The sequence below is a fragment of the Chenopodium quinoa genome, unplaced genomic scaffold, assembly GCF_001683475.1.
Source record: "Chenopodium quinoa cultivar QQ74 unplaced genomic scaffold, ASM168347v1, whole genome shotgun sequence".
Taxonomy (NCBI): domain Eukaryota; kingdom Viridiplantae; phylum Streptophyta; class Magnoliopsida; order Caryophyllales; family Amaranthaceae; genus Chenopodium; species Chenopodium quinoa.
In genome coordinates this window covers 6,431,984-6,576,162 of record NW_018742763.1, presented here as the reverse complement: position 1 = coordinate 6,576,162, position 144,179 = coordinate 6,431,984, and the positions used below count along the sequence as shown (strand labels likewise).

The 144,179-nt window shown below is 39.4% G+C and overlaps 6 protein-coding genes across 8 annotated transcripts in view; 5 read left to right on the top strand and 1 right to left on the bottom strand.

Moving 5' to 3' along the window:
• Positions 1–28,683: 28,683 nt before the first annotated feature.
• Positions 28,684–33,044, top strand: LOC110724437 (outer envelope pore protein 24, chloroplastic-like). Its single transcript, XM_021903855.1, has 3 exons — positions 28,684–28,998; positions 29,423–29,782; positions 32,546–33,044. The coding sequence occupies exons 1-3, from the start codon at positions 28,789–28,791 to the stop codon at positions 32,624–32,626; spliced, it is 651 nt and encodes a 216-aa protein (XP_021759547.1). The 5' UTR covers positions 28,684–28,788; the 3' UTR covers positions 32,627–33,044.
• A 13,369-nt stretch (positions 33,045–46,413) lies between these two features.
• Positions 46,414–53,207, top strand: LOC110724353 (ras-related protein Rab11D-like). Its single transcript, XM_021903776.1, has 3 exons — positions 46,414–46,573; positions 51,803–51,827; positions 52,717–53,207. Exons 1-3 carry the CDS (start codon positions 46,414–46,416, stop codon positions 53,147–53,149), a joined length of 618 nt encoding a protein of 205 aa, XP_021759468.1. The 3' UTR covers positions 53,150–53,207.
• Positions 53,208–55,687: 2,480 nt separating this feature from the next.
• Positions 55,688–58,122, top strand: LOC110724436 (cell division control protein 45 homolog). The gene has a single exon (XM_021903854.1). The coding sequence runs from the start codon at positions 55,935–55,937 to the stop codon at positions 57,768–57,770; it is 1,836 nt and encodes a 611-aa protein (XP_021759546.1). The 5' UTR covers positions 55,688–55,934; the 3' UTR covers positions 57,771–58,122.
• Positions 58,123–59,809: 1,687 nt separating this feature from the next.
• Positions 59,810–88,536, bottom strand: LOC110724435 (5'-nucleotidase domain-containing protein 4-like). Of its 3 annotated transcripts, XM_021903852.1 has the most exons (17): positions 88,089–88,533; positions 85,036–85,346; positions 83,329–83,406; positions 83,035–83,255; positions 82,805–82,897; positions 80,686–80,769; positions 77,817–77,933; positions 69,547–69,652; positions 69,394–69,456; positions 69,211–69,264; positions 67,589–67,646; positions 66,931–67,007; positions 63,537–63,607; positions 62,073–62,133; positions 61,616–61,675; positions 61,206–61,268; positions 59,810–60,243 (listed from the first exon to the last, which is right to left on the bottom strand). In XM_021903852.1, the coding sequence occupies exons 1-17, from the start codon at positions 88,231–88,233 to the stop codon at positions 60,094–60,096; spliced, it is 1,812 nt and encodes a 603-aa protein (XP_021759544.1). In that variant the 5' UTR covers positions 88,234–88,533; the 3' UTR covers positions 59,810–60,093. The 3 variants fall into 3 exon arrangements, 2 of the variants coding, with proteins under 2 accessions (XP_021759544.1, XP_021759545.1); XM_021903853.1 differs by lacking the exon at positions 61,616–61,675 and having other exon boundaries at positions 88,089–88,535; XR_002511993.1 differs by lacking the exon at positions 62,073–62,133 and having other exon boundaries at positions 60,165–60,243; positions 88,089–88,536.
• A 9,927-nt stretch (positions 88,537–98,463) lies between these two features.
• On the top strand, positions 98,464–98,856 carry LOC110724352. The gene has a single exon (XM_021903775.1). The coding sequence runs from the start codon at positions 98,464–98,466 to the stop codon at positions 98,854–98,856; it is 393 nt and encodes a 130-aa protein (XP_021759467.1).
• Positions 98,857–140,838: 41,982 nt separating this feature from the next.
• The window catches only part of LOC110724434 (WD repeat-containing protein VIP3-like), a 4,863-nt gene continuing 1,522 nt past the window's right edge, over positions 140,839–144,179 (top strand). The window contains exon 1 of the mRNA XM_021903851.1: positions 140,839–141,433. Coding sequence (XP_021759543.1) covers positions 141,092–141,433 — 342 coding nt within the window. The 5' untranslated portion in view covers positions 140,839–141,091. The remainder of the gene's footprint in view (positions 141,434–144,179) is intronic.

Genomic DNA, 144,179 nt, shown 5'->3' with positions numbered 1-144,179 from the left:
GCCTCTTTCGGCAAGGAGAACAGCACTGAGCGCATGGTCAGTGACAGCTAGGTACACGTACAGCACTTCCTTTGGCAAAGGATTAACCAGCCTTAGCAAAGAGTGCAAGTGTTCCTTCAACTTTTGGAAAGCCGCCTCTGCATCCGCCCCCAATTCAAACATGGTTTTCTTTTTTATGGCTTGGAAGAAATAGAGGCACTTGTCACCTGACCAACTGAGGAATCTCCCCAATGTAGCCAGACAACCTGTTAATTTTTGAACTTCTTTTACAGTGCGGGGCGACTACATATCTATGACCGCCTGTATTTTTTCTGGGTTGGCCTCTATCCCCCTTTAATCTATCAGAAATTCGAGGAACTTCCTAGACCCAACACCAAAAACACACTTCTTGGGATTGAGCATGACCTAGTGTCGCCTGAGTGTGGCGAATGTTTCTCGGAAGTCTGTAAGATGGTCCGTTTGTAGTTTGGATTTGACAATCATGTCATCAATATACGCCTCCACATTCCTTCTAATTTGATTAACAAAGACTGTATTAATCATTCCCTGGAAGGTACCAGGTGCATTCTTCAAACCAAACGGCATCACAGTATAGCAGAATAACCCCTGATCAGTGACGAATGTCGTCTTCTCTTGATCTTTCTTCCACGAGGGTATCTGATGAAAGCCTGAATAGGCGTCCATAAAGCTCATCAAGGCATGGCCGGCTGTAGAGTCGACCAGACTATTGATCTTTAGAACGGGATAACAATCCTTCGGACATGTCTTGTTCAAGTCTGTGTAATCCACACACATGCGCCAGGTACCATTCGGCTTCTTTACGAGCACAACATTCGTAACCTGGTCAGGGAAGTAACGTTGTCGAATGAACCCAGCATCTAAAAGCTTTTTCACCTCGGCGGCTGCCGCCTGGCTTCTTTCTTCACCATGGTTCCTCTTCTTTTGCCTAACCGGCTTCTTTTTAGGATCCACAGCAAGTTTGTGGATGGCTACATCCGGGCTGATGCCTGGCATCTCGTCCACTTCAAAGGCAAAGATGTCTTTGAACTCTTTCAATAGGTTGTGCAGGTCTGCAACCAATTTAGCAAAAGCAGCCGTCCCCACCTTAACTGTACGTTCTGGACGAGTGTCATCTAGAACAATATTAATGTGCTCTCTAGCCGGCTGGGGATGGAGTTCATCCAGCCATTCTCCGGTCAGTGATTGCTATTGCTTTTCTTTTTTCACGGCCACCAACTGGTCGGCCTTTCTCTTTTTGCCGCCTGCTACTAGAGCAGGCGCTGCTTTCTTGATTTTGTCAAAATTTATAGTTTTTCCACTGGGGCCAGATGCGACCACAGTGGGTTTGACGTTAGAGAGATAACACTCCCTAACTGTCTTTTGGTCTCCCAGTAGGGAGCTGACTATTCCATCATCCCTTTCAAACATGACAAGCATAAGGGAAGGAATGAAAATAGCTTTGGATTCATTTAGGGTGGGACGACCAAAAATCATGTTATAGGCGGTCAGCTCTTCAACAACTAAGAATCGGACCACCAAGTTGCGTCCCTCTCCCTTTTCTCCCAACCGAATGGGTAAGTCTATTTGACCTACCGGATGCACAACTCTGCCCTCAAATCCCGCTAAGGGATGAGAGACCTTATGCATGCTCTCAGGCCTGTACTTGAGCTTGGTCAAGCACTTGTGGCTGATGAGATCAGAGGAACTACCGGTGTCTATGAGGATTCGGCCAACCTTTTGGTTGGCCACTTTGCATTCGATGACAATGGGGTGATCATGCAGCCTCCTAATATTGCCCCTGTCTCTCTCATAGATGAAAACTTCAGAGAAAGTGTCCTTAAACGCCTGCCCCTCATCAACTGAGCTGATATCTAGCCGTCTGATGTAATCTTTGGTTCCCCGAATAGTAGGGCCGCCTCCAGTATAACCACCTGCTATTGTATAGATCTGTTCTTCATCAGTATCAGAACTATTAGCAGGTTGAGACTTTTTCTTGGACGACTGCCCAGGGTTAGTTTGCAGGGTAACCTTGGACCTCATAATGTAGGATTTGAGCACCCCTTTGTCAGCCAGGCGGTCCAACAGCCACCTGAGACTATAGCAGTCGTTGGTGTCAAGGCCAACGTCCTCAAGAAAATGACAGTACTATTTTTGTTCTGATTTTTGGCGGAACCTTTCATAGAAACCGGCTTCTCAATAGTCACCCGGTCTTTGATCTCCATGAGGATGGAGTGACAATCCTTGTTAAACTCATACTTGGAGGTGTATGGTTTAGATTCTTTATTTTTCCTCTTGATCGGCTGTTCAGAGGTATCAGCCACCCAGACTTCTTTTATTTTCTTTTCTTCTTTCTTAGTCGGCTGTGATGACCAACTCTCTCTTTTGTCAGACTTCTTTGAGTCCGACTGTTTACTGACGTGGCAGAGTTCGGTCGCCTGTATATAGGCGTCCGCCTCCATCAGTGCTTCTTAGAGGATGGCAACCCTCTTTCTGACAAGGTCGAACTTAAAGGCCAACCCGTCCTTCAGACCTTAAAAAAAGTTTGTATAGGCCACTTCATCAGACAGTCCTTGAATCTGAATTCTCATCAGATTGAACCGCCTGATGTATGACCGTAGCCCTTCTTTCTCACCCTGCTGGATAGCTCCCAAGTCAAGACTTGTTTTCGTCACAGGGATGTTCATTGAGAAGTTGGACGCAAACAAGTATGCAAGTGTCTTAAAGTTATTTATGCATCCGGCTGACAGGTTGCCGAACCATTGTTGGGCAACGCCCTTCAATGTGGCCGGGAAGCATCGACACCATGCGACATCATCCAACCCTTGTAGATACATGAGGTTGGTGTATTCCATAAGGTGATCTTCTAGATTAGTGGTACCATCATAGGTACCTGCCAATACATTTTTCACCTTGGCCGACTGTGCGGCCTCAGTTATTTCCTTGGAGAACGCAGAGAGTTGTTCCCCCAGTCTTAGCAGTCGGAGCTGCCAGTCCAAGGGTTGGACATTATGTGCCGCCTGCCCCCCGAAGAGGGTCGGCTGCATGTAAGGTTGTCCATACGGCATGCATGGCTGTTGAGGCGCATATGGGGCCGCATGGAGCATCTAAGGACTAGAGTGGGCAGACATGCCGCCTGTCTGGTTCTCTCGGTTTGATTGTGAATACCTCGTTGAGGTAGTCTGAAAGTTGTCTTCCAAGTTTGACGTTGAAGCCGACTCTGAAAATTGCATGTTCTTCTTCTACTGGATTAACATCCAGGCATCAGAATAAGTTTTCTTTGAACCATCCGGTTGTACATGCCGGATGGCCTTCCTCTTCCCTGGCTTAGGGAACCGAAGTTTGGCCAAATTTATCAAGGGCCACTGCCCCTCCCTAGATTTAGGGTAAGGAGTGGCCTCTTGGTCTTTGACCGGCTTATTCCTCCCAAAATGGGAGGACTTCTTGGCCGACTGTTCCCTGGTGGAAATAGTCGTCCGTGTATCAATCAGGTCCTTAGTCTCCCCTTTGAAACTTGTCATGAGAGTCATGAGCTCGTTTTTAGAGATAGGTATGGAGCCTTTGGCCACCAGGGGTTGACTAGTCGATCGGCCGACTAGTTCACTAGGGCCAGCCTGTTCGTCATTCTGTTCCCTCCTTTCGATGGGACGGATGCGCCTAGTTCTTAGGGACTCGTCAGGGGCCGTGTGTGTGTTGACATCATAGTCGTCATCTATATCCTGGTCTGTATAGACCTGGACGTCGGCCATAGGCCGTTTCTCATTAAGAGGTGGTACAGGTCCTTGTGAAGCCATCTTAGAAGTACTCTCCCCACAGACAGCGCCAAATGTTTTGGGGTTTTTAGGATGTCCTGTGGGAGAGTTACAACACCAAGACTGGCCTATGGACGCCTGTACCTGCAAAACAACGGAGACTCTTGTGGGTGGGAGTTCCACCTCCGACGATCAAGTTAGAACGTGTTAGGATGTAAAAAAGTGCGAAATGTAGATGGGATCAGGCTCCTCTTAAGAGAGAAGTGATCATCCGGTTATCTGAGATAACCTTGGACCCCTAATCATTGAGCTTTGATATGAACCTACTTATGTATTGCAACCGGCCAACCCTCGAATTTGCTTTTCGGTTTTGGGCGGTGGCATGGACATGATTGCCTTTATCTTAGTGGGATCTATCTCGATTCCTCTAGAGCTAATGACATAGCCTAGAAGCTTTCCCGAGGTAACTACAAATGCACACTTGGCAGGATTTAGCCTCATGTTGTATTTTCGAAGCCTTTCGAAAAATTTTCTCAAGGCCACTGGGTGTCCAGGGAGGTCTTTGGATTTCACGATCATATCGTCCACGTATACCTCGACTTCTTTGTGCATCATATCATGGAGTAAGGCATTCGCTACTCTTTGGTACGTGACACCCACGTTCTTTAACCTGAATGGCATTACTGTGTAGTAGTAAGTTCCCCATGGTGTTATGAAGGTTGTCTTCTCCACGTCTTCTTCCGCCATAAGAATCTGGTTGTAACTCGCGTACCCGTCTATAAATGAGAGAAGTGCATGATTGGTTGTATTATCTACTAAGATGTTGATGTGTGGTAGGGAAGTCGTCCTTTGGACTTGCTTATTAAGATCCCTGTAGTCGACACACATTTTTACTCTACCATCTTCCTTGGGAACTGGCGCCACGTTAGCGACCCATTCTGGATACTTGGATACCTTGATAAAACCTGCAGTTATTTGTTTTTAAACTTCTTTTATTTTAAATGCTACGTCGGGTTTCACTCGACGCAACTTTTGTTTTACAGGTTTCATTCTCAGAATTAGTGGTATAGTGTGTAGAGCAATTTCTCTATTTATTCCTGGCATATCTTCATATAACCAAGCAAAGACATCGATAAATTCTTTAAGTAGATTTATTAATTGAGTTCTTTCTTCTTAATTTAGAGTTAAGCCAATTTTAACTTCTCTTTTAGTGGTGGGATCTTTTGAAATGTTTATTGTTTCTGTTTCTTTAATTACTGCTGTTTTATTCTCAAGTGCTTCCATTGCTTTAATTATTTCATTGTCATTTTCATTATTAGCAAAGCAATGCTCATCATATTGGGTAAGGGAATAACACAAGGAGTAAGAGAAAGAAGACATATTATTGAATTCCTAAATCATTACATCAAAAAGAGAAAGGTCCGTTAAGACCTGCCTACTAACTATTCTAGGGGTAGGTGCTAAGCTAGGTGAGATAATGGGAAGTGCAACTGCTAAAGACTTAGAAGACTCAACAATAGAAGACTCAAATTTGGACTCTGACTCTGACTCAGACGACTCGGACTCATCAAACATAGGTCCTTCTCCCGTGGTTATGGATATCTTCCTTCCACTTGGTGTAGTCACCTTTACGGTCTTGCGCCATCCCTTGAGTAGTCCTTCTGCTGGAGTGATGAGCTTAGAGGGGTCAAAGTTTCCACTTTGTAGCGCAGTTTGTATAAGCATGGAGTTTTCATCGACACGTTTAGGCTCATTCTTCTCATGCCCAAAGAGGAGACCCATGACATTAAAGTCGAACTATGGAGGTGCTCGTTCTTTGTAAGAGGGAGATGGAATCTCATCTAGAAAGTTGCAATCCAAAAGATTTCAAACCCAGGCTGGCTTATTTCGTTCCTGATGAATGGTTCTGGGAATTCAAAGCATGGGTAATCTTCTCCCTCTTTTCTGAATTGTCCATTTAGAGTGAGAGGGTAGTGATCCATTGGCATTGCATCTTTGTGGGTGTGAGCTGTCATTCGTGCATTGGACTTTTCCCGGGCTCGCTTAAGATCTTTAGAGTTGGTTCGAAACCAAGTCCAAAAGCATCCAACTTAGGGAGGCCAGGTAGTCCCATTCGTTTAGCTATTCCTTTCTTCTTTCCCAAAGTCATCCCAAGAAAATGCCCTTGTCTTTTAAGGATAGCATTAACTACGAGATTTGAGTGGGGGTTATAGTCAAGAGGGGTCTTTTCATCTTCATCGATAAAAGAGACGTCTTCGCCGCTAAAGCCCCATAGATTTTCATCGTGCTGCACATTAATGATTGGTTTATCAATCGCTTTGATTCTCATAGGGGAAACATCGATTGTGATAGGAATTCCTCCAACTATGGCTTTTACTTATTGATGGAGGGATAAATGGACGACCTTAAGGTCATGAAGCTAGGGGCGTCCCAACAACAAGTTGAATGAAGCCTTGGTATCTACTACTTGAAAAGTAGTACTATGTTTGATGACTCTTGCAGTGACATTCATAATTATGGTCCCAAGGGCTTGGCGACGAGTGTTGTCATAGGCCCTAATGCCTTGTGTGGATGGAGATAAATCTTCATCTCTTATCCCCAACATTCTCGCAGTACGAAGTGGGTACACGTTAAATGCTGAACCATTGTCTACAAGGTCATAGGCACATTCATTCTTTTACACACCCCCGTGAGGTTTAAAGCTTTATTGTGTTTATCACCTTCCGGGGGTAGATCCTTGTCAGAAAAGGTGATCAAGTTGATAGGACTAGGGAGGTTACTTGTAAGGAAATTGGCCAACCATTCTGGAGTAGTTTCAGAATCTATTCCTACTTTTGCTAAAGCATCCATCACTGCAACTCCATGTTCATGATATGAAGCTAGAAGTTTCCAAACATTCATCTCAACCTTAGTCTTTTTGGGTTGTTTGACATTTGTTGAGTTGTAGGGATAGGTACAGTTGTGACTAGGGGTTGCAATCTTCCGGACCTTGTGAGCACGGTGATCGAAGAATCTTCATCCTCATCTCGAATGTTATTATAGTCTTCAACAGGGTAAAGGGCAGCAAGTGGTGGTTCTTCCATATCTTCAAGGTACACATCGTCATCATCACTATCCCAAATTCCATTAATGTTGGCATCCCTATTCAAGATGTCATCTATTGGTGGGGTATTGATTTTCATATTCCCGCTATCTATGAATCCTTGAATAAGGTCTTTGAACTTGAAGCAATTTTTTGTTGTGTGTCCTCCAGATTAATGATATTTGCAGTAAAATTTGTCCATCCTTTTGAGGGATTCGAATGGCTTTGGCTCAAGAGGCTTGATTTTTCCCATTTCGAGGAGCATGTCAAACATTCTTTCATGAGGGATGCCTATGGGTGTGTAGGCCCTATTATTCCTTCTTACTTGTGGCTTGACAACTTTAAAAATAAATGGTTTTCTTCCAACGGTGTTTGGCTTAGAAGAAGAAGAATGAGGAGGGTTACACTTCTTTTCGGGGATAGGCTTTTTCTCTATTTTGTCTACCCTCCTGTAAAGAACTTGAAATTCAAGACTTATTTCTTGGAGAACATCAATAAGAGCATTTACTTCCGCCTTAGTAGGATTTTGGGAAGGACTAACAATGTCTTCATTGGTAGCTTCTTCTTGAAAGTCACTCATGGCATCGAAGAAACTCTCCTCTTCTTCTTCAATGGCATGAATCTCTTCCATAAGAGGATCTTCAACTAGCTTAATAAGGAGTGGTGGATCTATTAGATCCTATTCATCAAAAATCGCCAAGGAATCTGAAAGTGGAGAAGTATTAATGCTTGGTTTCTTGCTAGCAGGAGGCACTGGGAGTTTATCGTTATCAATTAAGTATTGGATAGCTTCTTTCAATTTCCAACAATTTTCAGTAGAGTGGCCCCTGCCTTGATGATACTTGCAGTGTGCATTCGGATTCCAATTGGATGTTCTCCTTTCGCATGGAGGATCTTGCATAGGTCCAATGGGAGTGATGAATCATTTGGCATGAAGACGATCAAAGGTCGTGTCATAACTCATCCCAATAGGTGTGAATTCTCTTCTAAATTGCTTCTTTTGTCCTTGATTATTCATGGCTAGGACATCATTTAGATTAAAGGTACTAATATTGTTACTAGAGTGGGCGTTTTTGGAAGAAGAAGGATTGTCATTCTTCTTTCCTTTCCATCCACTGTTGTTACTAGCAGCTTTCTGTTTTGCAAGGTCATCTTCAATTTCAATGCCTATGTTGTAAATAGCTTTGAAGGTGTTTAAATTGCATTGATATTTCAAATGCTTTTGGTATTTTTCTTGGAGGTTCTTAATGAACATCCTTACAGATTCTTTCTCATAGTGGAAGTTTCCTTCCACTTAATGTAGAAAGCAGTGAACCCTTCATTCTCTTTCTGTTTAAGCATTTCAAGTTCCCTATGATCGGTTTCTACTTGAATATTATATTTGTATCTATCAATAAAAGCATGTGTAATAGACTCCCAAGTAGCGATCTTTTCAGTAGCTATGGAAAAAAAAAAACCATTGTTGGCATACAGGTTCAAGAGAAAGTGGGAAAAATGAGGGGAAAACCTTCTAGTCAATTCCCTTGTTCTCTATAATTGTCTCAAAGGCCCTCAAGTGAAAGTAAGGGTTGTCAGTAGCTTTGAACTTGGGAAAGTCATTGGCAGAGAACTTTTGCGAAAGAAGTTCCTTATCCACTGAGACTCCCTTAGAACGTATTTCAAAATACTTGTAGGCATTAGAGATTTGACTCAAGCTATCCTCCATACGCTTGATGGTTTCGACTGGTATTTGCTTGTTAGGGTCATCGACTTGGTGGTGAGTCCCTTGAGCATCTCAGCAAGTCCATTCACGGTTTCCTTAAACTGGTCGACTTCTTCTTGACTGGCCATTATTACAAACTTTTTCCTGTGTCGAATCGGTTTATCAAAGAGTAGTGTTGTCCTTGATTAAGCGCCCTTCTCTCCTTGACCAAGCACTGTAAAATTAAACCATTGACTCTGTTAATGACTTGACTCGAATTGACTTTTATTTTTTATTGGGTTGAAAAAGCAAAAAATGGGTGCATATTTTGGGAATCAAGTATGGGCCGCAGGATCAAATCAAATTATAAGCAACATGGTTTGTTTTGGGAGGATAATATCCGACTTACTCCCCTATAAAAATGACGGAAAACGCACACAAGACTCTAGACAATGGTCATGGTGAAAAGACATATACAGGGTGTGTGCATTAACTTGTGAGTGAAAGTGACATGCTCAAGACTCGTGTGATGACCATGGGACTATGTGATTAGACTCAAACAAAGAGTAAGTTAAGACCTCGGTTATTTAATTAAATTAATTAATCATTAATTTTAAACCCGACTCGAAGACTCGAAAAGAAAAATCCAAACCATCGCGAAGCGATGGAACTATCGCGGCGCGATATGAATATCGCGTCACGGTAAAGCTGGTGTTTCGCGGCACAAACCAAACTTCCGCGCCAAAACTGGAACGTCGGTTTAATTTGTTTTCGAAAATTCTTTTGAAGGGATGAGCTTATACTCTTACTAAGTCAAGTATATTTAAACTTTATTAATCCAAATTAATTAATCAATTAATTAAACAAAGTCCTTTTTAGTCATTGATTAGTTTGTTCAGACTTTATTTACAAAAAAACAAGTCAACACAAAAGGTTAGTTTGATTACAAGTAAAATATGCACAAGTAAAGAATGCACAAGTAGTCAAATAGTCACAACATGATGCAATGAGTTTGCAACCTAACCATGGCTCTAGTTCTCTAAACTTCAAAGATTATGGTAGTCAAAAGAGGGTCCATGGTTATAAGTTCAGATGCATCACGCGCAAGCCTTACCTTTGAAAGGGTTGGCGCGTATGGATGGGACCCCGTAAGTTAAACTTGCTTCCATGGCTTGGTGAATTCACAAACTCGAATGTACCCGTCGTTGTACGGAACGTTCGATTGCGTATATGGAGCGTGAATTCCCATGAGCTAAAGCCATATGTAGAACACATATGGGTTCAGAAAAGAAGGAAAACTCAATCAAGAAGTAGAATAGGCGAGACAGTACTAGAATCGGTCAAAACAAGAAGGCAGATTCCTGGCTCGATGTCGAAAGAACTTGGCGCGAGAAAACAGTGTCTATCGCGTAGTGATAACCCTATCGCGTCACGATAGAGCTATTGCATGGTGATAGACACTGTTGTCTCGCGACAGTTCCTGCACGTCGCGGCAGTTTTCTATGTTCTTCGGATTTTCCAATTTTCGCAGTATCTTTTTTATTCTAGTTGTGAAAGATATTTCCAGCTTTTCCTACGTGTAAAAATCCTATGTTTTTTATGCATTACAGATGATCTTTCCAATGCGGACCTTTTTATACTCATGCCACGATGTTAATCAAAATTACGCACATATATCTAGAATCTTTCAAGTCTCATCTACTCATTCTAAAGTCAATTGCCAAAATAAATTTTAGAAATCCTCCTCAGCGGAGGTGCCAAAAACTTTAGGGAATTTTTGAAACATCAACTTTGAGCCCGTGTTTAAGCATGGTGGCATCCAAAGGGAAAGAAGCTAGAGATAAATGAGTCAACAACAAGTTTTAGGAACTTATAAACCGTTCACGGGTGTGAAGGTTACACCCCATTCCCGATCACGGAGATCGCTAACTCCATAGTGGTCCGCAACCATGACTGAATATTCGGGGATGATGGTACAAATCCAACCTAAAAGAGATTGAACTCAGCCTAAACCGGCCTCTACTTAATTCTTGTGATATTCATGTGCACTCTTCGATCAACATACATTCAACAAATTAGTCCTAAGCATATTTAATCTACGTTGGTTGATTATTAATGCACAATCAAATCTATTATTGGCGATCACTTGAATTAAAATCATATTAGCTTAAATCAAATTATTACTTATCTTATTAGGCGTGGTTTCGTACAAATTTCCTTTAATCCTGTGAGAAGGGGCGTGATCAAGCAATAACAATAAATCGTGAATAATCAAACAATATATAATTGACACAATAAATCATGTATAAAATTACTTTGGGAAATTCTCAATAGTAACGTCGTATAATTGCGACACTGAAATAGTAACCCTCCCTTTTCTGATTTATTAAAAATGACCCTAATTAAGAAATTTATCCTAATTATGACATTAATGAGTGTTATTTGGTTAAAAAATTAAACTATGGTTAGTTTTTTTTTTTTTTTTTTTTTTTTTTTGTAAAGAAGTAAATTACAGGAAAAAAAAAAAAAATTAAATCAATCAACTACCTCCAAAACATGGCTGCGGGCAGCCATGGCACCCAGCCACCACCAAGTCCACCATACCATCACCCTCATCCTAACCCAACATTACCCAACTTCCAACCTCTCAAACTTGACTGGTAACCTCCTCACCAGACCTGCAACCTGTGCTTGAAAGCCACCACCACCTCCTACCCATTCTCTCTCTTTCCCGCCACTCTCTTTCTCCTCCACAGCCTCCTCTCCCTCCCTGCCGCACCAACCATCGCCTCCTTTCTCCGATTATATCGACCCTCCCCTCGAACCACCAACCCCATCACTCAAACCCCAAAATTACCACTCCCACCCCACCCCGAATTCAAAACCATCACCAAAAACCCATCCTTCGCTATTGTCACCGTCAACACCAGCACCGACCAGTTGACCACCTTACTCCCTCCTTGCGACAAGCAGACTAAATAGCAATAAATTGAAACCCTAACCCAATTACCCCACTACCGAGCCGCGATGTCAATGTTTAGGTGTTGAGGCGGCTTTGTAGCGGTGAGGAGGGAGAAGGATGAGGCTTTAGTCCTTATGGTGGGGTGGGGTTTTGGGTTCTAGTGGTTGTAGTGGGGTTTCAAGTTTGGTGGGTGATGGGGTGGGAGTGGGGGTTCTATTTCGGGTCAGGTGGTTGTGGTGAGGGTGGTGTTTCGATTATGGTGGTTATGAACTTGTGGTGGGGGCATGGTTGTGGTAGGGGTGAGCTGGTGGCAGGGCCTGTGCAACAAGGCCTCTAAAATTTTAGGGCCCCGAAACTTTGAAAGCCCATACGTTTATTTTTACTTTTAAAGTGCTGATTCATTTTCCTTCTCGCACCTCCATTAAACCCGCAGTTAATATAGCTCACTCCTCAAGAAATTTAACTTCCTTTGATTATTCTCTCTTTTCCCGTCATTTGCGCAATTACCAATAGGCATAAGACGTTAATTTTACAAAATCATCCATATTCAATATTTACAATTAATTTTCTTGTTTTATCAAAATTCCAGTAAACACTCATCTTCCTCCTTCAATCATCTGTTCACCATGGTGAAAATTTTCTAAGTCTTTGAATTGCTATTCATGGAAAATTAAATTTTAGTTTCACCTCCTCAATTATATCATCTATTGTTTGTATGCCTAAGTGCCTGACTATAAACATTTTAACCCCCTTATTATATTTTTCTACCTAATTTCAATGTATAATTAGAGATCCAACATAATCCAACTTCAACATCTCCAATTACCTTGTTCATTTAGGTATTTTTGGTTGCTGGATATTTAGAAGATGGAGGAACAGTAATTACAAGATTACATTTTTATTTTATTGTTTTTTTCATCAATTATTTTTAATGGGCTAATTAGCTAGAACACTTTTTATTTTCTTAGCATTTTCGATTTTTCGGTTCCTTTTTCTTTGATTTTTTTTTTTTAATAAATTGCACCCACAAAAAAAAAAAAAAAAAAAAAAATACTTTGAAATTTTCCAGAATTGTTTTTTGTTTTAAAAAAATAATTTATTATTATTAGGGCCCAATTTAAAAATTTAGAACAGGGCCTCCAAACTGTTTAAGACAGCCCTGGCTGATGGTTCAGGGGAGGTAGGGTGGTGGAGGTGGCTGGATTGGTGTTGGTGGCTGGGGTAGTTTGTTATTTTAATTTGATTTTTTCTTGAAAAAAATTCTAACCATAGTTTATGTTTTTTAACCAAAGAACATTCATTAATGTCGCAATTGTACAGGACTACCGAATTTTCCAATTACTTTTTATCCTTACTTTTCATTAATAGTTAATCATTAATATAATAAATACTAGGATTAATACCATTTTTTAATCCCAACTTTCACCAATTTATTTTTATTAATCCCAACTTTGAATTATTCTTCAATAATCCCAACTTTAAGGTGGGTCATCATTTTTCATACCCAAATCGGTCAACAAAAGTCAAGAACCTTCTATTGTAGGTTGTCGGACACGTGTCGCCACGTGAGTGGTCCAATTTTTGTTTTTTATTTTTTTTTACTGAACCAAATTTTTTTTTTAAAAAAAGAAAAAAACAGGAAAAAAAAAAAGAAAGAAAAACTGACTCAGCCATACAGCCACACCAATCGCCACCCTAACCTGTCGCCGCACAACCGCTACCCACCTAAACCACCTCCTTTCCCGACCAACCAACCAGAAACGACCCCCTCTCCCCAACTCCACAGTCGAAATCGGCCAAAAGCCCAAACGCTTTCCCTTGAAACCACTCCCGTCCCTCAAAACCGCCTAATCTGCGAGAACGAAGGCGGGGTATGGTGTTTGACAATAAAGGGTGGAGAGAGAAAAGCAAAAAGGGAGGGGGTACGGTGTTTGACGGTGTTAGAACACTCGGTCCTTCCACATGAACTTGACCGGAATATCCCCCTTCCCCAGCCCCGCCCCCGAAACCACCCCAAATTCGAAGCCCACCCCAAACCTCCGTAAACCCACTCGAAAACCACCCTAAAACGAAACCCACATCACTCTAAACCAATCGGAAACCACCCAGAATCAAACCCTAACCCCGAAACTACCCTAAACCCACTTGGAAAATACCTCAAAATCGAACCCTCACCTTGAAACCGACCTAAACTCACCCCGAAACCTCCCTGGTGATAGAGGACCATTAGATTTAGGGTGAGGAAGAAAGAGAGAAAGAAAACGGGGAAGGGGAGGTGCCGAAATCTTTGGGTGGCCGGACATAGAAGTGGAGGTGGTGGTTTTCGGTCAGGTTGGGGAGTGGGGAGGAGGAGATTGAAGGAGGGAGGTTCATGGTGGGCTGGTAAAGGGAGGGGTTTTGTTGGTTTTTCCTTTTTTTTAGTTTATTTTTTATTTTTTTGGGTTTTCATTTTTGGACTAATAAATGCTCGACGCGTGGCATATATTATAAAAAAAATAAGTAAATAACCTTTTCATCAAGTTGCCGGTTTTCGGGATTGAAGAAAGAAAAGGCACACTAAAGTTGGGATTATTGTAGAATAATCAAAAGTTCGGATTATTTAAAGTAAATCGCGCAAAGTTGGGATTTAAAAACAGTATTAATCCTAAATACTAAGTGTTTAGGGTAAAAATACCCTAAGACACGTGGCCCTATAAAGGCTTGCCACGTGTCAAGCTTGCAACGATCAGCAAAAGCCCAATCCCTTTGCGACATGTGTCATTGTACCCTAATTGAGGTACAGCTCTCCCCTACTATAAATAGTAAGGGCAGACCTCATTAATGGGGATCGAATCATTTTCCACCAACCAACAAAACACAAATCCCCTTGCAAATGCTCTCAAATCGAGAAGCATTTATTGTCTTATTTCCTCATTAAGAAAGAGACTAACTTAATCTTCGGAGGCGGAACACCCCAGCCCCAGCCGGAGTATTCCGTTATTTGTGTAGGTACAGGCTAAGGAAGGAGCATACTAGGAAATTGTAACTCTCCCGTAGGACACATAAAAAACCCTCAAACATCTGGCGCCGTCTATGGGGAGAGTACTTTCTAGATGACTTCAGAACCGGTACTGTCGGGTAAAGGTAGTCAACCTGCTGGTGAGGCTGAGGTCCACTCGGACCAAGATACAGCCGATAATCATGAGATTGAGACTTACACAGCTGCCGATGGTTCTTTCAGAACCAAACATACTCGTTCCAAAGACAAAAAGGAACGGGCAGAGCAGCAGGCAGTCCCAAACCATCCCACCAGGGGACCACTTGGGTTAACTCCTGCTTCAGAAGGGGCCACCCCAGTCTCCAGGGATGAACTCATGAACATGATGATGAGTTTCAAAGGGGAGATCAAAGGCCTTCTAGATAATACAGCCGGCCCCCGTAAGGGTCAGGCGGAGGAAAGGCGTCTTGGAAAAAAGACGGCCAGACCAGTAAAGGGTAGAGCATCTACCCCGCATCCGAAGTCAAATGTGCCGGTTAGGCCCTTTGATTTCTTGATGATACACACTCCCATGGATGGAGTCAGAAAACCTGTTCGGCACATACAGCCGGATGGAACAAAGAAAGTCTACTCTGATGCTCGGACGCTCATTCAGGATAAAAAAACTCAGCAGCGCTCCGAGTCGGCATCAACGTCAACCTTTCGAGACAGCTTCAATGCCACATCAGGGAGGCACTCGAGAACAAACAATGACAGCCGGACGAGCGAGGTTTCCGCTCGATCCGGCCCTCATATGATCCAACCGGCATTGCATGGGACACCATACACGCCTTTTGGATCTCCTTATGCACAGCCAGGTCTTTTCGGGGGGCAGCAGCAGCCGCCTGTTCAGCCTATGGACTGGCAGCTCCGGCTGCTCAACCTTGGGGAACAGCCAAACGACGTTTTCCAGAGAAATCACCGAGATGACCCAGCCGGTAAAAATTAAAAACGTGTTGGTAGGTGCCTATGACGGTACCACCAACCCGGAAGATCACCTCATGGCATACACCAACCTGATGTATTTGCAGGGTTTGGATGACGCCTCATGATGTAGGTGCTTCCCGGCAACGTTGAAAGGGATTGCTCAGCGTTGGTTTGACAACCTCCTAGCCGGATGCATCACAATTTCAGGACGTTGGCCTACTGGTTTACGTCCAACTTTTCTATGAATATCCCTGCCAAGAAAACAAGCCTTGATCTAGGGGCAATCCAGCAGGGAGATAAGGAAGGGCTCCGGTCATATGTCAGTCAGTTTAACCTGATGAGGATCCAAATCCATGGATTGTCTGATGACGTTGCCTACACTGATTTCTTTAAAGGCTTAAAAGACGGATCAACTTTTAAGTTTGACTTGGTTAGGAAGAGGGTCTCTACCCTTCACGAGGCTTAAAAGACGGAGGCTTACATTCAGGCAATGGAATTATGTGCTGTGAAACTTCCAACGGATTACAAAAGATCCGACAAAAAAGAGAATCGGCCTACCCAGTCGGCCAAAAAGGAAGAAAATAAGAGAAAGGGGGTATGGGCAGCAGACTCATCCGGACAACCTTTCCAAAAAAGAAAGAGGTCGGATCCGTATGTGCCAAAGTACGAGTTCAACAAGGATTGTGCCTCCATTCTCAATGAAGTAAAGGACCGGTTGAATATTGAAAAACCGGCTCCCATGAAGAGTCTTGTAAGCGCCCGGGACAAGAGCAAATATTGCCTTTTTCATGAAGAAATTGGCCATGACACTGAGGGTTGCTTTAGCCTCAGGCGGCTCTTTGACCGGCTTGCTGATGAGGGGGCTCTCAAGTCCTACCTATCCAAGTCAAAGGGTGCTCCCAAACAAGTAAAAGGACCACCCCCGAAGACGCCGGCTACTCAATCGGATACGGATGAGGATACCATCCTGACCATAGCCGGTGGATTTGCGGGAGGTGGGCCTACCATCAGGGGCACAAAGGATAACATTCGGAAACTGGTCAACTCAGTGGATGAGGGCCAGTCGTCTGAATATTCAATTCCGGAAGTTAACATCTCCGAGAAAGATAGAGGAGAGGTCAGGCGGCCTCATGATGACCCCATAGTCATCGAGTGCAAAATCGCCAATCAAAGAGTTGGCCGGATCTTGATTGATACCGGGAGCTCATCTGACCTCATAGGCTACCGGTGCTTGGAAAAACTCAAGTACAAGCCCAGTAGCATGCATCCGGCCTCATACCCTCTTGTTGGTTTTGGGGGAGGAGTAGTACATCCGGTGGGCATGATTGATCTACCCATCCGGTTCGGAGAAAAGGGAAAGGGCCGACACATGGTTGTCAAGTTTCTTGTTGTAGGAGAGTTGACTGCCTACAACTTGATTATTGGCCGCCCAACCCTTAACATCTCAAAAGCAGTCATCATCCCATCCCTAATGTTGATCAAGTTTGAAAGGGATGATGACATAGTCGGTTCCTTGAGTGGGGACCAAAAGATGGCGGGAGAGTGTTACCTCTCGGAAATCAAACCAACGCTTGACACAGACGGTCAAGAGAAAGAAATAGTTGAACTTGACGACTGTGATCAAACCTCACCGGCTACTAAGCCAGCCGGTAAAAAGAGGAAGGCGGACCAACTGGCGCCTGTAAAGGAGAAACAATAGCAATCACTGTCAGGGGAGAAGCCAGACGGCCTTCGCCCCTAGCCGGCTGGAGAAATAATTGACATTGTCCTTGAAGACAGCCGGCCAGACAGAACCGTCAAAATTGGGACGGTTGCTTTTGAAAGCTTGGGACCTGACTTGCTCCTTTTGCTGAAGGAGTTCAAAGATGTGTTTGCCTTTGAAGTAGAAGAGATGTCGGGTGTAAGTCCGGATCTTGCTGTTCATAAACTCGCTGTGGATCCTAAGAAGAAGCCGGTCAGGCAAAAGAAAAGGAACCATGGCGAGGAAAGGTCCCAGACGGCAGCAACCAAGGTCAAGAAGCTCTTAGATGCTGGGTTCATCCGGCAATGCTACTACCCGGATTGGGTAGCCAATGTTGTCCTTGTGAAAAAGCCGAATGGAACCTGGCGGATGTGCGTAGATTACACGGACTTAAACAGAGCTTCTCCAAAAGATAGCTACCCGCTTCCAAAGATAGATCATTTGGTAGACTCTACAACCGGCCATGCCCTGATGAGTTTTATGGATGCCTACTCCGGCTTCCATCAGATACCCTTGTGGAAGAAAGACCAAGAGAAGACGACTTTCGTCACAGATCAAGGGTTATACTGCTACACGGTGATGCCGTTTGGGTTGAAGAATGCGCATGCTACTTTCCAACGAATGATGAACTCAGTCTTTTATGATCAGATTGGAAGGAATGTGGAAGCGTACATTGATGACATGATAGTCAAGTCAAAGCTACAGGCGGATCATCTAGCCGACCTCCGAGAAACCTTCACCACCCTCAGGCGGCATAAAGTCATGTTAAACCCGAAAAAATGCGTCTTTGGAGTTAAGTCTAGGAAGTTTCTCGGATTTTTGATTGATCAGAGAGGCATAGAGGCCAATCCGGACAAAGTACAGGCGGTGATTGACATGCAGTCGCCTCGTACCGTCAGGGAGGCTCAAAAGCTTACTGGTTTCCTGGCGGCATTGGGGAGATTCCTCAGCCGGTCAGGTGACAAGTGCCTGTATTTCTTTCAAGAAATCAAAAAGAGGTCAAGGTTTGAATGGGGCGAAGAGGCTGAGGCGGCGTTTCAAAGGCTGAAGCAACACTTGCATTCTTTGCCAAGATTAGTGAGTCCTCTACCCCAGGAGGCTCTCTACATGTACTTGGCCGTCTCAGATCATTCCTTAAGTGTCGTTCTCCTTGCTGAGAGAGACGGCAACCAGCTCCCGGTCTACTTTATAAGCCACGTCCTCCGGAATGCTGAACTTCGCTATCCTATGATCGAAAAATGCGGTCTGGCTTTGTTCAAGGCAGTCAAGTGGTTAAAACCTTATTTCCTGGCTCATCCGGTTACCGTCTACACTGACCAACCGCTCAAAAGGCCTATGACAACTTTAGAGTCATCCGGAAGAATGATTAAATGGGCTGTTGAAATTCAAAGTCTAGAAATCACTTTCGAACCCAGGCGGGCAGTGAAGGGTCAGGCGTTTCCCGACTTCATTGTTGAAATGACAAGGCCGATGCAGCCGGATAAAACTGATCAAGTTTGGAAAGTATATGTAGACGGGAGCTCTACTGTGAATGGTTGTGGGGCAGGCGTAATTTGTCATTCTCCAGAGGGGGACAAATACGAATATGCTCTACGATTCAAATTTCAAGCTTCAAATAATGAAGCTGAATACGAGGCCCTGCTAGCCGGTATCCGCATGTGTAAGGCAGCCGGGGCAAGGAAAGTTGACACCTGTTTTGATTCTCAACTCATCGTTAGCCAGTACAACGGTGACTATGAGGCCACCCATCCGGTGATGATTAAGTATCTTCAGGCGGTCAAAGAGGAGGCTGGGGCATTTGATGAATTCAATCTTAGTCAAGTACCTAGGTCCGAGAATAATCAGGCGGATGCACTATCAAAACTGGCATCATCTGCCACATGTGATACGCCTAGGTCAGTCTTCTAGGAAGTCATGGAAAAGAAAAGCATTGAACATGATCCCATTGGAGTTCTAGATCGAAGCTCCACTTGGATGGACCCCATCCGGGCCTACTTGGTAGAAGGCTCTCTACCGGGTGCCTCATCAGAGGCGGCTACTCTTAAAAGACGAGCATTAAGCTTCGTAATGCACAAAGGTGAACTCTTCCGGAAGGGTTACCTGCAGCTGCTATTCAAATGTGTAACCCCAGAAAGGGGAAAGGAAATACTGAAAGATCTGCATGCCGGCTTCTGTGGACCGCACATTGGCGGGAAGACCCTTGCCAAAAGAGCCAGGCGGCAAGGATACTTTTAGCCCACTCTCGAGGCAGATGCATTAGATCTGGTAAAAAGATGTAACAAGTGCCAGAAGTTTGGCCGGCTGATCAGACAACCGGCCACTGATTTGACAGTTATTCACAGCCCTATTCCCTTTGCCAAATGGGGCATGGATATTTTGGGGCCATACACTCCTGCCCCAGGCGGCAAAAGATACATTTTAGTGGATGTTGATTACTTCACCAAGTGGGTTGAAGCCGAGGCGGTAAAGGGCATCAAAACTAAGGATGTCATCTGCTTCATCTGGAGAAATGTCATCACCCGTTTCGGTGTACCTATGTCAATGGTCTTTGACAATGGCCCCCAGTTCGAAACGCCTGTCCTAAAGACTTGGTTGCAAGATCAAGGGATTTCCCATTACTTTGCATCCGTTGGCCGTCCTCAAGCAAACGGTCAAGTTAAAGCTTTTAACAAGCTCATCTCAGGCGGCATAAAGAAGAAGATTGAAAAAGCAGGCGGTCTTTGGGCAGAGGAATTGACTCATGTTCTTTGGTCCATTAGAACTACTGAGAAGGGGTCAACCGGTGAAAATCCATTTCTTATGGCATATGGCACAGAGGCGGTGCTTCCTATTGAATTATATGAGCCAACACTTCGAATCATGTTATATGATGAAGAGGCAAATTGGGAAGCCATACGCCTGGCTTTGGATACTCTTCCTGAAAGAAGGGGCAACGCCGCCTTGCGTCATGAAATCTACCGTCTGCAAATGACGAGGGCCTACAACAAAAGGGTGCGTAAACGCCCCCTCAAAGTTGGAGATTTTGTTTTACGAAAGCTTGAGGCAACCTGTAGGGCGAACGAACAAGGGAAACTAACCCCAAACTGGGAAGGACCCTACCGGATCTTTGAAGAAGTTAGAAACGGCACATACCACCTGGAAACCCCAGACGGAATGCGGCTGCCTTGTACCTGGAATGTAGATAACTTGAAAAAGTACTACTTCTAAGGAATTTGTAATTCTTTGTAAATAGTATTGAAATGTGAAAGCATATAATTTCCATTCATACAACTATATTAGCACCTGTCTAGTGCAAAATCACAGACGAAAGAACACTTGTTAAAAACCACTACTCCAAAAAGAGCAGTCATCCGGCGACACCTATCCGGGTAAAATTGTTGAAGAGAACAGCTCCCTTCCGGGTGGTACATTGTTTTAGCGATCCAATAACTCAAACGGCATTTTCTTAAAAGAAAATTGCAGCCGTTAGAAATGATCCTTCGCAACTAGGATTCATTTGGCAAGGACCTAATAGTGGTCCATCCGGCAAAATGAAAATCCTAGTGGGTTACTACAACCGGGTATTATATAAAAGCCACCCAAACGGTTTTACAACCCATCCGACTGCCAATGAAACGGCTGCCTGTTTACCGATTGGAGTAAACAGTTGGCCATTTCAGGGGCATTTTATTACACCATCCGGAGTAGGAGTATATCAACCATTGATCACCCATCCAGCTGCCAATGAAACGGCTACCTGTTTACCGTTGGAGTAAACAGTTAGCCATTTAAGGGGCATTTTATTGCACCATCCGGAGTAGGAGTAGATCAACCATTGATCACCAATCCGGCTGCCAATGAAACGACTACATGTTTACCGTTGGAGTAAATAGTTAGCCATTTCAGGGGCATATCATGGTACCATCGCTTCATCCGGCGAAAATAGAACGGCTGATCATGTTAACCGGATGAGTAGTAAAAAAAATTTGTTGTAAAACTTGTAAAAATGCATGAATAAAAACAAAATGCAAATAGTAGAATAGCAACACCGACTGCGTCGGTTAGTAGATTAAAAATTTATATATAGAAATTTTAACCGGACCCCCGTCCGGGAAAGTTACATTCAAAGATACTCGGCTCGTAGGCCGGAAAAGAAGATAGAAAATGTTTATGGTTGTTGCTGTTGAGGTTGTTGTTGTTGTTGAGCTTGCTGCTGTTGAGGCTCCGGCTGCTGAGTTGCATTGACTAGAACTTCGAGCGACTGCTCCACCACTTGCTGATCCTCCACTTGCGCTTCTTGATTAGCCCCATCCGGCTGAATCGCATTGTTGCGCTCAACCCACTCGTCAAAAGCGGGAGGAGGGTCAGTCCCGAGTACCTTTGCCTCATAAACCTCAGAGGCATACTGGTATCGAAGATTCCAGTATTCGTACTCGAAATCCGGATGGATCAGGCTCCAAGCGAGCTTCATACGTTCTTCGCAGTCGGCCTCATTTTCTACAATCAGGCGGAGTTGTTCCTGTTCCAGCTCTTTCTTATGAGCAGCCTGATTGTTTGCAAGTTCAGTTAACAGCCGGCTGTTGTCCTTTCGGAGATTGAAATTTTCCTTGTCAGCATTCTCCAGGGCTTTAAGGTCAGTTTGAAGATTTTTGACCTAGCTCAAGCTCATCAACTCTCTTCAAGGCCGCCTCCCTAGCTTCAGCCGCCTTCTTCAGCAGTTCCTCCTGTTGCAATTTCCTTTGTTCAGCTTCCAAGTCATATGAAATGGCATTGAATTAGCAAACGTCAATAAGCTCAGATGCGCGCTTCTGAGCGTCTCTTACCTCCTCCTGCTTCTTGCGAAGAGGGATGCTAAGCCCATCAACTCTCAGCAGCGTCTGCAATATCAGCCAGGAAAAGTGTTAGGAAAGATCAAAAACAAAGTACTTGCATCCGGTAAAAAAGATTATTGCTTAAACATAGGCCATCCGGTTTATGTACCTCAGCAAGGAGAGAAGTGATCTGGTCAAGATTGACCGTGTGCACAGCCGGCACAGCTTCTCTCTCAAACCGAGTGATGGTCTTGACCATCCTCTTAGCATATTGCTAGTAGTTTGGACGGCTGGAGGTTGTATCTGCAAGCATAGAATCATCTGTAAGGTATTGGGCATATGCCTCGCCAATATCCAGGCGGTGTCCAGAAGAATCCCCGGATTGGCTTGCTTGGGTTTTTACTCTCATGTGCCCAAGCGGCCAGGGGGGATCAAAGGCAGAAGTTTTACCTTTCTCGGACTGTGGGGTCAAAGCCCCCCCAGCCGCTAAAGAACCGGAGCCCGTCTGAGTACGAGCATCCGGTCTTGATGACTCCACCACCATTTCAAAGTGGGGAGTGAATTGCAGGCTCTTCCCTGCAGTTGTTGGCCTGTCCTTGTCAGGCGTCTTATGTTTCTGACCAGCAGTCGGGGCAGGAGCCGCCACCCTAGGCACTTTGGCGGCTGGCTTGGGAATATTCCCAGCCGGTCGTTTTTGCATACTCGCTACAGAGCGAGGTTTGGCTCCCGGCCTGAAAACAGTCACAATAGGATGCATCCGGTAAAAACCTTTGTAACAAGGTAAAAGGTACATCCGGCAAAAGAAGAAAAAACTGTTAACAGAAAGATGGTTAAGGAAAGACTACCCCGGCATTTTTGGCGGCCATCGCCGCCTCCTTCTCTTCTAGCTGCTTCTTCCTCAAGAGAATGGCAGAAGTAGCCGGTGTCTTCTCTGGTGGCACCATTCTTTTTGCTTCTTCTGCAAAACAAGAAAAGAAAATATGGTTAGAGATCATACAAAGCATACTCATCCGGGAAAGACATGATCAATCAGTGAACCAACCCTTGTTAAACATGGTGCTTAAGTTACAAAGGGACAAAAAACCCTCATCCTTAAACCAGTCCAGATGGGGCACCCAAAATTGGGGAACTATGATCTCACCCCCGTCATCCAGTGGGGCAGTTGTCTTCAGAAAGAGACCCTTCTGCATTATTTGGTCCCATGCCTCTCCCGGTACTCTAGGGAGAGCGCATTTTCTTCCCAGTAAGGCCGGGTGCTTATTGTATCTACGCAGCCGGCGGTTAAGTTGGGGGGAGGGGGAAGAGACGACATAAAATTTACTCTTCCAATTACTCCATTTGGACGGCTTGTCCAAAGTCATCATATACTCCGGAAGCGTGGTGAGATTGTACCACGCATTCCACCCACCCGGCGCTCTGCTTAAATAATGCATATGCGCAAATGCTTGCCAGCTTGGCTTGACACCCTACAGCTCGCAGGCGGCTATATATCCAAGAATGTTGACCCATGAATTAGGGGTCAACTGCCATACACCTAAGTCATACCCCTTTAGTATGGCTTTTATGCAGTGATGGAGGGGGAACCGGAGGCCGACTGTAAATGCCGCCTTGTAGCAACCGAAGTAGTTGTCGGCATTGTCCACGTCATCGGTCCAAACGACGCTTGCCTCTACAGGCGGGACAACCACTTCCCATCCCTCTCCAACCGACTTCTTCTGTAAAAAAGCAGGGAGTGTGGCGTTCAAAGTGACCACATCCCTGGCGGACATGGTCATATCAATTGGGTCGCCCTTAGCCGGTCATTTGTAGGCCTCTTCATCAATGGGAGCCGCCTCTTCAGAAGACTCATCAGGGCCAGGGCCGGACTCCTCATTATCAGCTGACCCCTCTCCGGATTCATCACCGGATCCCTCTCCAGATTCCTCAGCGTTGGAACCAGAGCTATCCAAAATACTGTCACCCGGTGTGCTAGGTGTATTCGGAGAATTTTGCGGAACCTCTTCATTAGGACCCATCTCAGCCGGTTCCTCGGCTTGCTCTTGATTTATAGAGTCAGCCGGATCAACGACTGGATCGTCGGACTGGTAGTCAGGGTCGATTGTCGTCACTCTGATCCGAGCCATTCTGTCCTGCACATGAATAGAGACGGTCGGATTCGATGTAGGTGAAGGTTGTTCCAAGCACCCCCAGACGGAAATCCCAGTCCTAGACTCAGCCGTTCCTGGTGACCGGCTGACCATAGTCGTAGGATGTGCCGTGTGTGCATTGGTGGAGTCCATATCCTAATACTATGCAACCGGAAATAAAAGAAAGTGACAAGTATGGGATGCAGGCGGTACCTTTGAAATGAGAAAGTTGAGAGTTGGCTTGAAGTCGCCTCAGACAGGGAACTCCGCGAAAGTGTTTAAAGCTGAAAAAGACAAAGTAAATACTTAGCCGGTTATTCATTAACTCGCCCAAAAACCCCCCAGACGGTTTTCAAAGAGGTGGGTCAGAAGTACCCCAAACGGCATAAGGCCGGATGGGGGTTCTTTGCAAACATTTGTAATGACTAGCTAGAATATTGTAAAGCTCTCTATGATACCCCAGACGGTATTTAGTGAGCTGGGTCAGAAGTACCCCAGACGGTATAAAGACCGGATGGGGGGTTATGACTTGCATTTTTGAAAAAGGATAGCTGGATTATTGTAAAGCTCTATAGGATACCCCAGACGGTGTTCAGCGAGCTAGGTCAAAAGTACCCCAGACAGTTTAAGACCGGATGGGGGGTTATGACTTGCATTATTGTAAAACTTAGCTAGATTAATTGTACAGTTCACTCAATAATACCCCAGACGGTATTCAGTAAGCTAGGTTAGAAGTACCCCCAAACGGTATAACACCGGATGGGGGATTGTGATAAGAATTGGCAAAGTAGTAAAAAGAATTGTGAGGCTCACTCCATGATACCCCAGACGGCATCAGGAAAGTTGGGTTAGAGATACCCCATCCGGTAAAGATGCCGGATGTGGGTGCTGCATCAGCATCTAGGGTCAACAAATACCTCAAACGGTAAAATACCGGATGAGCATATAGAAAGATCTGTTTCAAAAAGGCATGTTCAAACAATACCCAGACGGTGAGTCACCGGATGGGGGTGCATTGAACGCATCTTAAAATTTGAAAAGTCCTGAAAAAGACAAGGGTGATGACCCAACCGGCTTTAAAACCGGTTGGGGTTTTTGAAATCATTTCTTGATAAAAGCTCAGAAATACCCCAGGCGGTGTTAAAAGATAAGTTTATTTGGGAATGGATCAAAGACCCCCCATACGGTGTTAAACCGGATGGGGGTGTTTAGAATGCATTCTTAAAAATTGAAGACCCCTCAGACGAGGCTATGCCGGCTGAGGGAGAAGATTCAACACTGGGATATGGGTTAAAGGCCCCCCAGGCGGCAGGCAACCTGGATGGGGTGAAACGTTCAAAGTCCTCAAAAACGAAAGTTAAAAAGTAGAAAGGAAAGAACAGCCGGTACCTTAGAGATTGGAGAAAGAACACCCAACCGGTCGCCGGATGTGCTTGATTTGAAAATGCCGGATGCAAGGAACTTAGGAAATTATGCAACCGGTATCAGAGCTCTCTCTCAGAAAATTTTTGAAAAATTATGCAAAGTGTGGAGGAGAGAGAGAGTGTCTCTCATTTATAGAGAAGGAGCAGAAGGCGAAACGATGCCTTCTGCCCTAAAAACTTGAAATTTGAAAAAAGGAGGGAAGAAGACGAACCGTCTCCTCCCATGCGTCTGACACTTGTCACAGGTGACACATGGACATGCCACGTCACACCTGTTTCGGGGTTTTCTGATGTCCTGCGGGAGAGTTACAATTCCGAGACTAGAACCGGACGCCTAAACCTGCAAAATAACGGAGACTCCTGGGAGCTCCGCCTCCAACGGTCAAGTTAGTACTTGATTAAGGAGTAATTAATGCGGAAATTAAAGAGATTGGGTCTCTCTGGGTGAGAGTGTTTAATGTAGGTAATCTGCTTTGTTAGCGAGATCAGCCGGTTATTACTGTGTGTAATTAATGTGTTTCTTCGTTATGTTTCGTAATCCCCCTTAATGAGGATTAAGGGAGGTATTTATAACCTTGGGAAACGTGCCCATCCTAGGTTTAGGTTAACCTAGGGCCGATTGGGCTTCCCTCGGAAGTTGGGCCTGGGTGGCCGGTTTCCCCATTAGGCATGGAGTATGCCACATGTCATGACATAACAGGTCCAAGGTGGACGAATAAGCGCGTGCCACGTGGCAAGCCCTGACAGTTCCAACCGGGGGACACTTGGCAGGACCTGATTGGCCCACGTGGCGCATTCCGATTGGTGGGAGCAAAATCCCCTAATCAACACCTGTGAGGGGCAGATGTTTAGGGTAAAAATACCCTAAGACACGTGACCCTATAAAGGCTTGCCACGTGTCAAGCTTGCAACGGTCATCAAAGGCCCAATCCCTTTGCGACACGTGTCATTGTACCCTAATTGAGGTACAGCTCTCCCCTACTATAAATAGTAAGGGCAGACCTCATTAATGGGGATCGAATCATTTTCCACCAACCAACAAAACACAAATCCCCTTGCAAACGCTCTCAAATCGAGAAGCATTTATTGTCTTATTTCCTCATTAAGAAAGAGACTAACTTAATCTTCGGAGGCGGAACACCCCAGCCCCAGCCGAAGTATTCCGTTATTTGTGCAGGTACAGGCTAAGGAAGGAGCATACTAGGAAATTGTAACTCTCCCGTAGGACACATAAAAAACCCTCAAACACTAAGTAATTAATAATTAATAATTCATAATTAATAGGAAAAATTCACTTTAATAATCCCAACTATGTACGACTTACTTCTAATAATCCAAACTAAGGTTTACTATCTAATAATCTCAACTATGGGGTCAGTTTGCCTCCAATAGTCTCAGATGACCGGTAAGCTGGTAAGCAGATTATTTTTTTTTAATTACATGTGTCGCATTTTTATTAGTCTAGAAAAAAAAATTTAAAAACCCTCTTCCCAGCCACCCTACTCACCGGAAACTGCCATATTTCAGCTCTATTTCCCCTCCCCACCCCCAATTTCGGTCCTCTCCCTTCTTCTTCCCTCGATTCCGGCTCCATTCCCTTCCCCCACCCTCAAATTTGGCCCCATCCGTTCCCTTACCCCTGATTGCAGCGAGATTTTTTTTTCTCTCTCTCTTTACTGGCGGCTTGGAAGCGGTTTCATATGGGGGAAAGGATTTCAAAAGGGCGAGGGGTGGAAGGGGGGTGGTTTTGCAAGGGGGCAAGGTGGGCGGGAGGTGGTTTCGCGGAGGGCAGGTGGTGAGTTAAAGGCGGTTTCGGGGGTGGGGGGAAGGGAGGGAGTAGTTTCGGGGGTGGGCTGGGGAAGGGGATTGTCTTGGGTGGGGTGGGGGGAAGGGTGAGGTTTCCAGTGAGGTGACGGCGGATTCTGGCTAAGCTAGGGGGAAGGGGTGGCTGGTAGGGAGGAGAGGGTATTTTTTTAACCACTCACGTGATGCCACGTGTCAAAATAACCTGTTATATCAGGTTGATGATTGGTTGGGACTACTAGTGGCAAATTGACCCCATAGTTGAGATTATTAAATAATAAACATTAGTAGTAGAAGTAAATTGCTACTAGTTGGGATTAATAAAGTGTATTTTTCCTAATTAATAATCAATAATCAATAGTTGATAGTTAATAGTTAATAATTAATAATTAATAGTTATTCGTAATAGTTAGCAATTAATAGTTAACTGTCTGTTGTTAATAGTTAATAGTTAATAATTAATAATTGAAACTTAATAATAATAATAATAAATAACCATAACTATAACAATAGAAATTATTATAATGATAATAATAAATTATCATTTCTATTATTATCTATTATTATTAAAAATAACAAAAATCTACAAAGTCAATCAATTTACAAGAAATTAGTCGGAATCCGAGATACAATCTATTATTATTATTATTATTATTATTATTATTATTATTATTATTATTATTAATGAATAATTAAAATCATGTAAAATACAAAGATAATAAAAAATTCCCATTACCTTTAAAGGTAATTTTTATATAAAACAACTAGCCGCCAACAACCATATTTATCAAACATACTTATTAATAGCCAAAAGGCAAACAGCGAACATAAAAAGCCAATACAAACAGCTGATTAGACCAACATAGAGAAACAGCCAACAGCTTGTAGTCAATAAGTAATTGCCAAACAAGCCCTTTGTGTGCCATTTCCTCCCTTACTACCTTTTAAAGTTTGAGATAACTCATATAAATAAAGTTTGAAAAGTTTAACTCATTAAATTGTTTATTTACTTATCTACACTTATTAATGTTAGCTGACACTTTTATTGAACTCTTAAGAATAGTGTATTATTTGTTACATATTTTCCCTCATTAATGATACCAACTATTAATGTTGTGATTGTTCCAAAAAAAAAAAAAATATTGTAACTTAAACCAAACTGAAAGAGATTTTCAAACATGACTATTATGTGCGCGCATTGTAAACGTTAATCACCCTGCTTTTAATCTTGTAAAATTTGATCCCTAGACCATAAAAAGTGAGGTGAGGAATGACGACACTACATCACTACCTACTACCTACGTACCTCCTAAACCTCAAATTCTACATACGGAGTAGTATACTAGTATACACATACACATACGAATCTTGTTTTAACAGCAAAAGTCACACCAAAAACCCTGTCAAAATAGTCAATCATCGTCGTAAACAACCCTCATTTACCAGTAATACACAGAGAAAACGAGGGTCAGACCATTCATTGAGAGATGAAGGCATCTTTAAAGGGCAAATACGAGTACGAAACAGACAAAGCCGCCACCTCCGCCACTTCCACCCTCGCTTTTCCTGTCGGCGACTTCAAACTTCGTGCTTCCGTCACTGACGCCACCTTCGTCAAAGGTCCCTCCTTCAATGGCCTCGGCCTCTCCCTCGAAAAACCCGGCTTCTTTATTGTCGACTATAATGTTCCCAAGAAGGTTTGCTTTTGCTATTTTACCATCAATTTCTTAATTGTTTGTTCAATTGCTTGAATTTCACGCTGAATTTTTGTGGGTTTCATTTTGTTTTTTTGTAGGATTTTCGGTTTCAGTTCATTAATTCTGTTAGGGTTTTAGAGAAGCCGTTGAATATGACTTATATTCATAATTACCCTCAATTTCTTAATTCTTTGTTCAATTGCTTGAATTTCACGCTGAATTTCTGTGGGTTTCATTTTGTTTCTTTGTTTGTTTGTATGATTTTCGGTTTCAGTTCATGAATTCTGTTAGGGTTTTAGAGAAGCCATTGAATATGACTTATATTCATAATTACCCTCAATTTCTTAATTGTTTGTTCAATTGCTTGAAATTTACGCTGAATTTTTGTGGGTTTCATTTTGTTTCTTTGTTTGTTTGTTTGTAGGATTTTCGGTTTCAGTTCATGAACTCTGTTAGCGTTTTAGAGAAGCGATTGAATATGACTTATATTCATAATAAGAATGATAATCGGACTTTGTTGGATGGAACTTTGGTGTTGGATTCTAGTAACAAGGTTTCTGCTAATCATATGTTGGGTTCAAGAAATGGGAAATTGAGGTATACTTATGTTCATAAAGGGGTTACTACTTTCGAGCCCAGTTACGATTTGGGGAAGAATTCATGGGATTTTGCTTTGTCTAGGAGGGTTTATGGTGATGATGTTCTTAAGGCTTCTTATCAAACCTCCAATCAGATTCTTGGGCTAGATTGGTCCAGGAATTCCAAAACAAATGGATGTTTTAAGGTAAATTTAGCTCTATGTTGATTAGTCTTTTCGTCTTTTCGAGATTATATAAAGCTTTTTATTTGCCTTGATTGCTATACTCATTTGCTTTGTTGAGAATTTTGCTATGTTCTTATTTTATGTTGTTGATTTGTTGATGGTTTTGTTGGGGGTGGTTGTGTTTGGTGTGGGAAGTCATGTAAAAGATTTTGAGCATAATTATGAATACTGACTTGTTGAGTGCTGTTGAAACGTTGTTGTGCATTTCTTGCATTGTTTTCCATTAACCTTGTAACCTTCTAAGAAAATTTAGTAGAAAACATGCTATTGCTTTCTTTAGAATTATATGAGTAATTTAGGAAATGTATGATGATATAAAATAAAAATAATATTATTACCTTGATCTGGATGTATTTTTTTTATTTAAAACATGGATTGCTTTTTTAAAAAAATCGCTTTGACGAAACTATCAATGATAGTGCAAAAAATTCCTATAGTAACAAAGTAAGTCATATATGAAGCTGCATGTAAAACCTACTCGCCACCTCTCTCCTTTTCCCCTGGGGCATGAAGCCGCACGTAAAACCTACTCCCCACCTCTCTCCTCTTCCCCTGGGGCTCCTATCTTTCAGTCTTCATTTCAATGCACTGCCTTTTATTATCATTCTTGTTTGACAATTGTGGTGGTGGAAGACTCTTTCCCTCCTTCGACCCCCCTTCCTCCCCGCGCATGTGTTACTCCTTTTCCTTCCTTTCTTCTTTCTCTTCTTTGTGCAGCCAAGACCTTCTCCCCTTGCCTATTCCCTTAATATTGTCCTCAACCATCACTATCTGGAACGTGTGTTTGTTAATGGGATAGAGTTAGTTCACTTAGTTGGCAACTATTTAGCTAAGAGGCTTAATTTCTCCTTATTGCCCACTGAGTGCCCCGCTTTTATTAGTATGACTGTTCTAACAAGCCACTGCTTCCACCTTTTGTTATTGTGAAGGCAGAAGATACTTCCCTTGATTTCTTTTTGTATTAGCATATTGCTCACTGTTAGATGCTAAATTGTTACTTGTTAGCCCTGATACTCCCTTCACCTAGATATTGATTTTTGCTGTCTTGAGATCTGTCTTTGACTTGTATATTTCATTAAGTGTTTTAAAACAATGATAACCATAATTCTTGGAATCTAGGCAATTATATTAAATTAAAGATTAATTTTATATGTTTTGAATTAATTTGTGTATGATACATTGACTTTTGCACTACTCGTGTCTTACTTTGCCATATTTCTACTAAAGTAAATTAAATGTTCTTTGTAAACTAATATTGGGTTTATCTCAGTGTATAAATTTTAACATTTTTTTTTGGTTATTATTATTAATAATATTGTTATTATTACGATGATTATTATTATAATAATTCTTGTTATTGTTAAACTTTATAATCTCTACTTTTAGAGTATTAGAAATATAAATTTTCATAGTTATACTCTGGATACGTAAAAATCAATATTGAACACTTAAAATGGAGGAGATATAATTTAATGGCCAATGTTAGAAACCATTTTGTTACTCTTTTGTATAAAAAGGTAATCTATAAACGAATTGTTTTTTTTTTTTTTCTTTTTCACTGAGTACAAAGACTACCAACAACTCTGTACTAAAAGACCCTCAAATGAGTATTGCGTTTGATTTTCAATTTTTCAGTGTCCTCAACCTCAAATCTGTTGATAGGCATAATTTGATAAGTTTTGTGCTTTTTATATTTAGACCCTCTGTCCTCTTCTCCCTAATATGCTTTTTGAGGTGGAAGGTTTTTTTATTAAAAAAAAAAAAAAAAAAAAAAACTGTCTGTTACCCCAATATTAGTTTTAGAAAACACATGACTTGCTTTAGTAGAATTAATATTTCCTTAGATTAGTTTGATACTCTCAATATAAATACTAAACATTGTGACTGAAAAGTATAAGGATTAACAACTACGAGTAATAGATTTTTTTACAAAAAACAAAAAAACGATTTGTAAATTGCATTGAGACTTGAGACTCACTGAGAATATACTCTCAATGTATATGTTTTTTGTAAACTAAAAATTAATTGTTTTTGGTCTCAATTTGCAATTAAATTTATTATATTGGTCTGAAAAAATATATACAACTGTTCGTTGTAAACTTTCCTCCATTTTTTTGTTAGCTGGTCAAAGATTTGTGTGGCAAATGTGCAAGTCAGTGTAACAACCAAGGAATAATAATTCATGCTTGGTAACAACTATAAAAATGTGGTTTAGAGCATGGCTTATCAAATCGCTAAATGGCCAATAAACCTATACTTCATTCTGCCAGTATATGCACTAATGCACACTGCAAACAGATATAAATAAGGATGCATTAGGAACTTTTGCAAATTGCATTTTCTTTGGATGAATAAGAAAACTATTCTATACAGACTACTAACTAAAGAAACAAGCCTATCATTAATAGTAGGAAATGCTACTTTGTAGGCCTTCAAGGTAGAAGCACTGAACAATAACTATGACTCAAATTGGCTTCTTAACATTGTGGACTGTAAAGTGTTGGTGATATGTTGAGGTCTATGATGTGGGACTTGACCTCTGATGACTCGTGTCCAGTGTATCTTTTTGCCTGCCTTTTAGTGAAGATTTAATGACCATGAGTTGGTGCTGTACTGCTGTGTCTGTATTCGTCACTACTATTTCATAATTTACAGTTCTGATATGGATCTTATATACGGTAGTTATATGCTGCTCATCACTCATGTTCTTTTTTTCTCTTCCAGATTTCAGCAATCTTCAAATTGGCTGAGGAATCTAAAATGCCTAAGTTGATGGCAGAGAGTACATGGAATCTTGAATTGTGATTTATTCTTGGTAGCATCATGCTTACCTTTTTTTTTTCCTTTTTGTGCGACAAACAGCAATTTTCTGTAATTGTCTCCGAGAATCCTATTTCTAGAAATGGAGCTCATTGCCATATGCGTTCGTTACTCTCAAACAGGGTAGTGAATTGGAAAATGTCTACTTAACTCACGGTAGTAATAGATTGATGTTTTCTTGTTCACTACTTTTGGCTAGCAGCTAGGATATCCCTGTCAAAGTATGATTTAGTTTTGCAGTGGCTGGAGAGTTTGATGACTGATTATGTTGGCTCTAGCATAATTCGATCAACTGCATGGCAAATGGCAATCTAGCTAAAAATTATTACTACTCTGCTTTGTACTCCCTTGTCACTTAAACATTGATCCATTTGACTTTTCATGATCTCAAATTGTTTTGTCATCCTCGTCACTTGAATATTGTCTTATTTGACTTTTTATGATCTCAATTGTACGTGTTATTTGTGGATATCTCCAATTTAGCACGCAAAATTTAATAAAAGTTGGCTTAAACAAAACTAATAAGATTTCATATAATTATACGTAGTATTATTTACTATAGATAGTTTCCCCTTCTTCCCCCCCCCCCCCCTCCTCTTCTCTTTTTGACCCCTTCTTTATTTTGTCCGTGTTTGTTATTAGCTTTGGTAAAACTATGTTGTTTGAGTGTATTAAGTTCCCTTATGCTATGATATATTCAAGTTCAATAATTTGAAACTAGTATAGGGCAAGTTGTTTCATAAGTAAAAGATTTGTTCAGGATCGAAAAAGAAGTTAGTTTTTCTGTTATACTCAGATGAATCAAACAAGTATTATCTTAATAATAGCTATAGTAGATTGGCAACCATGGTAAAGGAGGGGGAAGAACAAGGATGAGCTATCTTGGTGACAAAAAGAGCAACAACAACACTACTACAGTGGTGGTGGTGAGTCTGAGTCATTAGCAAATTTGCAATGGCTAAAGGCCTCAGTGATGGCATCAAGAGGAGCGAAGAAGGGAAGAGGAATTTGAGAGAAAGTGGAGGAAATTTATGCAGCTTTGGCACGGCATTTGCTGGTGGTTCTCGATGGTATGGACAGTGGAGGTGGTGGTTTGCATGTACTTGTATCATATATTGTGAGATCTAATCATTTACTCATCTACCTTCATAATAGTACACCAATTACAATTCAATCCTAAAATTTATCTTCAATGACCATTACCTCGTGCAAAACAACTAAATTTGCAATTGCATATCTAATACGCACGAGACAAGCCTGACCTCTATCAAGAGAGAATTTGATTCACAAGGGTCTACCTTGATGCTAGATCGTTCTTATTACTAATATTTGATTGATTATTATAGTTAATTAAGCATTCCCACTCAATTTGAGATACCCTTTTTCAGTTCTTACCTATTCAATGTAATCCTGATCCTAAAACAGGGTTGCTTTCAGTAGACTATTGGGTGCATCGTGCATGGGACTTTTCTTCAAACTAAGCTTATTTGGCAAAATAATTTGCAAAGAGGTTGTGTGACAAAACTATTTACCACACTAAGTTTTGGGATTTGTTAAACATCGCCCACAAATTACTACATAAAGCCCACAAAATTCACTTGGTTTCCCAAAATTGCCCTTGACCTTAAAAAAAAAAACACTCACACTCTCATCACTCACACTCTCATTGCTCATCTTCTTTCAACCTCTCTAAAAAAAAATATTCAAAATAACGGCGATGTCGAGGCGGCAAGGCAAGGAAATGGCGGCGGCGGCGGAGGGAAGGATGTCCCAAGGAGGAAAGGTATATTTTGTTTTAAAAAAAAAAAAAAAAGGGGAAAACCGCCGTGAACGCGGTGGGGCGCCCTGGCTGGACGCCCAGCCGGCGGTGGTGGCGCCAGATGCAGACGCCGCCACCAGTTGGCTGGCGCCTGGGCTGGACGCCACCGCCACGGTTGTGGCGTTTAGTCTAAGCGCCGCAGCCGTGGCTGTGGCGTCCAGCCCAGGCGCCAGCCAACTGGTGGCGGCGTCTGCATCTGGCGCCACCACCGCCGGCTGGGCGTCCAGCCAGGGCGCCCCCCCCCCATTTTTTTTTTTATTTTTTTTTTAATTTTTTTAAAAAATTGTTTTTAATTTTTTTTTTTTTTTTTTTTTTTTTTTTGTAATATAATTTTGAATTGTTTTTATATTTTGTTGTTTATTTTTATAAATTTTTTCAATTTCGTTGTATTTTTTCTACGTTTATATTTTGTTTACTATTATTTGTATGTTTTTAGTGTATTTGATTTGCGATGATGATTATTTATCGTATAAATTTTTGTATGTTTATATATTTTAAAATTTTGTGTAGGGTCGTCATGGTGGGGGGAAGAATATAGAGCTTCTTAGTAGAAGTTATTCAGTGGAGAGGTCGGGGCATAGACATGTCAGATCCCGTGGTATTTCGGCCTCAGTTCGTAGAGAACGGATCCACCGTCGGGATGAGGATGACGATGACGATGATGATGCTGAGGAGGGTGACCAGGAGGAGGAGCAGGAGGAGGGCGCAGATGAGGATGAGGATGTGGACGATGGCAGTGGACCGTATGATGATTACGGTCCATTCAGTCAGAGGGTTGATGACATGTACGAGACGCATATGGTGGAGGTGCGTAAGGGTAGGAGTGGTAGGTTTGTTAGTAGATCTGGCACATCATCTGCGTCCACTGTCTCTGGGGCAAGCAGGAAACGGTCGAGGGCGGGTAATGATTCTTGGGTTGTTAGGAGTGAGGTGCCCGGTGGGCCTGTTGACGGGAGTGTGATTCCTAGCTTTCTAGGACACATAGCTTCCCGTATTTGGGAGGACCAGGAGAGGCCTTCAGTTACGGGGTTGTTGAAATGTCATACCCGGGAAAAGACTTGTAGTTTTTTGCGTACATGGGCTGAGGCCTGGCCGGCTGAGAGCGAGATGTTCGAGCGACTGGAGGGCACTGGGGTGAAGCACGTTCCTGCCACCATGCACGATAAGATTGACAGTACGCTGATCACGGCTTTCATTGAGCGATGGCAGCCGGATACAAACTCTTTTCACCTTCCGTTCGGTGAGATGACGATCATGTTACATGACGTCGAGGCCATTCTGGGGATTCGTGTTGAGGGTAAACGACTTTGTGCTGTGGCTGATGCGGATCAGGCAGATTCGCTGGCGGAGTTGTTGGCGGTGGACAGGGCTGCACTGTACACCGAGGCGCTAGGTGTTTGGGAACACGGAGGTGTGAAGATCGCATCCGTGTTGCAGCGGTGTTTGTACCCGAGTGCACGTAGGACGCCCGACGCACAACTGAGTGCTTATGTTTTTCTACTCCTCGGATGTACCTTGTTTCCGGATAAGAGCGGCGGAAACAAGCTCAGGCCACGCGACATCGTAGAGGCGTGTGACCCCGACAGTGTAGGCCAGTTTTCCTGGGGATCGGCTACGTTGGCGTATTTGTATCGCCAACTAGGATTTGCGAGTCGGGCTGACGCGGCAGGTATCACTGGGTGTCTGACTCTATTGCAGACTTGGATATACGAGTACTTTCCTGCATTGCGACCACATCGTGACCCAGTTCCTATTGATGAGGGGATGCCGCGTGCTTGTGCGTGGAGTCCGCGCTCGGAGAAGAAGTCCGTTGACCGCCTCCGATCGATACGGTTATTGCTGGACAGGCTGTCCCCCTTAGAGGTAACGTTTATTTATAGAGTCTACATTTTATTATTTGCACAAATTATATTCATGTTATTATATTTTATATGTTGTAATTGTACAGGTGAACTGGATGTCTTTCGGCCCGAACCCTAGTGTTAGGGTACCCAGGACCCTGTACACGGGACTCATTCAGTATCGTGACATCGTCGAAGCGTACATGCCCCAGCGTTGTCTTCGCCAGCTTGGATTTGTCCAAGTTGTCCCTCCTCCCCCGGCGTGCCCGATGAAGGCGGTCCGACCTGCATCGTCGAGGGAGTACGTCGTGGAATGGCCGGATATCATGACCGGGACGTGGGACCAGTTTCCGATGGTGGCTCGATTATGGACAGCGGAGTTGCAGCGGCCACCCTCTGGGGTTACTCCCATGTGTGACCATTACTACATGGAATGGTTCAACCGGTATTCGCACCCGAGGTTGATCGCTGATCTCGACCACAGCGATGATGATTATGTGCCACCGCCTACTGCCACGGAAGCGGTATGTCTTTTATTATATTTATTCTTTTAATTAAGTTTTATTTGTTGTTATTGTATTTCATCTTCTGTTTTTTGTTGTATGCAGTGGATGGGAAAGATAATGCAAGACGTTCAGAAACTCTCTCTTGAGAAGGACAGCATGAGTGCAACAGGGAGAGCTGTTGTTGATAGTCTGGAACAGACCCTTGCGCAGTGGGAGTCGTCGTCGAGGAGGGATTACTGATGGTTATTGTATTTTATTTATAGAGCATTATGTTGGACATTATGTTGTAAAATTGTAACATTTTAGATTGTTCTTTTAGCTTCCAACTTAAACATATTATCAGTGCTGTTTTTAAATTTTGATATAACCGTTCGTGGATCCGCGCAACTTACCCATGCAACATATAGAATGCAGTAAGCAATACAATATAAAATATTAATGTTCTCATTAAAAGAGCAACGTACAAATAAGATTACAAATAAAGAATGTAAACAAGAAAAACTAAAATGCAGCTAGGGTGTTCCATTCGTGGATCCGGTCATTATATAGCGCATCCCAACCCTCTACGCTCGCTGTGCGAATGTTGTACCACCGAGGTATAATCGGTGGCACCGGAAAATCGGTTGACATGTCTAGTCGGATGAAATGTCTGTATGACGACCCAAGAAACGCAATAGCTAGCTCTCTGACCGGTGTGGTGACAGTCTCACGCGACCGCCAAGGGAGAACCGTGGTACAAGGATAATAAGCTTGACTATGCACTCCCAGGCCGAAATGCATGACTGCGCATTTGTAAATGTTTGCAACGGCAAACAGATCTAGGGGCGCGTCAAAATAATGATTTTCGCCGCAAGGTCCACCTCCCCACCGGATACGCCGGAGAGCGCCATCCAAGTCATCTTGGTACACATGACGATAAACATTTCGGTTAGAGGCAATTTCGTTGTACATCAACTCACGCACCAAACCGTAGTTGTCTTCGCCCATTTGAAAAACATCAGCCACGACCCGGAATCCGCAGTTACCATCTCCGATTACATCATTCCACCCTTCCACGTACGACATGATGATCGCAGGTATCCTTTCCTTGTACGGAAACTGATCAACATCGTTTCTTCCTATTCACCAAATAATTAATTATAGACAGTTAAGAAGACAGGAGTAACACTTTAAAACTATGTGCAATAAAAACAACCAAAACGTACCAGTTCTCAGGGGCATATTCACAGACGATGAAGATTGACTACGACTAGATGACGATGTCCGACCACGAGAACGACCACGACCAAGACCACGGATATACTCAAACGCACTCCTGTTCCGCCGTTGTCGACCTCGAGGACGGTCAACTCCTTCGGGTTCCTCATAATCTAAGTTAGACGGGTGGAACATGTCATGAAGCACATGAGTAGCGTCACGAATAATAGAAGGATGGCTGGAGGACACTCGGTCGTACATCGAACGGAACTGCTCCAACTCTTCCTGTTCACGGTCGACCGTTTGATTGTCTGCATGCTCACCAATAACAAGCGTCCTCCAGAATGAATGGACCTGATCAACATGTAACGACGCCCTTTCTTCTGTAATAACGCGATGAATGGTGCATGCGCAAGGTAATCCATGAGTTACTGAAATAGTACACCCACACCGAGTATACACTTCGTCAGCCAAGTCCCTCACCCTGTTCAGCTCAGTGAGAATCAACCCCAAGCAGTAGTGCGACACACGACCATGGAGAATCTTAAATATAAAATGGCTATACATCGTACCATGTCGTCGTCTGGAGTCCTCTAGAGAGTTCCTGATGTCATTCTTCTGAGTTTCAATTGACTTGTTCAGTCTAGCAAACAGTGTATCCAAAGCAGCGGTCGATGAATCAATCCAGTCCTTGGTAGCTCTATGAGCGCTCTCAACTCTACATGTTGTAGTGTTCCCAAAATGAAGTACCTGGTTTGTCCAATATTTGACAAACTTTTCCCTATGAGGGACCCATTGATGCATCACATAGTCCACCAGTGCCGGACACCACTGGTACGAATCCCTGAAGTTAGCCAATGCTCGCTCATACGCTTCCTCTGTGGTAGCCTGTAGGATCTTCCGCCACTTACCATTCACCAATCTCTCTGCCATTTCCAAATTCTTCTTGAAAAGGTTGTAGGCTTTCACTTTCACGCAGTTGTTGATGTGCCATGTGCACAATAAGTGGTTCGATTCGGGAAACAGCTCTGCTATGGGGGCAAAGAGACCTCCCTCACAGTCGCTGACGATGGCTGCTGGATGAACATTAGGCCCGATGTAGTTTCTTAGCTTCTCCAAAACCCAATAATAACTTGGAGCCGTCTCATCCCTGATGATTGCATGACCAATCAGAAAGTGCTGGTTCGTTGGAGCCATCCCAACCATCTCAACCAGAGGGAACTTGTACTTGTTTGTCTTGTACGTTGAGTCGATCAAAATCACAAATGGCCAAGACTTGATCATATCAGCACAATCAGGATGCACAAGGAAAAGATGAGTCACCTCCGCTGTATCTTCATCAGAATCAAACCAGAACAGGTAACCACGTGATTGTGCCTGGTGTAGCAGCTGCTGTATAGGGTTCCTTCCCTCTGACCGTTCAAACCTGAGTTGCTGTCTGACGTTGTAGATGTGTCTTCGGTTTGGATGGTCTTCTGGAAATTTCTCTAACACAGATGCTAATATTTTAGCAGGCTTCACTTGAGCATCACTCATTTCTTTCACAACTAGTTTCGCAGCAGGACTTAAGCCGCTCAGTTGTCGATGACCCTCTTCATATACTATCATCTCATGGTTGTGATACCCCCATTTAGAGTAACCTATCACTTCCCAACCATCACGACTCCGTAGTTGTCGAACCTTTACTCTGAACTCACACCCACAACCTTTCCGCTTTGTGTCAAACCGAGTGGCTGTACGAAAATCTCTTTCTTCTCTTTTGCGATAACGGTCACATCTCAAAATGCGATCCATTCTACCATCTCGTTGAGATTTATGAGTTGCTACTACCAAGCAAAATCCAGCTGCAATTGCAACCTGTTTTGCCCAATCAATCGCCTGTTGAGCTTCTTCGAATGGACCATCATGTCCAAATATCTCACTGTAATCATTTCCGTCTCCACCATATTCCTGCATCAATTATATATTACAATAAATACATTTAACGGATAATACATTTAATTTCTATATTTCCACATAATTAACACAAAAAAAAACATAATTATATATAATCAAACTTAATTTTTATAAAAACCCAATTCGAATTTTCAAACTAAATTTAAAAATATACCATTTCGAATTTTCAAATTTAATTTTAAAAAAACCTATTTCGAATTTTCAAATTTAATTTACAAAAAACCCATTTCGAATTTTTTTAAAAAATCATTTTCGATTTTTTATTTTCACAAAAAAATTAAATAAAAAACAACAACAAAATCAAAAAGGAAAAAATAAAAATTAATTATTAAAGGTGGCGTCTGCCAGGGCTGCCACACCCACTGGACTGGCGCCTGGCAGGGCCGCCTCACCCAGTGGAGTGGCGTCTGCCCAGGACGCCAGTCTGGTGGTCTGGGCGTCTGGGCTGGACGCCACTCTGGTGGTCTGGGCGTCTAGCCTGGACGCCACTCTGGTGGTTCTGGCGTCCGGCTTGGACGTCCAGGCTACGGTTTGGGCGTCCACCCTAGGCGCCGGAGCCACTACGACGGTATACCGTGAATTTTAGCGGTCACTTACCTAGTTTTCCGTCGACGACGACGTACCTCCGGCGTCCCCTGCATCTCCGGCCTGCCATCCGGTCTCCCCCGACGAGCCAGTACGGCTCCACATTTTTTACACCGAGATTATCTCAATTTTAGCAAAAGGGCATAATGGTCAAATCATAACATATTTGTGGGCTTTATATGGTAAATTGCGGGCGATGTTTAGCGTTTCACTAAGTTTTTGGGATAAAACGCTGTCTCGGGCAGCATTTTATGTCCTGATTTTTTTTTTAAAAACAAAATTAAGTATAAAACGCTGTCTCGGACAGCGTTTTTAGTTGTTGATTTTTTTTTATAAATTTTGTAGTTTCTGATTGCTTAAAATTGAAAAGAAAAAAAAGATTCAATTGCACATAAAACGCTGATTGAGACAGTGTTTATAGTGTTTTTTTTTTTTTTTATAAATGAAACGCTGCCTCAGTCAGCGTTTCTTGGGTAAGTATTTTCGTATTTTGTCGCAGGATTTTCACTTCACTCATCCTCAAATTTCACTCTCACAGTCTCACTCTCTCTCACTAACGGACCCATACACTTTCACACTCAACCACCGCCACCGCTGCTGCCGCCATTCGTTGTTGCTGCTGCCCCTCTTTCTCTCACTCACTCAATTTTGTGGTAAACCCTAAATTCAAATTAGTGTAATTGCTCTTAATTGTGGTTAATTAATGTAAATTGTATCAAATTGTTGCTAATTATTAATGAAAATGTGGTAAATTGATAATTATTGATGGTAATGTGGTACATTGTTGATGAAATTGTTCATGAAATTGTTGATGGTAATGTGGTACATATATGTGAAATTGTTGAAAATATTGATGGTAATATGTGAATATAATTGTTGATTAGTATAGATTATTGGTGAGAAGACTCTTATTTCATTATTGATAATTTATCTATCAATTCATATTAGTGTAATGTTTATAATAGTTTGTTAGTGATCGTTTTGCATTTCAACCTAAACTAAGAGTTTATAAATGGAGTTAATGCTTAGTTTGTGGGCAACCTTTTTTACCTCGCTCTAGATTTCAATTATCCTAAAATGTGTTTTGGTTATGTAGAATATGGTTGCACAAAATGTAGTTTTGTTATGCCGGTGGGGAGGTGAAATTCTGTTTGATGGACCCCATGTCGAGTATAGTGGAGGAAATATGGAACCACTAACACTTGAACCGAACATGACTTTCAATGATTTGATGAACAAGGTTCATAGTAGTATTGGTTCAAACCCAAGGAATGTTGAACTAAACATTAAAATGAGGTTTGAGACTGGCAATGGGGTTCAAGTGTTACCTGTTTCTACGAATAAGCATTTGAAAGCTTTAAGGAGCGCTGTTGCAATGAAGGGTGTTCCCACTGAGATATATGTTGAAATGGTGCCTATATGTACCCAACAAAGTACTCGGCCAGAAAAACAATCTACATATATTTTCGGTTACAACACATAGCCTTCCAAGTGCCCTCACACGACATTCCATCAACTGAATATGGGGTGGGATCTTTCAGTCGAATACTGCACGACGATCAATTTCACATGCCGTTTAGGTCTCATATAGCTTCACCTGTACATGGGGGCATATGTGGCAATGACCGGGAAACCTGGGCCTTCGACATCAAACACCGTCACACCTTCACCGATGCAATTGCATAGTTATTCGCCTATGCAAGATGATGTTCAAGCATCGCCGTCTCAACTTGTGCCAATTCATCTTTGAAACTATTGTGAATAACGAATTGTCAGTGTATGATGTGTATACAAATGATGAGGCCGAGAGCGGAGAGGAGGAAGATGGACTTCAGAACATGGATGTTGAACCTGCACACGTGGAAGTTGGCGAGCCCTTGGTTAGAACTCCCATACCTTGGTTCAGTCAGGTAAACGAGAACTATGAAGTTGATCAGTATTGGGCCAAATCGGGTAGCCATACTTCGTTTGTTCCCGAGGGAGAATTTGAGAAGGGGATGTATTTTGAAAGTAAGAAAGTGCTTCAAGAAATGGTGAAGATGTATTCTATATAGAGGAATCAATTCTACACCACAATGACATCGAATGAGAGTGTCCTTCATTTGCGGTGCAAGAAGAAATGTGGTTGGATGCTACGGGGTACCAAATCAAGTGAGCGCTCGCGTGGCTTTACCCTAGTCATGTACAAAGGCCCGCACCGGGAGAACTATGTCACTGAAGTACTATCTACTGATCACCCGCACTTGGATTCGTCCATAATATCAGAGTAAGTGAAGTCCTTTGTGCGGAAAGATCCGTCCTTGAAAGTTGAATTCATACAGGAACTCCTCTCCAAGAAATTTCATTTCGATGTTCCGTATCGAAGAGCATGGTACGCCAAGGAGAAAACAATAGCTAAAATACTTGGGGATTGGGAGAGTTCTTACGGCAGACTTCCGTACTTCATGCAAGCACTCCAACAGTCAAACCCGGGAACGTGTGTCGTATGGAAACACAAAGCTCTGGTGGACAGTGTATACTACAACAACATGGAAGTGTTTGAATGAGTGTTTTGGGCCTTCAGTCCTTGTATCGACGGTTTTAAACATTGTATGCCTGTTATTTGTATCGATGGGACGCACTTGTACGGGAAGTACAAAGGAACACTGTTGGTTGCTACAAGTGTGGATGCAAGCTTCCAAGTATTTCCGCTAGCTTTTGCGGTGGTTGAAGGGGAAAACACTTCCAGCTGGTCTTGGTTCCTAGGCTGCATTCGAGTTCATGTCACGCAACGAGATGGCCTCTGTGTTATATCTAATCGACATCCTAGGATCATTGTAGCAGATCTTAACGTTGGATTCACCGAGCCGCGAGCCTATCACAGGTTTTGTGTTTGCCACATAGCTTCTAACTTGAAGACTCACGTGCGAAGCAACGAAATAAGAGATATGTTCAAAACTGTGGCGTACCAAAGGTAGGAAAGAAAACTTCAAGCTGATCTGTGTTTCATCGGTGAGGCATGTACCAAGGCCATGGAGTATATTGTTCAAGTCCCGTTCACTATGTGGTCTCTCTTTCACAACGCTGGTCACAGATATGGGATATGTACTACAAACTTCTCTGAAACATTTAATAATGTGTTGAAGGGAGCTCGGTTTCTACCGATCATGTCCCTTGTCGAGTTAACTTTCCATAGAGTTAACAGGTATTTCACTTTGAGAAGGGAGTCTTCTGAGGCTAGGTCTAAAAAGAGACTTGCATACCCCTCCAAGGTCACTGCCATTCTGGAGAAGAACACCGCTAAAGCCAGATATCACAGAGTGGATGCATATAACCGCCGATTGCATATTTACCAAGTTACAACAGAAAGGGGAGAGCAACTTGGTAGTAAAGGAGGTCATAAACATACTGTCAACTTTCAGTTGAGAACGTGGACATGCAACAAACCAAAGATATTCCACCTCCCATGTTCTCATGTTCAAGCAGTCTGTGCGACGTATTCACTATCAGAGCTGCCGTGGGTGGACCTTGTGCTGCAATCGGAGGCCTACATGAACACCTATGCACCACAATTATGGCCTATCCCCTACGAGACAACCTGGACGCAGTATGTCAGCCCTAAACTCATTCCTGACGGCAGCATGGTACGTGGAAAAGGGCGGCCAAGGTCAAAACGCATACGCAATGAAATGGATGAGACTAATCGGCCCCCAAGAAAATGCAGCCACTGTCACCAGCAGGGTCACAACCGGACACCGTGTCCATCTAGACCGGCATAGGACCTAAGTTTGTATTTGTTATTTGTTGTATTAGTAGAAAGTAGAATTATTTTGTATCAGATTTTCTAAAGTTTGTAACATTTGTAACATTTGGATCATCTCTACTTTCTACTTTGGATGTCATTTGAAATTTTCTGTCTTTGCCTTTAACTCGTCCATCTTATGTTTAATTGCTAATCCAGTAATTATGTTTGTATTTGGTATATAACGTTTTCAATGAACATATATCATGAACGGAGAAGATAGGACACCCGGACCTGTTGACCCTTTTGTCCTGACACTACAGGACAAACATCAGAGCGTCGACATATGGGACCAGACGGTAATATTTCATCCGTTATTTCATGTACTTTTGTTTGATACAATGATGTACTATCTAATATTAATTACGGTCGTACAATGATTTTTCAGGTTGATGTAACGAAGATGCTGGTTTGCAGGCACTACACTACCAGGGTTATGGCCGACTAGGTTGTCGATCCACGCATTATTGTGTACGTCGAGTACGCTGGCTTTGGTGGTATTCATCGGATGGCGTTCAGAGAGATCGATCGAGCGCTTGTCACTGCGCTAGTTGGGGAGGCGACCGTTACGTTGCGGGACGTCGCGATACTCACGTGCCTTCCTATACATGAGACTACGGTGACAAGACATGCGTTAGTCGATCCCGCTGGTTTGGTACCCCGGGTCCTTGAGGTTTAGCCGGGTCCCGACGACATCAGGGGCTCCGGGTTGAGGATCGGCTGGATACGCGACACTTTTCGTGCGCTACCTGCGGACGCTGATGATGCCACGGTTTAGAGACACGCTCGAGCATACTTGTTCCTGCTCATATCGGACGTGTTGTTCGGCAACAAGAGCGGGAGCCATATCCAGCTTATTTACCTACAGCTGCTAGACCACGACTAAGACCATATCCGTGGATACAGCTGGGGTAGTGCCTATTTGGCAACGTTGTATCGCCACCTGTGTAGAGCCTCCCACCGTGGTCCAGTCAAGATTGGAGGACCTCTGATTGTGCTTCAGGTAACCTACCTAATTACCCACAAGCTAGTTTGGCAGTGACTTACGTTATACTTAACATAGTTTTGTATTTTGGTATTACAGTTATGGGCTTGGGAGCACATCCATGTAGGCAGACCAGGTAGGCCTGCTGTACATCGTCGGGGGCAATAGGACCGGGACGAGCAGTACGAGGCGTACATCGCTCCACCGCTCCCTACACCTGATGAGGCGTACGGTTTCAGGTTTGTAACATTTGTCATTCTTTTTTGCCCTCATACGGTTTCATTTTGCTGGATGACAAACTAAAACAATTTGTTGCCATAGGTGGGTGGTCCCCAGACTCACACATGTGCATGCAGCGAAGGGTCTTCCGTACTACTGAGACGCCCTAGACCGACTCACTGAGGATCAGGTGGTAACTTAAAAGATACTTGTAAACATTTATGTACTGTGTATACTGTCTGTGGACTAACCTATTCATGATATTACTGTTGCTGTGTTATTGCAGATGAAATGGGATCTGTATGTACCTGACTTGGTAGATGTCATGCCTACATATCTGCTGGATCATCAGGCGGAGTGGCGTGCCAGGGTCCCCCTGATCTATTTCAAGGTTGTGGAGAGTCACCTACCCGACCGAGTCATGAGACAGTTTGGACTATGCCAGCCTATCCCCCAGCAGTCTAACACTAGTGTAAGCCTTCACGGCATTGACTGTTGGGGGAAGGGGGAGATAAACTAGTCACTGAAGCATTGGCATTTCCTTGAGCTATGGCAGCAACAATTGGAAATCGTAGGTGATCCGATGTAGGGCGTTATGGATCCTCACGATCCGTACATGGTGTGGTACAAGCGTATTACACGACGTTTCATTAACCCCAGCTACACACCACCATCCACACATTACCATCCAGCATATGACATCATTAGCGGATACATGAGTATCTTTTATTCTACTTATTGTCCTTAATTTTTAAATTTCTATATCATACAACTGACTGATTGATGAATACTGCAGGCGGCGGATATGGTGGCGATGGTTGATGCACTATCAGTCGCCATTGCATGAACACCCACCAGAGCCCAGGTTGAGCGGGTGCGAGATATGGGCATCGCTACCTTACAGAGATATGGTCACGGCTATCTCCTCCACCAGCGGGACAGTCATGATGGCCACTCCGTCCATTCACAGTTCGAGCTCGGCCAGAGTAGCGGTGGAGGTGATCCTACGTCACCCAGAGATGCAGAGGATTACATCATCCACAGTACTGCGCCCAGCGGTACCTAGGAGGACCCATCGTCTAGCCACAAGACTCCCCCACCGCCCCAAGACCCATTCACCACCATTACTCATTACAGGACAACAGACAGGATACAGAACCGTTACCCCGAATAAATGAGTCGGGATAGTATTATCTGTTTTATTTGCTATAGCCGGATATTCTAAAATGATGTATATAACACTTACATTATTAATATAATAAATGTTTTTTGAATGAATCTGTGTGTCGTTTGAAGTTTAATATCCTTATTTGTCCAAATTGGACTTATGTCAGTCAAAATACACTACAAGAAAATAGCTGGATTCCGACGGAATTTTTCCGTCGGAAAACGGCCTTCCGACGGAATTCCATCGGAATTAGTCTGTCGCAATACCCTTTGTAGGAAATTCGACGTTTTCCGAGGGAAATTCCGTCGGAAGCCACTTTCCCGACGAAATTTCCGACGTATTCCATTCTGTCGGAGCTGGTTTTGACTTTAAACGAAATTCCGTCGCAATTTTCCAACGGAAATTTCCGTCGAAAGAGGTGTATTCCGACAGAAATTTCCGTCGGAAAAATCAATAATAAAAAAAAAACGCCTCCACCACCCCCACCACCAGCCCACACCACCAGCCCCACCAGCCCCTCTACCACCTTAACCCACCTCACCAGACCCACCCACCTGACCGAAACCCACCTCCCCACCTCACCAGACTCACCCACCCACCTCACCGAAACCCACCTCCCTACCTACCACCGTAACCCACCTCCCCACCTCACTAAACCCACCCACCTCACCAAAACCACCCAAAACAACACCGAAACCCACCTCACCACCGAAACCCACCTCACCACCCAAAACAACCACCGAAACCACCCAAAAAACATTAAAAAAATCCATAATTCACCACCACCATATATTTTCAAAAAAATCAGAAAAATCAACAAGTTAATTAAAATCAAAATTAAGAAGAAAAAAAGAGACACATACCTTAATTTGACAAAAAAAACGTCGAAATTGGGTTTATAAGGTCAAATTCGACCATAAAAACTCTAGATCTAGAGTTTTCATGGTCGAATTTGACATGAAAACCTTAGTTTTTATTAAAAATCTTGAAATTACCTTGAGTTGAAAACCAAAGAAAACGAAACGAAAAAGAAAAGAAAGAGGGGAAGAGGAAAGAGAAAGAGGGGAAGAGGAGAGGAAGGAGAAGGGGAAAGAGGGAAAGAGGAAAGAGGAGTGAGGCGCCGAGGAAGGAGAAGGCCGGAAAGGAAGGAGAAAGAGGGGAAGAGGAAAGAAGAGAGGAGAGAGATTGAGAAGAGAGGCGGGAAAGAAGAGGAGAGGAGAGAAAATAGGGTTTTCGGGTTTTTAAACCCGTTTTTTTTAAACCAAATTCCGTCGGAATGTCATTTAATTCCGTCGGAAAATCTAAATTCGTTGGAAAGTTCCGACGAAATTTAAATCCCTCGAATTCACATTTTTCCGACGGATTTTCCTGTCCGCCGGAACAAGTCCGTCGTAAATCTCCCTGTTTCTAGTAGTGATATATCTTTCTAGGCCGATATATATCAAACAGCAGACATTTGGGCTCCATAACGAGAAACGGGGTAGAAGCGATAGCCCGTGGTGGTTAATGTGGTGGTCCATGGTGGTTGTAGTGCTGTTGGTGGTGGTTGGTGGTGGTCGACGGTGGTGATAAGGTTGGGGATGGTGGTAGAGGTGGTTGTAGTGTTGTTGGGGGTGGTTGGAGTGTTTCGAAGTGCATAAGGGTGGTCAAAAGTGGCGGGAGGTGGTGGTTGGTGGTGGTCGATGGTAGGGGTTGGTGGTGGGGGTGGTGGTTGAGGGTGGTGGCTTATTGAAGGCTGGGGGTGGTGTGTTGGGGCAGAAATGGGGCAGATATTAGAGAAGAAAGCCTACTGGCCGCTGGTGTTGCAGTCCAGCAGAAAAACACTATCTGAGACAGCGTTTTATGTACAAAAAAAAATTGTACATAAGACGCTGTCTGGGACTACGTTTTATGTACAAAATTTTTGTTGTACATAAACCGCTGTCTCAGACAGCGTTTTATGTGCAACAAAAATTTTATACATAAAACGCTGTCCCAAACAGCGTCTTATGTGCATTTGATTTTTTTTTTTTAAAAAAAAAAACAGAAAATAAGAATTTTTAAAATTAAAAAAAAAAGTCAATAGGTAAAATGCTGTCCCAGACAGCGTTTTACGAATTGAATTTATTTTTTAAAAAAACCAGGGCATAAAACGCTGTTTGAAACAGCGTTTTACTCTGAAAGCTTAGTTTGGTAAATAGTTTTGCCACGCAACCAATTTGCAAAATAGTTCTTTTTTTAAGCTCACTTTGGGGAAAATTCCTCGTGCATGTATAAGTTAGCTTGAAGACGGGTGCAAATCAGAAAACTACCCATGGCAAGGGGTTGTGACTCGTGTGAGTAGCAAACCGGTACCGGTGTATCAGAAGATTTCCCATAGCAAGGGATCATGAGTTGCAAACAAGAGTACTAGAGAATTACCTACTAGTATATGATTAGCGACATATCTAGATTCACTAATTGATGTAAAAGATAGAAGAGAAATAGTGCTCACATGTTCATAGACATACATGTGTGGCACAATTATGCACAATTTTATACAATAATGACATTCAGTAACCCAAGGCTAGGCTATATACATTTGAATGATTTGACAATCACCAAAGCCGCTAAAGAGGAGAGAGGGTAAATTGAATATTTTTTTAAATAGGAAGATAAACAAGAAGTTAGGATAGTCTTCTCTCAAGACTATACCCTAACTTATCAGAAAAAATAAAAACAGAAAATTTACTATCTATGAATGGATCAATATCTTGGTGAACTTGCATAAAATGTCCCAATGAAGCAACATAGTCTGCTACTCTATTACCCTCTCTATAAATGTGGCGCGAATCTACATAAGTGAAATTTCGAATCAGCTCCTTGACATCTTCCATCAGTAGCTGAATTTTCCATAGGCACTAAGTCTTTCCCTGTAAAATATTAATAATAAGCAAATTACCCCCTTCAATAAATACTTTTGAAATATTATGGGCCTGTGCCAAAAGAAGAACATTATGAAGGGTCGTAGCTTCTACAATAAGAGGAGTACTCATACCAATATTAAAAGAACGACTACAAACATTATTTCCTAAATTATCTCTTAGAACAATGCCTACAGTCCCTAAACCATCCCGAACAGAACCATCAAAATTTATTTTAATAACACCAGGCGGAGGGGGCGACCAAGAGACACGTATATTCCTGGGGGTAGGATGAGAAGGAAGAGCGAAGAGTCGAGATAAGAACGGAAATTCCATTCATGATAAATTTTTGGGCAAGAGAAAAATGGCCATATGAGAAAAAGGAATTTCATCAAAAATCACTGAATTCCTAGTTTTCCAGATACTCCTTAAAGAAGTTATAACCTTTTTATAGACATAGAGAAATTACCCTTTAAAACTTTAAAAAGCAAATAAATACCAGTAGTTAAAGGGACTCGTCCAATCCAACTAATAGTAGCATCAACACTCCAAAATTCAGAAGTATAGGAACAAGATAGAAAAAGATGATCTTGAGTTTCATCATGACAATTGCAGAGAGGGCACATAGAAGGAATATCCAACTGGCGATGAGCAAGATTAGCCCTAGTAGGTAGAGCATTATGAAGAAGTTGCCAAACAAAGATTTTCAATTTTGGAGATATATCAAGTTTCCAAATCCAAGAAAATTCCTATTTAGTATAAGAAGAGATATTATGAGCAAGCCACGTAGCTGATTTGATAGTAAATTCACCATTGTTAGAGAAACTCTAGCAAGGCTCATCTTGAATAACAGATTAGGGAAGTGAGATTCCTTTAATAAGATGGACAATATTAGACGGGACATAAAGAGAAAGAGTAGAAATATCCCATTCATTATTTTCCAAAATAAAATGATTAACAGTAAGATCTAGGTTTTGGATATTCGAAGTATCTAAATTAAGCATGGTAATTAAATTTTTAGAAGAGCACCAATTATCAAGCCAGAATAGAACACTACTACCATTACCAATTTTCCATCTAAGGCCACGAAATAGGAGGGGGCGAATTTGAAGAATCTTTTTCCAAATCCAAGAGTCCTTTGGTTGAGGACTATATTCAAAAAAAGGATTTGTGAGCTAGATATTTAGCAGTGATAGAACGAACCCAAAGATTATTTGGGTTAGAGATTATTTTCCAACCTAGTTTAGCTAAAAAGGCGGAGTTAACCGCCTCGGTTTTACGAAGACCTAAGCCACCATAATCTTTAGGTTGACATATTCTATCCCATGAGATCATAAGTATAGATGATTTATTTGGCGATTGTTTCCAGAAAATTTTCTATTAATTTGATCAAGAGAATTAGTAATAGTTTTCGGTAGGCGAGTTGTTGACATAGCAAAAGAAGGCAGCCACTAGTAGAAAAAATGAATTAGACACCGCACTTTTCGCACCGGTTCTTGAAAACTGGTGGTAAGAGAAATGTGCGGGATTAGGGAAAAGACTTTTCGCACCGGTTCCTATTAAACCGGTGCGAAATCATCTTTTTCGCACCGGTTCAAACCGGTGCGAATTACAAAAGAGAAAAAAAATTAAAAGAAAAGGGAGAAAGGGATTTCACACCGGTTTAGTCCAAACCGGTGCGAAAAAGTGTTTTAGCACCGGTTCAAACCGGTGCGAAATTAAAAAAAAAACCGGGCTGTTATATCTCTCTCATCCGCCTCTCTATATCATTCTATCCTTCTTTGGTTCTGCTCTCCTTCTTTCTCATCTCTGGTTCTGCCCTGTTCTCGTTCTGCTCTCATCTCTCGTTCTGCTCTCATCTCTTATTCTCTCTCATCTTTCCTTCCTCTTTCATTCCCATCTCGTTCTGCTTTCATCTCTCGTGTGAGGTCTTCGATTTTCGTTCGAATCTTGTTCGAGTTAAAGCAAGTGGTGAACGGTTAGAGAGACAGTTAGATCGGCGACACCGTCACCTGCAATGCTTCCGACCAAGACACCGTCACCTTTAACGGCTTCCGGTACCGGCGCTTGAGAGGTTTTTTTTCTGTTAAAGCTTACAAAACCCTAATATAAATCTCTTTTTTGCTCAATTTTTTCCCCAATTACAAGTAAGTTTCTTCTCTTTTTCGCTTAATTCATCTTTATATTCTTTTATGCTGTATTTTTTGTTGATTTTGTTATAGATTTAGTTGAAATTTGTGGTATTACGTTGTGTTTTTGATTTTTTTTTAATCTGCGTTTTTTTGCTCAATTTTTTCCCCAATTAAAAGTAATGTTTTTGCTAACCTTGGCTGTGTAGAATCTATAGATTGTGTATTGTGTGGGTTCTTTGATTTTGGAACTTGACTCGTTATTTTGGGTATGGCAGCTTTTCGATTGTGTATTGTGTGGGTTCTTTGATTTTGGTTCTTTGATTTTCGATTGTGTATTGGCAGCTTTTGCTTCATTCAGACAAATTGTTTAGTACTATGCATGGGATATATTATTTGTGAAAACAATACAAAGTATTAAATAATGGAGTCCCTTGAAAAAACAAACTTTGGGAAGTTAGTGAGATAGATTGTGAAGTACATAGAATTTGAGTATTGGGGTTTTGGAAGAGGAGGCCACCCTAGTTGATCTTCTTGATCAATTTACCAAACAAATCAAAATGGAAAAATTGTAAATAATGTGAACAGTAGCCACATGCTATTACCATTTTGCCCCAGGTTTAATGATGGAAAAGACACTTCTACCCTTACCAAACATATACTATTACCATTTTGCCCCAGGTTTAATGATGGAAAAGACACTTTTGCCCCAGGTTTAATGATGGAAAAAACACTTTTACCCTGTTGATTGACAAAATAAATTGATCAACAAGATCAACTTGTATTTTGCCTTGGAAGAGTATGATGAAGTGTAGTCAAAATGACTAAAATTAATATATAGATTTATTTCCCTTCCATTTTCTAGAACTCACAACTCGATTCTTTTCTTTTAATTTCTGTGAGAAATGGTATGCATACTTTGCTATGAGTTAATTAATATTATCTCTTATCCAATTTGTGAATGACAGCAATTAACTAAATTGGACCTATCTTTATTGTTGAAATAGGTATCGTGTCATAACCAGTGCCTACTATCGAGGAGCTGTGGGTGCTTTGCTTGTGTATGATGTCACTCGGAAAGCTACATTTAAGAATGCTGCAAGGTGGTTGAGAGAGCTACGGGAGCACACTGATCTGAATGTTGTGGTCATGCTGATTGGTAACAAGTCAGATCTTCGGCATCTAGTTGCTGTTACTATTGAAGAAGGGAAGGCTTTTGCAGAGCAGGAGGGTCTCGTCTTCATGGAGACTTCTGCTCTTGAAGCAACCAATGTGGAGCTGGCTTTCACTGAGGTTCTTACTCAGATCCATCGTATCGTCAACAAGAAGGTTGTTGATGCTGGTGATGCTTCTGCATCGGCTGTTCCATCCCAAGGAGAGAGTATAAATATAAAAAATGAGACCTCGGCTTGGAAGAAGATAGGCTGCTGCTCAAACTAGTTACTTACTGTAGTAAGTCTTTGCTGTCACACCTTTTTGTTTCGCTGGGAAAAATCCTAACTGGTTGAACTTCTGCGGGTCAGTTCCGTCCCTTGAAAGAAAGAAAGAATAGGAATTTTCATTGTCTATATTATATTTTATTTTTTTGTACGAAAATTGTAATATTACAGCCTTTTTTTAATGAAAATATGTAACTTTATATATTAATAATCAATTTAAGTGAAAAAAATGCAAAAAAAAAAAAAAGAAAAAAATTATTATTATTTTGGGGCATTTTTGACACCGGTTTTGGAACAAAACCGGTGCTAAAATGTTTTTTTTTTTTTAATTTTTTGGCCCACTTTTCGCACCGGTTCAAAGCAAGAACCGGTGCTAAAAGTTTTTTAAAAAAAATATTTTTGGGGACTTTTCGCACCGGTTCACATCAAGAACCGGTGCGAAAAATAAGCTTAAACCGGTGCGAAAAGTCTTGGGATTTGGCATCCCTCAAATCAAACCGGTGTGAAATGGGGGTTTTGAACCGGTGCTGAATAGCAAGTTTCGCCTAGTGCAGCACCTCCAAATTACTTTGGATAACAACGGTCTTACCAGCTTTAGACGTTGTGTTTGAAGACCAACTATTCATTTTTTTTTGTTCAGCTTTGATTATCAGATGTTGAAAATTATGAAAAAGATCAAGAGTTAAATAAAACTCCCAAATACCTGCCTAAGAAAGACTTAGGAGTCATGTTAATATAACTATATAAATTCCTCTTTTTTGAAGAAGGGACCATTTTTTAGAAGACAATAGAAGACTTGTGAAAATTTATCAATTGACCCGAGATGGCGTGAAAATTTATCAATTGACCCGAGATGGCAAAAAATTCCCCTAAAATATTTCGAATATGGGAGCAGGATGCCAAAGTAGCTTTACAAAATAGCAAACTATCATCAGCAAAGAGAAGGCAGGGAATAATTGGAGCAGATGCAGCTAATTAAATTCCTATACCATTCTTCTTTTTCATAGAATCCAAAAGAAGTTTCTTTGAAAGAACTTCCATACAAATAACAAATAAAACTGGGGATAAAGGATCACCTTGACGAAGCCCTCTAGAAGGAATAATCATATTAGACGAATTTTCGATTGACCACTGGAGAGTAAGATACTGTGGTAACACAAGCTTTTAATCTAGCCAATCCACGTGTCATTAAAACCAAATGTAGAAAGAGTTGCCCATAAAAAATCCCATTCAACTCTGTCATAAGCTTTTTCCATATCTAAATTTAGAGCTAACGATCCTGTTTTGTTTTTCGATTTATTAAAATATTCAACACTTCTTGGACCAAAAGGATATGTCAGCTTCATGCACAACAATGCCAATTGGCTTTGAAAATGAGAAGCATGAAAAGGATTTTATGTGCATAATTATTGTACTGAATGTGTATAATTTTTGAACTATATGTGCAAAAAAAAAATAAAAAAAAAAAACTTGACTCAAAGCTGTTATGCATAATTTTTGAACAAAATATGCATAATTTTCATTTTTCCAGAAAATTAGAAAATTTTGGTAGGTTGATTTTTTTTTTTTTTTTTTTTTGCAAATTTAGTTTAAAAAAATGCACATTTTGTATAAAATATATGCACTTTTATATTTTATTAATATTTTGTATACTAGAAAAATTTATTTTTTATATTTAATACTCCCTCCATATTTAAATAAGTGAAACGTTTCTTTTATACATGTATGCTAATATGAAACTTTGTCTGATAATAGCTTTAACTATCAATAAGTAAATATTAAAATAATTAATGTTAATAAACTATTCATTGACAAGATTTCAACAAGTGCCTATAAATATATTTATTCTTATATATAAATCACATACATTAGCAAAGTGAATTAGATGAATATTACAAAAAATCAAAATGTTTCACTTATTTAAATACAAAGGGAATATAGTGTTAATTTATAAAATAGTTATTGAAAATATTCATCTGAATCAAAATGTATCTTATCAAACCGTGCATGATGCTCTGTTCACTTCACCTTACAAAGGTAATATTCATTATAAATAATTTCAGCTTAGTAAAAATAATTTTATTTAAGTAACAATAAGTTCAGTTCAGTAAAAATAATTTCATATCAGTAAAAATGAGTTCAATTCAATAAAATCAGTTACTTTAAGATTGAAATATACTACATAGATAATAATATAAATAATTTCAGTTCAACAAAAATATTTAAGTTCAGCAAAAACAAGCTTAAGTGAATAGAGTTTAAGTATCTAACACAAAATAGTTAAAATAAAGTCCACGCAAAAAGACTAGTTTTTTATGAGAGTGAGGGATAGCTTAAGTGGTTAGAGCTTCTCTCCCGATTTTAGAATATCTTGGGATCGATTCTTACTCTTACTCTTGTGACTCTCTAACACCCAAAAAAGACTAGTCTTTTATAGTTTTGTCACGTGACTTCACTATACTGCTAAATTTCATTTTACGCGCTATCTTAAAAATTTCAAAACATTTCATTTTTCAAATTTCGAACTTTTACACAAAAATCACAAAACCCCCCCTTTCTTTTTCATTTCTTTCATTCTGTCACCTCCATTTTTCTCTCTCTTCTCTGCAAATCTGGAGAGCTAACAAGCAAGAAGGCGAACGAATTTCCAGCAATTTTATTCAATACCCATCAATTTCAGGTACCTCCCCCAAAAAACCCTAATTTTTATTTTTCATATCTGAGCTCATTTCATCTTTAATTTCAATTCCACTTTGAATTGAATTGAAACCACATATAGGTAAATCATGGTTAGAGAGCAAAAAGTTGAAGCATTTTACTCAAAATTAAGGAATTCGGCTTTACAAGTGTCGAATTACTCCCCAGAATTGTTTGATTCTGCTTCAGCTTCATCCCCTTTGTTAATTTTTCCTTCTACTTCAGATGTAGATTCACTCTGTGCCCTAAAAATTGTTTTTCATATACTTGAATCGGATTCGATACAGTATGCTTGTTACCCGGTATCGTCTTTCGAAGAGATTCATAAGTATTTGGAGCCTAGTTTGAGCTTATCACCTGATACGCCTCTTACATTGTTGCTTATAAATTGGGGTTGTCATAGGGATTTGAGGAAGTTGTTGAGTTTGTCGCAATCGATTCGGGTTTTTGTTGTGGATAGTCACCGTCCTATTCATTTGCATAATTTAAGTGATGGGAATGATAGGGTGGTTGTGCTTTATACTAAGGATGATGAGGAACAGGCTGATTTGACCTATGATTTCGATATCTGGCAGTTGGCTAATGTGAGTGATTTGAATAGTGATGATGAAGGGGGGGAGGAGAGTGATGAAGAGGAGAGCGAGAACGATAGTGAGAGTGATGAAGAGGCAAGAGATGGCGATGAGGCCGGGTTGAATAGGAAGAAGAGGAGGGTTTCGGATGAAGGAGAAGCTGACCCAGATAAGCTTTTCAGAAAGTTGAAAAGACAGTATTATCAGATGGGTACATTTCATGGTAGACCATCTGGGTGTTTGATGTATGATTTGTCGCATTCTTTGAGGAAAAACACGAATGAGCAGCTATGGTTAGCTTGTGTGTCGATAACTGATCAGTTTGTACATGAGAGGTTGACCACTGAGAGGTACCAAGCAGGGGTTATGGAGCTGGAGCAGCATATCAATAGTCTTGGGAATTTGGATGCTGTTACCTCAGTAACTCTGAAAGATGGGACAAAGATTCGTGCTCCTGAGTCTTCTAGGATTGCATATGAGGATGAGCCGAGGTTGATGTTGTTGAGGGAGTGGAATTTGTTTGATTCAATGCTGTGCTCTTCTTACATTGCAACAAAGATGAAGACTTGGAGTGACAATGGGATGAAGAAAATTAAGCTTCTCTTGGCTAGGATGGGGTTTGCTCTTATTGACTGCCAACAGAAGTTTCAATACATGAATATTGATGTAAAGCGGAAAATGAAGGATGAATTTGAGCGATTTCTGCCCGAATATGGGCTCACTGACTTCTACTACAGAAGTTTTATGCGGCTTCATGGGTATAGCTCAAGGGTTTCTGCTGCAGATGTGGTGTATGGGGTCACTGCCCTTTTGGAATCGTTCATCAGGTTTGATGGTTCTTGTGCTTCTAAGCAATTTGGGGTTGCTTATGATGCACTGTCATTGAATAACTTGGATCAGTTGAGGCTTGGAATGCAGAACGCAATAAAGGTACAGCGAGCTATTCTAAGACAAGGAAGCACGGCTATAACCAAAAAGGGTTCAATAAGAAGTGGGAGGAAATTCAGGTGGGTTAAACTCGAAGATTCAGCAGACACCAAACTATTAGGATATCCTCAAGCATTGACTAAGTTCTGCTACTTCGTGATGGATGCATTGAGAGAGAAAGGGGCAAGAATGAAGCCTATTCTGTGTGCTTGTCTAGCACAAGAACAAGAAAAAGTGTTAATTGTTGGGGTGACAGGGAAGCCTCGACTTGGGGCAGTACAAGGTAATGCATTTGGCATGGCTTTCAAGAATGCAGCCCAGGAAATTGGTGCTGAATTCTTCCACGAGCTCTTCGAATCATCATGGATAATCTTGGATAGAGTTGCTGTCAATTCTTTCATGGTTAGGCTAACTGAAAAACTATAGTATAGGAAAACAGAATACTGGAATTTCTTTTCTCATATATTGTACTACTAGTAATTCTCAAGTGTAAACGTGAGTTGAATTGGCCCCTGTTAGCTATGTCTAATTACATTATTGCATTCGTGTGATCGTGTCTTATCATACTCTTGATTGTTGGAATGACTTATGAGCACTACAAGGTAGAGCTGACTAGCTGAGCAATAAACCAAAACTAAATTTCCAATTCATATTTTAGGTTTAAATTGTCTTACTTTGCCATATATCTACTAAAGTTCAGTAGTATGTTTTTTGTAAACTAATAATGGGTTTTGTCTCAATGTATATATTTAAAGAGCTTTTCTTTTGTTATTATTAATACAAGTAATATTGTTATTATTATGTTGATGATTATTATAATAATTATTGTTATTGTTTTTTTTTTTTCCTACTTTTAGATTATTAGAAATATTAATTTACATAGTTGTGCTGTGTTTCATCATATTCTTTTATTTTATACAACTGTCTGTTTACGTTGAGATAAACCCAATATTAGTTTACCAAAAAGCATATGATTTACTTTAGTAGAAATTATATTTCCTTAGATTAGTCTGATACTCTCAATATAAAAATTAAACATTAAGACAGAGTATCAGGGTTCACAACTAAACTTTTTTTACAAAAACCAAAAAAAAAAAGTGTGAATTGCATTGAGACTGAGAGACCTGAGACAGAGTATACTCTCAATTTATATGTTTTTCGTTAACTATTTTTTTGATTTTTTTTAAAGTAACTTACGGTAATACTAGATTGATGTTTTGCTGTTCACTACTTTTGGCTAGCAGATAGGATGTCCCCTGTCAAAGACTCAAAGTATGATCTAGTTTTGCAGTGTCTGATGAGTTTAATGGCTGATTATGTTAGGCTCTACCATAATTCGATCAACTGTAATAAAGTGAGCTAAAAATTATCACTACTTTGGTTTGTACTCTCCTCATCACTTAAGCATTGTTCCATTTGACTTTTCATGATCTCAAACTGCTTTATACTCTCTCGTTACTTAAATATTGTCCCATTTAACTATTTATGATCTAAACAAAAATCTCAATTGTACATCGCCAATTTAGCATGCAAAATTTTATAAAAGTTAGTATTAAAACGAATCTAACAAGATTTCACATGATTATATTATTTCCTATAGATAGCCGTCCCTTATTCTCTCCCTCTTCTCTTTTTGATCCTCTCTTTATTTTGTTCATGTTTTCTTATTAGCTTTGATAAATCTATGTTGTTTGAGTGCATTAAATTCCCTTATGCTATGATTTATTCAAGTTCAATTATTTGAAGTTTAATATAATGCAAATTGTTTCATAAGTAAAAGATTTGCTTGGGATAGAAAAGGAGGTTAGTTTTTCTTTTATAATCAGATGAATCAAATAAGAATTATCTTTATGATAGCTATAATAGATTGATAATCATGGTAAAGGAGGGAGAAAGAACAGGTATGAGCTAGCATGGAAAAAAAAAGAGCAACAACATGCAAGGAAAGCAACACTACTACAGGGGTGATGGTGAGTCGTTAGCGAATTGGCGATGGGTGAAGGCTTCGGTGATGGCATCAATAGGAGCAAAGAAGGAAATAGGAATTTGAGAGAAAGTGGAAGAAATTTATGCGGTTTTGGGACGGCAATTTGCTGGTATTTCTCGATTCAATCCTAAAAATTATCTTCAATGGCCATTACCTCATGCAAAACAACTAAATTTGCAACTGCATATCTAATATGCACCAGACAGGCCAGACCTCTATCAAGAGAGAATTTGATTGATTATTCCAGTTCATTAAGCATTCCCATTTACTTTGAGATGCCCTTTTTCAGTTCTATACCTATTCTGTGTGATCATAAAATAGGGCTGCTTTCAGCAGACTATTGGGTGCATGTGTACGTTAGCCTGAAGACAGGTGCAGATCAGAAAATCACCCACAGCAAGGGGTTGTGACTCGTTAGTAGCAAACCGGTTTATCAGAAGATTACCAATAGCAAAGGGTCATGAGTTGCAAACAAGAGTACTAGAGAATTAGCTACTAGTATATGATTTGTGATATATGTAGATTCACTAATTGATGTAAAGATAGAAGAAAATTAGTGCTCACATGTTCATAGACATACATGTGTGGCACAATTATGCACAATTTTATGTAAGAATGATATTCAGTAACCAAAGGCTATATACATTTGAATGATTTGACAATCACCAGAGCGGGTGAGGAGCAGAGAGGATAAATTGAATGTCGGCTTCATGCACAGCAAGCCCAATTGACTATGAAAATATACCGATTGAGATGTCATTGCTATTTTACTTCCAAAGAACATTTTCCTGACAAGGCAAGGATGTCGAACTCATGAGGCATGAAATCTTCACTCGGTCTGTAGTACTTATCAGGAGAGTATAAGCTCAAATTTGTTACTTGACTGGTGTAAAGACAGGCAAATCTCTCAACCTGCAAAAATAAACACGAACAAAAATGTCAGTGCTCGAACCTAAATGTTGTAAGCACAGTTCCAAAAACAGTTCCAACAAATTCCGTCATTATCTTCAGCAAAGAACAAAACAAAACTTCCCCCAAATTCGGTTATCCACTAGCACTAGCATCCAGCCACAAACATCGTCCTAGCCAGGTGAGATTACTCATGCCCTCACCCCAATGCTGCCCTGTGTCTACCCAATGAGTATGGAAGTACCTTTCTCTATGGCTTTACTCCCTACAATACCTTCCTTTCCCCTTATTTCATTCTTCAGTTTCTCTACGGCACAATTTGATACGAATATCTTTATGTTACCAATATCATGGGGTACTCCCAGAGGCACAACACCACAAGCAACTCCCTCTCCGGACCCCCACTTTATTACATGAGGACATCCTGGATGTAGGTTTTGGTAGGCTGGACCGCTGGAGTACCTAAACTTGGTTACTTCCATTGCCCTGATTTTGGATTTGTTTGATCAATATCAATACCTACTTCAGTTGAGTGATACAAATCAACATCAATATCTATATCTATTGCAATATTTTTATTCATATAATTTATTTGCTAATTATTAGGCATCTACTTAAGTGCTTCCTATATATGTTATCATATAATGAAATAGGAGTTTCCAAATATTCGTAGCGACTAAATTGAATGACAAGAGTCCTATGTGAGATTTAATCAATAAAAAGGTCAAACAGTTTTAATAACAGATTCTGTCGGGTGCAAGTAATATGACAGCACAGTGAGAATTAACGTATCAAAAAGTCAAAAAGCTTTAATAGCAGATTCTGTCAGGCAAAGTAATGTGATAGCATGTAGAATGTACGATGCAGTGTGATTAGAAACCACACAACATCATTGGATTAGGAACTGGACTGAACAAGAAGCTATAAAGCACGGAAAATGACCTAAATTATAAATTCAAGCTTACCTGGTGTGCAAAGCGAGAATTCTGATAACCAGTTTTCATAAGTTGTCCCCAGACCTTGTGAAACTGATATTAACAAGAAAAGATTGTCAAAAGGCTAAAAACATAGCGAAACCATGGGTCAGCACTTCATAACCAGCAACATAGAGATTTTACAAGAGACCCTATGCATAAGCAATTAACACATTTATTTATTTGCAACTATGTCCCAATTTAGTTTGATGAATATTTGCATGTCACGCAATCATTTAATAATCCCAAAGGCCAAATGTTTGTAGGAAAGACAATTAACTAACCATCCAATGGAAGTACTTTGAAAAGTTTCACGCAAGAGGAAAAAAAAAAGAAGACTTTACATCAAAGTCTGAAATGGCGACCAAAAAAAAAGATGGGTATCAAACAAACCATCTAACCTTTTGGTGGCTTTTACAGAGGATCTGTTGATGATCTAGTCGAACCTGCTCTCTTTGTGACTAACAATTAAAGCCAATATAGATATGGTCAGGAAGCAGTCACAATAAAGTGCACTATAAGTATAGAAGAAAGAAGACAACGATCTAATTTTCCAAAATAAAAAGTTTGTAGTATGTTGATGCACTAAAATGTTTTCAGACATCTAAACTTCTTAACCTGTAATTCAGTAAGCAAAAAAATGTCATGAACTAATAATGTCCTCATAACTTCACCAGGGGTGATTAGAATGATCAGCAACATTTGGATATACCAGAATGTTTTCACCTATTAAATTCTATTTAAAATACACGAAGTATATGATAGACTGAAGAACTGTTATTAATGTTATTTTCATCAATCGAAGGCACCAACAGTCACAATAGGTCAATAGTAAATAAGAACAATTTGCATATATACCTCCAAACTGTCAATGGCAGACAATATTTTTTGCTTCTGATCAACTTCGAGATCATCAAATCTGTATAAATGAGAATTGTATCAACAGAAATAAAGAATGCAAAAGATAGAGTACATAGATTCATCCCCCCCCCCCCCCCCTCTTCTCTCTCCCCCTTCGGCCTCCTCTCAAAAAAATTTTAAAAAATAATTATAAAAAAAACCACATGTTCTCTAGCATGTAAACACAATCAATGAAGAAGTGCATGTAAACAATATAACCCAACTACATGCAAGATAAACATATCATGCAGCAAGCAGGTCCACTAAATATGTTGCAAAAATGCAAACTAAGCAGTCTGATTGTAACACCCTCTTGTTTTTCAATGACAAGAAATATTTAACTGTAAAAAATCACATTAAAAATTTACAAACAAGAGAGCATGATATTCTCATAGGGAAACACGGGTAAAAATAAAAACACATCTACAAATTAGGGGTTTTTCTCCCAATTCCTTCGCATCTCCCCATTTAATAATTCAGAAAAGCCCCAAACACCTTAGCCTATAAAGAAGCCAACAACAACTAGGAAAATTAAGAGATGTGGCATGAATCCATGTTGGTGCTCTGACTTTCTTTATATTATTTACTGTAGTGCCCCACAGTTGACTCCATTAAGTGGCTTGTTTGAAAAATGAGTCAAGTACCTTTAATTGTTTATTGGTGACAGAAACATCAACATGCAAAACAATTTCCACAAGAAATAGAAGTGCTTAAATACACAGCAGTGGCAAGAATATTTACACATCAGCTGAAAACATAGGGCACCAAATTTGAATTATGACAAACCTCAAGAAACCAAGGTGAGTTTTTATTTTTTATTTATTTTTTTTATAGTATTTTCTTGGAGATGTAATTATAACAAATGGCAAAGTGAAAATCAGTATTATAATCAAGGATAGCATAAAAGCCAGGCAAAATGAACTCTATACTTTAATGAGTTTTTTGTTTTTACCTCCGTCCAAATTCAGTTGTCAATTTCTAGCTCAAACCAAGTTATCAGTTTTTCAATTAATTCCAGATGTAGGGTACTACACAACAATTACTCCCTCAGTTGTCAATTACTAGCTCAAACCAAGTTATCAGTTTTCATTAGTTGCAATAGTAGGCTTGGCTCATAGTTTAAGAAAATTATAGACTAGGCTTATAGGCTTATAATATAAAGTGTTGTTAGTAAGAGATAGAAATAATAAAAAAGTAGTGTGGGTGGGGTTGGTAGGAAAGAGAAATAATAAAATAATTGTTAAAGTAGGGTTAGGGGGAGAGAGAAAATATAAATTAATGGTGGGTCCTTTCCAAATATAGTAGTGTTGCAACTAATATCAAACGGCCAGAAATGAAAAGTGTTGCAACTAATGCGAAACGGAGTACTACTTACATGACTTGCAAAATTTCACAATACTAAACATCACAACTATTGCTTACTTGAGAGACCACTTTTCATGATGGAGTTTGTCTTCAATATGATCACGATCACACCTCAACCCTTGGAGTTGCTGCCAATCATAAAACAGGTAAGAAATAGAAAGAAGAATCAGGAGACACAAAAAATCTAACACTGATCAAGGTTCTATCAATATTAATATATAACACCTCTAACTATCTGTCTTTGAGTTAGACATCACAAAATAAAAAAAATATATTTATATAATAGCTATCACCACTTGCATAAAAACAGAAGACTTATCCTAAATGCCGTACACAAAATAGATGCTAATACACAAGATTGAAGGACTCCACTTTTGACCGTCCCAATAGTTTGATCCCCCATCTAAATTAAAGCTGGTGATGATAGCTTATGTGTCATCTTATGTTTACAATGCATCTGTTTAATTGGTAGCTAACCTTTTTTTTTTTTTTTTCATTTGGTTGTCGTTGAAAAAAAAATAATTCTATTCTTATCAGTTGCTGGAATTGGAGTTATATTTCAAGCCCCTTTCTTGCTAAGGAACCATGAAAGTGGTAAGTGCTTTATATATTGTCAAAACAACAGTAAGATTTACATTACAGTAACTTAGTCGAAGGCATGGAGAGAAGGCCTCTGTAGTAAAGCGTGAACTGCACCAAATATAAATTTATGAATCTATGATTCTGCATATGCCACCAATAACAACATAACCTGGAAAGATGTATAGGTTGCTTGCCCAATAATTTGTTTAATCTTTTCCTCAAAGAATACATTGTAAGGCGTAATATCCGTGATAGATATGATCATGGGCCTAAAAAGCAGCTGAGACAAAAAGTTCCAGCATCATGAAGTGGCCAAGATTGAGTAGCAAAGGATCAAAAGCTAGGGAAGGATTCAAAGAATGAAGGAAGAATATAATATATGACATTCTCCTTGAATGGGAGTATTGTACAATTCTTCTACTATCAAGGATCAATTATTTGGAAAGATAGTAGGGAGATATCCATCATAAAATTAAAAACGGGATGGCAAAAGTGGAAGAGTGCTATGGGATTCCTATGTGATTTTGGCATTCTCATAAATTGAAGGGAATATTCTACCACACGATAAGGAAGATCTCCTATTCTCCTTGCTGGGTTGTGAAACATTATCACGTTCATAAGATGAATGTGAGGAGATACATATGGTGTGATAGATGTGTACACATACTAGAAAGGATTAGTTGAAGGATGAAGTAATTAGAATTAAGGCAAGGCTACATCATTAAGTATAAGATGAGAGAGAATTGCTTAAGATGGTTTAGTCATGTAAGACAATAGAATGATGCACCAGTTAAGATACTTGATCGTGGCAAAATGCTTCAGCGTGGCAAAATGATGTAATTGTGAGGGGTAGAAAAAGATCGAAGAAAACTTCGTTTATTGGAGGAGGAGAATATGGCGTTGGATAAGGCAGAGTAGAAGAAAAGAATATATGTTGAGGATACGACATGACACTTCACATACTCCCTACATTTTTTTGAAGTGCCCCATTTTAGTGTTTGCGGAGTTTTAAGCAACAGAGTAAAGTAATATATAAGTGGGGATGGCTGGAAATAAAAAATTGGAAAAGTAAGAGAGAGAAATATGAATGCGGGACCACTAGGTATAATGTGAAAAGGAGAAATATTATAAAATGATAGTTAGGTCAAAAGGAAGAGAGAGAAATAATATATAATGTGAGTGGGGTTTGAAAATGAAGCACTTACAAAAAACGGCCGCTTTTGAGAAGTGGGGCACTTAAAAAAAAAAAAAAAAAAAAACTAGAGGGAGTACCTTTATTTTCTCTATTTATTTTAATCCTTGTGTTTTATACAGTTTACGACTCACTTGTAATGGATTTTCTCTTTCATCTTCCAAGAACCTTTTCATTTGTTCTATTTACATTTCATAAATTTTCAAACTTTATTTTATAATCACTACCTTGATTTTAACTCCTTATGTTTTCAATAGTCTAACTTTCCCTAGTTTCACTTCCACACTGTACATTGTTAACTTAACTGATTTTGCCAGCTCGAATTCCCGAAGATAGTTTCGAGTGATGATTCATGTTAGCCAACCTCAAATCCTTTTGGGTATAAATCACAAGATCAGAAGAAAGTACTTTAATTTTTACAAAAATACGAATATATAATGACACTTGGAGTTTATTTCTTTTGGTATTGAATACAAAAAATCCTTGTGCAAACGAAATAAGAGAATCTACAGTTTCAAAATCTAGGGGCAGGCACATCAATATATCAACGAATTGATACCTACTGATAGTTACCCATCATATTTACAACTTAATATCTATGACACAGAGCATGAAGTAGAAAGATGAGTTTGGCAAGCGAGATAATTCCTATAAATTTAGAAATTAATCCATACAGTTATTTGCAGGTTATACTTTTTGCAGTTTATAATTAGATATGATGCCCTAGTAGATCAGCTTTATAATGCTCCTACAACATCTCACTGCAACCTGAATAGTAAAGATCCATCCATCCGCAAATCACACACGTCAAACTTCTTTGTTCTCTCTAACCTTTGACTCACTCAGCAACCTTTTTTCCCCTCTTCATTACCTCCCTTCCTCTTCAATCTTCAGCAGCAGCCCCTTTATTGTTTTATATTTCTTTTCAAATTGTAAAAGAGTGGCTTTACAGATTTCTGCCTTTAAACATAGCTATCTCTTCTTCTCTTACTATAGGTTAGGTAGGTGAGGTCTCCACTCCTACAGTGCTATCTGATTAATGGGGTAATAAGCCCTCTCCCCCTTCCTTCTGTTTTCCTTTTTTATATCTTTTAGTAACTGTTTTATTGAAGTATCAATAGTACTTTATTTGGGGGCCTTATATTGATTTAAATTCACAATAGAAAAATAATAATAAAGACAGTATCCCCCTTGTGTCCACAAGAAGCAAGATTTTACCTTGCACCTAGGGTCCAGGATCCTTTTGCACTTTGGTGCACCTACTTTTTAACCAATGAACTGGAGATAGTACATAACAGTGGACCAGAATCAATGCACTGTCTTCCATAAGATGCCAAATCATTGTTGAGCATTGATCTTAACAACGTGCTTGTCAACATAAATAGTTTTATATAGATCCCCATGTTTTTTATTGTAATTTGGCAACACTCTTAAGCCTAACTATATGAATAAAGTCACAAAACATCACTACAACATTGGAAAAAAAAAAAACGAAGTAATAATAAATAAATACAGTTGTAGAAAACTCAACGGCAAGTTAAACCAACTAAGCCCAGCTTCAAAGATCCAATTGAATCAACAACTATCAAACTATTTACAGTTTACAAATAGCAACTTGATGGAACTATTTTAAATGTCTATAGGAAAGCAAATGGATTAACTTTATTAGCTGCATACCTTGCGAGATTCCCTCATTTGCCAGAGAAGCTCAACTTCCCTCTCAAGTTCGGGAACAACAAGCATAGTTCTCCACCCTATTAAGACAAAGAAATGGAAGAATAAATGAGAGAAAAATAGCACTGCAGAACCATAAAATTATTAAACTAATATATCATATTAGATGGAATTTTCTGATTTTCCGAAATCTATTGAAAGTATATTAAGCAGCAACATTTCCAAAAAATTCAATTTAATTCAATCTTGTCCTACTATAGATGAAACAGAAATACAAAGCTGTATAGATTTTTAATTTATAAGACACCCCATCCCCTATAGCTATAATGAAAGAGATTTAAAGATAGAAACATGTAATGGACAATAAAATAATTCTTCATTGCCATCTATATTTGTAAATTCCCAGTCAAAACTTCTCCCAGCTTTACTATGAAGTGATAATTTTTACAACAATGTAGTAACATATACGCCAGAAAAGAGGCTTCAAGTCTCTCATTCATTCATATTGTCCCTTTATTTCATTGGGCAGGGAAGGGGGAGGGGGAAGGGAGGGGCAAGGCAATTATTCAACAATGAGAAAATTCACCACTTCTTGAAAAAATAAATAAATAAATAAATAAAAAGAGGAAATCAAAACATTAAGGGCTAAAATATTGCTTACCCAGAACCTTTTTACTGCGCAATATGTCACCATAGATGTGGTCTCCAACATAAAGAACCTACTACAAATTCAATAGATAATTAAGAGTAAAACACGAAATTTTCTTTGCTTACATGAGTTACATCTAATCATGTCATATTAAGAAACCATTTGCATTAAGAGGTAAACACAACCTTTTGCCAAACATGCTTTTCAGGAAAAAAATAAAAATCTTTTAGGTAAGAAAATTGTTGAATGATAAAAACAATCAACACGCCAAATCACACCAAAATCCACAGATTTGCAGAAGACAAAGTTTACTAAATCTTGACACCAAAAACACAAAAGAACTTACACAACTATAGCTCCATACAAACCAAAATCAGTGTTAATAAAATTAAAAGATGGAAGTATGAAGGACTAATAACCAAGCAGCAAATCCTACTATTTTCTGCATTGTCCACATGTAATCATTATAGACAGCAATATTTCTCACTACTGAGAAAAATAAACTTAGAAATGGGCTACTTTGCAAGATTCTGTGTTAGGAATGGTAGAAAAATACTGAGATCAAATTAAAGAGAGCTATTTAGATGCTAAGGTCTATAGAAGTTGTATGGGTGATTCAGTCATGTGGTTATGGGTCAAGAATTCAAGATAGGGGTGTTCAAAAGCCGGTCCAACATGGAAAAATGGACCGAAACAGACCGGACCGAAGAGAACCAATCAGTCTTCGGTCCGAGAAATAAAATCTCCAATTTCCATTCGGGTCAAGTCCAAAACCTATTAAAAGTCAGTCTGGCCGAAGGCATATATTACTTATATTATTTATAGTAAACTCAGGATAATTAATTTCCTACTTCAAAATGTTGGGAGGATTTCGATATTATAAACAATATCATTTAGGCTTCCAAAATAGGTATTAAACAATTACATGCAGAGTGCAGAGAGACAATCATCAGCCTGGCAGGTGAACTGCTAAAGTTTAGTATGAAAACAGTAAGAATTCAAGCTAGAATAGAAGAAGAGAATGGTAGCCAAGGGATAAGGGTATTGCAATCAGAGTAATCACAATACAGGGAGCCTTCTTTCGAGAGGAAGGTTCTCTCCACAACTCACTCCAATAATAAATTCTAGATACCTTCCCCCTATCCCATTAGCACTATTAATACCACAATTTAGCCTAACAAACTCAAGCAACAGCTAATACAGAGAATCAAAATAACAACCAAATAACAAACTAATTTCAGAATTACTATTTTGCCCTTTCCCAAAACTGATCCCATAACAAACTAACTTCCAGCTCATCATCAAGCATTTGCTAGCCTATTCTTGGGCCTTTTCCTTGCATATGTGAAACGGACCTCAGGCCTAGGATGGTCTCTTGCATGAACATAGCCTAGTCTTTGGTGAGTGGAGCCATCACAGATTTCAGAAGTTTTCAGTTTACTCAAGAGGATGACAGAAGCAGAGAAAGACAATTGATTTTCCATGTCATTATTACTAATGCAACTAGGTTAGGACACTTTCCTTATACAGCCAACAAGGGTTATAAGATTTCAAACATTGAATAGCAAGAAATTATAGAGGGATTGATATTATTATTCTGCACCGATGTGATTGGTTATCTGTCGAAACTTCACCTGGGAGCTTGACTCAATATTGAGCAATTTATGGAGATGACCGACACTACCACCCTGTAAACAAAAATGCTAACTGATCAGTAAAGCTTAATTCTATAAATCATGCAAACCCTAGACCCAAAAGAAACCACATATGTGTTGTCAAAACTCACAGCACATCAGCGTGAGGAATTGACAGGGTACCTGGAAAACTCGGCAAGCATAGTTCAGTCCATTTGATGCTGGCTGTAGCACAGTGCTTCCGACCTGTATTATTTCAAATGATAAACAATATATAAATATAAATAAATAAACCTACAAAGAGAGAGCTAAAACTAAAAAATTTCTTGCACTCACTTGAGTCATAGGTGTTCCATTGTCAGTGTTTAGAAGCATTCCAGAATCAGGCACAACCTCAAAAAGGTTAGCCCGGTTGTCTTCATGGAAAAAGCCAGGCTTTGCACTATATATCAATATAACAAATCATTGATATAAATGGAAAAGAACCAATAATATAGGAATAATAGATTTCAAGTAAGCTAAAACTACTTTCGTATATTGACCAAATAATGAGTATGTTCCTTTCTTAGATTACGAGGTATTCAATTGTTAAAATTCAGGTAAATATTAGTTAAAGAATGCTTGCTTTTATTAATGTTATGTGCTTTATTTTATTTTAAGTTTTATTAGTTCCATTTGGAATGAGCATACTCTCCCATGCACATCTTAGACCGTCAATAGATTTAATTATGTATTAGTAAAAACTATTGACATTTGATATTTTGAAAATACACATAGAAACGAATCAAACATCATCTCAAATGATTGTTTTTTACTTCTATATATATAAAGTGAAACCTTAAAAATTTAGGCTTTTAAAGAATTAAATTTGCAAAAAGCAAAGTGATGTCGAACATATAGTAATATTTGTTATGCTAAATAAATATAAATTGTTTAATTGCTTACCTATTTACTCTAAAACTTTTATCTGAATATAAAAAAATAAAATAAATGGTACCTATAAGTTCAAAAACTGTGATCGGTGACAAAACAAAGATATACGAAGGGAATACATATATATGAGGAAAAATTGCAAGGAAGGTCCTTTTAAGTGGTCGACCTTGTGAGGAAGGTCCTTTTATGAAAAAGGTGGCACAAAAGGTCCTTTTATGGCGATTGGGTTGTGAGGAGGGTTCTTTGACCAAATTCCGGCGTTGACCTACAAATTCCGGCCAAAAAAAAGTCACGTGCTATGCACGTGACCACTTAAATCAGTTTTTTTTTTTTCTTTTTTTCCCTTTCCCTCTTCTTCCTAGATTTCCCCTTTTCCCCTTACCTGCCTGGTGCCGGCGCTGCCCCAACCACCCTCCCCTGCTCCACCTTCACTCTCCAATTTCATCCACCCAAACTGCTCCTGCTCACTTTCTCCACCGCCACAACCGCACCAAAGCAGCAGCCCCATCCATCTCTATTCTCTCGCCCACCAAAACCGGCCACCATCCACCTCTCTTCTCACGAAACATCACACAACAACCGAGCTGCTACAGCCCTCACAACCACCGCACACCCCACAAACTCAGTTGTTCCGCTTCCCCTGCTCCACCATCCACCAAACAACCACAAGTAGAGCAGCACCCAAAACCACCAGCTACGGTACTCCCCTGTTCCCCACAACAAACCGCAACAACACCAACATCAACAAGCGCCCAACTCTCCTCTTCAACCAGCAAAATACACGACAGGGTTAGGGTTTAGGGCTGGGGGATCGCGATGGCCAGGGAAAAGTGGAAATCGAGGAAGAAGAGGGAAAGGGAAAAAAAGAAGAAAAAAAAAACTAATTTAAATGGTCACGTGCACAGCACGTGACTTTTTTTGGCCGGAATTTGTAGGTTAACGCCGGAGTTTGGTCAAAGGACCCTCCTCACAACCCAATCTCCATAAAAGGATCTTTTGTGCCACCTTTTTCATAAAAGGACCTTCCTCACAAGGTCAACCCCTTAAAAGACCTTCCTCGCAATTTTTCCTATATATAATAAAGAAAGGGAAAAATTCACATTAATAATTCAAACTATGAGAGGTCTTCCCATATTAATCCTAACTATGAATAATTATTGTATAATCTAAACTTTAGTGTGGGTCTTCTTTTATTACTCTAATATGACTGATGACCGGTAAATAGAAGATGTAGTGCTCAACTCCCTCCAAAAATGATTTACTTTAACATAAAAAAAAAAAAGTAAAAACAAAAACTAAAAAATTAATAATAACCTATACCTACCCCACTACCGTACAATGTAAAAAACCCCCAAAAAAAAAAAAACAAGGAGTTCCATTTGACAATTTTGCTTCATCCTTCACGCACAACGAATAACAAATTTTCGATTTCATGGTCTACAATTATGCTTTTTAAAGGTTAGTTTGCAATTTCGATTTTTTTTTTAGTTATTTGTTGAGATTGAGTTGTTAGTTGCTTTAGGTTGATTTTATCTTATTTTTTCATTTCCAGGGGTTTGTATTAATTGATTATGAGTTACTTTGATTCATTTTGTACTTTAATTTCCATATATTTGAGCTTTTTTTTTTTTTGTTTATTTTGGTTTGGTAATTGAGTAGAACATGGACAATGTGGTGGCTTCGAAAATGTGGTGCGGTGGTTCATTCAAGAAGGATAATGGGGTATTGCAATATTTTGGGGGTGAATGTGAACTTGACTCTGATCAATTATGTTGGTTTTGGCTAGAGGAGTTTGATAAAAGTTGTGGTGGGGAAATAAAAATTGAGAAAATCTATTACCTAATTTCCCAGTATGATGACTTAGAAAAAGGATTAAGGAGGGTTTATAGTGATGATGAGGTTAGGGAGATGAGTAAGATAACTGTGAGGGATAAATGTGTGGAGTGCTATGTAGTATATGAGAAAGATGAGCTTGTAGAATCACCAAAAAACAGAGTTAGTAAGAAAAAACCATACACCCCTCTAAGAAATAAAAATACGAGTGGGACAAAATGCGATACTTTGTTCTCAAAAGATGACGTTGAGTCAACATTTTTGCACATGACCCCAACTAGCCAAACAGACCCCACCAAACAAAATTCTCAAAATAGTTTTTTTAATTTGCTCACTTGTAACTCTCCCATAAATACCGGCTTTAATGAACTGAACACAACACAAAACTACATTCACAACTACATTCCCACAAGATGTTCTTCATACAGAGAATAGCCAAGCTCCACCATTGAACCAAACACAACTACATTCACCCATCCAAAACAACCATGCAAAACAAAGAGACCACTTTATTCAACCTGTAGATCCTAATTACAGTTGGGAAGATCCAAGAGATGAGGAAGCAGTAGATTGGGGCACCTTTTTTAGTGGATATGAAGTAGATCCTTAGGAGTATGACAATGATGATCCAGATTATGAAGTAGACTTTGATTTAGGAGGAGGATTGCTAGGTGTACAAGGAAGAGAACCTAATTTTGAAGAGGATTTTGAGGATGAAATAGAACATGAGGTGGATAATGAAGGTGGAGCTGAATATGAGGAGAAATTAGAAGAGCCAATACCTCCATCTGATAATGGTGGAACCAGGATGAAGAGTATGTGAACACAAGAGAACAATTAAAAGGTTGTAGTTGACATAGCTTTACAACTTCAAAAAGAAGCTAAACAAGGAAAGTTAGTTGGGCAAAGAAAATATACTCAGAATAGAGAAGGAGACGGGGTGATAGTTAATGACTTTTAGAGTGAGTATGAAGATTCAGAGGAGGAAATAGCCACACCAGGTGAGCATGAGGAAGACAGCATATTACTTCGAAAAAGAAGAGTAAAAGTTCTTGTTGATAATAGTACAGATTTCAATAAATTGCAATGGAAGGTTGGAATTAGATTTGAAAATAGAGAAAAATTTAGAGATGCTGTTGTCAAATATGCTATTGCTCAGGTGTATAAGTGACAAAAAGAGACAACAACGATTGGGGGCAAGGTGTGTTGGGAATTTTTCAAGATATATGCTAGCTGGGAAAATAGGAGGTCTTGCTTTGTGGTGAAATTTGTAACAATACAGCATACTTGTAATAGAAATATGGAGTAAATAGGCAATTAAAATCTAGTTGGGTTGTTGAACAACTCCTTGAGACCTCATTGGCCGGCAAAAGATATCATTGAAACAATTAGATTAGCCTATAAGATAATTGTGAAGAAAAATTATGCTTATAAGGTAAAGTACCTAGCTTATAGAAAACTACATGGGAGCATGAAGGAGCATTATATTAAGATTGGTAGGTACATTGAAGCTTTGAAAACAGCAAGTGCAAACAGTTATTTCACCATTAAGAATGATCCTTCTCAAAATAGTTATCCACCTATTTTCCATGTGTCTTGAAGGTGTGAAAAAGGGTTGGATCGATGGATGCAGAAGAGTATTGTGTGTAGATGGTTGTTTTTTAAAAACCTTCTTAGGAGGACAACTACTAGTTGCAATCGGTAGGGATGCTAATGAACAAATGTATCCCTTGTGTTGGGTGGTTGTTGAAGGTGAAACAAATGACTCGTGGAGATGGTTCTTTGCTGAGTTGAGGAAGGTTTTAGATGATACCGATGGGACAAGTATGACTTTTATCTCTTGATGAAGCCAGGTATATGCATTTTTTAGCTAGTTTTTATGCTTTATTCTAAACACCTACAACATCTTATGTTTGACTTACGCAAGATCCTTATGTATTTTTACAGGCTATTTTAAATGGAGTAGCAAATGTGTTCCCAAGAGGATAGACATTGTGCTAGACATGTCTTTGCTCATTGGCACAGTGGTTTTAAAGGTGATGAGATGAAAATGTTATCATGGAATGTGGCTAAAACATATAATAAGGAAGATTACGAAGATGCACTTGCTCAAATGGAGTTGGTAAGTCCTGCAGCTGTTGATGCTTTTAAGTTATACAATCCTAAATGTTTTTGCAGAGCATTTGTGAAAAAAGACACGCGATTTGATGTTATTGTCAACAATATGGCAGAGACCTTTAATGGTTATATCATTAATGCTAGGAAAAAACATCTTATTTTTATGCTAGAAGATATTGATGCAAAGAATTGTTTTGAAAAAACAAGAAATGGAGAAAATCAGAGATGAATTATGACCTAGAGTTAGGATAAAGTTAAACAAAGAGAAGGCATTATGTGCTGAATGTACTGTAATGCCTTCGACAATCACTCTATTTCAAGTGTCCTATAAGTTAGACACAGTTACAGTAGACTTGGTTAACAAATCGTGTACTTGTGGGAAATGGGATTTGTTAGGGGTGCCGTGTTGTCATGCTTGTGCTTGCATTAACCGGAGAAATATGTGGATGCATGTTACAAAACAGAAACTTACTCGAAAATTTATTCAGCATCAATCCCGCCTTGTGTGGGTGAAAGATATTGGCCTAAAGTTGATCTCCCAATTGACACCGAGGAGGAATAGAAGAAAAACTCCACATGAGCGTCCTAAAATTCCTGGAAAATTGACTAAACATGGGGTAGAAATGAGTTGTGTTTGTAAATCAAAAGAGCAACACAAAAGGAGGTGTACGGACAAAGACAAAGGCAATCAAATTCCACCTCAGCCAAAAAGAGAGGAAAACCAAGGGCTAAACTGCTGAACCATCTACAATTGGTAGGAATGGGAGGACAGTTATAAGAGGAAGGGGTAGAGGAAGTAGAGGAGGTGGGAGGAGTGGTAGTGTTGATGGTGGCAGGAGCGGAAAGATTGGTGGCCGGGGCGGAAGGGCAGGTCATGGCGAAGGCGGAAGAAATGGCGGTAGAGCTAGTAGGACTACTCATCAGGTACTACTCTTGTTCCATCTAATTTTATTAATCATGTTCAGGTTTATTAAAGGTTTATCAAAGGTTATTATTTTTAACTAATCCTTTGCTTTTTTATGTATTAGATCCCAAGAGGCGTGGGGGTGCTACTTGATGATGGTGGCAATGTTCTACAAACTGGAAGCAATTGACATATTGGAATTTATTATTATTTTTATTTTTTGACAATTATGTATTGGAAGTAAATGATCAAACTTTTGACATGTTACGTTGATTTTTATGATGCTAGTGATTGTAATATTTTTGAAACAAGATACTTCGTACTTTTTTTAACAACTTTGTGCCGCAATGATTTTGATTGTCAACTAAAAATCATGATTGATTTTTTCTTAATCAACTTAATTTCATTATGTTTTTGTCAACTAAAAATCATGATTGTCAACTAAAAATCATGATCAACATAATACAACCAATATGTTTTTCATAAAATAAAAAAAAAAAAAGTTGCGTCAAAAAAAAAATCGAAAATAGTTGTCTAAAAGTAGTACATCACAACAAATAGAAAATATTGATGATACAGCAAGAGCAAAAGCAGTAAACGGAGTAATAAAAGCAGTAAGAGTAACTAGCAATTTTTGTAAAAAAAAAAAAAAAAAGTAACTAGCAATTATTTTAAAAAATAAACAACCTGTTATAATAGGTTAAACAAGTAACCAGAGTAATAAAAGAAGACCCACACTAAAGTGTAGATTATACAATAATAACTCATAGTTGGGATTAATATGAGAAGACTTCTCATAGTTTGGATTATTCATGTGAATTTTTCCTAAAGAAAGAAACAATGTGATTTCTATATTTCTGAGAAATTGTTTATATTTTTGGGACATAAATAACCTTATTTTATCTTTATATTTTAATTAGTTATGTATTATACACACAATTATTTACATTTTACACTATCCCAAAGTGTATTTAATGCACAATAATACTTCCTCCATTCACTTTTAGTTGCAACACTAAATTCACACTATTCACATTCTTACACTTGACCTTATTTATTGACGTATATGTTGGGAAAAATATATTCATATGGGATCTCGTTAGATACTTAGATATGTCTCGATTTATATTTTCACAATATCTATTTTTTACATATCTATGATTAGAGATATGGAAAATTAAAATTGTGCAGCGGTAAACGTGAAAGTCAAAGTGTTGACTGAGGAAGTATATGTTTTCCATTATCCCAAAATGTGTTATATACAACTTTTATCTTCTCAATATTATAAGAGGAATCTATATTCTTTTTTATTATTAAATGGAAAATCTTACCCTTCATTAATATTTTCACTAGCTAACACTCATGCGATGCATGATTTTTTGAATACTTTGTTAGTTATAGAGCACTTGGACAAAATGTGATGAGGTTGGATATAAACATAAGTACTTATTCATGTTTTGCATATAAACATAATGACGTAGCTTCATTATTTTTAGTTTTACCAATTTATAAAGTTTCCAGTTTCCTTCATTTTCCTAATATTAAACTGTAAATGCTCCTCCTCTCTCTTCATGGCACATGCACTTCCCACTTTACCATGATAGCATTATACTAATTTTTTGCAAAACCCCAAAATCAGAAAATTGTAAAAGTTCCTCCTCTTGCTGAAATTCTCAACTGAATGACAGATTTATGTTTAATTGCATTTTTGATTTAAGGAAATTAAAGTTTTCCTTAACGAAGTGATTGGAAACGTTACACAACAATTAAGCACGAGAGGGAGTTTTCCAATGCACAAATAATAATAGTATAATTAATGATAAAGCATTGCACAGTGAGCATGAGAGAGGATATATTTCCAAAGAGAGAAGAAAAAAAAAGGAGAGAGAGAGACACTTGTGAGGTTTTGGACGAGACTCTAAAGGAATTTGGGAGGGTAAAAACTCCAAATTAGTATATAGTTATAGATTGATTCCTGCCACAATTGCTAATATATAGGAAGAACAAAAGTAAACAAAGGAAGAAGTCTACAATAATAATAATAAAAAGAAAAATAATAGATATATTTGTTTATGGTAAAATTGCCAAGAATAATCCGAACTTTGTCCCGTTCGCTCAAAATAATCCCAACTTTTAATTATTTTTTAATAATCCCAACTTTATACCCTATTAATTTCAAACAGTCCCAAGTGACTTCGAACCGGCTAAACAGGTCAAAAATTGTACCAACCCAAAATAGAGATACCTGAGAGGAGCATACCAACCCAAAATAGAAAACTTGAAAGAAATCTAAAGTGCCACATTACGTGTCTCCTATTTTCTTTTCAATTACAAATTTGCATACCCCTTCACCTTCTACTTTCATAACCCTTTAACATGGATTGTTATTATACCTCTTTAACTTTAATAGTTATCATACCTCTTCAACTCAAATTGTTATCATAACCTTTCACCTTCTAATTTCACACTATATATTTATACACCTTAAATTCATTAGCTTCCTATTTAATAATTTAGTATCACAAATATTCTCACTATATATATCTAAGGAAAGATTAAAAAATTGAATAATTTTTGAAATTTTAAATATTATTAAATAAGATATTAATATGGTATCAAAAAAAAAAAAATTTAAAAAAAAAGTTCTCTTAACAAATAAAACATGATGCATGGGTTAAAACTAGCTACCCTTCAAAACAGTAGAAGAGCATAGTGCATAATTTTGTTCAATTGCACACAGTAACAAAACAACGATCCATACTCATTTTGAAGGCAACGGAAGATATGAAGAAAATTTTGAGAAGAAATTATAAATAACCTGCCAGTAATAATGACATCAAAATACTTTAGCCAATCAAAACTGAGAGGTGCACTTCCATTTCCAGTTCCTTTCCAGCAGAGAAAATTCATCACTACATTCGTGTAGTCCCACAAACTGGAAAAAGTAACAAACAAATGTCATGAAAACTGAACAAGTGACCTAACATACCGCATACCAAGGTTTCCTCCAATTTTTTATCTTTTTACTTGGAAGAAAGGGAATGATAAGATCTGTACGTTAATAGCTTCAGAGGACAAATATACGACGTATGCATCATATCATGCATTGCAAATATTTTCTTAGTTCCACTTTTCCTAGTCCCAAATTGATTTGTGTTCCTTAAATTCATAGGGGTAACCTTACTTTTCATTGGGATCACTATGACCAATTCAGCACCTCATTAAATTTGTTGTAAAACCATCTCATCCAGCTTACAAATATATAATAATGAGGGAAGTTGGATAGGATACATAAAGCCTAACTGCATTACATAACGGAATTAGAAGTTCTGGCAAAACATGACAAACAAATATCACTCAAAAAATAGAGGAACAACAATTTCAAGTTTACAAGTTCAGATAGCCTAGGAAGCCAAGAATGGCTTGGGGTAAAAATTGAGCTGTAAGAAAGTGCCTATGAAGCAAATTATCCACAGTTGAAAATGTAAAGAGCTATCGGAAACGTGTTGGTTGACATTTGTGAGGTGTCTCAAATCGCCAAAGTTTTCATTACAAATTTGCTGGAAACAGGGGAGAAAAAAAAAAAGGAAAGTTGTCTATAGAGAAAACCCTACGTAGTATTAAATTATGCTAAATAGGCATCAAAAAAGCCTACCTCTCTCTCCCAGTACTCCCATTATCTCTTCTGTATACACAGCTCATCCTATAATAGAAATATTGCCGGAAAACAATAAAAACAACTATGGCCTATGGCTTTATGACAATGGTTTGTGATGTGTGAGGCCAGTAGGGGTGATAATGAGACTGAGCTATTCGTGAACTATTCGAGCTCGGTTCGGTCAAAGCTCGGTTTGACGAGGCTCGACTCAAGTTCGAGCCCGACTCGAAACCTTAACGAGCTGAGTCGAGCAAATCAAAGCTCGGCTCGAAAAGCTCATGAACTAAAATATACATACAAATAAAATACATGTAAATACAATTTTAAAAATATAAATTAATTATTTTAATAAATTTTTAATGTGAAATTAAAAATATTTTAATTGCCACATAATTTAAAGTTTTAATATTCTTCTTCCTTTTTATTTTTATTTTTTTTTTTAGCAACTAATATTCATTGTAGTTTATATACGATTATAAAGTATATATGTAAAACCTTTAGATTGTTAGTGAGTTTGTCAAAAAAACAAAAAAAATTGTTAGTGGGGTACAGCTCAATAAATTTTTAACCCTAACTAAAGTTCCACAACTTCACTCCAATCTCACGCACAGCCGTCACCCATTCCCGTCAAACACTAAAACAAGCAAAACTTCACCTTCCCCCCTAGCCTACTCATGACTGCCGTTGTTCATGCTCCACCGTTGATTAGTGCGGCTCACCGTCGTCTACTCACCATTGATTAGTGCTCAGTTGCTGAACATCGTCTTCTCAGCGTCGATTATTGCTCATCGTCTTCTACTCATCCTCGATTAGTGTTCATCGTTGTCTACTCAACTATGGCAGGAATATGGGGTTGAAATCGATCCAGAAGTCGAGTTTTTTTTTTTTTTTTTTTAAGAAGAAGCAAGAAGTCGAGCTTGAGCATAAACAAACTAAAAAACTTCGAGCTCGAGCTGAGCTCAAGCCGAACTTGGGTTTGGAGACTCAAGCTCGAACCGAGCCTAAGTTTCCGAAGCTCGTCGAGCTTCGAGCTCGAGCCCCTTTGTGAGAAACGAGCTCGAGCTAAGCCTACCACTGTTCGGGCTCAACTCGAAGGTTTAGCACCCCTATGTGAGGGCTTGGCTTCAGCAGCACTAACAAGATCTTTACAACAAAGGCAAAACATATATTCTACAATAAGAGAAAGTAAAAAGTTTTAGGCCACATTTATTTTGATGAAAAACATATTCTAAAAAAATGATTAACCATTTTTTATTGTTTGGTTTGGAATGGCAGAAAATAATTATCCCAAAGGTAGAAAATAGTTTTCCCAAGAGTGGAAAACATTTTGTTATTTTAAGTAATACCACATTTTCCTCATTACTACCTAAGTCCTAACATCATTTCTATCCTCCCATCCATCTCCTCCCTCAAACTCCTATACTTTTTTCCCTCTAAAATTTCTTGTAAGTAAACAAAGGAACACTAGTTTCACAATTAAGTTTTCTCGTAAAAAATTGTTTGCCATTAACATTTTTCCTGAGAATGCTTTCTATCAAAATAAACGAAGGCTTAGAGTAAAAACAAAACATAGGGCATAGGAGGTCAAACAAAAGAAGGGGTGATTAAGAGTTATAGAATACTCTAGAGGATAACGAAACATAGGACACATGATGGAGATACAAAAAGATAACAGAGGGGGAATTACAAGTATTAGAATACTCTAGCAAAAAGGAGGATTGGGCTTTATTTTTTCCTAATAATATACTCTAAATAAAGGTAAGTATAATAGTTTATTTCATATTTAAGAATAACTTTTTCAAGGTGATCAGATGATGCAGAAAAACGAAAAAATACACGTATTATGACATATCCTACTATCTTTAACATTCCACATCTGCATTTCTGTTTCCATGCTATCCAGCATATAGCCATGACAAAATCCACATTTCCTTAATAATGACATTGATAATAGCTTCAAGACCTCAGTATTTTATTATTCTGACAAGCTTTATTAACTTTAAAATCTATTAATGATAGGAACTATTACCTATTTGTCACCAAAAAGGTTGAACGACCTGAATCTCTAAGCATTTCCAGCATCGGTACGATTGAGGTATCATCTATAATGTACCTGATACACAAGTGGCAGCAGCAAATTACTCAGAACAAGTCCATAGGAAGGCAAGAACAGTTTGATTTATTTTTAAAGGCATGTATAAAATACTAAGCTGCAATAATTACATAGTAAAACATAAAATATAACACTGACAAAACACTGAGGTTTCTGCAAAAAAGTAACTTCCACAGCCTACATTTATACAGATACCCTCTCATAAGGTTGATTTTCTTTCTCTATTAAAAATCTTAAAGGTGAAGCAGAGCCTAGGACACAAGATTATTAAAGCACCATTAGGGGCCATTTCGTACACAAGTTTCAGGTTAGAAAAAGGTAATTAATAACTTTGTTTTACTAATAAGGTGTTTGGTTGGGTTATTTTTTAAATTTATTTTCCCCATAATCACCTTTGCTTTCCCAAAGGACCCCCGCTAGCTAGATTCCTACACTCCCCCAAGGATTCAAATTTCCCAATTACTCCCTGTCTCAAAAATAAAATACTACCTCCGTTACATGTTATGTGCAACTTTTGGGTATTATTTGTGAGATATACAAAATTCAAAAGTTGCACATAATATGTAACGGAGGTGATAAAAATAAAAAATAAAGAATAAAAAAAACAGTGGGGGAAGGGGGCTTCACGTAAAAAGAGGCACCACCTGACTCTCCAAAAAATAAGACATAGGTGGAGCGATGGAAGGGCTAGGAGTCCCCAACCATGCAAATCTCGTTGATCATCCTATGCCATGAAAACACCCACACATTTTAACAAAAAGCTCCATAGAATGGAACCACGAATCAGAAGTTCCCACACAATCCCAATTAGATGCTCTGGCCCAAAAATTCCAGTCATCTATTTCTACCAACAATACCAACCATTTTCAACCCTAATGCCTCTCGGCTACCATAAATGCATCTGTGGATGATATCGATAAGAGACATTAAGAGCATGCACAATACGCCATAATCGGCCCATGCAAGGAGATACTTTATCATATAGCATTGAGCATATCTAAAAAGTCAATCCTTAATACAGCTACTATACAAAATAATGCAGAACCAAAGGAGCATCTTACTAGAAAAATATTAAAAATATTGAAATTGACACTTTTTATTTTATTTGAAACTACCTAGGGCATGTTTGTTATCGTTCTTTTTTTTTTCTTTTTTGTTTTACTTTTTTAAAAACAAAAAACCAAAAACATGAAACTAACAAAGTAGTTTTCACTTTTATGTTGTCTGTCTTATTAATTGCCATGATTTCAATAACTTAGACAAATTTTAGATTTTTCATATGATATATCATATGACTTTAAAAACAAAAAACTAAAAGTTGCAGTAATACCATACGGGCCCTAAGTTTTTTTAAAAGTTTCAAATGTTTCAACTTATCTGAATTTTTTTTGCGTTAAATAAACAAATTTGAGAGCATGCACATAATATGTACATATATTGATAAGATTCTTGTTCTTCAAGAGCTTAAGGCCTAATTTAGACATAAAGCATAGAATGAACAAAATTTTCCAAAGTATATCAATAACGCTAGTTAAGATTTGCTCTTTTTGAAAAAATTCTAAGTTCCTGCTGACATAAGCCTCACTGGAGACAGTTTCTTTTCGGGAATGAGTTTCCTTATATGAAGCTGACTAGGTTCTTAGGAAACCTGTGTGTTCCCATCAACTTCAATAAGCACTTGCAGCTTTACTAACTTGCAATGACACAGGTAGAAACAAGTTTTCTACAATAATGACAAAATGACAGACTATTCACATGTTCACCTGCAGCCCCACCATCCCCCCTCCTCTCGTGAAACCCCTAAGATCACTCCTACAGGTACAAACCAACAATTCATTGCAGCAAATATATTTCAATTTGCTCGACACAGTCAAAAGCAAATAGAACATTAGCATACAAGATAAGAAAGGTCAGGCAGAAAAAAAATCATAAATCCTACTAATACCATATATTACAGTAGGAGTAAAATTTTTGGAGCTGAGATAGATCCTTTCAGCAACTTCAACTTATAGAAAAAAATAAGATGATATATAACCTTTGAGGATCTTTGGCAACCATCTGCTTTAAGGTCCCATCACGATGACACAGATCAACAGCAGCTCTAACATCCTTGTACATACGAGCGTAACTGCAGACAATGTCAATAAACATTTTATACGATAGCAAGCAGCTAATAAATAGAAAGTGAAAGATTCATAAATTCTTTCTCAACACCAGGTCCAGAATCGCGCACACACAACTAAAAATGTCCGTAACTTTACTTACTCAGCTCCTGCTGGGACTCTTCCAGGATTTCTGTCCTTGAAGTCAACTAGCTGTGCAAATAAGTAGGTCTCTGCTAAGGAAAAGAGTGTATCGATGAGGGCGTAGTCAGGCTCATCAAAGGAATCTCTTGTCAAAGTATTCCCGTAAGTTTCAACTTTTTCTTCTTTAGACATCTCTCTAAAGCCATGATATGCTACTTTCACGTATTTATGTCGATCCATCTGTAATACAGTAAGGTCAAATACCACTTCAATGTGCAACGCAACGTATTAAACCCATTCTAATCCAATTTACCTTCAAAATATTGCCTCTCTTTTTATCAAGAACCAAACCTCTAACCATGTACTTTGAATCAAAAGACCACTGCAACAGCTGCAAGGAAATGACAATTGTATGACAACTTGTTATACTCAATTCATACCATAATGAATGGAAACCAAAAAGAACATGCCATAGGGGGGAAAAAACAAAAATAAAAAGTCATATGGGGTCTTGTTAAATTCGTCTCAATGTAAGTTTTCTAAACATCAACTTTTTTTTACTAGTATTATTTTTGCCTATTGATAATTGAAGATATTGATGTTTGAAATCATGCAATAGCACATGTGCCAAAAAAAAAAAAGTGTCAGCAAATATGAAACAGAGGAAGTATTTGACAAGGATAAGGAGTTCATGTACCTATATTAATTGTTTCATCTTTAAGATAAATGTCCAAAAGCCAATGAACATATACCGGCAATTTGCTTTAGACACTAAATATCCCTTTTAACAAAAGCAGTCAAAAGATATGCTTTTAGAAACTGAAGTCAAAACCAATTAGTGTCAAATCCCTAACTTCAAGGTAATGATCCTTATTAGGAGCTATGGGTGAAAAAGCTACTTAAATAGAACAAGCACTAACAAAGTCAAAGGTCTTCTTTCAAGGTCCTAGGACTAAGGGAACTGGGGAAGCTTTTGCTTTGCAAGGTTCAAGTTTATTAAATAAAATAAAATAAAATAAGCATATATCTCCATTTAGCCCTTAATCCACCAACCCTATATTTTAATGTGGAGAAGATAATAAATGAGTCACATCTGTCCAATACATGAATTATTCCAAAATCAATTCTTCAAAATCAAAATGTACTTATCCAAAGCAGCTCTAGGATGTATTTCTAGAAATTCTACGCCAAGACAGGAAAGGAACCTAATCCAGGATACCACACTGGATGTAAAATGATCCCCAGTGAACTTCCAAAGTACATAGCGTCTAAGGAGCATACCAAAGCCCCTTGCGATCCCCAAATATCGTTCTCACGTTTCCATACCCACCAAGGCTTACAGGCTTCCAGCCATCAGCAAAATAAAGCACCATTCAATAACATAGATAAAAAGGCAGCTGGTAACACCATACTAAAAAGGATTTTCACACACACTAATCTGAGAGAGTGAGAGGACAAGACTAAGAGCAAACATTGGTGATACACCATTCAGTGCTCACAGTGCACAACATTTAAAATAAAGAAAAAATAAAACTGCAATTCTTTCCACATTTCAAAATACTGGCAACAATACAAGTTTACACTTAAATGCAATTTCTTAAGTTTAATAAGTGATGTTTAAATTATTTCCTTTCATTCTTCCTGATTAAAAGTATCAACTATGAAAATTTTGGTAAAGAAAGCTTATTATACATAGCATAATTAATTTTTACAGACAATTGAAACAGAAGAATCCCTATGTCTAATTATTTTTAATTTATAATTTCTATAGTAAGGGTGAAGCCTTTGTTAAAAATAGACAAATAAGATTACTCAACAATATATGAAATAATAGCCTAGCAAGAGTATAATCAAAACTTGTACAAATCAGTCCCAAGCTGCAGTTTCTGCCATATAAAAACTACTGGAGATACCATAACAGCTTTATTGATAAGTAGAAACATGAAATGCCCAAAGTTGCAGAAAATGGACGTCAAAATCTGCCTCGCAAAAACAACTAGATAGAAAGCTTCAAACAAACCTCAGGAGGATATCCCAAGTCAAACACAAGCTTCTTAATGGTCCCTTCATATGCAAGCGATTCAAATGTCTCTGGCTTGTATTGTGCTAAAGTATAGTCCATATCAAACCCAACAGCAACAATACTTTTCATGTTTAAGGATCTATTGCAAAAAATTTGTTTTCCCAGTGGAACGTTAAAGTTATCTCCGCCTGATGTGGAAGACCAGATACATGGACTTTGACCAACCTCACTTTGAAATCGTGCTTCTTTGTACTGTTCAGCAGTCACATTCCCATCCATTGGAGAACCACTGTGCAACTTACAAGATCCTGATAAGAATCAAAGATAATATTAAAATCAGGCAATATGACAGATCAATAACCATAAAAGATGAACAGCCTATAAGGGCAAAAATATATAACTTAATACACAAAGCCAACTTTAAATTCAATAATCTCAAAAATCAAATATACTTTGAAACGATAATTCAATAAACAATATTAAAACATTCTATCCAATGCCATAATTTACTCAATCCACGAAAGACTCATATTACTCTCAATCACTTCCTCCAAACTTTCTAAGGTCTTCTCCATCCATCACTTTGCCACTCTTCAAGCCTCCTCACTAGAGCCTCACTCACTCTCCGTCTTAAATGGCCAAATCATCTTAGGCGATTCCCCCATATCATGTTCTCAATAGATGAAACCCCTATTTTCTTCCTATCCATCTCAATCCTAAACGGATCCCTTCTTGTATGGCTGCATATCCAACGCAACATACGCATCAATTGGGTATTGGCTGGTACCCAACAGCCTTAACTATGTCTAAGTAGCCTTAACTATGTCTAAGTAATAAAGCCCCACAATCTACTCCAAGGAGACTTAGATACAATGCAGCAGCATCAATTGCCAGCTATGTAGTACTGAACAATCATCTCCAGTTCTAAACAATAACAATAAGTAGGGTGATATTTATATCTTAAAGCTACTTGGAGAATATGAGATAAACTCTATGTCCAAATACCACTATAACTGTAACTCACCCAATACTGACAACTAATATGACAAGACATACATGGTACACATATTTCCTTATATAAAAACCTATAAGAGTAAGAAAAAACTCTAGATGAAATAAAAGCAAAAATAATAGCAATTTTCATAGTTCATTTTTGTCATTAATTATACACCTCTCCTAACCCATTTTAAATAAAAGATCCATTATCAATACAGATTTTGAAAAAGAGCACTCATAGAGTAGTAGTTATCTCCTATATTACTTAGACTCTTCATTTTACCTCAAGTACCCGTGTTTAACCCTAACATGGGTATGACACTAGGACACTTCATTTTTGTTCAAAATCATAGATTTTTTTTTTCACAAAATAGCCGAATTAGACACTTGGACACGTATCCGTGCCGGACATGGGTACCTGAGTACGAGTAACATAGGTTATCTTATTGAACAAAAATGGGGAAAGAAATATCAAAGTATAAAGATAGGTATCTACTGTAATATTCTAAATGACCCAAACTTCATAAGCTACATTCCTAATGATGAAGAAAATAGAAATTATTTCCTTTGTCAACAAAAAAATAAAAATAAAAAAAAATTGATAATTCAAGCTACAGGTCATACAAAAGTAAATGCAAAAGTTTCTAAAATATCATTGACTTGTGGTTGGTAAGGAGCACTAAATAATCTAAGTTGCACTTTTGTGAACTAAGCAAAGTATAAAAAAGCTCAGGGTGCGCTGAGCGATAAGGGTTATGCTTATGCAGTGCCTAGGTGCACCTAAGGCGTGCAACAGTTAAAAAAATTGGCAGAAATTTGCTTCAGGTGCGCCTCGTGCGCTTTTGGTGCGCATCATGTGCCTAACCTGCGCCTAATTAAAAATGCCTCGCCCAGACCAATATAAGCGCTTACCCCCTATCGCCTTGCGCCTCAGCGCCTACTAGGAGTGCTTTCAAACACTGACTAATTGTAGGGAAGAGAATCAGATAGGAGATCATTGATTGAGGCCCCACCTGCTGACCATTAGATTGGTGTTTGAATCCAATCAAAACTGATTCTATGGCAAGGGGTATCTTGTGATCAAGCCAAGGGGCAAGTTTCTTTGCAAGTATCCCCCCCCCCCTCTTATTACAACAGGTTGATTTACTATATCCAATATAAAATTAGTGTGATATAATCATGAGTATTATAATACGGGACAAGGATGATTTGCTCTGAAAGTTCAGGAGAAAAATAGAGCACAAATAACATCCTTTCTAGTGTTCAAAGAGAGCAGATACTAGACATGGGACGAATTGGCAAATACAGCCATAGTAGCTTTCCATGTATCAGAGAGAAAAGCTACTCTTAACCTAGCAAAACTAGAGGAAAATTAATAGCAACTCCATTGGCATTTATATCTATCAATGATACCTGACAAAAACAGTGACAAACATTATCAAATGACAACAACCCCTCATCCTGCAACCGGCATTTAGCTCGAATTGGAAGTTTTTCAGACCAGAAATGTATTCTACCAACTTATACTAAGATTATTCCCTACTATAAAATCAAACCATGACTCCAACACTAGTCCAAAACTTATCAAATCATATCACCTTGCTAATTGATACAAATAAAAGCAATGAAAGTCAACAAAATGAAAACACAGACTAATAATAGCTATCTAACAATCATCAATTCCATAAAGAAAATCATGTCATTTGCACTGTACTGTTTCCAATTAGTAACTATGTCATTATGAGTCTATGAACCCTCTATTTCAACTCTGAATACCCGTGTCGGATACTCGACACTACCAAAACCAATATAATAGACATTTTCACGTATTCATGTCGTACCCAAATCCAAGAAACATAAATTAGACAAAAATTAATAATAAGCATAAAAATAAAACCAATAATTCAATATTAATTCATCCCGACTCAACAAGTAAGCATCAAATTTCCAAGATTAATTCAAAAACTACAGCAAAATTAGAAAATTCAACTAAAATCAACCCAAAAATGCAATTAAATTACAAAAACAAGCGTAAAAATCACAAAATAATAAACCTGTATGAATTTGATTCCGCTTCAGAAGGGTAGGGAATCCGGAACTAAACCTGACTGTAAAGGAAGAAACAGCAAGAGAAGATGACAGGAATTCAGGAGGAAGATGAGATAAACACAACGAAACGTTTCTCTTGAAAATTCGCATTTTCTGGATTTATATAGACATTGTAATTATAATTATAATTAATTTTCCATCTTTGGGAAATTGAAAAAATAAAATAAAAATAATAATGACGGGCTGATAAATTGATAGGATGAATCAGATGCTAAAGTAGGAAATTTAAGGGGATTTTTGTTGATTATTAAAAATGTGATGAAATAAATAAAATGGAATTATGTATGATAAGATTGGAGTAAAGGGAGAAGGTTTTATCCACAGAATATATTCGAAAATTGGTACGAGTAATTGGAGAAATTGTTGTTGTTATTGTTGTTCAAATTGAGCAAAACCAGGGGATGCTATTTTTGTATGTGTTGACAAAATATAAAGTGAAGCCACGTTGGAAAGGAACACGTAGATGAGTGGATTAAAAAAATAAAAAGCACTGATGAGGATTTCCATGTAAAAAGTGAGAGTTTTTTTTTATTGTGTGACTTTTTATTACTACATCTCTTTTGTAATAATCGCAACACTTTCATATTCGGAAAGGTCTCACTATTATTTTATTACTATGTTAGTTTTCATGTCATCCACGATAATTTTTAATAATCATTATCAAATTATCATTATTATAATTAGTTTTTTATAAACGAAATAAAATCTAAAAATATAATTGACAAATTTTGATCAAAATAAAGATTATAAAAGATATGTTAGATATAATATGATGTAAAAAATTATCAAAATTATGTTAAGAGTGCTTTGTTAAAGCTATATAGATATTTGTGTTAAAGATATATCAAATCTTTTTTATTTTAAGTAACCCCATATTGTATAAGATTAAGGATTATTTTTGTATAGATTTGCTTTATAATATAATTTTATTTAAAAAAAAAAAAAAAAAAAAAAAAAAAAAAAAAAAAAAAAACCTAAGGACACACCACGATATGACACATGTCATTGCTGGTGTGTCTTTTAGTATATAGTTATTGATTGATTTTTCTCTCCTACTAACCCCATTCATACTACTTTTTTTTTATTATTATTATTATTTCTCTCTTACTAACTGTTTCGGATTAAAACAATAGGTCCATCGTCTAGACCTTTTTGGTGGGCTAAAGACTGGGCTCGGCCCAAGTGATGGTTGGGACGAGGGTTTCCTGCACAGCAAACACACGTAAACTGGCCTTGGGGGTTGTGCCGAGGAAGGCCCCTCCGATGCCGTTGAGAGAGAAAGTTATGCAAGAGTATTAAGTGCTCGAGGCTTAAATTGAATGAATGTAGGAGAAGAGAATGAAGGCTTTTATACCTTTCCCAATAGATAAGTGGGCCTCGAAGTCAAATGGGCTTGCCACATTGACTTGGGCCTTTGACTAACTTGGCATTTGATTAGAGAGTTGAACCTTGTTTTGGGCTTTGTAATTGAACCATTTGTGGACCGCCCAATTAAAGTAAATTGGACCTAAACAACTTGCATCCCAGACGTGATTTGAAAGTATGATGGAACGGGTTTGACTTGCAAAATGGAGGGAAGTAAATGGCTTAATTAATATTTAAGTTTGGAGGTTATTGAGGCAATAACGGTTGTTTTTTTGAAGTAATGGGGAAGTTGGATGGTTTAGTGGGCGGTTGATTAGAGAGGCATATGAACGGCTGAGCATTGAAGTGGAGTTAGTGGGGATTTTAGTGGCGCAGACTCCCGAAATTCCCATTTCTGGAAGATATTTGAGCCACTCGTCCCACATTTCTCTTCATTTCCTTTCGCTAATTCACATTTGCTTCTCACTAATTAATCTTCGCTACTAATCTGATTTCCTTTTTCCGTTTATACTCAGCAATCCGCAGCTTTAAACTAGAATTAGTTGCTCTGAATCCATAGATCGGCAAATTCCGCATCTGACAAAGGTAATTTTCTTCAAAATTTCTTCGGTTTTCTTTGCTTTTTCAAGTACCCCACTTTTTCCCGTTTTCTCGCATTTCCACCGTTCGAAAATGGCCGGTGACCGGGGAAAGAGGCCTATAGAGGCTGAACCGGATATTGAGGAAGAGGAGGAGGAGACGCCGCTGTAATACACAGTATTTTTATACGTATTTTAATTTAAATCAGTATTTCTTAATGTATTTAAATAATTCAAAATGAATTATTTATGGTTTTTCATTAATTTAAAAAGAATTATTTTAATTAAAAGTTTATTTTTAATTATTTAACAATCTTGAAAATATTTTATTTCATGATTTGGAAATATTGGGGCATATTATTTTATAAAAGGAAATTTTAAAGTCAATAAAATTTTATGGAAAGTCAAAATACTAGTTTGACTAGGAAAGGGATCATTAAGGGTAGTAAAGGAATTTCAAGTAGGATGGTTGATGAGAGAGGGTATAAATACCCATCATATGCCTAAGGTGGAGTGCACCCAAAGGTAAACTCTCTCTCTCTCTCCTCAAATTTTATTTTCCCCTTAATTTTTCCCTTTCCCCTTTATTTTATTTTTTGCTTCAATCATCACCACCACACGCCGCCGGCGCCGCAGCCTTGCTGTGGTGTCGGTGCTGCGGTGTTCGGGAAAAAAAAATATTCTTTTTGGTTTTAATCTTAAATCTACCCTTAATCTAATTATTTTTTTTGGGTTTTGTGATGATTTTATGATGTTTGATGATAAGTATTTTGTATATAAAATTTCAGATTTGGTTTTTAATTAAAAAGCCCCAAATTGAAAACCCTAGGTTTCTAAATTAATGTTTATTGATGGAAATTGTTTATGGGTGATTTAAATTATTGAAATAAGTGTTTTAAAACACAATTACAGCAATTATAGATGATTTAATAAAGCTGGAATTTTTATATATAAGCTATAATTATGTTTCTTGAAAGGATTTTTAATTACCCATTAATTGGGAATAAAAGTAAGGATATTAAATTAAAATTCAGCTTATTTTAGAGGGTTTATGAGTGATTTAAAGAGTGTATATATTGCTAGAAATTTGTGTGGAATATGTATTAATGCCTCTTTGTAATTTTGGTTTGTAGGAGACTTCCAAGTGAGTGATTTTATTTACTCGTGGCGATTTTGAGTTCATATTTAAGGTACGTTCGCGTACTTGGTAATGACTTGAATATGTAGAAGCATTCTAGGCTTTGTTTAATTAATTCCAAGTTAGTATCATGCTAGGAATTGGTTGGAATTGTTGAATTGGAATGAGATTGGTGATTTGAATTGGATTGATTGAATTGCAATGGTTTTGGTGAAATGTTTGTGAAGCATGATTGGTTGAAATAAATTATTTATTGGAATTTGGTGATAATGGAATACTGTTATTGAACCATACTTTTGTTATTGGCATAATTGAGAGCATGTTTAATTAAAATAAATGTTTAATTTGGTTTGGAATATAAAAAGGGAATTTTATTATGGTTCATATAATTTTTATTGATGCTTTAAGCATGAGAATTAAGCTATCAAGTGTCTTAGTACACAGGAATAAATTATATTGCGGTGCTTTTGTGCACTTAAGGTGTTTCTAACACTGAGGGATAGGATTTTCTGCACATTATGCGTTTAAGGTGTCTGTGACACCGAGGTAGATTTTAAAGGGTTCAACTATTAAATTTATGTGGTCACTAATTATTCAAGAATTAAATTGGTATGTTTGATTGCTTTGATGAAGTATAATGTTTGATTGTGTTATGGTTTGAGAGTCATCACCAAGTATAATAATATGTAAACAACGTAAAATGAAAGAGATTACGTACCAAAACTCTTGGAACGTATATACCTTGAGTATGAACGTATGGGGGGAGTTATGGGGTTTTATATTTAACCATGACTTCTACTGGGAGTACAGGACGCTGTATTTTCCTTTTTTATTTATTGTATGTGCAGGACGTATGATAAGTCTATTTTATATATATATATTTGTATGGGGTTTTATATTGTGTTTATTTGAGCTCTACGGAGCTACTTTTGTTACTAATATGCGTTTTCTAGTGTTTTCGTAGATTTGGTATTGTTTTATAGGAAATTGCGGATTTGGAGCATTTTCTCGGATTTATTGGAGCCGCTACAAGCATTGGAGTAAGGTCGCATTCATATGACCACATTTCGAAGCCCAGGACCGGTTGGAGTCATCAAATCGGTGATTAAGGGCTCAGCGAAGAAGAAGAGTTCGAGGCAATGGACCATGTATTCAGAACCCAAAGAGGAAATGCGAATTAGGCTAAGAAACGGCCCAATTGAAGAAGTCCAAGTTTGCCCGGGAGCTCGCTCGGCAGGGCGAGGAAGAAGGAAGAGAGTAGCTGCTCACCCGAAGGCGCGCCTGGCAGGGCGAGATGGCGCCCGACCGGGCGCGTGTTTCTGAGTTCGTTTAGCACTTTTAATCTTCGTTTTAGCTTAGGTTTTCTTAGTTTAATATAAATACGCTTTTGTTAAGAGAGTTTGGGGACCTTCTTTTCTCTCTCTCTCTACTTTTCTCATTAGTTTAATTTCTTAGTTTTTAGTTTTAAGATTTTAGTTAATACTTTTCATCCATCTCGACACTTTTAGTTTATGCAATTCTTTACTTCCGTCTACTTTGGTAACGATTTCTTCCCTCTTTACTTTCAGTAATTTAATTGCTTTGATTTAATGATGCTTTCTTTAATTGCCTTGCTTAGTTTAGATTTAAATATGTGCGAGTACTTTTACTTCTAGGGTTGTGGGGATCCATAATTAATATGACGGGGTAATTTATTATTGTTGGCTGTCAATGTTTTAGTTGATTTCCTATTGATTGATTTACTGCTATGCAATTAGATTAGCGTTGGTTTAATTGTCTGAGTTATGCAATATTGATTCGAGATTCGAGAGATGAGAATTGATGTTTAGGCTTTCAATAAGCAGGTTAATTTATAAATGGTTAAGCCAAGATTTGAGAGATGCGATTTAATACCGGTAGATTAATTCTGTGATTGTAATACGTAGCAAAAGCCCTTTACAATATAGTTAATTTATGCATTGATAATTGATTGTTATGTTTTACCCTGGAATATTATTTATTGGTGAACCTATACCCTAGGCCTTTTATTATTGATTTTCTCCCTTACTCAACTTGCTTTAGTTTAATTATTAGTTTTACTCTCATTAAAACAATTTGGTTACTTGATAATTTAGATTATATTAATTAATTAGAAATAGAAAGACTTGTTTCCCTGTGGATTCGACCCTACTTTCCTATCTATTTTAGTTAGTGATTTTAGGAATTACTTTTGATTAGGTGATACGACTTTAGCCTGTCAACGTCCAGTCACTTCATGTGACATTTGCCTACCCGGTTAGCTCCCGGTGTAGTTTACCTCAATTTATTTGGGGCAGGGATTTGGTGGGAAACCCGTTCGATGCGTTATCAAATTAAATAAGCAATTTATTTATTATTGGTTGGTCGTTTGGTATGTTGTATGCTTGTTTACAGGTGCAACAAGGTAAGTTGTGTGAAGCATGTTAGTGTGTTTTTATTACGCTTATGTACTCAGCATTGCTGATTGTGTGTTGTATGTTTGTTTGGCCTTGTCTTTACCTTGACCATGAGTTAGTAAACTTATGTAGTTGCATAAGTTATTTAAACTCATTTTATTTCAGTATTCCATTCATTTTCTTACTCAACAATAAAATTTCATTTATTTTTTGTCAATTAACTCATTATATTGACAAATCATTCATTTCGTTCCAAATCTTATTTTTCCGTATCACTACTCCAAGAAGCCATTTCTTACTCACAAATATTCCAACAATGCATTTCTAAACTCTGGGAATCCATGGGAGTTATTTTTATTTATTAATGTGATGCTTTTATTAAATGTGTGGTTGGTTAGTAATCAATATTTCGTTGACAAAGCTGCAAATTTTGGGATTTTTAACTTTTGCAATCCCAATTTGTTAGCTTTAAATTTGATGTGTATGCTTCAAGGGTATTAACTAGTGGGGTGTCTAAGTTGAGAACTAGCCAAGACCGTATTTAATAAAGATCCCTTTGTTTGAATTCAGGCAAAAATTGATGGCAAGAGGGAGTGGTAACAACAACAATGGAGGGGAGCCGAGTGAAGTTGTAAGGCAGTTGGCAGCTGTTGCCCAACATTTAGCAAGGAACTCAACCAATAATGTAGACGCTCAGGGAGACCTATTTAAGAAGGTGGCGTAGAAAAAGCCACCAACCTATCAAGGAGAGCCTGATCCAACTGTACTGGAAAATTGGTTGAAGGAGTTTGAGAAACTGTTTGGGGCAGTAGGGTATCTAAAGAACTCAAAAGTAGGTTGTGCTACCTATTACCTCAGGGGTGAAGCTGACCTTTGGTGGCAGCAAAATGAAGCTACCATTAAGGCACTACCTGGATTCAATTGGACTATGTTTCAGGAGAAGGTTAGGGCTAAGTTTTACCCTAGCTTCTTACAAAAACAAAAAGTGAGGAATTTTCTAACCTTACAATGGGGAATATGTCGGTCACTGATTACTACACAAAGTTTATTGAGTTGTCACGATTTGCTAAAGAGTCTGTTTCTACAGAAATGTCTAAGGCTAGGAAGCTTAAGAGTGGACTGACTACTGATTTGCAGTTAAAGCTATGTGGACAAGTATTTGAAACCTTGGATGAAGTGTACGGGAGAGTTGCACACCTATATGCCTTAGAATTAAAGAAAAGGAAAGAGATAGTTGAGGTGGAAGGAAAGGAAAAGAGAAAAGAGGGGATTGAACTCTGGAAACCCGCAAAGTAACCAGAACAACTTCAAGAAACAGGAGTACCACCATAATAATAACAACTTCCACAACAACAATGATTTCCAAATCGTCACGAAGGACGAAACTTTAATGGTGGAGCTAAGAACTTTACCCAGGAAAATAACAGGGGAGCAAGGCATTTCTACTGCAAGAGGTGTAAAAACGATCACCATGGTAAAGATTGTGATGGAAATTTGGTTACCTGTCGTGCTTGCAACAAGTTAGGACACAGGGAGTATGAATGTTTCTCCAAGGATCCCAATCGAAACAAGCAGGGAAATAATCAAGGAAGGGCTCAAAGATAATTTCAGGGAAATAACAACTATTCAGGAAACAAGGGGGCACAGTAGAATGGAGAAAAAGGCAACAACAATGATAATGGGGGAAATCAGGTGAAGAGTGGAGCTCCAGGGAAGCTGAATGTGATGAGTAGGCATGAGGCTGATTCCACGAAAGATGTCATCATTGGTACCTTTTCTATTAACTCTATTCCTGTTAAAGTCTTGTTTGATTTTGGTGCAACTTTTTCTTTCATTTCAAAGGCCATTGTTTCAAAGTTATCAAACTACTTGAAAATCGTAGATGAGGTAGATTTGCCTATAGTTATTCCTACGGGTGGGGTAGTAAAGTGTAACAAGACCTTTAAAGATGTACCTTTAGAAATCAAAGGAAAAGTGTTTCTATCAGATCTCATCGAGTTTGGGTTGAGTGACTTTGATGTCATTTTGGGAATGGTTTGATTGAGCAAGTATAGTGCAGAGATTAGTTATCGGTCACATAAAGTAAAAATGACTACAGCTGATAATGAGTTGGTGACATATTGGATGCATGGTGAAACCAAGTGCCCAAGGATCATATCTGTCTTAAAATTGGCAAAGTATATCTGTGTTAAAATTGGCAAAGTATATTAAGAAGGGGCATCCAGTGTATTTTTGTAGTGTGAGGAATCTGGAACATGAAGAGACAACTAAGCCTGAAGATGTAGAAGTTGTAAATGAGTTTCTCGATGTGTTTCCAGAAGAGATTCCTCGAATGTCACCCAAAAGAGCAATTGATTTCACAATAGAGCTAGTTCTAGGAACAACACCAATTTCCAAGGCACCATATCGAATGGCACCTGTAGAGATGAGTGAGTTAGAGGAGCAATTGCAGGATTTATTAGAAAAGAGATACATAAGACCAAGTGCATCACCTTGGGGAGTACCAGTGTTATTTGTGAAGAAGAAAGATGGAAGTATGAGGTTATGTATTGACTATAGGGAGTCAAATAAGGTCACCATAAAGAACAAGTACCCATTACCAAGGATTGATGACCTATTTGACCAGTTGAGAGGCACAACTGTGTTTTCTAAGATTGATTTAAGGTCTGGTTACCATCAACTTAGGATTGCAGATGAAGATATTCCCAAGACTGTATTTAGATACAGATATGGACATTATGAGTTCACAGTAATGCCATTAGGATTGATGAATGCTCCAACAATCTTTATGGACTTGATGAATAGGGTGTTTCATCCATTTGTGGACAAGTTTGTGGTAGTGTTCATAGATGATATACTGGTGTATTCGAAGAGTAAAGAAGAACATGTAGAACATTTAAGGGCAATTCTGCAAACGCTAAGGGAAAACAAGCTTTACACAAAGTTCTCTAAGTGTGAGTTTTGGTTGGAGAAAGTGGCGTTTCTAGGTCATTTTGTGTCCAAAGATGGAGTAGAGGTAGATCAAGCAAAGATCAAGGCAGTGAAAGGTTGGCCTACGCCAAAAACAGTGTCTGACGTTAGGAGGTTCCTAGGTTTACCGGGGTATTATATAGGCGTTTTGTGAAGGATATCTCGAAGATTGCTAAACCTATGACCTCTCTAATGAAGAAGGACAAGAAGTTTGAGTGGGATGACAAGTGTGAGGAAGCATTCCAACTCTTGAAACAGAAGCTAATCACGGCGCCAGTGCTTACACTGCCAGACGATAGTGGAATTTATGATGTATATAGTGGCACATCCAAGAATGGTTTAGGATGTGTACTTATGCAAAATGGGAAGTGTTTAGGATGTGTACTTATGGAAAATGGGAAGGTAATTGCGTATGCATCAAGACAGTTAAAGACTCAAGAAGTAAATTACCTAATCATGACTTAGAATTAGCTGCAATCAATTTTGCGCTAAAGATTTGGAGGCACTACTTGTATGGAGTGAAATGTAGGATTTATACAGACCACAAGAGTTTGAAATACATTTTCACTTAAAGGATTTAAACTCACGCCAAAGGAGATGGTTAGAATATATGACGGATTATGACTTAGACATACAATATCATGAAAGGAAAGCAAATGTAGTCGCAGATGCTCTAAGTCGTAAAACCAGTCATGGACTGAATACTTTGATTGTGGCTGATGAGTTATGTAGAGAAATGAGGAAAATGAATTAAGAAGTGTTAGAGTGGGGAGTGCCTGCAGGCATACTTGCGAACCTAAGTATTCAACCAACAATATTGATGAGATAAGGGAAAATTAAGCAGGAGATGTAAAGTTGGATAGGATTCGTGAGAAAATAAAGCAAGGAAAAGCTACGGATTTCAAAATTCATGAAGATGGGAGTTTAAGGTACAAGGGTCATTGGTGTGTACCACAAAATGTGAAGAGGTAAAGAGGAAGTTGATGGAAGAAGGCCACAATACACCGTATGCAGTATACCCAGGAGGGGACAAGCTATATAAAGACATGAAAAAGATATATTGGTGGCCCAGAATGAAGAATGAGGTTGCGGAATTTGTGTCAAAATGTCTAACTTGTCAGAAAGTGAAGATAGAACACAAAAGGCCGCAGGGAACTGTGCAATCATTGGAAATTCCTGGATGGAAATGGGATTGTATTTCAATGGACGTTGTGACTTGCCTCCCAAAGTCAAGGAGTGGAAATTGACACCATTTGGATAGTGGTGGATAGACTTACAAAATCTGCAGTGTTTATACCAATGAAGGAGACTTGCAAGATACAACAACTTGCAAAAGCTTACATAAAAAATGTGGTGAGATTATATGGAGTTCCAAAAGATATTGTGTCTGACAGAGATTCTAGGTTTCTTTCAAGGTTCTGGAAGAGTGTGCAGGAAAACTTTGGTACAACACTTAAGATGAGTACAACATTCCACCCTGCCACGGATGGGCAAACGGAGAGAACCATTCAAACCTTAAGACATGTTGAGGGCTTGTGTTATAGATTTCCAAGGGGGATGGGAAGATAGCTTGGATTTAATTGAATTTTCCTATAATAATAGCTACCATGCAAGCATTGGCATGGCTCCATTTGAGGCATTATATGTAAGGAAGTGTCGCAGTCCGATCTGTTGGAATGGCATAAGTGAAACAATGATTTTGTGGCCTCAAATGATCGAGGATACAGTTAAGAAGGTGAGGGAGATTCAAGCAAAGATTCAAGCGGCGTAAGATTGCCAAAAGAGCTACGCGGACTTGAAGCGTAGAGAGGAGGAATTTGAGGTTGGTGACAAAGTTTTGTTAAAGGTGTCACCAATGAAAGGTGTAATGAGATTTGGAAAGAAAGGAAAGCTTAGCCCAAAGTATATTGGCCCATATGAAGTATTGCAAACGATAGGCAAAGTAGCTTATAGATTGGCCTTACCTATGGAGCTAAGTAAAGTGCATGATGTATTTCATGTATCTCAGTTAAGAAGGTATATCCTTAATAAGTCACATGTGCTACAAACTGAAACCATTGAGCTAGATCAAAGCTTAACTTATGAGGAAAGACCAGTCAAGATCCTTAACAGTAAAGTGCGTAGTACACACAATAAGGAAGTTAAGATTGTTAAAGTGCTATGGTCTAACCAAGAGTATGAAGAAGCAATTTGGGAAGTTGAGGATGAGATGAAAAAGAAAAATCCTGAGTTGTTTAAGGTATGGTGAGTTACGAGGACGTAACTCGTTTTCTTTAAGGGGGGTAGAATGCGGTAGAATTTCGCGCTTATTTTTTTTTTTTTTGGTAAGTAAGTAATTTTATTACCAAATAGAGAAAACATCTTACAAAACAGATGTACAACTCCCAAACACACAGCCTTACAAGGCAAATAACCACCAAAAACAACCCTACCCTACTTGAAGCCACCTTCTAGGAAGGGTGCCTCAAGAAGGGAAAGGGCACAACCTGGACTCAGGAAGAGAGGCACCATCTAGGAAGGGTACTCTCCACTAGGACCAGAATAAACAAGCACAACTACAACACCAGAGGGAAATCCCTCTCACCAAACTATACAACCCCCTCAATGTATACGGGCACTAAGGCTAAAGAGCCATTTACAATGCTTCCTATTCCATTTACAAGTGATGAGCTGTCTACATCTATCAACTGTTTCTATACATATCCCTTTACATAAAATTCTTGGATGAAAAATAGCTTTATGCTAAAAAGTATGGTTCTTAGCAAACCATAGGTGGTACACAACAGAGGTCAAAGCAGCCAGTCCAACTTTCCTGCAAATGGGGTCTTTCAATTGCCTGCTCCACTGCTTCCAAACCTCATCTATGCTGTAATAGGTATCCCTGATCCCCAACCAAGCTGCAATCTTATCAATACACCTCCTGCTATAAGGACAGTCAAAGAACAAATGGCTTCTATTCTCAGTAGCACTTCCACACAGCAAGCACCTGTTGTCAACACAAATGCCAAACCTCTCAAATTTATCTCTTGTTTTGAGCCTATTATGGACTGCAAGCCAAGAGATGAAAGCATGCTTGGGAGAATTGCACTTATTCCAGATCCAGGTATTCCAATAAACTCTTAGGCTAGAACCTTGCAACCAGTCATAAACTTCAGAAATGCTATAGGGATTCTGTAACCAAACCTTCTCCACAAAACCAGAATGCAGCTTATCCTTAATCTTGCAAAGCTTTTTCCAAGCCCAACCTGCAGTAGCTTTAGGCTTATAAGTCCACCAATTCTAGTCCTTCAAATAGACTGAGTGAACCTACCTAACCCACAAGGAATCTTCCTTTTTTGCAATCTTCCAGACATACTTCCCCAGAGCTGCCTTGTTCCAAAGACTACAGTTTCTGATACCAAGACCACCCACTTCTTTGGGTTTGCAAACCCATTCCCAAGAAATAGGAGGACTTCTAGACAGATTAGCATTGCCACCCCATAAAAAATCCCTACAAAGTTGAGTGATTCTAGCCATCACAGAAGCAGGCAACAGCAGACATTGGGCCCAATAAACATGCATACTCAGGAGCACAACATTGATCAGCACAACACTTGCAGCATAGGATAAATTCCTGCTTAACCAACATGTGATCTTTGCAAGCATCTTATCAATCAAACCGTCATAATCAGCATATTTCAAGTATTTGAAATTCAAAGGAATACCTAAATACCTGAAAGGGAAAGCACCTTCAATAAAACCAGCATGACTCAAAACCTGATCCTTGAAGCTAGCAGGAGTATTACCAAAATACACTGTAGTCTTGGCTTGATTTGCTTGAAGACCAGAACAGTTACCAAAAGTCCTCAAAGCCTTGTGCAACAAAGAAACAAAATTAAAATCACCATAGGAGAACAACATTAAGTCATCTGCAAAGATTAGATGGTTAAGACCAACTCCCTTGCATCTAGAGTGAAATCTGAAATTCCTAAGTTTCCCAATTTTCCTCATTAGCCTAGAAAATATTCCATGGCCAGCACAAAAATTAAAGGGGACATAGGGTCCCCTTGCCTAATGCCTCTAGCACCTTTGAAGAAGCCATACATCCCACCATTAATCATCAAAGAATAAGAAGGAGAACAGATACATGCCATAATCCAATCACAAAATTGCAGGGGAAAACTAAGAGCCTGTAGCATGTCTTTGATAAACTCCCAACTTACAGAGTCATAAGCCTTCTGCAAATCTACCTTTACTGTGCATCTAGGAGGCTTGCTTTTGTTATTGTAGTCCTTAAGAATATCCTGGCATAACATGATGTTGTCCAATATGGACCTTCCAGCCACAAAGGCTCCCTGAACCTCAGAAACAAGATCAGGCAAGACCTCCTTAATCCTACTGCAAATCATCTTAGAGATGATTTTATAAATCACATTGCAGCAAGAAATTGGTCTGAATTGCCCTACCTTAAAAGCATTCTCCATCTTAGGAATCAGAGTAATAGCAGTGGTGTTAACCTGCTTCAAAAGCTTCCCATGCTTGAAAAAGTCAAGCATAGCCTTGCAGACATCATTTCTCACAATATCCCAGGTTTTCTTAAAGAAACGACTTGAAAAGCCATCTGGACCAGGGGCCTTGTTATCATCAATGTCCCACAAAGCTTTCTTCACATCTGCCTCCAAAAAAGGTCTACACTGCCCCCTACTTTTACTAACAGAGATCACAAGCCCCTCATCAATAACAGATTGATGAGTGGAACTCGGAACAGGAATAGCAGTGCCAAGCAAACCTTTGTAAAACTCCAAAAAAGACTCAACAATCTCTTCATGACCAAGAACCACCATTCCATTTTCATTTTGGATACTGCATATCCTATTCTGCAATCTTCTTTTCTTTATACTAGCATGAAAATGAGCTGAGTTGATATCACCATATTTGAGCCAATGGAGCTTAGCTTTCTGTTTGAGGAAACTGATTTTCCTCTTATGAGCTTCACCATACTGTTTCCTAGCTTCAATTTCCATAGCAATCAACTAAGCATTTCCAGGAACTCTATTAAGCTGTTCTTGCTTGTCTTTAAGCTCAGAAGCCAATTTCTCTTCAATAGCTAAAATGTCAGAAACATGACACTTATTGAAATCCTTCAGAGCAGCTTTACAAGCTTTAAGTTTCTGAACCAGGCAAAACATAGCAGTGCCAGAAACTTGGCAATCCCAGGCCCTGGCCACCACATCCTGGAACCCAGGCAAGTCAGTCCAGAAATTAAAAAACTTAAAAGGCTTCTTGAATCCTTTATTAGAGTCCACCATATCCACCACACAAGGACAATGGTCCATAAGACCTTTAGGCAGGAAGACAGCATTAATAGGCTTAACAGTCTGCAGCCATCAGTAATTTACCAACACCCTATCAATCCTAGAAAACACCCTACTCTCCCCATCTTGCTTGTTGTTCCATGTATAGAACAGACCACTAGTCTTGAAATCTGTTAAACCACAGTTCCTTAAGCAAAGCCTAAAAGCATCAACCTAAGTCAAAGTCACAGGAGATCCAACCCTATTACCAATGTTTAAAGCATTATTAAAATCCCCAAACACCATCCAAGGACCCACAATACAACTTCTTATTTCATCCAAATGCTGCCAGAGTTCCTCTCTTCAAGCAGGTTCATTAAAACCATACACCACAGTCAAACTGAAATTCAAACCAGAAGCTCTATGGAATACCTGAGCATGAATACACTGACTATCAATCCTGACAATGTTAACCTGGAACACACCAGGTCTCCAGATGACACAAATTCTACCTCCTACACACTTAGAGTAATTAGCACAAACAGACCATTCACCACCAAAATTGGAGAAGACCTTACCAAAGTTCTTGGCCTTCACCTTGGTTTCTAGGAGTCCAAACAGGCTGATATCCTGCTGCCTGATAAAATTCAGGACATCACAGAGCCTATCCTAGCTGTTAAGACCCCTAGTATTCCAAAAACCCCACCTATCCATGAGGAGGTGATGGGTATGCAACCCCCCCTCACTGCCATACACCACCCTATCAGTAAAAGCTAAGTGACTTCTTCCCATGACCAGACAGTCATTGCCCTGCTCCAACCTCTCATTCTCAGTTTCACTACCCACTAACCCAGCAAATCTGCCCCCTACTGTGCTTAATACACCCTCAGGTCTCAGAACAGAATGTTGCATAGGTTTCTGAATTGGCTTCTGCACCTGTTACTTCATGACAGGCCTTTGAGTTGGTTTCTGAATAGGCTTCCAAACTTTTTGACCTGGCCTTCTCACATTCTGGCCTGGCCTTTTCACATGTTGTACATTACCCTTCTCCTTCCTTAACCTAGTGCATTGTGAGCTATCATGCCTCAATCCCTTACAGCTGTTGCACATAATAGGTTTCCACTCAAACTCCACCTCCTGTGTCACAATCTGACCCAATTCATCTACAAAACAATTTTATCAACTACACCATTCATCTGCACTTCCACGAGTAACCTAGCAAAGGCCACCATGTCCCTATTAGCAGTAGCTCTATCCATTTTAATTGGCTTCCCAATTAAACCCCCAATCTTCATCAGGGTTTGATGTCCCCATAACTTAAGATCAAGCCCATGGAGACGTACCCAAACAGGAATAGAGTCCACTGCAATATCCTTCGGATTTAAACCAACCTTCCATTGCTTCACTACCACCGGTTTCTTATCAAAGAAAATAGGACAAGCTTCCAGGGCCTTTTCTCTACCAGTAACATCCTTGAATCTCACTAGAAAAACCCCATTACTGCTCATAGATACCTTGTCAATATCAAATCTTCCCACATACGCCTAATAAACCCATTAAACACATATAGAGATGGTTTAACACACAGAATATAACAACATCAGCTGAACTCCAATAATCAACTTCCACAGCCACATCCTCCATTGTTAATTTGAGCAAGCTTGAGGACTCATCCAAATTAACAGGGTTAGGGGAAGGGTTGTTCACAATATAATTACCCTCATCCGTCACATTCTTGAATTTATCACGCCAAGCTGAGCCAAGATTCGAACCCAGATTACACTCCGATCCTGAAGACAAAAAAACAGGGCAATCAAGATTGGGGGTTTTAGGCGAACTCACATCATCAAGATTATCACAAATCATCATCAATGGAGTAGAATTAACTACATTATCATTCAAGAAATCATCACAAAAATCTATATTATCCCCCTCCACTGGATTTTGACCAAACCCATTACCCCTTGTTTTTCCAGAAAATGGGGAAGTCGAATTTCGATGAATTACCTCAAGCCATTGGTTTAACTGATGTCTATGGATTACTAGATCATCATTATTGACATCCTTAACAGGAATTCTCTCCATAGCAACATCATCTAGCCAGCTAACAACAGAGTCATCATCCTGCTTTCCATCATCAGCCCGCTTCTGAACAACCTCCTTCTTCTTTTGCTTGGCCTTCTTCTTAGATTTAGAGGAAGAATTCTTCTTCCCCTTGCCATTTTTTGCTTTAGCCAAAACACGCATAAATGGCAGGTTCTAGCTTTCTAGAGAGAAAAAGCTAGAGAGAGAAATTGTCCAAAATTGAAGGCTATAATTTCGCGCCTTTTCCCTATATTTTCAGTTATTTTTGTGCTTTTTGCACATTTTTAACGGTTATTTCGAGTAATTTTAATTCCAAAGAGACATTAAAGGCAAAAGTATGACAAAAGAGTATAACAATATTATACAAAGTGGAGAAAAAGATTAAATTTTGCTACCCAAGTTTCGGGACGAAACTTCTTTTAAGGGGGTAGACTGTAATACCCCATATTTTTATACGTATTTTAATTTAAATAAGTATTTCTTAAAGTATTTAAATAATTCTAAATGAATTATTTATGGTTTTTCATTAATTTAAAAAGCATTATTTTAATTAAAAGTTTATTTTTAATTATTTAACAATCTTGAAAATATTTTATTTCATGATTTGGAAATATTGGGGCATATTATTTTATTAAAGGAAATTTTAAAGTCAATGAGTTTTTAAAGAAAGTCAAAATACTAGTTTGACTTGGAAAGGGATTATTAAGGGTAGTAAAGGAATTTTAAATAGGAGGGTTATTGAGAGAGGGTATAAATACACATCATATGCCTAAGGTGGAGTGCACTCAAAGGTAAACTCTCTCTCTCTCCTCATATTTTCTTTTCCCCTTAATTTTTCCTTTTCCCCTTTATTTTATTTTTTGCTTCAATCACCACCATAACACTCCACCGGACCATCGCCGCAGCCACCAGCAGGCGCCGGCGACAGCAGCGGCACCACCAACAGGTGTGCGGCAGCAGCCCTGCTGTGGTGTCGGTGCTGCGGTGCTTGGGAAAAAAAAAATATTCTTTTTGGTTTTAATCTTAAATCTACCCTTAATCTAATTATTGTTTTTGGGTTTTGTGATGATTTTATGATGTTTGATGATAAGTATTTTGTATATAAATTTTCAGATTTGGTTTTTAATTAAAAAGCCCCAAATTGAAAACCCTAGGTTTCTAAATTAATATTTATTACTGGAAATTGTTTATGGGTGATTTAAATTATTGAAATAAGTGTTTTAAAACACAATTACAGCAATTATAGATGATTTAATAAAGCTGGAATTTTTATATATAAGCTATAATTATGTTTTTTAAAAGGGTTTTTTTTATTAGTCATTAATTGGGAATAAAAGTAAGGGTTTTAAATTAAAATTCAGCTTGTTTTAGAGGGTTTATGAGTGATTTAAAGAGTGTACATATTGCTGGAAATTTGTGTGAAATAGGTATTAATGCCTCTTTGTAATTTTGGTTTGTAGGAGACTTCCAAATGAGTGATTTTATTTAGTCATGGCAATTTTGACATCATATTCAAGGTACGTTCGCGTACTTGGTAATTACTTGAATATGTAGAAGCATTATAGGCTTTGTTTAATTAATTCCAAGTTAGTATCATGCTAGGAATTGGTTGGAATTGTTGAATTGGAAAGAGATTGGTTATTTCAATTGGATTGATTGAATTGGAATGGTTTTGGTGAAATGTTTGTGAAGCATGATTGGTTGAAAAAAATTATTTATTGGAATTTGGTGATAATGGAATATTGTTATTGAACCATACTTTTATTATTGGCATGATTGTGAACATGTTTAATTAAACTAAATGTTTAATTTGGTTTGAAATATAAAAAGGGAATTTTATTATGGTTCATATAATTTTTATTGATGCTTTAAGCATGGGAATTGAGCTATCAAGTGTCTTAGTACACAAGAATAAATTATATTGCGGTGCTTATGTGCACTTAAGGTGTTTCTAACACCAAGATATAGGATTTGCGGCGCATTATGTGTTTAAGGTGTCTTTGACACCGAGGTAGATTAAAAAGGGTTTAACTATTAAATTTATGTGGTCACTAATTATTCAAGAATTAAATTGGTATGTTTGATTGCTTTGATGAAGTATAACGTTTGATTGTGTTATGGTTTGAGAGTCATCACCAAGTATAATAATATGTAAACTACGTAAAGTGAAAGAGATTACGCACCAAAACTCTTGGAACATATATACCTTGGGTATGAACATATGGGGGGAGTTATGGGGTTTTATATTTAACCATGACTTCTACTGGGAGTACAGGACGCTGTATTTTCCTTCTTATTTATTTTATGCGCAGGATGTCTAGTCAGTTCATGTGACATTTGCTTACCCGATTAGCTCCTGGTGTAGTTTACCTCAATTTATTTGGGGCAGGGATTTGGTGGAAAACCCGTTCGATGCGTAATCAAATTAAATAAGCAATTTATTTATTTATTTATTGGTTGGTCGTTTGGTATGTTGTATGCTTGTTTACAGGTGCAACAAGGTAAGTTGTGTGTTGATAGGATGAAAGCATATTAGTGTGTTTATATTACGGTTATGTACTCAGCATTGCTGATTGTGTGTTGTATGTTTGTTTAGCCTTGTCTTTACCTTGGCCCTACGACGACCCATTTCTAATGGCGAGTAGTGGGGACAAGTATATAGAAGTTTTTCAGGTAATGAAGCATTTTCATGGTGGGCATGAGTGAAGAGTGAATCATGCTTAGTTTCCATAGGAATATGATGCGTTTTATCTGCTTTGAATATTATTTATTTTATTATGCTCATGAGACTATTGTAAAGTTTTTCAGTATTGTTTGGTTTTAACGGCCTACAATGGTTCTAAGTTGTAGGTTGATTTTGTTTGACTTTACTTTCGTTTGGTTTGACTTTTAAGTTGACTTGTTTTAAATGGTTTTAAAGGTAGTCTTCCGCTGTGTGTGTCTTTGATATTTGCCTTAGCCGTTTTCACGGTGGCGGTAATGTCTTAGATTTTCCTATTTCGTATTTTTTTAAAAGGGCAAAATAGATATTTTAAAGGAAAGGAATTTCTAGGGTGTTACAGGCGCAATTGATTCCATGACGAAATCGTCCTTTGGCAATGATGCCGCCTCTTAGCGGCCAATGCTAGGGCTGGAGCTGTTGCTACCCCGAGTGGGGCCGCAATCAGGGTCGTGCCGATCTCCAGTATGCCCCCAAAGGCCTCGAAAGGTGCTAGCACCTCTGGCCGAGGCGCGGCTTCGGCATCTAGACCATTGACTCCTGAGGAAAGGGAGTGGACTGATGTGGATGAAAATAATAGCATCATGACGGCTGAACCTTATTCATGGTGGGTCGAAAATAACGCCACCTATTGCTTTGCCGAACAAATTGAAATCTTCTACGGCATAATGGAGGAGGATGGGTACTGGTGCTGAATGCCTACTACCGAGGACAGAATCTATCGCCTCCACCTGGATATATTATATTGGGGTTTATACTCGACAGCTGAGTACGGGTTTTGGTTTCCTGCCCATTCCTTTGTAATAAAAGTGCTGAATGGATCTGCCTGTTTTACGGGCTTGCGCCGAGTGTGCACTACTTCCGCTACATGCACAAACTGATGCCGAATAAGCAGTTCAACAAATGGCATGACCCTGGTTGGTGGCAAATCGAAGATGAGAGGGGGTTCCTTTCTACTTATCCGAATGATACTTCGGATAAGGACTGGAGAGGCCAATGGATCTGGGTTCGGGCGCCTTTAGACGAGGATCATCCAAATTTCTTTGGTGGCCCCCGATACTTGAGGAAGCCCGACCCTAAGATTCAGCATCGGACCTAATGAGTTCTCCGAGGCCGTTCTAAAACAGATGGAGCTCTTCGGCAAGAGCCACATGCCTAGAGCTACAGGCCAAATGGCAAATGTGCCTACCATCTGGCTGCCTTGCTGCCACTTATCTTCCAGGAGAAGATACTTGCTGTTGTTAGCCTCAGCCGAAGATACCAAGGCGGTAAGGGACTCAACTGGGGCCGAAGACTTTATTATATTTTGTTATTTTCTGCTTTATGATGCTTCTTTCTCTCGGCCAAGCTAATCGTTGTCATTTGGTTTTTCAGAGTTGTACGAAGAGAACTCGAGCGTTGATTACAAAGGGCTCGGGATTAGTCAGGAGAGGAACCCGGTCACCAACGCTCCTAAAATCACTAATTCCAAGGATCGAGCCCTTTCCCTGCACCGGAAGAGGCTTCAGGTAGTCAGCGTTGTTGAATATCAGGCAGAGACCTTGGTTCGAGAAGGTTGACCCCTACTTTCTCCATTTGGCTGAAGGGCAAGCAGCTGCGACTATTGCTACTAAGGCCTCTAGAAGTGGAGTTGGGCCTTCTACTCTTGTTGATGAGCCGAGAGTAGATGAAGAAGAAGTCGAAGAAGAAGAAGAAGATTCCGAAGACGCTCGTCTTCTGAAGACTTTGGTGAGTCCTTGGATTTGTCTTAATTTGCTTCTTCTGTAATACCCCGAATTTTGGGAAAATATTTTAATAATTTCTTGAATTATTTTGGAGCCAAAATGAATTTTAAATTTTGGCGCCAAACATAAGCATTTAATCATTTGAATAATTAATTATTTTCGGATTTCTAAATTAATAATATTGGTTTAATTATCTTTTAAAGGTCAGTCCACATTTTATTCAATATGTATGTTAGAAATTTCAAGAGTTTTAAAGATAATACCTAATATACATTATGATTTACAACAAATTTTAGTTTTGATATTATCTAAAATATATATATATATATTTGTATAATAACTTGATTTAAATATCAAATTCAATTATTTTATCCATTTAAATATGATTTTCGTTTTTAATAAAATTAAAAAAAAAAAAAATCAGATTTTGGCTGAAAGCTTAAAAATAAAAATAAAAAATTAATTATGATTATTTTGTGATTTCTATCTTATTATTTTCTTAACCATTAAATCCTCTCCATCATCTTATTTTATCCCTATCTTCCTTCTTCTAATCCTCCAATCAAATGAACTTCTATCCAATTTTTCTACTCATCTTTTACACCCAACTATTAATCTAGACTTAATTTGGTTTAAGTACTTTAACAACCCCAAAACTTATCATGTTTTCTAGTAATCATATCATACATTAATCTCTATCCCTTCCACACTCTAAACACTATAAATAGACCCTTAATCCTGCTCAATTACTCACACCAAAACCAGAAATTCTCTTCTCTTATTCTCTTAAAACCCACGATTAATCACATTCCCCTCTTACATGCCTTGCTTCCTCTTCCTTTCACGTAGCAAGCAACCGAGCCAAACATCGCCTAACAAACCACGCACCCCTTTTTGCCCTTAACGCCAGCAGCCCACCACTGTTCTTTCTGTCCACACTCCTTGCCGCCTACTGCTGCTGCCAAGAGGTGTAGTACCCCACTTTTCCTCGTTCCTCTTTGCCGCAGCTTGCATGCATTGTTTTTTTTTTTTAAAAAAAAAAACAAAAAAAGAAGAAGAAGAATCTTCTTGTTTGCAACACCATACTACGTACTATACATATATTATATGATCCTAATACTAACTCTAATATTATGATACTACTATCTTATATACTATTAATATGATGTTACTATAAGCTTATTATTTTAGTAAAATAATTCTTGTTTTAAAAGGTTAAGGTTTGGTAATTTATGCACAAGTAGAATGGTGTTTATGGTTTTGTGTTATTTTGTTAACTTATATTAATTAAAGTTATTTTATTGTGTAGGAGGATTCCCTTGATCGTGATCAAGTGTAGTAGTCGTAACTTAATTGTTCTCGTGATCAAGGAACGTATATGTGACTAGGTCCTTGATACAAGTTTTTGAATGCGTGTTTTGATGAACGTTTATTGCGATGAGTTAAAAATATAATTTTTTCGATTTTGAAAGTTTGATCTTTGAAAGTGCTAATTAAATTAATAAAAGTTGTTTATAAATCACTTATCAATTCAAAGGATTAATATAAACTTTCAGCTCATTATGGGCCTGAGTATTTAGTACTTTAATTGTCCTACCCAGGACTGGTTAAGTAAGACCGTGAACTTTGTATGATCCGGTCTTTCCTCGAGTATTGTATAACTTGCTTGGGGGGTGTGCACACTTAGGTGAGGAAAAACTGATTTTGGAAATTCATCTTAAATTGGAAATCTATTGGTTTGGAAAGTTTCTACTAATGGACGTTACTACTTTTGGAAGATTTAAATTTAGAAAGTCTAATTTTGGAAAGTGATCTTTGACAAGTTTGAATTGGAATAATTATTTCAAAAGCATGTTTGTCTAATAAAAGCATTTACATGCCTTGCACTTATATGTACTTAGCGTTTTTGCTAATCCGTTTTCCTTTTTGTTTTGGTTCGCCCTGTTACCGTTATTGGTAAGCAGTTTTGATTTCAGGTGTGGAGTTGATCGTGCGCATACTTGAGTCGGGATTAGGATCACCTAGTTAGGAATTTACTCACTCATGAGTCAGACATGTATTATTTGGAATATTTTTCAAACTGTACAATATGGTTATTATATTATTAATAAAGTCAGTTATGTTTTCGCTGTCATTATTAGTTGTTAAAAAATCCTTACGTTTTCACGTGGCGGTGATACGCCCAAGTCTATCTCTACGGTATTTTTTTTACGTATAATTATAGTATTTACGTAGAGGGAGATTTGGGGGCGTTACATCTTCTCTCTTTGTTTTTGTTTTTTTGAACTTATGTGACTCTTTGCCCCCTTGTTCTTTCTTCTGCAGTCCGACGAAGAAGAAGAGAACACAGGAGAGCTAGTCGAGGCCGCTCAAGTAGAGTCAACTTTGGACGAATCATCTTCAGACAAAGAAATGTCGAGTCCGAAGAGGAGAAGGGTTGTTGTCTTGCCCGAGAAATTTCAAGCTACCCCAGTTCTTGCGAAGAAGCCTCGGGTCAAGGAGCCAAGCAAAGAGAAGACTCCTCCCCCTCCCAAGACTCGGGATGAGGAGGTGCAGCAAAATACTCCCTCTCCTAAACCGTTGATCAACGTTCAGGAGAAAGAATTCAAAGAGAAAGCTTCGCACCTTCCTTCCCCGCCTCAGAAGTATTTTTGCTGAAGACATCTAGCGAGAGTCTGATGCTTTGCCAGTGCATCAGTCTGATGACCATGTTGAGGTCCTTGAGAAACCAAAGGAAGAGGTTGAACCGAGTAGGAGGGCCGAGGAGGCTCCTTCAACTTCGATAAACCACTCTTTCCAAACCTTCTAGTCCGCCGATATGGGCTTTTCTTCGCCCCTCGTTCCTGTTCCTGAAAATACTAGAGATATCCTCTGGCCGCATTGGGACTCAGCTGTGGCCTACTTCGACGACCTTGCCGCCCAGACCGAGCTTGAGAGGGCTAGGACTTGGTCTCTTAGGGCCACTGCTGGAATAGCTAAACCCAGCACGAGGGTGCCTGATCCCTTACCCGAAAATCAGAGATTACTGATGCAGGTAAAGTTTCTGATACTTAGGCTTTCTTTACTTAAGTTTTTGTCGCTGTTTCCTACTTCTTCTTCAAGCGTTTTGCTTCGGCTAACTTTGCGATTGACCCTTCTAGGTCGTCCATAACCATACCATGACCGTCGAGATGAACGAACTACTTCGGTTCAAGAGCGACGAAGCCGAGGCCAGGGATAATCTGACAAAGCTGGAGGCCAAAGCAGCTAAAGAAGATGTTGTTGCAGCTGTGGCCGAAAGGGACAGGCTGCAGAGAAATGCTGACATTGCCTTCCAAGACTTGGAGAGGTTCATATGCCCGTTAATTGATCAAGGCACTACAAGAAATCAGGTCATTTTCGACGAAAATTTTCCGTCGGAAACACCCTGAATTCCGTCAAAAAACTCGTTTCCGACGCAAATTCCGTTGGAACAGGTTGTCGTAAAACAATTTATAGGAAAAACGGCCTTTTCCGTCGAAAATTTCGTCGGAACAGTGTTTTCCGGGGGAATTAGCTCATCGGAATAGGAGTTTCGGCCACCGGAAAGTCCGTCAGAAATTTCCGACGGGGTACAAATCCGCCGGAAACTTCCGACGGAATTTCCATCAGAAATAGCATAAAAAAAAAACCCAGCACCACCCTAACCACCCTATCTAGCCACCATTTCCCCACCTTAACCCACCTCACCAGACCCACCCACCTCCCCACCTCACCAGACTAGACCAAAACCCACCCTGAACAACCACCTCACCCACCCACCGAAAAAACCCAAATCGAAACAACCACCAAAAACCAAAACAACAACCAATTCCCTTACCCACAAAGACATTACCACCGAAATCACAACCCCCAAAATCGAAACAACAACCAAAAATTGAAAAAACTAAAAAAAATTGAAATCAAACAAAATAAATAAATATACAATTACCTGATAAAATTAATCAAATAACATTACAATTATATCAAAAATTAATTACAACCTGAATTGTTACAAAAAAAAAAAAAAAAACTAGATCTAAAGGAGGAACGAGAAGCCGTTGTCGACTTGTCGTTGTTGCTTGGGCTCAAACCACCAGCCGTTGTTGCTTGGACACCTCACACCACCACACCTTTAGCCGTGAAACGCCGGATCTAAAGGTGAGAACAAGAGGAATTTTATAAAAAAAAAATAGAGAAGTAGAATGAAGGAGAAGGAGAGGAAGGAGAAAGAGGGGAAGGAGAAAGGAGAGGAAAGATAAAGAGGAGTGAGGCGGCGAGGAGAAGCCCAGAAAGGAAGGAGAAAGAGGGGAAAAGGAAAGAAGAGAGGAGAGAGAAAGAGAAGAGAGGCGGGGAAAGAAGAGGAGAGGAGAGGGTTTTTTAGGGTTTATTTAGGTTTTTAAGGGGTTTTTTTTTTATTTAATTATATTCCAACGGAATTTTCCATCAGAAAGCCCATAAATTCCAACGGATTTGTATTTATGAGGAAATCCGTCGTAAATTTCAAAAATAGGATAAAAATCCGTCGGAATTTACGACGGAAAAACATGTCCGTCGGAAATGGTCCGTCGTAAATCGGCCTATTTCTAGTAGTGAGGGGCCGAGTTGCTAAGGATGTATGAGGTCGAAGATATTCCTGGCCTTGAGTCTCGGATCAACAAGATTCAAGAGGAGACAAAGAAGGTATCCGAGGACTTCCAGCAGAAGTTAGACGACGTCGAGAGGGAGTCGCTGAACACAAAAACTGAACTTCAAAATGAAATTTAGCGGCTCTAGAATGAGCTGAAGGCGCGGAAGGAGGCCTCTTCCAAAACTCAGGTTGTGTTAGAGTAAGCTCAGAAGCAGTTAGAAGTCAGGATCTACACCCAAAAGTAGTATAACGAGGGTTATGAGAATGGCTTAAATGTAGCTCGACGACTAGCTCTTCATGCTGAGCCGAGCATCAACTGGGACCAGGCTGAAATCTAGGCCTTAGATGCATCGGGCTACCACATGGTGAACCCTAGCCAAGCTAAGACTGATTTTCTAATTAGCCAAGCTGAAGCTGAGGCCTAAGAGGTAGAGGAAGCTGAGAGGATTGAGAAGGAGGAGGCTAAGAAGAAAGAGTCTGAGAAGGCTCTTTCTCAACCTCTTTCTTCTTCCGCTGGTGCTGAAGCTTCCAAGAGTCCAAGTGTTGTTGCACGGGCTGATCCTGCTAGTGCTGATGCATAGGAACTCGGGCAGTTGTCTATAGAGTCTTGCGGGTCAACCTATTCTTGATTTTTAACTTTGCCGCATCTGTTTTTGCCTTTGAATCTTTTGCTTCAGCTTGCCTTGATGTACAAACTCCTTACTTGTCTTTGTTTTTTAGTAGTTGTACTTAGTTTGGTAGCTGTGAATTTTTCCGTTTGTGGGCGGCTGCCGATTTAGGATGTTTCTTTGTTTGCTCTGACACTTTATTCAATGTAGCTCGGAGATCCAAGCATACTTGATTTGTTATGAATGCATTGCTTTCTTTTCTTTCTCATTGCCTTGCTCTTTGTACTTAGCCTTCTTGCTTTTTTCTCAAATTTTGCAAAATTTTTCTAAGTGTGGAGCTTCTTCTTGGAACTATTTCGCCTTACAGCTGAAGGAGTAAGGTTAAGCTAAGTGCTTCTTGCCCCCCTAGAAATCTGAAGTTGTAATCTTCAGGTTTCTAAGGTGCTTGCTTCAACTTTTTCCGCGCGGACGAAGTTTTGCCTTAACAAAATTTTTGAAGTTTCTGCTCTCTTCATTTTGAAGAATCTATAAGTTCGTTGCTCAGAAGTCTTAGACTTCGAGAGCAATATTCTCTCGATCCTTAAAATTCATCCAAGGGAATGACTATCCGAAATACAAGGCCATTATTCTGGCAATGCCTCGGATATAACTCCTCTGAAGAACGATGCCAATTTTTAGGCTATGCTTCAAATTCGTCCACGGCCCCTTTGCCCCAAGGAACCGATTTATCCGAAATACAATGCTCTAAAACGGCTATACTCTGGTGGTGAAACCATTGTTCCTTGTTGAGCTTGTTCCTTGTTGAGCAAGTTTGACGGTAATCCGAAGTACAATGCCTCTGCTGGGCCATACTTTGGATAATGTCAAAGGGAAACCTTCTTAGAGGCCTTCGTTATCTTTATTGCAGTCAACACAATACGACCATCAGCATCCCTGAACATGACCCCTTAACTCCGCATGTCCCAAAGCAGGTACATATGCATCCACATTGGCTTTGATGCACCCTTGCGAGGGGCACTTCCACACCACACTGCTTGCCATAGCTGCTGGAGCAACAGGGAAAAAGACCTTCTTTGCATATTCTGTATAATCCTCAACTAAACTGTAGAAATTAGCCGCAAGCATCACAACATCAGGGCGCTCATTTTCGAAGATAATCAAGTTCCTACAAAGCCACGCTGCCCACATTAAAGCAGCCATACGCCTCAATAAACTTCCCTCCACCTTACCATATAACCACTTCCATCTAAAAATGAAGGATTCGATAAGAGCATCAATAAGGTACTCAGAAAGCTCACTATGCTCCCAAATTTCTTCAGCTGTAGAACATTCGAACAAGGAGTGAATTATCGTTTCTCTCGCCCCTCCACAAATCTGACAAGTAGCGTCATTGGTGACATGCCGCTGCACAAGTCGATCCTTCACAGCGAGGTTCCCCTTCACAGCACCCCATAAAAAGTGCTTGAGTTTGGGAGGCCCTTGTATTTTCCGCACCGATCTCCAGCAGTCTTCATTGCTTCCCACATCACCCACCGCATCCATTACATCTCTTGCAAGCCAATAGCATGATTTCATAGTAAAAATGTCAATATTTGTACAACTCCAATAAATATTGTCTCTAGCAGAGTGGTTTGGCAAAGGTTTAGTAAGAATAAGAGCAGTCCTTTCATTGTCAAACAAATCGCGGATTTTTCTTGTTTGACATTAAATTAATGTAAGCCCATTTTACAGAAAATTGTCTACACCATAAAACTCAAAATCCTTAAATAAAAAATGTATCAAAAATTTCCAACTACGCCCTCTTTACATATTATCATACTCCCTTCGTTTCCTAATAGTCGCAACACTTTACATTTAAATATGTTTCATAAAAATTGCTATACTTCTAATTTTTTTTTTACCGAACTGATAATATTTTTTGGTGAACTTAAATTATTTTAATTTACTGAATTAAAAGTAGTTTTTTTTTTTATTTTTTTTTTTACTTTTACCACCAAGAAAAAAACACGAAATTGTTTTTTACCACCTGTAGACACCTGATTGTGTCTCCCCAAAAACCAAACCCAGTGATAAGTACCTTTCACGTCTTTGATTATTGAGTTAGTTAAAGAGTTGAAGAGTCTCGTGAATTTCCCTTTAGCCTTGACCTTTCCTAACCTTTCCTTGTATGTTTTAAGCCAAAATCATTCATTTCGTGCCTTTAAACACAAAATCATTCATTTCGTGTCTTTGAAAATCATTCATTTAGTGTCCTCTTTATAAAAGCGTCCAAAACATTTTATTTCGGTCCATAATCTGGGCCCAATAATTATGTAGTTGGATAGGTGTTGAAAAGAGCTTTCCAACGATATATTATAAGTCCAAATCCGACTTATAAAGAAGAAGTTATGGCCAAAATACTAAACTGAGCCTTACCTGCGACCCAATGATCATGTGGAGGGTCCATTAACATTAACCTTAACCTTATTTCTAAACCAATTAAGATTTATTACAAGTTTCTAGAATTCCTCTAGAAGGTTGTTTTCAATCCTAAATCCCTTAGGATTAATTATTAGCTTCTAGAATCCTCTAGAAGGTTCTAATTTATCCTATTTTTGAAAAGATAAAGACTTAAGATTTTTCCATCGGATAAAATGTCTGTTTTTCAATGAGCCTAATTTCGATAAAATTATAGTACGTACGGAATTTGATTAACCTAATTTTATTGGAAGTCGGATCCCGTACGGATTCAATGACCAACAATCATCATCTTTTCCCCTCTTTAAGCTAAAGTTTATTTTCTCTCTCTGTTTCTTGATTTCTAGCCTTAGCCTTAGCCTAAACACATCCCAAAACACTCATCCTTCAATAATTTTCCCAAACAAACACTATTCCTCATCCACGAACCTTGAATACTCCAAGCCCTTCTCGAAGTTGCCTTTGACCTCGACGCGTAAGGTTGATAGTTCTGAAGGTTAGGTCCCAAATCTATATTTCAATTCTTATTTGACTTATTTATTTGATTTAATCTTTCTTGAAGTTTACTAACGTGTGTATTGTTTTGATAGAAAGAGATACGAGGCATCAAAGTAAGTAATTCGATTACTTAATTATTCTTTTGATATAGAAATCATGCTTAGAATATTATTTTAATTCCTTGTATCATGTTAAGATGTTTTTATGATTCCTAGTATCATGTTTTGGGTGTTAACTAATATTTCTAATATCATGTTCTTAATATCATGTTTAGGATAATGCTTTGATTATGGTTTTTATTAGTGACATGCTAGGATTTGTTATTAATCCGCTTAGTATCATGCCTAGGATCTTGCTAATTATGTTTTGATGTTTTGATGATTTTATTATGATGATGATTGTTGTGTCAATTGTATGCTGCTTGATTGTTCATGATTTATTGCCATTACTTGATCACGCCCTTTTATGCAGATTAAAAGGAATTTAGTATTTGAAATCACGCCTAATAAGATTAATTAATAATTTAAATTTAGGCTTAATATGATTTTAATTCAAGTGATCACCAATAATAGATTTATTTGTGCATTAATTGTTTCGGGGTTTTTTGAGGTCCTACGGGAGAGTTACAATTCTGAGACTGGTATCCTTGCGCCTGTACCTGCAAAACCACGGAGACTCCGGGTGGTGGGAGCTCCGCCTCTGACGATCAAGTTAGTACTTGTATGTGGAGTAAAAAGGTGCGGAAAGTAAAGAGGGTGATTTGGTTCCTCGAAGGGGAGGAGTGATCAGGGAGTGCAAATAATGCTAAGTCTGGTCTAGCGATTAAAGTGCACGTGTGTTTAGGCTTCTCTTGGTGAGAGTAATTAATTATGAATGAGTTAAATGGAGGCTTAATTATTGTATTTATAGCCTCAACGTGTGTGCCTAATACTAGGTTTTAGGTAAACCTAAGACTGACCGGGCCTTGCCTCGGAAATCGGGCCTTGGTGGCCATTTTCCAGGTTGGCGTGTCATGAGCCACGTGGAGTGGCATGATTGTTCCATGCTGGACTGTTTACTGCCTGACACGTGGCAGGCCCTGGCTGGTCCATGTGGCGGACACATGGCAGGACCTGATTGGTCTACGTGGCAGACTATGATTGGGCGGGGAAAATCCCCTAATCATTTGCCCCTCACAGGTGGCACGTGACTGGTCACATGTCACCTGTGACAGGTGTCGGCCTGTAACAGGCGACGACCTACTACAGGTGTCGGCCTGTGATAGTCCGAGAGTTTTTCCCACTTATTTTCAAATTTGGAAGTGACCCTTCACATTCTCATTTTACCCTATATAAGGGCCTTGACCGAAAGTCTTTTGTTCACACTTTTTACAAACTTTCTCAAAGAGAACTCTCGGACCCCTGAACTTGAGCTCTGGTACTTTGGATAAGTTTTAACTCGCCGACTACCTTTGACAAGCCGACTGTTATTTCGGACGACCGCTTTCTCTACTTCCTTCAGCAATTCTTAAGACTTAGGTAATTGTCTGTTCTCTTGTGTTTTCTTTTCTTTTTCTGTGAAATATGGTACCTCGAAGCACCCAGCACGACCTAGGTTAGTGATCAGTCGGTCACCGAGGACGGCTGAATCTAGGCCTAGGAGTACCGCTTGCCCCTTTCTGGACCACTCTTCGCCCTTTATACAAAGTCCGACTGTCTCTGTGTCTGTGCAGGACACTATGGCCTAAACTAAGAGGAAAGCCAGATACGACAGCTCAGACAACTCTTCCTTCTATGTGCCAATGAGCAAGCTATTAGACAGACCGCCTGATGCCGTAGGTACCCCAGGTGACTCAGTCACAGAGGGCTCTGAGGAGGGGGTTAAGGTGGCCCCTTCTATTGCTGTTGTTGACTTCGCTGGTCAGCAGTCGCCCCCTTCTAAAGAAGAGGGGTCGGCCCCCTCAGGGAGAGGGGATTCGGACTCTTCTGATAGTGAGTCCGAATCTAGCTCTTCAAGTCGTCTTTCTCCAAGTTCAGAAGAAAGCCATTCTCTCTTACATGAGGCGAGATTATCTCATTCAGTCGAAAAAGGGAACGACTGGGCAGAACCATCTGCTTCCCATAGGGAGTTAAACACCCCTTATTACTGTCACGTCCCAAAAGGTCGAATCAAGGCCATTAAGGAGCGAATAAAGACTTTTCTAACGGACCATGTGATGGGTCCAAAAATATATTTATGCTGGATGCTAAAGATGCAGTCGTCTGGCCCGCAGGGTCTAATTACGGGGACGCCTGTTTTGGCTGCTCTGAGGCGGCCATTAAGGCTGGACTCCGATTTCCCCTGCATCCGGCAGTTCAACAAATCCTCGACGGGTACGCGGTGGGGATTTGGCAGTTAGCTCCTAATTCTTGGTTCAACATCCTTGGCTATGTAGCCAGATGTGAAATGCATGGGGTGGACCCCAATTTCGAGGCGTTCACCCATATGAATTATTTAAGCCGGGCCCCCAAAGCAAGAGGTACCGGCTGGTACCAAATAACAAGCCACAAGGGCTACTTGATGACTAGGGGGGAAGGAAAATAAGTGGAAAGATTTGAGAAACACTTTCTTCCTCATCTCTAGTCCCAATAAGCTTCTGAACAAGCGATACAACAGGTGGAATAGGGATCCGCCTCTTCTTGCAGGAGGCCCTAGCATGCCGCTTGTTCCTCGTCAAGCCAGGGAAGAGATCCTTGACCGAGGACTCTTCAAAGTAGAGATTAGGGCCAACCCTACTACCGGGTTACAGGAGATGGTGCCTTTGAACTGCGTCCCCAAATTTAAATGGCTTTATGATGAGTATTTTTTGGCCGCCTGTGGCCTAAGCAGTCGGGCCCCCAGAGGTAGCCGGCCCCTTGTGCTTCTATATGCATCTTTTGATTTATTTTAAGTTTTTCTAACCCCTTTGCTGTGCATATTTGCAGCCAAAGCTATGGACCACATTTCCGCATCCAAGAAGGCGGCCGCCCTTCTACGGACCTCCATTATGAGCCTCAAGTGGCCATCATCTGATTCTCCTGCCAAGGAGACGCCCAAGGTGAATTCTGATCTTTCGAGTTTTTCTTTGAAATCCTCTTTTTGCCAGTATTAACTTTCTGTGTTTTTGCAGACAGGCTCGTCCAAACCCTCTTCCTCCCAGCAGCCGGACTCAAAGGTTCAGAAACAGACAGCTGGGAGTACGCCTGGCTCCTCCAGGAAGCAGGCGGCTGAAAAAACAGCCGCGCACCCCACAAAGTGGGGGTAAACAAGTGCATGACCCAAGGGACAGCCGGCCTCCAAGAGGTATAACCGGCTCCTTCGGCCTTTGTTTAATTTATTTCTTCGATATTTTTCCTTTGTTCTAACTTATTGTTTCTGAATACAGGCGGCCATCAAGAACTAGACTTGGTCAACATGGCCAAGTCTATGGTGAAAGCCATCCCTCTAGAGGAGAGGGATGCGGTCAAGGGAGTCAGCACCCTTGACCTTGACGGAATCATGGGTCTCCTCTCTGAGGTAGACTTAGTATTTTTGAAATGTTGAGTGACTTTGCCTGCCGCCTATTTTTTGCAAATCTGACGCTTGTTGTTCTTTTTCAGACTATGCTTCGTGTACATGGCCTCCGTAGGCCGATTAGTGCCAAAAACAAAGAGGTAAAAGCTGCCAAAGCCATGGTCGCCTCTGACTTTGATAAGGCAATGTTTCAAATTGCCCAAAATGAACTTTTGACAACTGATATTCTTTATTATCAGGCGGCTGCCACTTTGGAGATCAAAAACGAGTTGGAGGCGGCCAAAAAACAGTACCAAGAGCTAGAGAAGACGCTCAAAAGCCTCCGGGACAAGCTGCAGCCACTTAAGAATATTGCCCATAAGGCTGAAAGTCTCCAAAAGTCTTTGGAAAAAGTTAAGGAGCGTTTAGAGAAGTAGGAGGCGACCATCACTGAAGAGCTTAAGGCCAAGGCTGAGACCGAGAAGCTTGCTTTAGCTCAGGCCATGATGGAGGACTCGGCCAATATAATGAAGATGACCTGGTCGACCTTCTTCCCAAAATCTGACTATGCCCAATGGGATTCCACGTTCACCGCCTGTCTGAAGAGTACAATAGAAGGATCATGCAGCAAGCGGCTGACAAGGATGAAAGAGAGGAGGAGGCGGCCAGCTCCAGCTCAGACGAGGAGGAGGAGGAGATGGTAGACCAGCCAACGGAGGCGGATGCTCCTAAGGATCCTGCCCCTGAAAACGAGCCAAACAAAGAGGATGCCTTGAAGGATCCGACGCCCATAATTGAGCTCGATCAGACGGCAGCTAAGACCGAAGCCCCTCCTAATGTTTAAAGCTTTTATTTTTCAAACTTTTCTCCGGCCTGTGTGCCGTTTGTTCTTGTATCAACTTTACCCGGCCAGGGGGTCAGGGTTTATGACTATTTTGCCAGTCTTTATGGTCAGTTGTTAATACTAATTTGGCGACTATTCGGTCGTCTTTGATCAATGATTCTCCATCTTGTTTATGCTTATTTTTGTCAAGTATAGAGGATCCTTGATATCCACTTGAATTCCATACCGACTGTATTAGCCTTTCATTTGTGATAAAATTTTTATTAAATTTTTGCAAGGTGTTGTAGGCTAGGATGGAGGTTTTTACCAGGTGCCGACTACTCATGGTGCCGACTGCTTATGCCCCTGGGCGACTGGTTGTCTTTGTTCTAGAATTGGCGACCAGTCGGACCCCAACGCATTTTTTAGCAAATACATTAGGTCTTCTAACCTTTGCTTTGTAAATTGATATTTATGGGCTGCCTTATTAGTCGTAGTAGCTTGGTGCCGACTAGTTCAACTATATTAGGCTTGCCTTAACTTAGGTCGGATTTTTTTGTGCGGGCGTTACCTAGGTGGTTGGACGCCTGACTTATCGAACCACCTGTTTGAATTAATTGTGTCTATGGATATAGCCACATGTAATTCTATTTTTTGATCAAGTAGGAAGTGTTTTAGGACCCCTGTTTGCTAAAAAACAGTCGACTCTCGAACCTTTTGGTTCCATACCTGGGGGAACGACTGGTTACCCACGCGGGTTTACCAGACGCCGCCACTTTTGTTTGAGTAATAGAGTAACCAGGCGGCGGAGGCCGGATGGTCCCCTTGATTCGCCAAGTGTTGCTTGGCTATTTACTCAAAGGGTGTTCACTTAGTAGGAGTAGTAGTTTGAGAGTTCCTGTTTGCTAAAAAACAGTCGGACTCGTCATACTTTTTAGATTCCATACTAAGTATTGGAGAGTGACTATGATTTAACCTTGGGGTTACTCAGTCGCCGTTACTCCTGCTTGAGTAGTAGAGGTACCAGACGGCGAAGGCCGACTGATCCCCTTGATTCGCCAATTTTGTTGGCTATTAACTCAAAAGGTACCCCCTGTACTTATCTTAAGTAATACAGGCGGTCGTTCGACTCGAACGTCAATTGCTAGCACTTGCTTGTTAGTGTTAGAGTTATCCTTGTCTCAAAACGGCTACGTGGTTGTCCTTGGGGACAGTCGTTTAGGTGCCGTGTACTTAGTTTATAGAGCATTATTCCACCCAAAAGGGAGCTGCTCTCTACGACGAATCTCATCCGGAAGGATGTCGCCGGACGCCTACTATGATGTTGGGACAGGTCGTATTAATTTAAAATTCAGAGCATGATTAGGCGGCTAAGTGCCTGGGCTGATCATGGAGAGTAGCCGTCTGTTCGACCAGTCGGCAGGCCCCTCGGTAAAAAATGGAGAGTAGATGTCTGCTATTTGAGCAGGCGGCTTGCCCCTCTGTTTATAACATATATAAATGTAGCAAATTTGCAAGCTTTATTAATAGCTCTCGGCAATTACATCATTCAAAAATAATACTTCTTTAAATTATCTACATTCCAAGTTCTAGGTAGGGGTTGACCGTCTGGTATTTCCAAGAGGTAGGTGCCATCCCTAACCTCTTCATAGGTTCGGTAGGGTCCCTCCCAATTGGGAGTTAATTTGCCTAACTCATTGGCTCTACCGACTGCTTCCATCTTCTGTAGTACAAAGTCTCCCACTTTGAGTGGACGCCTGTGTACCCTTTTGTTATATGCCCTTGTCATCCTTAGGCGGTAGATTTCATGGCGTAGGGCTACATTGCCCCCTACGTTCTGGGAGTGAATCCAATGCCAGGTGCATGGACTCCCAATTTGCTGCTTCATCATACAACATTATACGAAGAGTCGGCTCGTAATGTTCAATTGGTAGAACAGCTTCTGCCCCATAAGTTAGGAGGAATGGAGTTTCTCCAGTTGCCCCTTTTTCAGTCGTCTTGATGGCCCATAGTTCATCTGCCCATAGGCCGCTGCCCTTATGATCTTCTTTTTGATACCGTCTGAGATGATTTTATTGAAAGCTTCCACTTGGCCGTTTGCTTGTGGTCGGCCGACTGATGCAAAGCAGTGAGAGATACCTTGGTCTCCCACCCAACTTTTGAGAACAGGCGTCTCAAACTGGGGACCGTTATCAAAAACCATAGATATGGGTACCCTAAATCGAGTGATGACATTTTTCCATATGAAGGAGATCACGTCTTTAGTCTTGATACCCTTAACTGCCTCTGCCTCCACTCACTTGGTGAAGTAGTCGATTGTAACCAGTATGTACCTCCTACCGCCTGTTGCAGGCGTATAGGGACCTAGGATATCCATGCCCCACTTAGCGAATGGTATAGGACTATGGATGGCCGTGAGGTCTGTGGCCGGATGTAATACCCCGTATTTTTGAAAGGTATTTTCTAAATTATAGAGTATTTAGTCTCGTATTTTCGACGTATTTTCTAACTTAAGAGTATCTCACTTTTGGAGCCAAAATGATATTTGAATTTTGGCGCCTAAACCATTTATTTTAATTAAATGGATAAACTAAAATTTTATATATAGTATTTTGATTAAATAATAATAAAACAAAACTATATTAATTAATAAAATTAGAGGCATTTTCGAATTTAAAAATCTGATTTTTATAAATATATTTTCGGATTTTCCCAATAAAATCCAATTTTACTTAATATTTTGCTAAACTAATTATTTTCATGAAATAAATTTCCTAAAACTAAATAAATATCATTTTCGCATTTTTACAATTAAAAATCTGATTTTCATAAAATAAAAATCAATTCCTAAACTAATGAAACACATTTTCGGATTTTATATATTAAAAATCTGATTTTTATTAATTATTTTCTAAATTAATTATTTTCATGAAATAAAATGATTTCCAAAATTTATCAAATAATATTTTGAACTTTAAATCTGATTTTTATACCTTAGTATAGTCCAAATTCGGCCACCCTAGTAATCTAGCAAGAAAAATTGATTTTATTCTTCCAATTACCTATAAACTTATTAATTTTTGACAAATAAATAATTTTATAAAATCCCTATACTAACATGATAGGTCCGAAAATATTGAGTAATATTTTGCTCAATATTTTCGGCCATTCATGGTTTTTCTACAAAGATTTTAAATTATTTTATTAAAAATAAAATCTTTTAAATTCCTTTACTTCCATTCGTAAACCTAAAAATATTTGATTTTATGTCATTCTTGCACCCCAAGCTTAAAAACTACCAAATGGAATTTCATGATCAAAAACTTCCATAATTTATAAACCCTAAAATGCCATAAACCCATCCCCTAAACACCTATAAATACCCCTTTCATACACCCCAAAAATCACACCAAAAACCTCAAGAATTCTCTTCTTCTTTCCCCCTCTTTCTCACGGTTTTCCTCCTCTCCCTCCTTCCATTTTTTCGGCCACCGGCGACCACCAGCAACCGCCACTCCAGCTGGCCACAACCACCCTTGCTCCTCCCTTGCATTGGTTCCTCCACCTTCCTTCAATCCCTCCTTTTCTCTTAAACTTATTAACCATTTTCTAAATATTATTTCTTATACAAATTAATTTTTATAAAAACAGAAAATTCTTTAAATTATAAACAGAAAATTATTTTATATAATGATAATTAATTCATGCACATATAGGGTAGTTTAATTAAATTGTTGTGTTTATTTTATAACCTTATATTAATTAAGGTTATAATTATGTGTAGGGTGTTCGTGATTTAGAGAAGTAGTTGTGAAATCGCTCGGGATTGATCAAGGTACGTTATGTGGTTTGATACTTTCAAACTATATTTTTATGTTCCGTATAAAATTATGAATATTTACATTCCGTGTGAAATTGTATCTTACTACGTTCCATATGAAATTATGATTTAATGAAATCATACTTTATTAAACTCCGTATGAAATTATAATTTACAACATTATATTTATTCCGTATGAAATTTGCTAAAGTCATAATTTATTAATTTCCGTATGAAATTACATTTATCACATTCCGTACGAAATTATATTTTACGTTCCGTATGAATTTATAAAATTACGTTCCGTATTAAATTATGAAATCATGCCGGAATGATTTGGATTTAAATTAAAATTGACTTTGAGTCGTATTTGAAATTATTGGAAATGATTTGCAAGTTTGTTACTATGTAAGTGTGACGGATTTTTTTTTAAAGAAGAGCTTTTAAGCAAACCAATCGATATGTTGAATCCCACTTAGAGAATGGTTTAGAGAAGACTATGGACTTTGCATGACCTACTCTTTCCTCAAGTTTGGCCTTTGATTATAAAGTAAACCACTTGGGGGGTGTGCACACTTAGTGAGGAATTGGTTTGGTATAAATCGATTGAGTTTTACTTGAATTAAAAGAATTGGATTGAAAAAGTTCTATTTGAATACGACATTGGTATTTCTTTTATTAATTAAACGTAAATGATTTAAATTACGTTTTACTTATCTTACACATGACTTACTTAGCATACTTGCTAATACGTGCTTTTGTTTTGGCTTTGCCCTGTTTATCATTTATGGTAAACAGGAGAATTTTCAGGTGGAAATTGATTGATGCATACGGGAGTCCACGAGAAATTTCACTGGTGTGCCTCAGTCGTATGCAACCAAAAATATCACAACTAAGCTAACTGCAAATAAACGTAGTTAGGGAAGTCGAGTTCGAATCCACAGGGAAAAAGGGACTAATAACTGGAAACCTAAGTGGAAATACTCTAGGACGGTAGTAACCTAAGTAACGAGGGGGGTTTTCACGAGCAATGATGATAAATGAACTAAGTAAGAACAACGAACGTAATGAATAGGTAATCAATGAGAAGAACGGTCTTGGTTATGCGAAATCCACTAATGAACATACAAATTGATCATAGAAGTCTCCTCAATCAAGCTCTATTGAACACCTTGTTGTAGAATTCCTAGATTCTAAATTCTCATAAATAGTTAGAAATAGCAAAGCGCTCCTTTCTAACCCTTTCCAATGCACAATTCAAGACAAGCGCTCTAAATTATCCACAAGAAGAAAATAAACGGAGAAATCAACAAGGATTGAATAAATTAACACAAGCGGTCTAATTTCTTCAATAATATTATTCCCTCTTCAAGTTATCAACCAAAAGCATGCATCAATAACCTAAAGTTGCTACTTTGGAAAGATTAATTAGATGCAAGCGAATCCAATAATTCTAACCTAGCAATTGATTAAAGCAAATCATGAAATTAATTCAAGGAACAATATATATTCAATAGATATTAAGAGAAGAAAGATCTCACAATTCGTAGCTAAAAGCTTCAATCTTTAACCAAGAATCCGGAAGATTAAGCTTCCATGGATTCTAATTCCAAAACAAAGAATTCTGAAAATTCCAAGAAAACCCTAGAAAGCTTTTTTTTCTCAAGACTTAATTCTCCTTTTTTCTAACTTCAAACTTAATTAAAACTAAGCTATTTATATGTTTCTATATTTTAATAACATAACACAATAATAATAATAAAATAATATCCAAAACACGAGCCAAAACAAAGCCAAATTGCTGAAAATTAACCAAAACAGCCCGAATTTCTGCCAGAGCCGCTGCCAGCTGCTCTGGACCCGCTGGCAGCTGCTCTGGCAGCCCCTCACTCTGGTATACCCGCTGCCAGCGGCTCTGGCCAGCTGCCAGCGGCCCTGGCAGCGGTTCCTGCTGTTTTCGCCTTCTTTCCTTGCTTCTTCTTCTTGCTTTGCTTCACCTTTTCCTCAAGCTTTCTTCCTTGCTCTTCCATGCTCCATCACAACTCTCAAATCACGAGCCAAGGTCCATCCTTCTTACATAACTCTTCATTGGTTCCCGAGCTCACTCACTCACTTATACTCATAAATCCCGCCTTTTGCACATAAGTGAGATCACAGCCCAAAACTCACAAAAGCTAACAAAAGTACATATAAAGCATCAAAACACACCCTAAAATGCTTCTCTCAACCCATGATAAGAAGGCTTATCAAATTCCCCCATGCTTGAACCTTTACTCGCCCTCGAGTAAACTTAGAGAATAAAACACATCCTCCTCACTAAGGTTCAAAACAGAAGATGGTGGAATCAAACTAGCTCTATGCACTCAAACTCAACAAAACATCCTAGTACTTATCAACCAATCACAATCACACTCCCCCATACTTCACACTTTGAATCTCCCTTTTTTCTTATTTATCAATTCATCCCCAAAATCAACTTGGAACGATAAACGCATAGCCATGAGTATGAATATTCTCAACCGCCTAAAGAAATGAAATTTTTGATAAAATTGGGCAAACAAAAACTCAACTTAACCAAAAATCTCATAAAAACACTTCCACATTCAAGAGTGAAAACAAACAACTCATGCTCTCAAATTCCTAAGATGATCAACAAATTCCCCCAAAATCTCAACTATCTCCCAAAATCACCAAGATGAAACCTACCCCGACACCTCCTTATATCTCCTCCCCTTATGACACCGACTCCGGCAAATAGATGCGAAATTTCCTTGAAAAATCAAATTCATGAACATTTCTCTCTTTTTTCTCTCATTTTGCCTAGGAGCCCTTTCGGGTTTTCATCCTAGCCTCTCATCTTTTTCCAAATCTCACTTTCTCACCCACTCATTAGCCACTTTTTTGCTTAGGTCGCCCTTTCGGGTTTTCAACCTAACCGGGCCCCCATTTTTGCCTAAGCCGCCTTTTCAGGTTTTCGACTTAGCGGGTTTCTTTTTCTTTTTTTCTTTCTTTCTTTTTTTTTTTCATACTTTTTTCTGTTTTTTTATTTTTTCAAGCTTGCTTCATTGAACCACAATTAAGATAGTTATACAAAACATGAAATCAAGATAACTATACAAAATTCAAAGAATATATGCAAGAATTTCTTCCCCCCCCCCTACTTGAATGAAGCATTGTCCTCGATGCAAGAACAACTACAATGAAACCAAAAGTAAGGGAAAAGGAAGAAAATCGTTACCATCTCAATGAGAGGGACCTCCAGAGCCAGAAGAGCCGGCATCGCCCCGAGAAGCACGCCTCTCGGAACGACGCAAAGCACGGGATGCCAAATGATCCATGAACGCCTCAGTTGGAGGCTCATACTGCGGATACTGAGTGGTGTAAAACCGACTCATGCTTCTTTGATATGCAAGCAGCTCGTGCATCCCATCGCACACCTCCTCTAGTCTATCATCCACATCAGCCCTCCATCGAGGCCAATCATCGTGCTGCACTCCAGCAGCATCCTCACCCCCTTCCTCATCAACAAACTCTCCGCCCATATGAACATCGGGATTCTCCTCTCCCATGTTCTCAACTATGATTTCAGCATCTCCCAAATAAGGAGCAACATCCGGGTCGGGCGGAAGGAAAAAGTCTGCAGCAGTAGGGCCAAAAGGTAATGCTCGTCCCTCGGGACGAGGAAGTCTCAAATAGTTCAAACCCTGCGGTCCGTATCGCCAGAAATAACTACCGGCGACGGGGGAACGCGATAATAAACCGATCTTGACCAGAGTCATGATGTTATATGTCAAGTATGTCGAGTCTACTGGCACAAGATCCTCAGGGGGTGGAACATTCAAATAACAGGCTAGCAAAGAGACCATGCCACCCATACTAATATGGCCACTGGAGTTGGACTTCACCTTTACACAACTATCAACAAAAATCTCCACCCAATTGGGCGTACCGACACCTTCAGGGGTCATCGCCCACAAATACGACAATGTGACTTTGGGGACCTTAGTGGCCTCCCCTTGGCATAGAATAGTGGACGATATAAACCTATGCACCAGTCTAAGGCATGGGTGGGTGATTTTGAAGCTATGATCACCGTGAGGATCAACCTCACAACCAGTTATAGCCCTCCAAAATACTCGGGACGAGTATGAGCTATGATCACCCCAACGGTTCACCAATGGGGGTGCATCCCAACCAAATGCCATACGCAAATCATCATAAGACATCACATAATTCCTATTGTTCAAATTAAAGGATATTTGTTCACGTCCTTTAGTAAGCGTTGAAAGGAATTCATATGTATACCTGACATAGGTGGGAGCGCAAAAGTCATCAGTCCAAAGCACTCAACAAAGCACTCACTGTACGGTTGCAAAAGTGTGTTCCACGGTCACTTATCAACGCCCTTGGGATTCCAAACCTAGAAAATATGTAAGCTTTGATAAAACCTGAAACCACTTTAGAGTCATCAGTCCTAGTGGGTATTGCTTCCACCCACTTCGACACATAATCACAAGCAAGAAGTATATAAGTAAAACCGTAAGAAATAGGGAATGGTCCCATGAAATCTATACCCCAAACATCGAATATTTCACAATATAGAAGAGAGGATTGGGGCATTTCACTTTTCTGGGAAATGTTACCTACTCTCTGGCAATTATCACAGGATTTACAAAATCCATAGGAATCTCGAAACAAACTTGGCCAATAAAAACCACAGTCGAGAACCTTCCTTGCTGTGCGTTTGGCTCCAAAGTGTCCTCCACAAGCATGAGAATGACAGAAGGTGAGAATGGGGATCACCTCATTTTCGGGAATGCATCTGCGAATGATTTGATCGGAGCAGAACTTCCACAAGTATGGATCATCCCATGCATAGTACTTCGCATCAGTTCGAAGCTTGTCCTTTTGAGACTTTGTGAAACCTGGAGGAAACTGTTGAGAAACCAGAAAATTCACAATGTTAGCAAACCAAGGGCGCAAATCCTTAAGAGCAAATAGAGATTCATCCGGAAATTCTCCTAGGATTTGATATTGGAATGATGGTTGATCAACAATATGGGTCAAACGACTCAAATGATCAGCAACTAGATTTTCCGCGCCTATCTTGTCCTTGATTTCTAACTCAAACTCACATAAGAGCAGAATCCATCTTATTAGTCTTGGTTTGGCCTCTTTCTTCGTCATCAAGTGGCGAAGAGCTGCATGATCAGTGAAAACAATTACTTTAGTACCAAGCAAATAAGATCGAAACTTTTCTAGAGCAAATACTACAGCTAACAACTCTTTTTCTGTGGTAGTGTAGTTTCGTTGGGCTGAATTGAGGGTCATTGAGGCATAATAGATCACATGAGATGCCCTCCCTACTTTCTGGCCTAAAACAGCTCCAACTGCATAATCACTCGCATCACACATTATCTCAAATGGTCGAGACCAATCTGGGGCTTGAATGATAGGGGCAGAAATGAGCTTAGCCTTCAATTCGTCGAAAGCCTTCTTGCAATCATCATCAAAGTGGAATTTCACATCTTTCTGCAGCAATTTGCACATAGCATTTGCAAGCTTTGAGAATCCCTCAATGAACCTACGATAGAAACCTGCATGGCCAAGAAAAGAACGCACTTCACGCACATTAGTAGGATAAGGAAGAGACTGAATAGTGTCAATCTTAGCCTTATCAACCTCAATACCTCTAGAAGAAACTACATGACCTAACACAATGCCCTGTTGGACCATAAAATGACATTTCTCAGAATTCAAGACAAGGTTAGAGTCAATACATCTTTTGAGGACCATAGATAAGTGATGCAAGCATTTATCAAAAGAATCACCATACACAGTGAAATCATCCATAAATACCTCCATGAAATGCTCAACAAACTCAGAAAAGATGCTCATCATGCATCTCTGAAAGGTTGCAGGTGCATTACATAGGCCAAAAGGCATACGGCGATAAGCAAATGTGCCAAAAGGACATGTAAAAGTTGTCTTTTCCTGATCTTCAGGTGCAATGGGCACTTGAAAGTACCCAGAATACCCATCAAGGAAACAGTAATAGGATTTCCCTGCAAGTCTTTCAATCATTTGGTCAATAAAAGGTAAAGGGAAATGGTCTTTCCTAGTTACTGCATTCAACCTACGATAATCAATGCAAACTCGCCAACCATTTTGAACTCTAGTAGGAACCATTTCACCCTGTTGATTTTCTACCACAGTCACACCACTTTTCTTAGGAACCACCTGCGTAGGACTGACCCATTTACTATCAGATATAGGAAATATCATTCCTATTTGCAATAATTTTATGATCTCCTTCTTTACCACGTCCATCATGGGAGGATTTAGGCGACGCTGAGGTTGCCTCACAGGTTTGGCATCATCTTCTAACAGAATACGATGCATGCAAGTGGATGGACTTATTCCCTTAATGTCTGCAATGGTCCATCCAATAGCTAACTTGTGCTCTTTCAGCACTGTCACCAACTTGTCCTCTTGCTCCTTGGTCAATTTGCTTGAAATTATAACAGGTAAAGTATCGTTCTGACCAAGGAACACATATTTCAAATGATCAGGAAGTGGTTTTAGCTCCACCTGGGGTGCCTGCAAAACAGAAGGTAAGAGTTTATCAGTAGGCACTGTCAATGGGGTAGGTGTCGAACCTGGTGGTCTAAGTGGAAGCTTGGAATGACCATTCAACTCTGCTACCATCATCTGCACACTATTAGGCAAAGGAATATCCAAACAATCAGCAGATAAATCATTAGAAATGGAAGTGAGGAGCGCATCCTCGCCCTCAACATTGAAGACATCCTGCACTATAGGATCAATGATATCAATGGAACACAAAGAATGAGTGTCAACAGGGTATTTCATGGAATCATAGATGTTATACACAATTTCTTGTCCATCAAACTCCATAGTCAAAGAACCAGTAAAAACATCAATTTTAGTCCTAGCAGTTTTCAAGAAAGGTCTTCCTAACAAGATGGGTACTGCTTGTCTATCATGTTCCATATCAAGCACATAAAAATCAGCAGGAAAAATTAGTTCATCAACTTTCACAAGCACATCTTCCACTACTCCCTTAGGATAAACATTTGATCTATCAACTAATTGAATCACTACCCCGGTGTCATGTAAGGGTCCAAGTTCCAAAGATTTGAACAGTGAATATGGAATAACATTAATTGATGCACCCAAATCCAACATTGCTCTACGAAAAGTGGTGTCCCCTATTGTAACTGGAACAGTAAACATACCAGGGTCACTGCATTTTTCAGGAAGTTTCTTTTGGAAAACTGCAGAAACATGAGCACTGACTTTCACTTTTTCCTTCCCTCCTAACCTGTGCTTCCTCTTAATAGTACAAAGTTCTTTCAAAAATTTAGCGAATCGAGGAACACTCTTTATTAAATTCAAAAGGGGAATGTTTACCTCACACTTGCTGAATGTTTCATAGATATCTTTGTCCTTCTCATACCTCTTCGTTTCTTTCAAAGCTTCAGGAAAAGGTGGTGTGGGTTCATAAGATGGAAAAGTGGGAGGATTTGCTACAGCTTCATGTTCCACTTCCTTCTCCTCAGCTCCAATCAACTCTTCAGCCCTCTTAGTTGCAATTTCAGTCTCTTTCAGCTCCTTGCCATTTCTCAATGTAATAGCGTTGGCTTGTTGCTTAGGATTCAACTCCGTTTGAGATGGAAGTTTTCCCGAATCCTTAGCTTCAAGTCTGCTCACTGCACTTGAAATTTGACTCACTTGACTTTCCAAATTCTGAATACTGGATTTAGTCTCTTGCTGGAATTGCACCATGTTTTGCTGCATAGTAGAAACATTAGAAGTTAGTGATCTAATCATTTCATTAGTTGACATATCATTCGAATTTGAGCTTTGGCCTTGAGGTTTGGCCAATGGTGCCCTATATTGCTGATATTGCTGCTGGCCTTGAGCATTTTGCTGTTGTTGTTGGTTCCCCTGGGAATTCCCATATCTCAAATTTGGATGATCCCTCCATCCTGGATTGTATGTATTCGAATATGGATCATATCTTCTCTGAGGACCTTGCCCTTGGAAACCCATTGCATTGGCCTGCTCATTCTGTTCCTCTTGTAATTGAGGACATGCATCAGTGGGATGTCCTGTGGAGGTGCATAAACCACAAGCATTCAGTTGCTGTGGATTCCTTGAGTTCACCATGAACTCACGCATCATAGAAGTCAAATCAGCTACTTGACTCTCTAACTCAGTTGTATTTGAATTTGCTGCATTCACCCGGCGCGTGGGAGTTCTCTGACTGAACTGCCTAGAATTCTCTGCTAGCTCTGCAATCAGCCTAGTTGCATCTCCTGGAGTCTTATTCACTAGCCCTCCACCACTTGCTGCATTCACCATCCTCAAATCATCATCTGTTAGACCTCCATAGAAGTATAGGATGAGGTCTTGATCGGAATACCCATGGTACGGACAACTAGCACACAATCTCTTGAATCTCTCCCAATACTCATACAAGGACTCATCTTCCTTCTGATCCACATTGCTGATAGCTTTCTTAAGGCTTGCAGAAATAGTGGCTGGGTAATACTTCTCTAAGAAACACTTCTTCAAACCTGCCCAATTTGTTATGCTCCCTGGGGGAAGATAGTAAAACCAATCCTTCGCTGCATCTTTGAGAGAAAAAGGAAATGCTCTCAACTGAATTTGCTCATCAGTCATCCCAATCGGTTTCATGCTAGTACATACTACATGAAATTCTGCCAGATGTTTATTTGGATCTTCACCCTTCATGCCATGGAATGCCGGCAATAGATGAATTAGACCAGATTTGATCTCAACATTAGCACCTTCCTCCAACTGCTGATATGCGATGCACAACGGCTGTTGGTTCAAGTTAGGAGCTGTTAGCTCTCTCAGTGTTCGATTTTCTGCCATCACTTCCTCTTCTTGAATGTTGAATATGTATGTTGATTCACTGGGGTTTGTTCTTGCCTCTCTTCGCAACCTGGAAATATTTCTTTCAATTTCTGGATCAAACTGCAAAACTTCTTTGTTAGCAGAACGGGTACTTATCATACCCTAGCGAACAAACAAAGAAAAAATAGCTAAGAACAATCCTAAAATAAATTCTACTAAGATAAACAATTAAACGGTAACGCCTAAGTCCCCGGCAACGGCGCCAAAATTTGGTGTGCCTCAGTCGTATGCAACCAAAAATATCACAACTAAGCTAACTGCAAATAAACGTAGTTAGGGAAGTCGAGTTCGAATCCACAGGGAAAAAGGGACTAATAACTGGAAACCTAAGTGGAAATACTCTAGGACGGTAGTAACCTAAGTAACGAGGGGGGTTTTCACGAGCAATGATGATAAATGAACTAAGTAAGAACAACGAACGTAATGAATAGGTAATCAATGAGAAGAACGGTCTTGGTTATGCGAAATCCACTAATGAACATACAAATTGATCATAGAAGTCTCCTCAATCAAGCTCTATTGAACACCTTGTTGTAGAATTCCTAGATTCTAAATTCTCATAAATAGTTAGAAATAGCAAAGCGCTCCTTTCTAACCCTTTCCAATGCACAATTCAAGACAAGCGCTCTAAATTATCCACAAGAAGAAAATAAACGGAGAAATCAACAAGGATTGAATAAATTAACACAAGCGGTCTAATTTCTTCAATAATATTATTCCCTCTTCAAGTTATCAACCAAAAGCATGCATCAATAACCTAAAGTTGCTACTTTGGAAAGATTAATTAGATGCAAGCGAATCCAATAATTCTAACCTAGCAATTGATTAAAGCAAATCATGAAATTAATTCAAGGAACAATATATATTCAATAGATATTAAGAGAAGAAAGATCTCACAATTCGTAGCTAAAAGCTTCAATCTTTAACCAAGAATCCGGAAGATTAAGCTTCCATGGATTCTAATTCCAAAACAAAGAATTCTGAAAATTCCAAGAAAACCCTAGAAAGCTTTTTTTTCTCAAGACTTAATTCTCCTTTTTTCTAACTTCAAACTTAATTAAAACTAAGCTATTTATATGTTTCTATATTTTAATAACATAACACAATAATAATAATAAAATAATATCCAAAACACGAGCCAAAACAAAGCCAAATTGCTGAAAATTAACCAAAACAGCCCGAATTTCTGCCAGAGCCGCTGCCAGCTGCTCTGGACCCGCTGGCAGCTGCTCTGGCAGCCCCTCACTCTGGTATACCCGCTGCCAGCGGCTCTGGCCAGCTGCCAGCGGCCCTGGCAGCGGTTCCTGCTGTTTTCGCCTTCTTTCCTTGCTTCTTCTTCTTGCTTTGCTTCACCTTTTCCTCAAGCTTTCTTCCTTGCTCTTCCATGCTCCATCACAACTCTCAAATCACGAGCCAAGGTCCATCCTTCTTACATAACTCTTCATTGGTTCCCGAGCTCACTCACTCACTTATACTCATAAATCCCGCCTTTTGCACATAAGTGAGATCACAGCCCAAAACTCACAAAAGCTAACAAAAGTACATATAAAGCATCAAAACACACCCTAAAATGCTTCTCTCAACCCATGATAAGAAGGCTTATCATTCACCTAGCTAGGAAAAGTTTGAGTCATTTTTGTGTCACGAATTATGAATGAATTTTTTTTTATTATGATTATTTAATAAAGAATAAAGTTTTCCGCTGCAAAAGTATTTGGTATAAGCCTTGCGTTACACGCGGCGGTAATACGCCCAAACCTATCTCTACGGTATTTATACGTATTTTTCTATAATCTACGTAGAGGGAGATTTGGGGGTGTTACACCGGACGATGGATTAACTTGCCAAACCTTTGGCACTTGTCACATTTTTTAACCATTTCCATGGCGTCAGCTTCCAAGGTAGGCCAGAAGTAACCTTGCCGCCTTGCTCTTTGAGCAAGCGACCTGCCGCCTACATGAGAAGCGCAGTACCCTGAGTGTAGATCTTCTAAGACCTCTCGTCCTTTTTCTGGGGTAACACATTTCAGGATGGGCTGAAGATACCCTTTCTTGAAGAGTTCCCCCTTACATATCTCAAAGTTGGACGCTCGTTTTTTCAGTAGGGCCACCTGGGAGTGATCACTCGGCAAGGTGCCGGTTGTTAAATAGGCTCGGATGTCATCCATCCAAGTTGAGCTCCTATCAAGGATTCCAATAGGTTCTTCCTCAATGCTTCGTTTCTCCATAACATCCCAGAATATGGTCCTTGGAGTGTCACAGGAGGCCGAGGATGCCAGTTTAGAGAGGGTGTCCGCCTGGTTATTCTCGGACCTGGGACTTGAGTTAGATGAAATTCCTCAAGTGACCCAACCGCCTGTCTTACCGCCTGTAAATATTTAATCATGGCCGGATGGGTGGCTTCATAATCACCATTGTATTGGCTCACTATCAAGTGTGAGTCTGAACAGGCGGCTATCTTCCTTGCCTTGGCCGCTTTGCACATGCGGATATCGGCCAGCAGAGCTTCATACTCTGCCTCGTTGTTCGAGGCTTGGAAGTTGAATCGTAGTGCATACTCATAACTGTCGCCTTCGGGTGACTGACATATGATGCCTACACCACAACCATTCAAAGTGGAGCTCCCGTCAACATAGACCTTTCATACTTGGTCAGAAATTTGAGAATCAGAAGGCCGAGTCATTTCTACTATGAAGTCAGCAAATGCTTGCCCCTTCACTGCTTTTCTTGACTCGAATGTGATTTCAAGGCTTTGTATTTCTATTTCCCACTTGATCATTCGGCCGGACGACTCCATGGTTGTCAGGGGCCGCTTGATCGGCTGGTCTGTATATACCACGACTGGATGTGCCAAAAAATAGGGCTTCAACTTTCTAACTGCCATGAAGAGGGCAAGACCAAATTTTTCAACCAAGGGGTATCTTAACTTGGCATTCTTCAAGACGTGACTGACAAAATAGACCGGGAGTTGGCAGCCGTCCCTCTCGGCAAGGAGGACGACACTTAGAGCATGGTCAGACACTGCTAGATACATACATAGCACTTCTTTAGGCAAAGGGCTGACCAGCCTTGGTAAGGAGTGCAAATGTTCTTTCAGCTTTTGGAAGGCCACCTCAGCATCCGGCCCCCATTCAAACATAACTTTATTTTTTATTGCCTAAAAGAAGTAAAGGCACTTGTCGCCTGCCCGGCTGAGAAATATTCCCAGGGCCGCCAAACAACCTGTTAATTTCTAAACCTCTCGGACAGTGCGGGGCGACTGCATGTCTATGATCGTCTGTACCTTCTCGGGGTTAGCCTCTATACCCCTTTGATTAATAAGAAATCCGAGAAACTTCCCAGACTCAACTCCAAAAACACACTTCTTGGGATTGAGCATGACATCGTGCCGCTTGAGTGAGGTGAATGTTTCTCGGAGATCGGCCAAATGGTCCGTCTGGAGTTTGGATTTCACAATCATGTCATCTATGTACGCCTCCACATTGGAAGGTTGCCAGGGCGTTCTTCAAACCAAACGGCATGACCGTGTAACAATAGAGGCCCTGATCTGTGACAAAGGTCGTCTTCTCTTGGTCCTTCTTCCACAGGGGAATCTGATGGAAACCAGAGTAGGCGTCCATGAAACACATCAAGGCATGGCCGGCTGTAGAGTCGACTAGACCGTCGATCTTAGGCAATGGATAGCTGTGTTTGGGGCATGCCTTATTTAAATCCGTGTAGTCCACACACATGCGTCAGGTACCATTCGGCTTCTTTACCAAGACAACATTGGCGACCCAGTCAGGGAAATAACATTGCGGAATGAACCCAGCGTCAAGTAACTTTTTAACCTCGGCGGCAGCCGCCTGGCTTCTTTCTTCGCCATGGTTCCTTTTCTTTTGTCTGACCGGCTTCTTTTTAGGATCCACAACCAGCTTATGTACTGCCAGGTCTGGACTTATACCTGGCATCTCATGTACTTCAAATGCAAAGATATCCTTGAATTCCTTCAGGAGTTGGTGAAAATCATCACCAAGCGCAGCAAGAGCAGTCGTTTCGACCTTAACAGTTCGGTCAGGACGTGAGTCGTCCAGGGTGACGTCCACAAGCTCACCAGTCGGCTGAGGGTGGAACTCATCTGACCGCTCCTCGGTCAGTGATTGCTATTATTTTTCCTATCTCTCGGCCTCCAGATGGGTGGCCTTTCTTTTCTTACCGGCTGCTATTGGGGCAGGCTCGGCTCCCTTGACTTGTTCAAGGTCAGTATTCTCTCCACTAGGGCCAGATGCTACCACGGTGGGCTTGATATCAGAGAGATAACATTTTCTGGCCATCTTCTGGTCTCCCCTTAGGGAGCCGACTGTTCCATCATCCTTCTCAAACTTGAGGAGCATGAGAGACGGAATGATAACATCTTTTGAATTGTTCATGGTGGGTCGCCCTAAGATCATGTTGTAGGCCGATAGTTCTTCGACCACCAAAAATCGGACCACCATGTGACGACCATCCCCTTTCTCACCTAGGCGGACAGGTAGATCCACTCGTCCAACTGGGTGGAAGACTCCTCCTCCGAATCCTACTAAAGGATGGGAGACATGGTGCATGCTCTCAGTCTTGTACTTGAGCTTGGTCAAGCATCGATAACTGATGAGGTCAGATGAGCTTCTAGTATCAATAAGTTTTCGACCAACTCTTTGGTTGGCCACCTTGCATTCAATTACAATAGGGTCGTCATGCGGCCCCCTAACATCTCCCAAGTCTTCCTCAGTGATTACAACCTCAGGAAATGAACTTTTGGAGATCCGTCCTTACTCGACGGAGTTAACATCCAGACGCCTGATGTTATCTTTGTTGGCCCAGATAGTAGGGCCACCTCCTGCGAAGCCACCTGCTATGGTATAAATGGGCACTTCGTCAGTGTCAGAGTTGTCGGCTGACTGTTGCTTCCTTTTGGCCGCCTGTTTCTGTTTGGGGGGTGGATTCCCCTTGGACTTCTTAACATAGGAGTCGAGATCTCCTTTGTCTGCCAGGCGGTCTAGAAGGCGCTTGAGGCTGATACATTCATTGGTTTCATGGCCAATGTCCTCATGGTAGTGACAATATTTACTTTAGTTCCGATTGCTGACAGAACCCTTCATGGCGGCCGGCTTCTCAATAGAGAGTCGGTATTTTATTTCATTAAGGATGGCATGGCTATCCTTGTTAAACTCATACTTGGGGGAGTATGATTTAAATTCCTTCTTCTTCTTCTGGGTCGGCTGTTTAGAGGAGTCAGCTGCCCAGACTTCTTTTCTCTATTTCTCTTCTTTATTGGCCGACTGCTAAGTCCCGATCCTTTACAAGATTCTTCCTCTCTGATTGGGAGGGTCTTCTGGCCGACTGTTCCTTTAGTGGAACGGTCGTCCTTTTGTTGATAAGCTCCTGGATCTCCCCCTTGAAACTATTCATGAAGGTCATGAGTTCATTTCTAGTGATGGGGGAAGATCCCTCAGCCACCTGTTGATGATCAAGTGGCTGGCCGGCTGGTTTACTAGATCCAGCCAGGTAGTCCTCCCGTTCCCTCCTTTCAATGGGACGGGTGCGTCGAGCTCTTAAGGTCCCGTCAGAGGCCGTATGAGTCTCAACTTCAATCTCATTATCAGTATCCTGGTCCGTCTGAACCAGGGGATCGTCCATGGGACGCTTGTCACTTAGAACCGGTACAGACTGTGATTTCATCTCGAAAGTACTCTCCCCATAGACGGCGCCAAAATGTTTTGGGGTTTTTTTAGGTCCTGCGGGAGAGTTACAATTCCGAGACTGGTATCCTTGCACTTGTACCTGCAAACCCACGGAGACTCCGGGTGGTGGGAGCTCCGCCTCCGACGATCAAGTTAGTACTTGTATGTGGAGTAAAAAGGTGCAGAAAGTAAAGAGGGTGATCTGGTTCCTCGAAGGGGAGGAGTGATCAGGGAGTGCAAATAATGCTAAGTCTGGTCTAGCGATTAAAGTGCACTTGTGTTTAGGCTTCTCTTGGTGGGAGTAATTAATTATGAATAAGTTAAATGGAGGCTTAATTACTGTATTTATAGCCTCAAAGTGTGTGCCTAATACTAGGTTTTAGGTAAACCTAGGACTGACCGGGCCTTGCCTCGGAAATCGGGCCTTGGTGGCCATTTTCCAGGTTGGCGTGTCATGAGCCACGTGGAGTGGCATGATTGTTCCATGCTGGACTGATTACTGCCTGACACGTGGCAGGCCCTGGCTGGTCCATGTGGCGGACACATGGCAGGACCTGATTGGTCCATGTGGCAGACTATGATTGGGCGGGGAAAATACCCTAATCATTAATAATCAACCAACGTAGATTAAATATGCTTAGGATTAATTTATTGAATGTATGTTGATCGAAAAACGCACATGAATATCATAAGAATTAAGTAGAGGCCGATTTAAGGCGGGTTCAATCTCTTTTAGGCTTGAATATCCAGTCATGGTTCTGGACCACTATAGAGTTAGTGATCTCCGTGATCGTGAAGGGGGTGTAACTTTCACACCTGTGAATGGTTTACAAGTTCCTAAAACTTGTTGGCGACTCTTTTATCTCTAGCTTCCTTCCCTTTGGATGCCACCATGCTTAAAAACATGATTACTGTGGGGCTCAAAGTTAAGTTTGAAAAATTCCCTACACCACCAAACTTTTAAAATTTTTATTTTACCACCAACTAAAAATTTAAAAATTGTTTTTCACCACATGCCATCAAAATAACCGTTAAATCTAACGGTTTTATACAAAATTATTTGAGGTTCTTGCCAATAGGGCCAAATTGGCATGAATATAAAATAATTGTATTTGATAATTGCATTTACGATAATTTTGTTGTCAATTCTGACAACAAATCGAACCCAAAGAGCCAAATTGACCCAAAAACATTAAAGAACATGTTTTTGGCACGAAAATCAAAGAATTTTTTAAAATTCCGTTGGATATTATGGTTATTTTGACAGCAGGTGGTGAAAAACAATTTTTAGATTTTAGTTGGTGATAAAATAAAACTTTTAAAAGTTTGGTGGTAAAAAACAATTTCGAGTTTTTTTTTCATGGTAAAAGTCGAAGAAGCCTTAAAAGTATTTTTGCTAAAATTAAATACTGTTTTCTATTATATTTTTCTCTTTAAGGTTACTAATTTTTATTGAATTGACATTAAATTTTAATTATTATTTTATTAAGGTTAAGTAAAAAGGGCTTTAATTCCAAATCGACTGTAAAACAAATCATAAATCCTACTGTAGTTCGAAATCCACAGTATAAAAACCAAAACCCACCTCTTCCAAAAAAACAAGAAAACCAAAAACCCAAGCCTACAAAAATACTCGAGTAAACACACAAACAAGTACATCAACAATCAAACCAAAACCCCATAATTGTTGTTGCAATGAAATTAGCCGGCTTAAAATCCTTAGAATCAGCACACGACGACTCAATATGGGCGGCAACATGGGTTCCGGCGACCGAAACCCGCCCTTCTCTCCTCCTAACAGGCTCCCTTGACGAGACTGTTCGCCTTTGGAAGGCTGACGATGATGTTATATTAGACCGCACTAATACCGGCCACAGCCTCGGCGTCGTCTCTGTTGCTGCTCATCCTTCCGGAGTTATCGCCGCTTCGGCTTCCCTCGATAGCTTTGTTAGGGTTTTTGATGTTGATTCTAATGCTACTGTTGCTACCCTTGAGGCTCCACCTTCTGAATCTTGGCAAATGCAGTTCCACCCTAAGGTATAACACTTTAACTTTTTTTAAGTATCCAGATTAGTAATTTGACTTAATTTGTCTTTTTGTGATGAATGTTTTTGAGTGTTGACTGTTGAGTGCATTGATTTGAGATATTTAAGTTAAATTGCGGATGTCAACTAGTTTAGTTGGTTAACATATTTGGATATGGTAATACTGGGTATTGAATTAGTTATCGGTTCACTGACTATCCCAATTCCAAATATATATGAGCTAATTTTTGGAGAATTTTCGAACTCTAATGTTTGACTGTTACAATGTGTAGTCATTGTAGTGAGTGTGTATAACACTATAACTTTTATTTTATTTTAGTACCCAGATAAGTAATTTTACTTAATATATGTTTCTGAGCGTTGAATGCATTGATTTGAGATATTTAAGTTAAATTTAACGTGTTAGGATGTGGTATCAAGACCCGATATTGAATTAGTCATCAGTTTGCTGATGCTGACTATCTTAATTTCAAATAAGTATGAGCTGATTTTTGAGAATTTTCAGACTCAAATGTTTGACTGTTATAATGTGTAGTCACTGTAGTGAGTGTGTATATGAATTGTTTTTCGGATGGTTCTTAGCATTGTTGTCAATTTTTTGCTGGGTATTGTCCAGTGCTTAGATGAGCCGTTGTTTGACCTTTCCCGTTGTTCGAGCTACTTCGCAACCTCGCCTTCAAGGATAGAAGCTAGAAGCAAATAGCAGCCATAGGGATAGGTATTCAATCGCTTGCTTTAAAAGAGATTGCTCGCAGTGCACTAAGGTTGACATGTAGGGATAGGCCAGCAAATGCAATGAGAAAGTCTTCTTCTTTTCTTGCTTGTAAGGGCTTCCCTTTTCTTGTGGATGAATTTCTCAGATACATATTTCCTTTTTGGTACGTAAATGGCTATTTGACATAATGAAGTTAAATTTGAAGAAATCTATGTTTGAAATTTGTTTTATGTGTTTTTCTACTCATCTTAGGGTTTGTGCTGTGTATTTCATTGCTAGGAAAGTCCATATCTGCACCAATGCAGCATCTTGTGTATGCACGACAAAAACTTTAGTATTGCTTTCATCTCTATAGTTGGACATCAGGATGTATTTTTTTGTAATGGACTAATGGTTATCCAGCTAATTCAATAAATACTTTAGCAAATCCAACATTTCTAAAAAATTTGAGTAATGTAGGAATTGAGTAAGTTTGATTACAAGGCATGCCAGATTCTTACCTTTTTGGATGCTCTGGTTGTGTTTCGTATTAAGGAAGGACTTATAATGAAATATGAGTTGGTAGCATAAAAAATCTTATCATCAATCATATACTTTTACAAGTATCAGAAGTTCATGTGGACTGTGCAGTAAATGTTTTCTGCAGCATGTAGTAAATTATACAAGGCCAAATAAAGATGTACCCTATTGTCTGCACCGATCATATGATTTCTTTTTTCTGTTAAAAAAAAAAAAAAAGAAACTGGAATGGAAGTTTTCATTTTATGGTAATTGGTTAGCTCCTATGTATATCTACATCAGGTCTGTGGTCACTGGTCTGCCTTACCAGAAAGGTGCAACATGGTTTTTCCCTTTTAAATTCATTGCCAAAGCAGGATTAGTTAAGTGCTTGCCCTTCTTGGTGGCTTTGAGTTGTGAGCCTGTACTAGGGTTTATGTAATTGTGTTTTTATGCTCATGTGGTTCTGTACTCTGGAGATGCATTAGTAGCATATCTTGATCAAACAATTTCCATATATTATGATTTTTTGTAACAGCAATTTTTACCTATTTTGCATATACATACATTTTTTGTAAGTGAAGTTGTTGCCATGTTTTGTGCTTGCAATTGCTTATTCACGTATATTTGTGGTTACTGTGCTAGAATATATGATCATCCTGTCATGTTACAACATTGAGTCGTTTGGCTGTATATCAGTCTATGCCATTTCATGTCCAGGACTGTTTATTGTTGGTCTTTGAAAAAATCTTTTTCTGATATTGATATTCATGGAAATTTTGGGGTCCTTGCTGATTCATATGGGATTCCACGTGCCTCTGTTCCTGGCTCTCCTGTAGCCTTTTTGCTTGGAACCACAGCACTCATGACTTGATGCTTTGAGCACATTGGCAAGTTATGTGCAATAGAAAATTTCATAGGATGTTTTACTCCACAACAGATTCTCCTGTTGTAGAATCTGTTGTTTACCTGCATGTTCTGTTTTCTTCTTGATGACAATTGTAGCCTTATCACCATAATAGGGTCAATACAACTGGAATGACCATCTCACTCCCTCTACCTTTCCTCGTTGCAGATTTTTTTTAAGGAGTACTCTTTTGACTTCTATTTGTTGGAGTGACACACAGCAACACACTACTATATAAATTTGGGTTTTTATCCATTTTGGGTGCTCCTTGCTCATTTATGATTTTTTGTTGCCCTTACATGAACTTTTAATGCTATCTTATCTATGTAAATAGTATCAAATTTCTGGAACTATTTTGCATGACTTCTAAAGTGCTACATAACCCTTCCATTTCTTGGGGATACTAAATTTGGAGTAATTGCTTTTCATATGAAGGCAAGACAGTAGTGCTCATTCTGGAGCCTTACTGCTTTAAGTTTTGGCTGCACTTTCTTTTGTATAGATTGCATGAAATCAATCTGTATCTTTTGCAGACTTCCTTGCCTTGTCTTTTTTCATTTTCTTATGTTAGGAAGGCTCATATCAAAGTTTTGCGTGGCCCTTATTTCTGACTATGAA

Excerpts from the sequence above, each read along its gene's own strand:
- LOC110724437 (XM_021903855.1), top strand. The coding sequence starts at position 28,789 with ATGAAGGCATCTTTAAAGGGCAAATACGAGTACGAAACAGACAAAGCC. Across the intron at positions 28,999-29,422 it reads ACTATAATGTTCCCAAGAAG|GATTTTCGGTTTCAGTTCAT; the intron begins GTTTGCTTTTGC and ends GTTTGTTTGTAG. Across the intron at positions 29,783-32,545 it reads AAACAAATGGATGTTTTAAG|ATTTCAGCAATCTTCAAATT; the intron begins GTAAATTTAGCT and ends TTTCTCTTCCAG.
- LOC110724353 (XM_021903776.1), top strand. The coding sequence starts at position 46,414 with ATGGGCATCGCTACCTTACAGAGATATGGTCACGGCTATCTCCTCCAC. Across the intron at positions 46,574-51,802 it reads AGAGGATTACATCATCCACA|ATTTAGTTGAAATTTGTGGT; the intron begins GTACTGCGCCCA and ends ATTTTGTTATAG. Across the intron at positions 51,828-52,716 it reads GTTGAAATTTGTGGTATTAC|GTATCGTGTCATAACCAGTG; the intron begins GTTGTGTTTTTG and ends TTGTTGAAATAG.
- LOC110724436 (XM_021903854.1), top strand. The coding sequence starts at position 55,935 with ATGGTTAGAGAGCAAAAAGTTGAAGCATTTTACTCAAAATTAAGGAAT.
- LOC110724435 (XM_021903852.1), bottom strand. The coding sequence starts at position 88,233 with ATGCGAATTTTCAAGAGAAACGTTTCGTTGTGTTTATCTCATCTTCCT. Across the intron at positions 69,457-69,546 it reads ATGGAACACCTATGACTCAA|GTCGGAAGCACTGTGCTACA; the intron begins GTGAGTGCAAGA and ends GAAATAATACAG. Across the intron at positions 63,608-66,930 it reads AAATGAGGGAATCTCGCAAG|CAACTCCAAGGGTTGAGGTG; the intron begins GTATGCAGCTAA and ends TATGATTGGCAG.
- LOC110724352 (XM_021903775.1), top strand. The coding sequence starts at position 98,464 with ATGAAAGGTGTAATGAGATTTGGAAAGAAAGGAAAGCTTAGCCCAAAG.